The 144179-nt window shown below is 33.4% G+C and overlaps 8 protein-coding genes, 1 long non-coding RNA gene and 6 other non-coding genes across 19 annotated transcripts; 9 read left to right on the forward strand and 6 right to left on the reverse strand.

Moving 5' to 3' along the window:
* Positions 1-19645: 19645 nt before the first annotated feature.
* On the forward strand, positions 19646-35428 carry ovo (protein). Of its 2 annotated transcripts, none has more exons than XM_013319833.1 (4): positions 19646-20030; positions 30936-32653; positions 33018-33443; positions 33716-35428. In XM_013319833.1, the coding sequence occupies exons 1-4, from the start codon at positions 19868-19870 to the stop codon at positions 33899-33901; spliced, it is 2493 nt and encodes an 830-aa protein (XP_013175287.1). In that variant the 5' UTR covers positions 19646-19867; the 3' UTR covers positions 33902-35428. The 2 variants fall into 2 exon arrangements, with proteins under 2 accessions (XP_013175287.1, XP_013175288.1); XM_013319834.1 differs by having other exon boundaries at positions 19647-20030; positions 30936-32596.
* Positions 35429-38521: 3093 nt separating this feature from the next.
* On the forward strand, positions 38522-39620 carry LOC106123357 (uncharacterized). The gene is made up of 4 exons (XR_001228157.1): positions 38522-38631; positions 38739-38757; positions 39054-39158; positions 39548-39620. It is a non-coding gene; the product is annotated as an uncharacterized LOC106123357 (long non-coding RNA).
* Positions 39621-41396: 1776 nt separating this feature from the next.
* Nadsyn (NAD synthetase) lies at positions 41397-57049 on the reverse strand. Of its 2 annotated transcripts, none has more exons than XM_013319883.1 (13): positions 56941-57049; positions 48321-48477; positions 47746-48001; positions 47393-47538; positions 46603-46852; positions 45901-46105; positions 45446-45592; positions 45094-45242; positions 44511-44666; positions 43659-43873; positions 42806-43028; positions 42123-42299; positions 41397-41734 (listed from the first exon to the last, which is right to left on the reverse strand). In XM_013319883.1, exons 2-13 carry the CDS (start codon positions 48464-48466, stop codon positions 41591-41593), a joined length of 2214 nt encoding a protein of 737 aa, XP_013175337.1. In that variant the 5' UTR covers positions 48467-48477; positions 56941-57049; the 3' UTR covers positions 41397-41590. The 2 variants fall into 2 exon arrangements, with proteins under 2 accessions (XP_013175337.1, XP_013175338.1); XM_013319884.1 differs by lacking the exon at positions 56941-57049 and adding an exon at positions 49562-49675.
* Positions 50138-56261, forward strand: Nna1 (Nna1 carboxypeptidase). Its single transcript, XM_013319462.1, has 18 exons — positions 50138-50380; positions 51273-51793; positions 52091-52266; positions 52382-52534; positions 52677-52909; positions 52986-53132; positions 53217-53475; positions 53610-53774; positions 53850-53965; positions 54039-54198; positions 54272-54591; positions 54666-54789; positions 54858-54932; positions 55008-55184; positions 55263-55411; positions 55482-55658; positions 55736-55897; positions 55976-56261. The coding sequence occupies exons 2-18, from the start codon at positions 51589-51591 to the stop codon at positions 56259-56261; spliced, it is 3084 nt and encodes a 1027-aa protein (XP_013174916.1). The 5' UTR covers positions 50138-50380; positions 51273-51588.
* A 127-nt stretch (positions 57050-57176) lies between the features above and the next one.
* Positions 57177-58701, reverse strand: LOC106123364 (uncharacterized). Its single transcript, XM_013319624.1, has 6 exons — positions 58642-58701; positions 58439-58539; positions 58254-58365; positions 58092-58178; positions 57600-57698; positions 57177-57527 (listed from the first exon to the last, which is right to left on the reverse strand). The coding sequence occupies exons 3-6, from the start codon at positions 58260-58262 to the stop codon at positions 57216-57218; spliced, it is 507 nt and encodes a 168-aa protein (XP_013175078.1). The 5' UTR covers positions 58263-58365; positions 58439-58539; positions 58642-58701; the 3' UTR covers positions 57177-57215.
* A 981-nt stretch (positions 58702-59682) lies between these two features.
* LOC106123557 (exonuclease 3'-5' domain-containing protein 1) lies at positions 59683-61481 on the forward strand. Its single transcript, XM_013319956.1, has 3 exons — positions 59683-60366; positions 60858-60971; positions 61185-61481. Exons 1-3 carry the CDS (start codon positions 59779-59781, stop codon positions 61425-61427), a joined length of 945 nt encoding a protein of 314 aa, XP_013175410.1. The 5' UTR covers positions 59683-59778; the 3' UTR covers positions 61428-61481.
* A 1402-nt stretch (positions 61482-62883) lies between these two features.
* Vps36 (vacuolar protein sorting 36) lies at positions 62884-65621 on the reverse strand. The gene is made up of 7 exons (XM_013319678.1): positions 65351-65621; positions 65086-65281; positions 64605-64963; positions 64232-64396; positions 63753-63853; positions 63440-63554; positions 62884-63093 (listed from the first exon to the last, which is right to left on the reverse strand). The coding sequence occupies exons 1-7, from the start codon at positions 65444-65446 to the stop codon at positions 62923-62925; spliced, it is 1203 nt and encodes a 400-aa protein (XP_013175132.1). The 5' UTR covers positions 65447-65621; the 3' UTR covers positions 62884-62922.
* Positions 65622-65761: 140 nt separating this feature from the next.
* HisRS (histidine--tRNA ligase) lies at positions 65762-71664 on the forward strand. Of its 3 annotated transcripts, none has more exons than XM_013319675.1 (9): positions 65762-66075; positions 66211-66489; positions 66978-67190; positions 67437-67658; positions 68044-68250; positions 68660-68954; positions 70436-70536; positions 70922-71104; positions 71334-71664. In XM_013319675.1, exons 1-9 carry the CDS (start codon positions 65983-65985, stop codon positions 71565-71567), a joined length of 1827 nt encoding a protein of 608 aa, XP_013175129.1. In that variant the 5' UTR covers positions 65762-65982; the 3' UTR covers positions 71568-71664. The 3 variants fall into 3 exon arrangements, with proteins under 3 accessions (XP_013175129.1, XP_013175130.1, XP_013175131.1); XM_013319677.1 differs by lacking the exon at positions 66211-66489 and adding an exon at positions 66744-66884 and having other exon boundaries at positions 65986-66075; positions 71334-71663; XM_013319676.1 differs by lacking the exon at positions 66211-66489 and having other exon boundaries at positions 65786-66075; positions 71334-71663.
* Positions 71665-81012: 9348 nt separating this feature from the next.
* On the forward strand, positions 81013-81085 carry TRNAV-UAC (transfer RNA valine (anticodon UAC)). The gene has a single exon. It is a non-coding gene; the product is annotated as a tRNA-Val (tRNA).
* Positions 81086-88965: 7880 nt separating this feature from the next.
* TRNAY-GUA (transfer RNA tyrosine (anticodon GUA)) lies at positions 88966-89055 on the forward strand. The gene is given in 2 exon segments: positions 88966-89002; positions 89020-89055. It is a non-coding gene; the product is annotated as a tRNA-Tyr (tRNA).
* Positions 89056-89488: 433 nt separating this feature from the next.
* On the forward strand, positions 89489-89577 carry TRNAY-GUA (transfer RNA tyrosine (anticodon GUA)). Its single transcript is given in 2 exon segments — positions 89489-89525; positions 89542-89577. It is a non-coding gene; the product is annotated as a tRNA-Tyr (tRNA).
* Positions 89578-89920: 343 nt separating this feature from the next.
* On the reverse strand, positions 89921-90009 carry TRNAY-GUA (transfer RNA tyrosine (anticodon GUA)). The gene is given in 2 exon segments: positions 89921-89956; positions 89973-90009. It is a non-coding gene; the product is annotated as a tRNA-Tyr (tRNA).
* A 420-nt stretch (positions 90010-90429) lies between these two features.
* Positions 90430-90518, forward strand: TRNAY-GUA (transfer RNA tyrosine (anticodon GUA)). Its single transcript is given in 2 exon segments — positions 90430-90466; positions 90483-90518. It is a non-coding gene; the product is annotated as a tRNA-Tyr (tRNA).
* Positions 90519-90748: 230 nt separating this feature from the next.
* On the reverse strand, positions 90749-90837 carry TRNAY-GUA (transfer RNA tyrosine (anticodon GUA)). Its single transcript is given in 2 exon segments — positions 90749-90784; positions 90801-90837. It is a non-coding gene; the product is annotated as a tRNA-Tyr (tRNA).
* Positions 90838-112801: 21964 nt separating this feature from the next.
* On the reverse strand, positions 112802-115615 carry LOC106123325 (uncharacterized). Its single transcript, XM_013319577.1, has 2 exons — positions 115274-115615; positions 112802-114591 (listed from the first exon to the last, which is right to left on the reverse strand). Exons 1-2 carry the CDS (start codon positions 115401-115403, stop codon positions 113969-113971), a joined length of 753 nt encoding a protein of 250 aa, XP_013175031.1. The 5' UTR covers positions 115404-115615; the 3' UTR covers positions 112802-113968.
* Positions 115616-144179: the final 28564 nt, after the last annotated feature.

Genomic DNA, 144179 nt, shown 5'->3' on the forward strand with positions numbered 1-144179 from the left:
CTTAAAGGTCGATGTCATGAAACTAAGCCGAGTCGTAAGGGTGTCAAGTGAAATAACACGTATCCCTACGTCAGTGTTTTGGCTCAGAGCAAATATTAACTTTCAATTCATGAATCTTAGTCTATTTTTGTTTGCACCTTTATCAGGGCACAAACGTAATTGTTTTGTTTTTATTATGTGAGTAGTTGTGCATTTTTTCTTTCAATTATTTGTATACTATATCGAAAAATAATCTTAAATTTAAAAATTAATTTTACAAAATTTATTCAAAATCAAATTCATTGTCTAAATTTAATGGAAATCGTATACTGAATTTAAATTAAACGTAAATTGTAGTTAATTTATAAGTTTAATTATAAATGTAACTTTGATACGAATGATCCAAATATACTTTATTTATTAAATCGAAAAAAAAATTGGTAATTTCAGTGAAATTTATTAATGATGTTGTCACTGTCCTATTTTCTCGAAAAGGCTTTAATTAGGCAGCCAACAATATTGTTTCTCATGCTGATTCATAACTTAACCAAAATAAGTGAGCCGGTCTCTACGTCCTCATTTTTTGCCACAAACAACTTTAGAGGGCATTACCCTCTCTCTTTCACTCTGATGAAAACATCTAGCAGAGGCGAATGACCAAACTATTGCCCGTAACGTTCAAAAAACCCGAAAATAGTTAAATTATTTAACTACCGTCAAACATGCGTTGCTGAGTTTTCATAGGTAGTATATAGATTTGATAGATTTAAAAATGAGATCGAGCGTATTACGTCTTTTTAAATAGTTGACTGCAAATTAAAATTATTCTTAAGTAACTGAACGCCAACGCTTTGCTCATTGAGGTAGATGAAGTCAAAATTATAACCTCTTTCAAGCTATGATCGAAGAGCTATTTATGATGAATAATTTGAAATCAACTTAGTAATTTTTTATTTTTTTCTGGAATAATCAAACAATTTATTCGTTTCATTTATATGCGTCGAGTATTAAGTGTACATGTGCTATAGTCTCAAAGATTTGGTATTGGAAATTTTGTTAATTTAAGATTACCCTAGACATTGGTACGACGCAAAAAGGTTGTCGCCGGTCATCGGCCGCCCCGCCCCCGCGCCGCGCGTCCCCACGACCTCTTTCCAAAGCAATCCAACCATATCATATCGTAAACTTGAGCCACTGACTACCATGCTTACCACATACCATCTCATATCAATAGCTTTATCTGGTATAAACGCAATAGCCTTTGTATACAATCACGATATGATTCAAATATTACAAGACGTTAATATGTTGAACTTGATGTTAGTCTTATTTTTATTTGGTAAGCTATTCAATTGCAATTGCAATATAGAAATAAATATTTAGGTGAATCAATTCAGTAATAAAGGTTATTTTCTTGTTAACCACACATTTTTTAAATTAAATAAATTCATCTAGTCTCGTAATATTTCTTCTAGAAATTATTTTGAAATTTTAGAACTTAATTTTCACCATACACTTCTTTAGTTTCTTAGACAATAAAAACCAATAAATAATAATAACCTTAATTAATACTTTTCATAATAATAGTTTAGTAACCATGACTTTCTGAGATTAACATCTCTGTTTTAAACATGATATCTCTATTTTATCCAAGGTATTGTACAAGGATGAACATACGTTTTATACAGAGGTTTTGGTCTCAGAAACCCAATATAAATAAAAAATTCAAAGCTGGTCAAATACGAATAAATCAAAAGCTCTGCCTGTCCTTGCGTGACAACATATTTATCGTGCGTTGCACAATACATTTTAATTGGCGCAACGTAATTAGCGCGAGCGTCCGATTTGGTCCAGTTGTTACCGATTTAGTTTTTCCTATCTCCATCGAGCTAAGTCAAGTTTACAGTTAGCTTCGCGGCCAGTTGCCAAGTTATGGCGAGTTACAAAAAACATAAATTGTATGAAATTGATTAGGGTTGCGGAGAAATGCGTGCTTCGCCTTCCGCATCGGTACATCAAGCTTACACTGAACTGAGATGAAATAAATATTATCTACCTTAATAAAAATTACAAAAGCAATGTCTATATAATTTAATCCTTAAATCAGATTAAATTACAATTTTGATGGTCTGTTTTCCGATTTTTAATAATATTTGTACGAAATCTTACTAATATTATAAATACGAATGTTTGGATGGATAGATAGATATTTGTTTGAAGGTACATATCTCCAGATCGGCTGCATGGATCTCGCTGAAATTTGTCGTAAATGTAGAACATACTCTGGACGAACACATAGCCAATAATTTTGTTTTTATTCCCACACAGACGGAGTCGCGGGCCACAGCGAGTACATTATAAGGAGTGGGTTTGTGATTGGTATATTATTCATCACAACCCGATCTGAAGCGTTAAATACAAGCTTTTAATTCGAGGAAATCGATGAGACGACTACCGAGTAATGCGAAGTTGTAGTTTACCGTTGCAGAGACGAAACCCAATGTTGTGCAACTCTGACACGTCCTCGATGCCGTCATGCGACCGTCCTTGAATTTAAACAATAACATTGATGTGTTTTTTGAATTTTATTACTCAAATATCTTTTAAACTTCGAAGCAGAAACTTAAGGTTTATTTATCAAAACCACCTTTACCAATAATTTTCAAATTACAACATTCAAAGAAAACTATTGATGTATTTTTATAGGTCGTCTTTTTTTCGTACAGTAATTTTGAATTGGCTTATCCTGCCATACTTATCTAATAGTAGTAATTCATAATATTTCCTACTAGCTGTCGCCCGCGATTCCGACCACGCGGGTTTAATAAAAAAACTTAATTAGTAGCCTATGACCTTGAAAACTATATTCTATATCCAAGCCAAATCATCGAGATCCGTACAGACGTTCCGGAGATATTTTCAAACATCCATTTATCCGCTTTTATAATATTAATAAGATTAAGTTCAAATTTTTACCAGTAGTTCTAAAACAAGCGACTTAATTTGGAATAGTACTATCGTAGCTAAAGGAAAACTTCATAGTTCTTTGTAATTAATATTCACCGCACGTACTTATCCAGCCTAACGAAGTATCTGCATCGTACTAATATCTGCATAAACACTTCCGCCGCCCCGTGTGGGCGCCCGCATTGTTTTTCACTGATACAATTTTATTAGTCTTGATAGTTAACATTTGTCATACTGTACTCTAATAAAATACATTGTTATGAAGTAAACATTGTATTGTCATTGTACTTTACAGTAACCACGAAGTTACAAAGTTAAGTGATAAAGTATCACTAAAGTAAGAGTCGACTGATAATTTGTTGGCATATTTAAAGTAAGAGACGTAGATATTTGTTTTTTAGTATTTTTTATGAATGTCTAGACTAGACTGCCTTTAAATAATTTTATGAAATAATTAAAAGAAATGTTACAAGATATAAAACATCTTTATCTACAAAATAGGCTTAATGCAGTTAAATATTCCATATTTAAAAATAAAAATGACTTTTCCGCTCATAAACTTGTTTGAAGCAATAAATAGTCTAGGTAAATTTCAATAACTTATAATGAATTACGTAATTCAAATTATCAAAGATAAGATGATACTTTTTGTTTCCTTCACGCGGAAAATTATCCATTCATTTAAAATGCACGTGTGTCTAAATTAAAGTGCTCTATGTCCGATGGCAACCGGACGAGCGGTCTGGTGGCACTTCCGGTCACCATTGTGTTAGAAACGTGCAGCGCTTCAAGTTGAGATTTTATCATATATTTTAGCGGTCGCTTATCACATATTTTACTCTATATTTAAAATATAAACTCACCAATTCCCATACTCTATTAATGTACGAGGCTGGAATATAATTTCACACGAAAAACAAACTAAAGTATAAAGTGTTACAATTTAATTAATTTACAATTAAATTATGATAAATTAAGTTTATAAAGATTAACATAAAACCTCTTTTTTTTTGAAAAAGATATTTGGACATTAAAAAACCCAAATCATCATTTTATTTCACGAAATTAACAAAAGAGACTTCCCCTTCGTAGAAGTTATTAATATTACATCCGAAAACGTATTAACGACTTTGAATAAGGAAAGTCTAAAAACAACGCTATGAATCACATCTCGTTAGTCAGAGGAAGGCGCTTCGGAATAACGTGAATAACTGTAAAGGAAACATTAAATAGAAATATAAACATACAACCTTTGTTTTTTAAGTTCCCTGTCTTATTAATGGTTACACGGACTGACCTCCTTCGCATTCTAAAACGAAAACGTCAAATCGCAAAACAAAACAGAGAAAACTGTCTTTTGTTTTTCTTTCTTAATTTAAGTTTATTGCCACATTCAAACCGTTTATTTGTTAATAGAAATAAATATTGAAAATTCTATACACATGTTATGATTTCCCATGACAAATCATTTATTTTATTTGTTTAGTAAATAGTTGATTTACTAACGAAAACCAGACAATATCATTGTGTAAAAACTTTATAGTTTTATGTCTATTCACTTCACGGTAATATAGGAGAACCTTAGTGTAGAACCTACAAATCCACACTAAGGGATTGCTTAAGAAACTATTAATCGATTCTAAGTGGCTATAAGTAAATCAATTTTAAAAACAAGCCGTTTTAGTTTAGTCAACCGCATCCTTTTCTAAAGCCACCGTTAACGCGAGTTTAAAAACTAGCCGCTAGACTTACCTGGATGAGGTCCATCTCTTATATCAGGGTAACTTAATGCATAATACATGTAGTGAGCCAATTCAACGTATACGGCTGAAGCAACCTAGATACGCGCCGTCTGGCCGCACCATTACTGCACCGGCGCCAATTGATTGTTATCAAACATCTATTCACTGTTTACGCTAGTTTTATATACGTGGCTTCTAATTAGTTTATCTTACTAATATTATAAATGGGAATGTTTGTTTGGAGGTATCTTCAGATCGGCTGCATGGATCTCGATGAAACTTAGCATAGATAACATAGGTCGAGGAAACTTCCAAAAAAATCCTGTTCAATACAACCGGGGTTATAACACTATTGTAAAATAATGAGAAGGAAGATATTACGATATTATGTTTTTGTATTGTATTTTGGCAACGGAAAGTTACGGTAAAGTTTAACTGAATAACAGACTAAAACGATTTAGTCCACTATCAAGTACATCTTGTATGAAGTCAGTTTTGCATCATCAATTATCATAGTGCTATTTTTATGATGGACCGGTGACTTTCCGGTAACAAAGCGGGCGTTGTACTAACTATGAATTGATTATACGAATAGATTTGTTTTTATACTGTACTAGCTGTCACCCGCGACTCCGTCCGCGAGGAATTTAAATAAAAACTTAATGGATAGCCTATGTTCTACATCTGTGCCAAACAGACATTCGCATTTATAATATTAGTAAGAAGTAAGATGAGTCAAGATTTATTTGATTTCGGTCCCTTTTAGTAGCGGAAATAATGTTTTAAATTAATTACTGTTGGTTATTAACGTAAGATTTATCTAAAGTTATATTAATAACCAGTTACTATGCTTATAAATTGATAATTAATTTAAATCTGACACCGTTGGTACCGGTATTAAGATAGGGTCACCGCACCCTGACTTTGGGTAATTGATAAGACGTTAAACGTATAGTTGTTACATCATGAGTTTGGATTCACAAATATGGTAATATAGCTGTCGACCGTGACTCCATCCGCGCGGATTAAAAATAAACTTAATTATTAACCTGTGTATTCTTCCAGACGATAATCTGGGTCTATGTCAAATTTCAGCGAGATCTACGCAGCCGTTTTGTATATATCTGCTAACTAACATCCATCCATACATTCGCATTTATTAGTAAGACAAGAAATGTAACCAAGTTATAATTACATCGACAAGGTGAACGAAGTTAGACGACCTAATGATCCGTATTCATGAAGCAACAGTGGAAACTCAAAACAAACGCCAACAAATTATGCGTATATCTATTTCTTTAGTACTGTGATTAAAAGAAATATTCGTCATATAATTACAGGGTAAACAGTAATTCTTAACAAATGTAATATTATTGACGTAATTATGGCGCGTGTCGTTAAATTGGCGGCGTCGCGCAGCCATGCGTGATTGCAGAAAACGCAATATTAGGACGAGTTGGCCTCGTAAATAATCTTATACCGTAATGTTGTACGATTACCCTGATTTTGTTAAACGATTACACTTCGTAAAACAGGAAACTAACAATAAAATTCGATTGAACATCGATTTCCCTCTTGGTGTATTTTTAATTGATAATAAAAATATACTTACAATCGAAATATTAAAGATAATCACTGTAGTTTGGATATATTTTTGTGACGTATTAAATTATAATAAAAAAGCACTTTTAAAGATTCAATAAAATATGAAATTACATAAAATTGCAGAGTTTACATTCAATATAAGATGCTACCGAGAATTTAGAAGCCTTTTAATCAGATCAACATTCCAAAAGACAATTATTGAGTTATTCTAAAACTCCAAGTCGTAATAAGCGAATGATTACAATATAACTTCACTAACACCTTGGTTTCTTGCGTTACAAATAAATTAGTGCAATTGACCCAAGCTTATTTCAAAATATTCAATTGTTTTATCGAAATGAAAGAATACAATAGAATTTAACAAACATAATTATCTCTTGGCTAATACAAGTATTCTATGACCATTGAACACTACAACACGACACATGGTGATTGACAAATAGAAATTGTAACTTTATTCAAGTATATTATGTACAAGCTGTCGCCCGCAACTCTGTCCGCGCGGTATTGAATAAAAACCTTACTTATAAGGAAAGTATGGGAAGTGTAAGTAGACTTTCCGGATGAGAGGATGCATGGAAGGGAAAAATATTTTCTTTCTGTGCATCCTCTCCTCCGTCGATTAAAGGTAGGCAACGCATATGCAATTGCGTATATCTATGGGCAACGGTCACTTCGCTATTTCAGCGATTTCAGGTGGCCGCTCGCTCGTTTGCCACCTTATGATATAAAACAAAAAAGGAGCCTATTTGTTCTTCGATAACTAAACTAAATAAGGTTTCTTGATAACTTAAACAATTTTTCTAAGCGTTTCCAATGTAAATAAAATAATCAAAACAAATAAAACCCATAATATTTATGCTTTGCACACAGCAACCGTTTGTCCGACAGTTAATAAATATATTTACACTTCATACGTCACACATTAGTACTATATCCATTTTATTATCGTGTCTAAATCGCCAATTTAAATGTTTACATACAAAAAATTGTTAACTCTTAACTTCAACAATTTATACAATTTTGATGCTTTCAAAACTGTATAATGATGTATTCAAGATTCTTCTTCTTCTTCGCATACTTCATTACTGAAGATCACGCTCGTCTTGATATGCTTTTACGGCTGCGTCGACCAGCTGCCTCCACGCCGTCCTGTCTTCTGCGTGTCTCAGGACAGTCGTGATATTGAGCCCCAACATAGCCTGCACTTGATCGGAACAGCGGGTAAGTGATCGACCCCGTATTCAAGATAGAGACTAAAAAATAAATACAATCTATCACGATATCCAAAAATGGATTATTTGTCACCTTAATGTATGTAATTATATAAGTCTCTGGAACTAATCTAAACTTACCTAAGGAAGCTAAGATAGAAAGATTACTTGAAATACTAATTATAATTAACATTCGGTGTACGTCAAATAATTTGTCACACAAAAATATTGACCCCGTCGCGCAGATCAGCAAAGCTAGGCCATTCGTCCAACTCATAGATACAATAATCGTTCAACAAATGTGTTATGTATATACAAATTAGCGTCTCGAATGGACCGAGTACAACGAAACCGTGTCAGCGTCGGCGCAGCATTAGCGCCGACGGTTTGTAAAGGGGCCACGACACATGAATATGCATACGCTCTTTGTCACAGCCCGAAGTCTTGAACTCCCAACACATTCGCTACACTTGACGCACATACTCACATACTGATCAGATAAAAACATTATCAATACTACTAATAAATACAAGGATACAAACAAAAGACGGTAATCTGACCATTCTTCTTCGTTTGAGAACCTACACGAGTGATACAACGTTAGAAATCAATATTTATCGTAAATGTGGAGCAGATAGCCAACAATAAGGCTATCTGCGCTTTAAATATAGAACAAAAGAAGGGAAGTGTATTCAGCAAATATTGCTAAAATAGATAACTTTAATTAAATCACTTGAAACCTAAGTACAAACGTACGCACTTCTAAGGAACACTAGAGTATTGCGTCGTCGCTTGGGCAGTTGTGAAACGCTTGACCAGACCGGACCGTAATCTAAACGTTCAGATCGATCCCCGGCATATACCAATAGGTTTTTTGTTTTTCGAATTTCAACTTGTTTGACTATGGCCTAGGCACGCCTAAATTGAGTGGGTTCTGATCCCCTTGACGGGGACGTATAATAAGCTGACGACTATTAAAACCATTTCGAACTCTTGGAACATCAATTGGAAGAAGAGAACGGTTAGATGTAACCTATAATAACCAATACGAAGTAGTAACCTGAAGCACATAACTGTAGGACTACTAGCACACAGATTCTTTATTACAGATCCGAAACATTGTAACAAATAACAGTAGTCTACACAGAGACGCTAATTTAAATATATGCCAGCATAAAGTATCAACGACAGTAATTAAGCAGATATAAAATAACAAGTAAGATTTACTATTTATTATTGACCGTAATAAGTTTTAGGTTATGTGGATAAAATAATTATACAAAGTATCATCAAATACATTGTAGTACTTTAGTGCCGTAAATTATCTACTTTATTGCACTACATTTTAAACCATAAAACAATAAATAAACCTTATTTTACATACGATATTTATTTATTGTACGAGCGTCGTTTGTTCAGAGGTTTCAACATTTGTAATCTGCTGGTCCTGGGTTCGAATCCCGCTATTTATCAATGTGTTTGTCGATTTCCGATTTACATATGTAGATTTATCCGACGTTCTTACGGTGAAGGAAAACATCGTGATGCAACTGGCACATATTTGCGAAGAAATTCAAAGATATGTGTGATGTCAACCAACCCGCACTGCACCCTTAACTAAGGGTAGGCACTGAGTCCCTCAGTGGGGTATCGTGATCTGATGATGATTTATTTATTCAAGCTATATTAATAGCAAACTACTTAATTACTTGATTTAAGAACAATACGCCAAACGCATAGATTAAAAAAAAACAAGCATAATATTCTTAGCCGATTTACCGTGAGTTTCTTAGACCAAAATCTATGTATAAAATATATCGTCATCGCTGTCATTATGTTTTCCAAAACAGAGGTAACAATAAGTTTTAAACGAATATATGTGGTCTTGAAAACCCACGGTTAGTATGCAAATATTAATGTAACAATTGACATTCGTCTATGTATTGAAAAAACTGTAATGAGAAGTTTATATTCGTGACAACTTTTAAAAGTTAATGTAATATGTTGATAGATGGAAAGTAAAGCAGCAGAATAATGTATCTGTTACTGCTGACTAAAACGATTGTACAATGTAAATAAGTTGTTTTCAAGTGTCTTCCAAAATTTTCTAGAGCATTTGTTCTATTCCATTGTTTATCGTTAGTTTTTGAGTTTAAATAATGCTTTTTGGTGGAACTAAATATAATCCACTGTTATGAAATAATACAGACAAAATAGAGAAGCAATATTAGTATTGTATCTGTATAGCGTAAATCACTAAAGGCCCTTCGTACACAAGGCTACTTAAACGTTCAAAAACCGGCGATTTTAATAGCTAGACGACTTACACAATGCAATAGTATAATAACCAAAGAGGTTCGGACACATCGACATTTCTATCTGACATTATCAAGGTGGCGGAGCAAATTTATACAGTCGACATGTCGCTATTGCCCGAATAGAAGATTGGCGTCGGCGATTGAATTTTGTGTGTACGGAGCGCGTCGACGCGATTCTCGCAATGCAACCATATTAGTTTCGATGATTTACGTTGCCTTCTGTACGAAGGGTCTAAACATGGTAAAAAATCCTTTATTTTAACAACGTTTAACGACAAAAGTATTCACGCATATGCGTTTAAAATTTTTCCTTATTCGATTTTTAAAGTCATAATTATGTTATTCGAAAAGAACCCATTAGCAACTTAAGACAGGTGATCCTGAACACAAAGTTTGATTTAAAATTTGCAATGCAGGTGCAAAAATCCTCAATGTCGCGCCCTCATCACGAGGTTGGCAATCAAAAGTTGCCCACATTGCCAAAATTTGCTACAAATTATCTTGAAATTAATAATGCACCTGCAAATCAACTCACAAATATCCAATTTATGGTATATTCTACTTAATACATCATGGTCATTTCAAACAGTACAAGTGGAGACAAAAATTTTTGAATTTTCGCGAAAGTCTTTATATAATATAATCTTGAAGTAGAAGAAATATTTTTCCATAGTGTAGGGTATCCAAAACAATAATACGGAAACTAAAGTTACTCTTTATACCATTATTATTTAATCTGAAAATCTAATAACACGATAAAAATTATGAAATCGACCATGGATTAACCATACAAGTTTTAGACGTCTCCTTATTATTTATTGAAGGAGTTTGAAATAAGAAAACCAGTAAGAAACGTTTAAAATCTTTCTAAGTTCTTTCCTTTATTATCAACTATCATATTATTTATTATATCATTCATAATTTCATATTACATAACATACGGCACAACTAAATATTGCTACAAATCAGAAGTAATATATTACTGAGGCTATTCCGTGTCTCGGTCAGGGCCAGGCGGCCGAGTCTGCGGCCAGACCCGAGTTCGACTTGTCATGGTGAAGGAGGGGAAGGTAGAGAGGACAGGGAGGGGGAGTGGATAGCGCAAAGCGGAACGCCAGATCGTGCTGCACCGCCGAGCGCGACCGCCAAACCAGAGTCTTGCGTTGCAACATCGCTTCGGTTTTGTAACACGCTCACTTCGCTCTTGGTGTTTGATGAACTTGTACTTGTGGAAGGCCAAGTTTAACACGTTGCATTGGATGCTGCGTTTGATTGATTGAGTTACATTTAATGTATACTTTAAAGTTTAAAATGTTAGGAGTTACATGATATGAATGGTTATGTATGTATTATAATTTTCAAAAGACTTAAGTAGTCTCGGTTAATACGAGTAAGCTTTTCACATTTTCGGTTCGAAACAAGAAAGTACCTTTCAACCATTATAGTTAACTAGCTGTCGCCCGCGACTCTGTCCGCGCGGGATTAAAAATAGATGTTGGCTGATTGGTTGGCTCACAAAATTTCATGAGAATCGGTCAAGCCGTTTCGCAGGAGTATGGGAACGAAAATTGTGACACGAGAATCTTATATATAGTTAATATAGTTCTTCGACTATCAGCAAAATCACCGTTTGACGATTCATTCGCTTGAGTAGATAAGGGGTCTGGAATTATAATAAATATAAAATAAAACAAAAGTATGAAAACATGTATAAGATTACTGGTTATTCTTACTCCGACATTAATAAGTTATTTATTATATTTTTTATTGCAATCTCAAAAAGTGTAAAATTTGCTCAGCACGTGTAAAAATTGTTAATTGTTTTACCGGTTAAATCAGAAACATGTTGAAGAAAAGAACCTCGAAGTGCCACGTAACCGGTCGTAAGTCGCATAACGTTATCGCCACTGATGTAAGTGCACGCAGAGCTTTGTGACCACACTGTATCATGGAATAATAAACCTTAATCCAAGGAAATAGAACCTACAATCCTCTTATTGAAATAATGCATCAATATAGACAAGTTTAGTTAAAGTGTTTGTCCGTGATTATCGAATATTCTGATCACACTTTTGTCATATATTTATCTGACGCATTATCTTCATGTTTGAAGAAGAAAAATGCTTATCTTAAAGTTTTGAATATACATTCTCATTTTAATATTACTTCTTTATTATAAATATACATTATGAAACAACTATGTATTTGTATAAGTTCTTTTTTCAAATAACTTAAAAACATAGACAAAAATAAACCGTTCTATTGGTAGGGTCAATACAATGACTAAGCGTTAGTGTAACAAGAATGGCAAATGTACAATTTAAATGTTTATCAATTAAATGGTCCCACAAAGAGTCGGATGAAGCAAGAAAAGCAATTTCCATTAAGTCAAACGGCGAACGGAGGTCGTCGATCTTACGGACCAGTGGGACCGGATCTCGGAGGAAACTTTTTATGTGACCGGCGACTTGGCGTCTTGTTTACTCAAGAAACACGACCGGAGCTCCTCGCACGGCCAATCTATCATGTGCATATGGTAAATTACTAGCAATCTGTGAACGCAGCGTTTAAAAAACATGTCTTTTTTAAAATTCAATGGGTTAGACTGAGATAAAATAGGCCCGCATTGGAAAATAAAGTGAAAGATTCAGTTTCTAGAAAGATACAGAAACTTATTTAGTTAAACTAACTTGAAGGGCGTACGTAAGACTGGTAGAATCTCATCCAGCGCTTATCAGTGATCTGCCTAAATATATGTTCATATAAAAAACAACGTCCCTCTACACTTTCATTATATTACAGCTATTCGAGAAAACGTAGCGAAAATCGGACTCACTTTTGGATAATAAACGCTCGATCTAAAATTCCTCCTACGACAAACAGTTTTGAAGTCAAATCTGTTTATATTAAAATTAGTGATTGCTACAAGATATCATTATTACCACTATTTTCAAGGGAGTATTTGGGTGATTACTAATTAATAAACATCTGTTTTATAAGTTCTAAGACTGATACAAAAATATTGAAAAAAAAATCCACTTGTGGAATTAAGGATTGTTATAAAGATTAGTTTTATTTTACCCTTACATTTATCTTACCTTATCGAGTTTTGATGAAAACTGGCCAATGGTTATCATCAATTACAATCATAGTTATATTCAGGGTCGTTAATTGTGCACTTATCAAGACCCTTTGTGAAGATTTCTTATACTAATGTGTAACTTATGTTTCAATGTATCATTTACATAGTATGTTGTTGAATTGTTTTATGTATTTGTAACTAACAGTATGTATATAATAACTACAGTTTTAATATAATAATAGCCATTGACGTCAATCAATTCAACAATTTCTTTCGTTCATAAATGTCAGATAACAAAGATGTTTCTAAAATTAAATATGCAAATATTTCGACTTCTGTAAATAATTTATGTTAATTTAACTAAATTAAAAAAAAATTACATTGAAAAAGCTAACTTATATGTAAAAGTGACTTGTAACTGCTAATGCAGAATATAAGCATTAAATTAATAAAATATATTAACAAAATGTTAAAAAAAACTACTGCAAATAACAGCAAAGTTTTTTTTGACCATCAAATAACCGAAAACAAAACTCGTTTTTGCGAGCTTGGTGAGTATTTAATGATTTTTAGTGTTTAAAAATTACAAACTTGATGTTTATTTAGTAAGTACTGTAAATTATCTTACTATTTTTACGATATAATGGTCGAAATCAAGTATTTCTAACGTAGGCTACAGATTATAACAAAGAACACGTATTATAAAAAAAAAACAAAAAAACATATTAAATTTCAGAGACTTAACTTAAGAATCATTCTTAAAAGTAATTAAATCGTTAGGAAAACTAAGACCTAAGACTGTTTAATAATTTATCTATTTGAAAAAAATATAAATAATATTCAAATTAAAGGAAAAGTAAATCAAGTGTCTGTGTTAACAATACATCTAAAATGGACAAAAATGATCAGATTCCCTTTCAATTTAATTTCACTGGCTAAACTGAGGATCCCGCTATATGACCCATACGCATTAGGGCAGTGTGTGTTGGTTATGCGCTAACCTGTAGACATACGTATCGCAACAGCGAACTATACGAACCGTCCGCAGCAAGCGAAGCACAAATCGTACGGCATTCCTGCGCCTGCGCCGCCGCTCCGCTCGGCCGTCGGCGCGCGAGAACGGGCCGGCCTCTGAAGATGATATCGCTCCGTCCCGCTCTCGGTATGCTCGCAATCCTTTCCTTTCTACCTGTTGCGCCATTACAAAAACCCGGTCCTTAGAGCCGCTACCTTACGTGAATTGAATGAGGATCGCGGGAGGCTACGGCCCGGCCCATATAAAGATAGGGCGAGGGCTATTATACTAAAGCGACGGTCGAAGCAGAACTCGTCGAGACTACAGCGTTATTTACCGTGGGGATGCTCGGGCAAAAAACGTCCGTATTAATGTGAGAGGATTGCATAATAGCAACTCGTTTGGGGTGCGGCTTTAGTGCGTGATTGGTAAACAAATGATACAATACGTACCGAGCACCGACCCACGCATGTACGTCATACAGTAGGCGAGTCATAACACACGGCCAATTTACCGATATTGTGATAAAAATTTCTTTAGATGTCTGTTAATATTTACGTATGTATAAAAGTACTGATTGCTCTTAGTGTTATGGACTTATAGGATTAGTGTAACAACTTACATTTAACGTAAATTTACATACATTAAAGAATTAACAGAAAACTTTTTATCTTTAAAAACCTTGTAGATAGGTTTTATAGCGATTGACCATGACGAAGATTATTCACTTCAATTCACAAGCTCATCAATTACGATTGGCAATTGATTTATCAAGATTAAATTTATCTTGTATCTAGATTATAAGATTGTATCGTTGTCGGGGCGAGACTACCAATATTTTGTGATCGTGGTGAACGTACGCTATTGATTGCCGAGTGCGCTGAGCTTGAGATCGTGACGTGGCTGACATTCGCTGCGCATGCGCAAGCCGTGATCTTGGCAATGGTTGGGCGCCGAGCGCCGACGCGGCAGCGCTATTGCGGTCGCTGTACCCTGCTCTGCCTCTCCCCCGCCCTCCCAGCCTCGCCTCGCCCCTCGCACACCTCTCACCACCGCGCCGCGCCGGCGCAGCCTTTTGACAACCGGTATAGGTATAAACATATACGGACGCTTGAGAATTTTCAGACGCACGATTCACATAGTCAAAAAGATTTCCTAATCACAAATGTTACGGCATTCCACCACGCCCGCTTGAGTAAATTAGTTTAAGAATCTTTGTTTGACGATTGACTGAAGTGTGGATTACCGTTACTTAGGTCTTTGGTAAATTATATTGTTTAACGCTATTACCATCTAATGGAATAAAACAAATAGCAAGGCATTTTCAATAGCCGTTTCGTTAGCAATTGAGTAACAAGTACATCATACTTTACTCCTTTGGACGAAAATCCAGCTCATCTGTCATGTTTTGTAATTTGATTTTGCTTAAAGAAACATTACTTGCAATAAACCACGTCTATAGGCGATCATGTTCGTATACTTTTGATACGTCACAACATGGTTTTTTTTCATACGTCTACAACAACTGTCGACACTGCCATTCTCTTTTTCAATATTTAATAGACAAACACTTCAATATTTAATTGTCTCTATTTAATCAAGATATGTATAACATAACGACAAACGTATTCGAATGCATGTATGTAAAAGTTTATAATGGTTTCCATACACGGAGTACTTCAAGTAATTGGTACCAAAAACTTCAAGCGGTTGGCGTTGAAAGGTTTGTTTGATCGTACTTAACGTTCGCTGTACATGGACTGCAGTTTTCAATCACAGTTAAAACATCTCACTGTATATTGAGCTTTTGAAGTAGTCAATACAGTCTGCTTGATACAGTGTACAGCGGCCCTAACTTTCAGTTTGGAATATATAACATATAATGAACATATAAACAGTATTAGTGTCAGGCCGAATATTTAAGAAGCTTACCCCGGATTGAAACTTAATAATCATTAGTTATGCGGTGGTCTTACTTTTGGTAAATCCCATAAGCAGACCACAACTTTTAAAAATTAATAGGTCGTAAACCGAGTCCCCAACAATTTTTATGGCTACTTATTTTTATAACTACGGAAAAATGATGAATTTAAAAGTTTAATGGCATGGTTATAAATGCGAAAGTTGAGATAGATGGATGTATGTTTATTATTACGTATTTCCAGAATGACTAAAGGAATCAAGCTGCAATATGCCATAGATTTAGAACATAGTATGGAAGAACACTTAACTAAAAATTTGTTTCGATATAGTAATATGGTAATCCTAGAATACTTAATTTATAAAGGTGAGGGAGGCATGAGGCTTTACGTCGTATTTAGTAACGGATTGGAGCAAGTTCAAAATTTGGCTGATTCTCTCGACATCGTCAATTAAAATCATCGTAGTGAAGCGCTGGTTTATTCATTATAATATTTTTACCCTGTAAATTTACTTAATATTTCAAGTCACAATGAAAGAAGAAAAGAGTAAGGAAATGCTTTAAAGAATATTTATTCCAAATCTTGATTTACACCGGAAAAAAAAGAATTCTGTCTGTTAAACTGCTCGATCGAAAGTTCAAAGAACTATTCAGCGGTCGGAAAATTATTCAATTCTTTAGAAGGTCAAATCACAATGATCACAGTCGACGTATATTAATTTGCCAGAAATCACTTCGTTATTTATAATTTAACGTTCAATGAGATCCGTTATAAAGGAAGTCTTGAACCTCAAAAAAATGACGACCCAACAGGATTGTAGTGGTTCGGTTTCTCTCATAGTATATTGAAAGTAAAAGCAAGAAGCACTAAAGAATTTTACTATTGTAAACTCAACCATTAAAACATACTTGTTTCGATACGATTAGGTTAGAAATGTTTAACTTAATCCTTACCCTATCAATAAAAGGCAAAAACAGAGTCATCTACACACGAGTATTTCAATCCCAGGGCACCGACCGAGTTTTCCTCTTTATTGATTAATAATTTTAATGATTCATCGAATAAAGCATAATTTCCTATTGTAATAATACTTAGTGCCTAATTTATCCGTACTGACACCGACTAGTATCGAGCCCATCAGGGTCCCTTCCTTATAATGTGTGGCACTTAGTGAGGGACACGCCGCGACCGCGAAATAATGCCACCCTGATGAAGGGGCCTTGATGGGCAATAAAGAAATCGTTGCCGACACCGGACAAACGAATTGATCAGCCGTTTTTTTATGTCTCACAAAAGCTTAAATAATTTAATACTCTCCAATTTACCAGAATTTCTTATAAAAATAACTGATGTATGAGTCATAGAATTACTTTACCTAATAAAGAGTATGGCCCGTGCGACTAATTGAATAATACGTGTGTTTAGTGGAAGTGCAATCATTGGACCGGTTCAAACTATTAATATACTATTGCAATTTATTCCGGGCCGTTGTTACATGCCGCGTGCTTGGTAGCAATCATCGAGAATGCACGAAGTGTACCGTTGCTCTGATGACTATCGAACACATGATGCATTTGTGGATGAGGCGGCTACCTTTGGACCGATGTTAGTACGCTTTAATATAATGATATCAACATATCATCTGTTTAACAAATTACACAATGCGTGGGAATAGTTGAGGAGTTAATATTTAAAGTTATTGTGCATATTTATTCCAAATAACCATAGTTTATGGTCTAACGTCATATTTTTTTAGGTTATTTTTCTATTTGTTAATTATATGATATTTATATTCGAAGTTAGCGGCCAACCTTCAAGACTGAAGAGGCACTAGAAGAAGAAGAAGAATTATTTGATATATCCATTTTACGAGATTGTTTAACTAAATATAAGCTATTTAATATAGATATTACTATCATAATTGACTTAACTTTGACTTTCAAAAATATAACAGCTCGACAGCCAGATGCATTATGAATCTTAATTGTAAATTTTTTGGTCCAACTTGGAGAATTATACCCACATAAGAGACGAAACTTGTTTCGTTAATGACCTATTTTCTAAAAAAAAAACGAGTTAATAAAATCAGCGTGTGCGTGATTACGCAACGCAACCTGCAGCTAGGCGGCGATGCGGCGATGCGACGAGGCGGTGTTCCGGTCCGCCGGCGCGCTCAAGTTCTAGGCAACGTTAACCTCCTTCCTCCAACATGACGTTAACATAGCTCGTTTCCGAATCTAATATTAACTTAAGCCAGTAAGCAGTTAATATCCGATGTTGATGAAAGAATTTATAAAAGCGTTTTTTTTTTTAAATTAAAGGCCGTAATCTTTCACCGCGCAGCATAAAAGTAAATGGACAGCAAGGTCCTCTGAAATCTTTTAAATATGCTATCGATAAATAAATTAACAACGCTTCGGAAATGCAAAAACATTTTAAAACACTTATTAGTAAACTCTTCAAGTTATAAGTACGATATTTGTTTAAGGACACTTTTTCACTTTTAATTTACGCTTCATTGAATTGTTTTCAACTTTTTTAATATATACTTTCTCCTTTTACAACAATACAAAACATAAAGAAAACTCAAATAAGGTATTACAAACTTTTTCACTAAGACATCCAAATCCCTTTACAAAGACGCCGACACCCTGGATAGGAGTATTATCTTGTGATTCCAGGAAATGATTTGTATGTAACAAAATAGTGTTTGATGCGTATTTTTGTGTTTTATGAAACCCTTAAGATTCAATCTCCGGTTACGGTAATACTTTTAAACCGGATATGACGAATACTTATATGCGATTTATATAACACTCAACATAAAGCATTAATATATTGTTTACAAGTGTGAAAAAATATTCGGTTACCCTAAGAAACTGTTAAAAAGAAATGGGGCAATCAAAGTTATGCCGCGATATTTGAAAGACCAGGAAAGATCTACAAAGGAGCCGGCAGTGGTAGTCCGCACAACGTTTCGTTCTAAACAAAGAAAAGTAGATTAAAAATGGAAATTTTACTAACAATAAACATCGTAAAGTTTATTCAAGTAATATTAACTTTGTTTTGTAAATGCCCGTTTGTTTAGTTGTAAAATATCCTTAGCTGATTGCACTCTGTCTGCTCCTTTCATTTGTTAAATTCTTCTCACTAATTGAAAGACTGCCGCCATACAAGCGGTCTACCTTCTAAGTATAAATTTAGATTTTTGCCTGAATAATGAATATGTATGAGTGCACTTCGCAGCGACTCGTGCATAAAGAATTATAGTTATATTGACCTCAAAGTCATTATTGTGCAGCATCTACATTTAGTATTATAACATGCATTTTATACCGTTCACCTTCATTTCCTAAGAATACATTTTAAGATTTACAAAAATTTTGATGAGTCATTTTAGTGATTCGTGTGGCACAGATTTAAAGTAAATTGTTCTTAAAATTACATCCACCTTTTTCTTGAATATTCCTTTAAAAGTAACGGGCATGTTCAATTAAACTCCTATATGAGCTTGAAAAGAAAACTTAATTCTTAAATTAAGTTAAGGCATTTTTTTCATTGATATTAATACCAGACGATACACAATAGACAAGGAAACAAAAGCGGTATTGTTAAATGGTGTCGGGAGGAACGTCTGTGCGCAAGCACTTTTACTGGAATCTGTTTTTGTATGGGAGTCAGCGGTCGGCGGTCGGCGGGCGGGTTGCGATGTCTGCGCGGGCGCACGGGGCGCACGGGCGCTCGGGTGCACGGGGCGGGCGGCGCCGGCGGCGCGGGCGCGGGCGGACCTGTCCGGGCAACGGTGTCGCGAGCGCCGCACGCACACTAGCTCTCAGTCCTCTCGCAGCGGCCAACGGTACCGCACGTGCCGCTAGCTGCTCCGCTACAAACAAACAGCCACGCGAGGAAACTTACCGTGCAGTGTTATGATGCAAACTTGTGTTGATCGTGACTGGACGGGGTGAATACTTTTAGACTGATCGCAAAGCAAGGATTGAGTGCAGTGCTACTTAAAGCTCGAAGATGCCGAAGATCTTCCTGATTAAGAAGCGGTTGCACGAGCAACAACTGGGGCTGCAGGAGGGGCAGGAGTTGCTCGCCAGCAAAGCCGACACACTCTGCCCCGGCTCGCCTCTCGACGACGGACCCATTGCTCTGTTGTCTAAGAAGGATAAGGAATGCATCGGTAAGTTTTGCATACTCCATAACTATTCAATATGTCTTATTATCTCCTTAAATATCATCCTAAGTCTTCTCATTACTTTACTTCTTCTACATTAAAGTTTTCGCTCCTTACTTATACGTTTTGCTCATCTAACGTACTTTCTTTCATGCAAAATATTTATGTTTTTTCTACTCATCACTTTTAATATTTTATTTATTTAAACGGAACCTGATTCAAATATAACGTTTCATTTATCACTTCCTCCATAACGGCCACTTGCCTGCCAAAAAAAGAATCTCGCACTTGTCCAGAATCCAGTTTTCGTCCACGGCGCACCAAACAACAGAAATCTACCTGAGATCATGTGGGAGTTGCGTGATCCTTAATTTTTTCGTGTCATTTGTCCATAGATTTAAATCTTTTCAGTTGGGACAATATGTATAACGTTTTTATTAGAAGATTTTATTACATACAATAATAATATCAGGTTAATAATATAAATAAAAATAGTGTTAACAATTTGTAACCAAAAAAAATAAGGTATTTGTAAAATACATGGAAATATTCTTATTGCAAAATAAAACAATTGCACACGATACCAGAATTCACTAATGCATAGTTTTTTAATAGCTAATATTTGAAGAGACAAAGCAAATAATAGTTGTCTATATATGAGAATGGTCACCTGAGATTTTAACGGTCTCGGATGGTTACAATGTGTGAATCATTGAAATAACTGTCAAGTTTTTGCGTCTTTCCATTAAATGTTTACTCTCATAGATGTGCTAAAATTGGACCACACGATTTGTTTTTGCTCTTCGTACATTACATTTAAAATGTATGTAATAATTTAAATAAACTTCACGATCGATATCGTTAATCACAACAAATGCTTGTGCAAATTAGTTTCAGTGCAGTTTAGACAAATTTAACTCCAGTATGGAATGTAATATAAAATCGATAAACAATTAGTTAGAACATATAAAGATATTTAATTCGTATAAATATTTGCATACTTTATATTTCATGTTAGCTCTTGGACTATGATCGCAGTTTTGTCTTAATAAAGTTTCGACACGTACGAAATTATTCTATGCCGCTAAGAGAGACTTGTATCGGACGATAGCATTATATGAGGGCGTACGTGTATGGTCAAGTTGAGAGTCACAGCACGAGGCCGGAATTGACCGGATGATGGCAGCGAGGTGTCAATGATTGCGGCACAATGGCGCTGTTTCCGGCAGCCATTGCTATTCGCTTTGTATTTAGGTTAGTCACCGCAATACCAATTGTCCTTTTAAACTAATTGGCTTAGCTGTTGTATGCGTATTACGTGCAATGTTAACATCACACGTTTTTTTTATTAACAATTTGTTAATGATAAAAAAGAATATGATTTTGATAATTTATCGCATAATCAGGTAATGCAGTGGGTGACACTGGCAAGAAAAATCAATATAGCCTTTTAGATTAAATACACAGATACGCCGGAAAAAGTTACCCTTATTTAGTTAGTAGTGAGACTAACTTCAAAATAAAATAGCGGCACTATGTCATACTAACTAAAATACAGCGTTACTATAACTTTTAATTCCAAGTAGAAATTTACTAAGATAAAGACTGCAATAAAACGATCAATAGCACCGTTAGAAGCAGGCTTCGCCCGCATTAAGGAAGTTTTCGCGCAATTTTTAATGCGTAAGGGGACGCAAAGGGTACAATATAATTACAGGTGAAATGTCACCTGTACAAAAAGGGTGCGATTGCCTTTAAACGCCCAAGGTCATACGAAAAAATTTAACAATGTCATACGGTTGATTTAAAAGTTATTTTATTAGATTAGTATTCAAATATTGAAATAAATAAAAATAAATTCTACTATGTAAACTTTAGGTTGAAAGAAAGCGTACATCTTTAAACTTAATAATTATGACATAACACGAGTACAAAAGATTTCAACGCGTGACTTAACCTGTATTAAAAATACCTAACATTTTAAACATATAACTCATTAGAAAATACAGTATTTTGTAATAAAACATTGCATTTTTTATTCGAGTATTTAATTCATAAATATTTTATCAATAATAAAGTACTGTTACAAATATTTTAATAATTACGTTATTAATGCTATATTAGGTAAGTGGACGTTAACACAAATTGTTTAATTTTAGAAATTAACTACAAAGAAATTAATGAAGTAATACAAACAGGTTTTGCTAATTACGTCGTAGTAGGTCAAAGCAATCGCGTTAACTGCTTCTTGTAAAATTCATTAAACCTAGGTTACTACATGAAGGTTTATAATTGAACTTGAAGAGCATAAAATAAAACGCATATTTTATTTTTAAATTGTATAATAAGAACATATTTATTTCGGATGTTGAAAATTAGTTTTATTGTATAATATTTACACTATCAGTGGCAACAATAATAAAACATTATGTTCAACAACCAAACAAAAAAACAGAAATCACAAAGAGTGTTTTGCACTTTAAAGAAACAAAATCATACTACAAATCTTAGGCCAAATGACTGGACTGGCATGTTCTTTTTCGTTCCACTATGCCCGAATACACTCTAAACTGCTTGAACGATTTTGACATGTTATTTGTATTCTCTTTCGGGGTAAAGTTGGGCTTTTTGTATTTTTGGAAAACGAAGAAAAATTATGGACCTAGTATCCGTACCTACCTACCTACCTAGTAGTAGTTCCTATTGTCGGTACGTCTTTATACAGTCAACCGGTCTGAGGAAGTTGAGAAGCGCAGCGGCTACGGTTATTGCATGGGATCGTATGTCGGTGTACAAGAGTTAACTGTCATAGAGGCATTGAGGTGTAAACCTGTGTCGTAGTAAATTAAGTACAAAGAAATCCTGTGTAACTTTGGTTTTAAAGACAAAAAACCACGGCCGAGTAAACTGTTTCGATATAGACTTACCAACTTTTTTGTTTGCTTTCGAACAATAAGACGTTGTTTACTACTGGTAATTAAGTTAATCAATTATAGGTGAAAAACTTTTCAATGAAATGTTTATGTCTCTGAAATATGCCGATGTTATCAAAAATTATTCTGCTTATAATACATTAAGAATTAGAAGTGAATAAATATAGTGTGTTGAGGAACTTATTATAAAATTCGTAAAGAATTTAACAGCTTCGTATACAAGAAGATATTTTCTAAACAATAAGTGCGCGTGCGCATCAATTACTGAGCCCGCGTGTCATGTTGACACTACCATTGGGGACAAGGGTCTGCTTGTTGACTTGCCCTTATACGGAATATTGCATCGTCTACGTATTCTTACTAAAGCCTTGAAGTTGTTAGGGTAAGTTGTTAGGTTTCAGTGGGATAATTTCAATCCCATATCAATAGTTTATTAAATCGATTGTGAGATGTGTCATTTATACCTATTGGAAGTATTCCTTTTTTAATTATTTTCATGGAAAAATATTATAAATTTTCATTATTTTGAATGAAACAACTGGCTAACGGTATTATGTAAACATTGTATGCAGAGGTTTTTATATGCGGATAAATACTTAAACATGTCAAGGTCTTCATATAACGATTTTTTTAACTATTGTTAGGTTTTTCTATAAATAACTTAAAAATTATCATATTGTTAGTATTACCAAAGATGATTCTTAGGTGCACAATAAATTTTGAAGTTACATAGGTACGTATTTGTGGGTTAGCAATAATCTTTATCAAGCATCGTCGTGTACAAACAGTTAACTTTTTGTTGTAAAAAGAAGAGCTCATTTCACCATGTGGCCGGCAGCGCTATTGTATCCTTTGCCCATTGTGTTTCAGCTACCTTTTTAAGGTTTTGCTTTTGCAAAGATCATAAAAAAATACTCCGATTGCATTCATAATGGAACTGCAAAACTGTTCTCGGAAAGATTTCTACTCGAACAAAGAACTTTATCACCGTACATTCATTTAAATTTAATCTTTTAATTATTTCGCTTGAATTCAGCCTTTCTTGTGTCAAAGTTAGACGGAGAATTTCAATTTTGCAAATTACCAGTTAGCTTTTTTCTACCAATTTTTATTTTAAATGACATACATTTTCAATTTTGTAAACTTAAAATTTAAACGCAACTCAAACTCTCTTGAATGAATGCAAAAAATTATGGTCAAGTGGAAGAACTTGAAAGTCCACATATCGATAGAGTCACATTCGAGTGTTGCCATTAATTTTTTGCCATGTCCCCTGGCAAGATGCGATACACGTGACGTGCAGGCATTTGTTTCTAGGAACACTTCCAACGACACATGTCCCCGCACAAACTTCGCGGCACAACGCACCAGTTTCGCAACGAGTATTATATGCGGGTCCGGTCGGTTTTTAATCGCACACGCCAGTTTTAGAATTTACATCTGCCGTTGTTTTAATAGAAAAAAATGTAGCTAAGTAAACAGGGGTATACATTTGCCTATTATAGTTTATTTAATTGGCATATAGATAAGAAATTAGAATTAATTATTCACTGTAAAATATATATACATTAAAGTAATTAAGATATCTTGAGTTTTTCGAGACATTCTTCTTTTCGATTAAGGTATTTTCCAAGTATAAACTAAATGGCTTTAAAAATTTCAGAATAAGCTCTCCAAAATATTACCTATTCTAAAAAGCCCACAATCCCCTACTCAAAGTTTTAAATCCAGAAAAGAATTTATCCCATCCTTTGTCCAGTGAGGCGTATTACTTTCTACGTAAAAGAAGACACAAAAAACGTTAGCTTTTGTTTAAATCTAATCCCACCTGATCCTATTTCCTTTCGAAGATTGGCGCCAACTTCGGATAAACTCGTCGTATTGTTTAGGAGTAGAAACGAAATACCTTTCATATTTCATAGACGATTAGGTTAACGAGGTATTTTATGTCAACAGTTATGATTATCTGTATCGTAGACAATACAAACAAAATTCTGTGGCGATCAATTCATTGCACCTTGTATAGCCCTAGCATATAAGACACATGGTTATTAAGGCCATTACAGACGTTCAGTCTTTACTGAATCATTGTTTGACTGAACTGTTTAGTTATAACTTTGCATGTTTAGGTAAGCTTAAACTGTACAGTTCGACTATCAGTTAAAATTTTACGTAAATACACTGTTTTAACTGTTCAGTTGAAACTGAACGTCCAGCGTACTTAAAAAATTACTTACATTAGTGAGTAAAATGACCTTAGATCTTAAAAGTTGAACACTATAGTTAAACGACGTATAAAGTCTTTTAAATGTATTATCGTTAAAATATAATTTCCTTTAAACAATGGGCGTGTGCTTAATTAAATTAAACAAGGCATGCGTAAACGGCGTGAGTAAAATCAACGTATACGGTCATTCATTATAGTGGGCGATTAGTACTTTACTTACACGTGTCAAAAAAAATTCGTTAAACGCAACGAACACGATTTTATAGTATATTTAAATTCGTCGCGAACAGTTAAATGCATAACAAAATATTTAGCACGCATGACTCAACGTGACTGATTTCCTTTATGCATATTTAACGCAAATAACTAATTGATCCAAGATGAAATTCAAGTACAATATGATACGTAGCTCAAGTTGGGCTCAATTACCATTGTAAGCACATAACCTAAGTAACCATTTGACATATTTAAACATAGTGAACATTTGACTTTGTTAGTTTCTATACAGTGTAGATACTGCCTTACACTGCACTCAGCAGGAATAAATTTTTAGGGTGCGCCAAAAATGTTAGTAAGCGATGTTATAACACATATATATCTACCCTTACTTACTGTTAATTAAAATAAATACATTATAATATAATTTAAACAAATCATTACATTTTCTGAATTTTTTGAGTGGCCCTCAATTTTTTTCATTTTGAAAATTTTATCTAAATATTAATAGATTTAAGTGTTATTTAACTACTTGTCATAATTTCTATGTAACATAACAATATGATTACAATATTATAAACCAACCCTTTTTATTTTATCGAAAGGCATTAGTGAAGAAGATTATATGATGCCTTTATCAACAATCTGACATCCCTAAAACGCTTTCTAAGTTGAATAGCATAACTTGAAAGGATTATAATTATCGAAATATATTTTAAGGCAATGTTAATGATACTAATTTTAATATACCACTTACAAATGTTAGCACATATCTTCGATTCTATATGCATATATATGATAAAGTTAAAATAACGGTAACAAATATTTTAGACAAAATATATTCAATTGAGTTGTTGTCAAACCGGAGCCGAAATACGAAAACAAATCAAGTGATCGCCATCTTAGATACGAGATTTTTTTTCTGTTAGCTAACCAAATTAGTCGACTGTAGCCTTGAACACTTCGCCAAACATATTTGGGTCATTAACCCTCGCCAAATCTGGTTGTGATTCACACCACGATCAAAGTAATAATAAAGACTCCAAACAGTTTTTGTGGCCGTTCGTTTTGAGACACGAAGTTTTAAATCGAAGTTTTTTGTTACACCAAAGCAACCGAGAAATATCCGGAAGATTTAGCAATTACTTTTGTATGCGTCGCTTTGAAAGTTTCATCTATCAAATAAAAATTTGCGATTCAAACCTGGGTAATAAACTGGTTTATTAAATTTACTAATTAACATTATAACCTTGACCTTGGTAACTGTGTTTCCACGCAAAAGAAATGATAAAAAAATGTGTTATTCATAAGATCGGTTTGTACACAATTTACTGAAACAGCAAACTAATTTGGCAAACAGTTTAGTAAGTATATTATTTTAATTATCAATAGAATTTATATTTATTCTTTTCACAGTTATATAAATAAGCAAACAAAAAAGAACAACGTTCAATATTCACATGGCACGAACGGTCCCCATATGTCGGCAAAGCGTACGAAAAATAAATAATTCAGAACAAAAAGTGTCCTTCTCGACGACCTTTCAACCGATCCTTAGCTCGGCCACTCCCGACTCACCGTGTACCGTGTACTATCGGTATTTAAGTCTATAAAAAAGGCTTCAACGGAGTTTTATGTGTTCTGTGTCCGAAGCGGTTCTTCATAGCTGTCTTACGTTTTATTTAATGCGTTAAATGCTAACAGCGTCCGATAACCCCGGTCGCAAGGACACGATAGTCGCTCCGCGATCGCGCCGTTTCTTCTACATACTTTTATAGCACTAAGGATATTTTTAAATGTATTTTACTATTTTTCTACGTATATTTGAGAGTATTCATAATCACTTTTTCATTAATATTTTAAAAGAAGCTCATATGACGTAATAGAATAAAAAACTATTTTATTACCAAAATTAGTAAAAACAAATAGTTAATAATATATTATGACTTATAATGAAACTGATTTAATTGGATTTTTATACAGTTCCATATTTCTACCAAAAAAAAATGAAGTAATATTAATTTAAGTTACTAACAGTCCAAAACGAGCTGTCGATAAATTAAGATTACAATTGCAAAGAAATTACGGAGGCCCCTTTAAGGTATAGAATGTCTATAGGGCTAAAAGTAATTACAATAATTTACTTGCATGTTGTCGATAGTCCAAAACAATGCATTTATATCTAAAAAGTCAATTCAAATACCTGTTTAACCACAATCTTAATCGTTGTTAATTTACACAAATTGTAATTAAATTACCGTTTAAAAAGAATTACGCGTCATAATTCTTGAGCGAAATATTGCGAAATAACGGCATTTTGTGGTTATCATTTATATTTTAAATTTAATAAGAAACTACACTACTGAATTTATTAGATCGCATCTGATTGAAATAGCAATAAATTATGTTTTATGACTTAACATTAATAAGACGGAAAATAATAACTATCTAACTTAATTATCAATTGACAATTGATATTAATGTTTATTATCTTCATATCACGTAACTTAACGGGTGTAAGTTACAAAAAAACCGCTTAAAACACGAAGACCGCTTTGTCCGAATTAGGGTCGGTTCTCACATACCGGGGCAAAGAGCAAAAAAAGTTTATCGTAAATAAAATTAATCTTTATACGATTGAAACAGAGCTTAATAATTTTTTTTTATTTCATTTTACGCTTGATAAAAAAGACGTGCAAAATAAAACTAAAACTTGTTACAATCTTATAATGGTCAATTTTGTTTGCTACAAAAAATGTGCTATACGCCCCGGTCTGTCTGAACGTACCCTTAATGTGCCAATTCAAGGTAACGTTACTATTCCTGTACAGGAAACAAAGACTGAATTGATACGAACATGGTAATTAGGAGGCCTTGCCTAACCGTATCATAGAGTAAAACCGCACAATTTAAATAGAACTCGTTACGAAGTCAATGCTGTCTGATGCGGTACGACGGTATGGTAATTTTCGATATCAATACGTGTTACCTTTAAAACAATTAAATGTTAATCGTACTTGTATTAAATTATGCAATAACGTAATGTTATCGTTCTTAAAAATACAAAGAATCATTGTAAGCGAATAATTTATCAAAAACCACGAGGAATTAAAGTGTCCTAAAGATAGCTTTATAACATTCTAGCCGCGGATTTACATTTCCTAAACATATTAAATCAAAACGTGTTATCATCCCTCTCATTATAATTGTCAGTTGAAAGAATAGAGATAACATATGTTTTTGTATAGGTTTTTCAACAATGGAAATCCACGTTAAGAAAGATATGCTATGTTTTGGTGGTCGAAAATTAGAATGTCTTTAGCCATCTTTTTTTTCACAATAGTGACTCAAATAAACATTATATATTATATGACCTATTATATGATCTCATCAGGTTTCTAAATGTCAGCAGACACCATGAAAAAAACAAAGAACACAGTATGTCATTTTAATTAAGACGCCGTTATGGAAATAAAATTTCATTATTATTCCAAACATTTCACGCATCTGTTGTGTTTTTTACTTTTGAAATGTAAAGTAAAATGCTTTAAATTATTTAAAAGTTAAGACGGAAATATGGATTAAAAAAATTATAATACAAACTAACATATTTGTATACATAGATTAATATAATATAACTCGATACTAATATAGAGAAGAAAAATTTGGTATATTTGTATGTAACGAATAATTAAAAAACTACAGCACCCATTTTTATTAAGTCATTTCCGCGTGGACAAAGTTGCGGGTAAAAGCTATTGTAAAATAATTGAACAGATGACACTCAATATTAATTCGTGTTTTACACTTAACACGTTTCATGCCGCTTCGATATCTTTCATATGAAAATGAACTAATCAGACAAGTTGGTGGCACTAAACGTGTTTACTTTTTTTACATCTAGTCTAACAAAATCAACCAAATAATCAATTTATAATAAAGTATCGTTATTTATGTAAACAAATCTACACCGTCAAGTGTAAAAATATACTTTTATTTGCTATAATCCGTTTCTTTTTGGTCTGTGGGATATTATCTCAGTCGCGCAATTAGCGTTATCGTTTCTATCTCGCCGCAAAAGGCAAGTCAGCGTTGGTATTCAAGACCACTACATCTGCGCTACACGTAATTCTAAATTCGTGAGCTCATAAAATGTTTGTAATTTTATTTTGTCAACCGCTTTTAAGTTTTTAAATATTTACATTAGAGTTATATTATACTTTTACATATAAAAAAAAACTATTGACCTTTCATTAAAAATAATAGTAATTTGTGGTTTTCTTTTTATAACTGGAAGCTGTTTATTAATATACCAGTAGTTCTGTTTATTACATAAGCTATTTTTTTTTTTAGAATTCCTGTAAAATGTTAAGATTTTTACATTTTTGATGCTACAATCTTTGTAAATTATTATGCGTGACTTTTTTACCTCCATACTCCAAATTATTGAAATTATATTTTCCAGAATTTTCGATGATTGTTTGTAAAAGAAAATACAAACTTAAATATGCATTTAATTATTCGTTAACTGCAAAGTTCACGTCACTTCATTGAACATTCAAATATTTTCATACAGACTAAACTCGTTGGCATTATGTAAAGAGACGTCTAGAGGACAATTCTGAGAAACGTTTAGGTCTGTTTATAACCTAACATAAAAGTATTTGTTGGCTTATTCTTGGGGTTAAAATATCGCTATAAAATTTACGGAGCCGGCCACTTTTTTTTTATATCTTTATTGGTGCTGTACGGTAGAAAACTTCTCAAATTTAACTCCGCGCCGTCACGCCTAGCTGCGCAGACGCATACAATTACAAGGGATATAAAAAAGAGATCCCAACAATGCAGGCCTCGTCCTTGGGTCCCTAACAAAAGCCGAGAAAGGGCAAAGGAACTCGTTTGTTCCAACCTTGGGACTTTCACTTGCTACCTACGCATGTTTTGCTATATCTAATAATGTTGTCGTTTTCGGTTGTTATCATTTTTAAATAGTCCTTATATTAAGTTCACATTAATTAAATTTTCAAAACAACAAAATATTTCAGCGATCTATTTATTGTAATGACAAAATAGTCGTATGAAATCCGTTAATAATAAAAAATATCAATAATTTTTACTAAAACTAAAACATACTATTGATAATTAGAAATATTAAATTAATTCGTTAATACAACAGTAGACAGGAAGTGTTTAAAACCCATTTGTTGACAGCCGGTTGCACTATTGGTTGGCAGATTTAGGTCGAGATTGAATCTGTCACTACGGAGTGCGCGTCAATTATTATAATAATGATACGCACACATGCAGTAAAGTTGTAGGTGTGTATGCGGAGGCGAATGTTACCGTTATGGAGGCACATACCAGTGACGTCAGTGAGGCCTTATGGCTACGACGCTAAACGAATACGTTATAAACCAACTAGAATAGTTACTTTTATCTAATACATTTATATAACGACCAATTTTCTTTATTTAGTAATATTATGATTATTTATATATCCATTATTTTAACATATAATTGTTGTTCTTTTTTCAGATCGAGATGTGTTTGGAGAAAGCAATGGATCAAGACTTATGCAAGAACGTCGAACGAAAGAACCAAGGAGATTTATATCATCCATACTTGGCGGCGATATTCCTTACGGAAGTCACAGGGGCCATGTCCTTACACAAGCTGAAAGAAAGCTATATTTGCCAGTCGAAGAAAAGAAGGGAGATGATAAACCTCTCATTAAAGAAGAGAAAGATCCGTTGGAAAGTGAACCCGTAGTCTTACCATCCAGAAATTCACCATCACCAGAGTCCGTGCCGTCTCCTAGTATCGATCATAACGTAACATGCCAAAAAGTATCAGTAATTCAAAGAACACCATCACAGTCGCAATTTCGCGATGGTAAGAAAGAATTATCGGATGTTACTGTACCACCAACGCTGCCTACGCCGGAACCAGAACAGGACCAGCCAATAGATTACGCTATAGCGAAGAAACGAGGAGAATCCGAAGATGAAGAAACAGAAAAGAAGATAAGAGAACAAAGAAGGACAAGTAGCTCAAAGATTGCTAATAGCATCTTGGCTAGGCCAGTTTTGGTTTTGCGTAATTGTCCAGGAAATAAAGTTCCAGGAATTATTAATGCTGCTGCAGGACATGGACGATCGACTGGCGGCAACGGGACCAACTCAAGTTCACAGAGCAGTGGAGGCTCAGGAAACTTTAGCTCCGGTGGTGGAAGTACGGCCCCTAGCTCAGGAGGTGGAGGCGCTCTTGGAGGAGGCTCTGGAAGTGGTGGAAACGGTCGAGATGGACGATCAAATTATGGACCTAACAGTCCACCGACTGGCAGTCTGCCGCCTTTTTACGAAACTCTTGGTCCTTCAACGAAAAGTGGACAAAACTCATTCAATGCCAACAGTAACTTCTCCAATGAGTTTAACATGATGAATGGATTTAATATGGAATGTGAGAATAATGAAAACGCTACAAATTTCCCAGAACAGGGTAAACAATATTCCTTAATGCAGAATGCACATTACGGATTAGCTTTAAAAGACGAGGAAATAGACTATGAGAATAAGTTAGAAAATTTAGGTGCAATTGGTAACTACGGAAGTAATTTCGATGTTTCTATGGTCGTTGATATGGGTGAAGACGTTATAGATAATATACAATTTTCGACCACCTTATCCTTTACCGGATCAAATGAAGGAATTTTAGGAAATTTATCTGATTCTGCGGAAGACTTTGCCAATTTATTAAATAACCATGTTGAATCCATAACCGATTCTGAAATAAGAGAATCCTCATCAATAACTCCGGACTCAGTTCACAATCCATCAGACATCTCATCGCTGGCAGAGCATATAAGTCTAAGCAGACAGTATTACGAGAAGGCCAACTATTTAGCGTTCGCGAGTCAAGAGCAAAGCCCATCATATAATTTTCCTAAAGAACGCCCAGATCTGTTAATGCATTTGAATCCAGCGCTCCTTCAACACAATGAAGGACAGATGCAGCAACTTCAAATCCACGTGCAACTGCAGCAGAGACAGCAAATACTGTCTCCCGGTTTCCCCTTCCCTAGTCACTCACTGGAGCTGGATTCGCCGACGGGCGTGTCGCTGCCGTCGCCCGGCGGAAACAACTCCTTGGACGGCAACAGCCACATCGAGAGTTCGTCGCTCAGCCCTGCCGCTGCTGTAAGTCTGAAGAAAGGCTCTGTCGCCGATAGCAAAATTCAAATCTTGCAACAAAGGGTAAGCATTCATTGATTTTAAGGCGAAGCTTTTACTTTCTTTTTTCAATGTCATTCTAGAACTGATTTTAATTTACATAGATGACATTGAACATTCAAATTAGAAAGAAATCGTTATTACGTAACGCTGAGCCTTAATCAACTTATGCTTCAACCTATTGCGATTTGTTTATTAAAAATTACAAATGTTATTCATATCATATATATTTTATAACCATTATTTTATAATATACATTTTATTAATTTGATACATTGATTAAGCTCAGCTTTATCGAGTTTTGTCTTTTTGTATCCATACATTTTACACAATTTGTAAATAATACTTGTTTTATAATAAAAATAAGACGATTAATTTCTTCTTATAGTTGGGTCTGCCGGCAGAGCTTCCATTGGAATTTATCAACGGTGGGCACGGCGTGAAGAACCCACTCGCCACGGAAGCGAATGCAAGACAAAGAGAAGAGGAGAAGAATAAACAAGTATTAGTGAGCGAGGACGATCCAACGAAGTTTATCTGCAGGGTTTGCTCGAAGAACTTCAGTTTGCAGAGGCTGCTGAACCGGCACATGAAATGTCACTCGGATGTAAAGCGATATCTGTGCACATTCTGCGGCAAAGGATTCAATGATACCTTCGATTTGAAGAGACACACACGAACCCACACCGGAGTCCGACCTTATAAATGCAATCTCTGTGAGAAGTCATTCACACAAAGATGTTCACTAGAATCTCACTGCCTGAAAGTACATGGCGTACAGCACACATATGCTTACAAGGAAAGAAGGACTAAGGTAATTTAATTTTCATAAACAATTTTAACGATATTTTTATTGTAGATTTTCAAAATATTTACATTTGTAAAACAGCTATAGCAATATTTTTAGCCACTACTTCTAGAATTCCATCTTTTCACTGCTAAATACTAATTGATAGCCAGAAATCAAAAACACCAACTATAGTGTTAGCTAAAGACAGTGTGTCTTTTTGTGTCCCGAAGTAACAAAATTCTTAAATAAGTAAGCTATTTTTAGAGTGATTATTAATTTGAATAATATTTTTACAGATGTACGTGTGCGAAGAATGCGGTCATACCACATCAGAACCGGAAGAACACTACATGCACCTTAAGAAGCAACACCCTTACTCGCCTGCACTACTCAAGTTCTACGACAAGAGGCACTTTAAATTCACGAACGCATCGTTCGCAAATCAACTGTTGGGACAACTACCGATGCCTGTTCACAACTGAATATTATAAATATTTACGACTGATGACATAAATTAACAATTATCTCAATTTAATACTGAGATCTTTAGGTACTTAATAATTTATTATTCGCTTTTTTCAATTTGGAAATATAACAATGAAATATGTTATGCGAAGAATAACGAATTTATTCCGTCCGTTATTAGTGACTCAAATCGAATTGATTCAATTGACTTTAAATTTCCCAGTGCTTTATAAAATCAATGTGCACTAAACTCTTATTAGTAATAATGAACATTGTCTTCCAAACTATTTGTAAACATTCCTCGTTTTAAAACAATTCGTATTGATGTATGGAACTTTATTAATTTAAAGTTCTCAAAAATACCTTTATTTTTTAACAGTCAAATAAAAATACACTAGCCTTATAGTTAGGCATGACTGCAATTAAAAAATCAAAGTATCGGGTATTATGTGCAATCTTTGGTGATGGTACGGGATTATGTATAAGTTTAGTTTCTAACATAGGATAAAGATAGATAACTTTAGTTTTAAGATATATTTGAAGTTATTAAAATCGTAATTGTGAGCTTGATTTTAATTCAGCGTTGGACTTCGTTGGTAACAGTATGGTGCTAGGTGGAAAGCAAGTAGCCGCTGACTTAAAATGAAGCCGGGTATGGATCGGATGACACTTCTTGTCCGATTCATAAGGTTATTGTATCAAGCGTTTCCTAAGCTTGATGAAAAATTAACTCCACAATAAGGAATCTCTTTCCTCGATTTAGTGATACTAGCTTCTAATTATCTATCAATATGTTAACACAAAACTTTGTCACAATTTTTATGTGTTATGTACTTAATGTTATGTTTGTTCTTTGTTGGTACTTAATATGATGTGAATTTTTTTTTGTAAATTGATGTGACCTCGGAAGGTCACTATATGTCGTACCAATTTTAAATGCATTTCTAGAAATATTTATATTATTTAAATTATATAATTGATCGGTTACAGTTTGTGCTGTGAATGAGTGTGAGAATTATTCGTGTAATTAAGTTATTTAATGATTTGGTTGTTACTGCATTATATTACATAGATGACGCGTCGCGAGAACGTGAAGCGCTTCTTCCAAATTAAATATTATAAGAACAATAAGATGCTCAATTTTTTGGTACATTTGCGCTTTCACAGCGAAGCTTGTGGATGAATTTTTAAACTGTAAATATGTCTGAATATAGTAATTAGTAGTAAAAATTTGAGATGTAATATCATCAACTTATCTTAGTAGTACCTAATTAGTGTTTATGAGATTTTAAAAAAATGAATAAATTGTTAAAGTATTTTTTACGATTTGTAAGATTTGATAGATCTGAAAATTATAAATATATTGGCTTATCATCGGTATGTTTTTATACAAATAAATATTAGAGCTGTATCTCGATCCTAACTAAATACTTGTCAGTTGCATTTACTAGCATTTTCATTGAATTGTCAAACTTAAGTTCATATTTTAGACACAATCATTTTGTTATTCTGTACTGATAAGCAATATATCATGATTAAACATATCTCTGTTGTTTTATTAACACTCTAATTAAATAGATTAATACTGCTCAAGAACAAAAATCCGATTTTAGTTATTCAGTCAAAAAAAAAACTTGCCCAAATTAATAAAATAAATAAGCAATGAATTAGTAGCAAACATTGTATTTTAAAATCTTACTACTATTATAAATACGTATGTTTGGATGGCTGGATGTTTGTTTGAAGATATATCCAGAACGGCTGCATGGTTCTCGCTGAAATTTGGCATAGATGTAGAACAAAGTCTGGAAGAACACATAGCCTACTTATTGAGTTTTTTTTTTCATCCCGCGCGGACGGATTCGCGGACGACCGCTAGTCATACAATAAATACAACCAACAGAATCTAAACGATAATTACCATATCATTTTAATCTAATGCTTGAATCAGATTACGATGGTAATAAAACAAATTGATTTAGTTATTTCTCTAGAGACAGAATAACCGGGTAAAATGTTTTATAGATAAGATATTAAAACGATATTACATTTACTTAGGACCAGTAACATTACAGTCATATTTATAACGCGACGATGAATCCTAAGTTAATTCTAGCAAGAGAATACTGTACGAAATTTGATAATAAATTACTTTGGATTATTAAATTTGCGGGATTTTTTCGCTTCACAACGAAAAATGGAAGAATTACACCTAAAGAAGCATCAACTAGTATATTAAGAGCGGTTCTAGCAATAATATCGGGCAACTTTTCAGCATTTTATATGTTCTATATTTGTTACTGGAAAACTAATTTTCTAACAATAGCTGAAGTTATCATTTTAACACTTTTTGCTTTATTACAAAATATTATTTTACTAAACATTGCGATACCGAATAGAAATTCTGGTTTGACCCTTCTTGATTATTGCTACGAAATTGATATACTCTTTGGTGTACTGGAAACGAAGTTCATGAGAGATACAGTGGATAAAGCATACCTAATAGTAACTATTTTTATTGCTTCATTTCAAGGTGTAACTGTGGTCGTGTTAATTTTTGCCTATCCAACACCGTTTTCTATCCACGTTGTGGGTACCGTTTACTTTGGTCTTTTATTTTTCATCTTTTACGATGTTTGCTTTTTACTAACAATTTATGTTTTTGTCGCCTTAAGAGTCCATTATATTAACGTAGCTATAATTAAAAGAGCTAATTTAAATTCAGAATATTTTCCAAAGCAATTCCTATTCGATGGATTAATATGGAAGAAGGAATTCGATGATTTGGTAACATTTCACAATTTTGCAAGTTCGGATGATTTTGTTGAAGGGTTTAAAATTATTTTCAAGATACTACGACAATTAGAAAAGTGTTATCGATTCACGGTACATTGTTTATTAAAAGCTATCAACGTAATTATAATTATGTTTAACATTTTGATATATATATATGTATTTCTAGGTGTTTGTGGGCATGTGTACGGTGACAATAGGTACATTTTTGTGTGTACCATCTGTTATAACCTACGACAAGTCTACGGTAAATATTAAAAAAAAAATCTTGCCACTTTACGGAACTCTTTATTTATTTATTTTAATTTGCTTCACAGGATTTTAATACGTTACGAATAGTATGCATTGTTGGCTGGGTACTTCTAGGCTGGTTGTATGAATACGGAATTAGCCAACAAACTGATTTGTTTTGTCGACAAATAGACAAGACAAAATTAGTATGCACCTATATACAACTCAAACCGAGCAGCAGTGGTAAGATTATTGTTCTTAGTTCTTACGAATAACAGCAATATAGGACAACAAGCTCACTGAAAACCATATACCTTGTTCGTTTGCGTTTTATCAATCTTTGCAATTACTTCTCAATTTTAGGAATGCGTTGTGGAGAGTATCGAATTTCAAAATCAAGGATTGGTTATTGTTTATTCAAGTGTATTATTTTTCAGATGATATTTTGGAACTGACCAAAAGAATTCTACGTACATTAGAGTTTCGCGATCCACGACTATCGTTGTACGGAATGTATTATCTGAACACTGGCTTGGTGCTGCGCATTGCCGCTTCCAGTTTCGTCTACATCACTGTTCAACTACAGATATTAATTCCGGCAATAGAAGAAAATAGAACCGACCTATCTACCACACTACCTCAACATATTTCATAACTGTTTTGAAATAAAGTTTTTGTTCGATTATATTGTTTTCATAAAACGTTTTTTCGTTGATTTTGGGTGCAAACGATGTAAATATCAGCCAGTTGTGATCCAGTTTGAAGCTTTAGAACCTTCTTATTTCAAATTACAAACTTCTTGGCTGTCGTGTCTTTAAATAATGGATCGTCACGCTTTTCAATATAGTTTCTTAAAGGCATTTACAAAAACTATCATTGACTCGTCCTTGACGATGACTGTGCGCATTGGTCCTAACAAATTAAAGACTGCTGACCGTGCGTCAAATGTGCTGCTGTATTAAAAATGTAGTAGAACATGCATTTGGTCATTTGCTAAGGTGTCATAGTGATGCAATCATCACTATGACACCTTAGCAAATGTTACATGTGAATCCCTTGAATAGTTAAACCACTAAACGCGCTCAACTTCCTTTGTAACTTAAATCGAATTTTAACATTCGGGTCGTATTATACACGTATGTATGAAAAAAAATATAATTAGTAGCCTATGAGTTCTTCCAGACTGCGTTATATATGTATGCCAAATTTCATCGAGATCCGTTCAGCCTTTATGGAGGTACCTTCAAACATCCAGCCATCAATCCATCCATCCAAACATACGCATTTATAATATTAGTATGGTAGTAAGTACTACATAATTAAACTTTAATGTTCCGTAAGCATTTTTTTATTTACTCTTTACTAGGCTTAAGTTATAAAAAAAACATACATGATGCCAAAAAATTAAACCAAAGTTAACGTAGATACAAATTTATTACAAGTCAAAATTAAACAATAGATGATGAGTATTTCAAATGATTTTCAATAATTAGTCATTGATAATTGCGGAAAATGAAAGAATTTGAATAACAAAGGTTTCGTGCGCAATACCATATTAGTTCAGGTGTTTTATCAGTGTCCGTTTTTCGTTCAAAAACAAGGTGTATATAATATGTTTGTATCACGAATTCTTTTAGTATTCGTTCAGTTGTTGTAGAATACGTTAGCTATCATGAAACACGTACTTTGCTTTTTGGTTATCTTAGCACTGTTTGCATGCATGGTAAGATTTTTTGGGAATTAAAATTTTGAACATTTTTTCAAAGCTACACAAATAGTTATTGAAATATAAAATTGGATTCACCTTTTTAATTTTTGTTTTTTTTTCAGTTTGCTATGCCTACTGACGGTAAGTGATTTTATTCAAATTATAATTTTTGTAATACGGTTTTCATTTATGGTAGCTGGATGTTTGTTTAAAGATATCTCCGGAACGTCTTAACGGATATTGCTAAAATTTGTCATAGATGTAGAATATAGTTTGGGAGAACACATAAGCTATTTATTAAGTTTTTTGTTAGCTAGTTCTAATATAAACCTATTGGTTTAATATCGAGTTGACAAGTCTAAGCTACATTGTTTTATTTCCAAACAATAGCAGACGAGTTACTTTCTAAATATTCATAATAATATTATCTTTTTTAGGTGACAAAAAAGATCCACCTACGCCACCAAAGTCGCCGAATGCAATGGCCTACTTTGGGAAGGCCGTGGCCGACTGGACCACCGGCATGGAAAAATTAGTACCCGGTAAGAAATTATTCTAATTCATCAAATAATAATGTATGTGTGATAAATTAGCATTATCATCTCAACACACTAAAGATTCCCACTAAAGGATTCGGCGCCTAACCCAAGTGGGTGTTGAATACATACATACATTTTTTCGTAGACATGTGCAGGTTACACCACTATGTTTTCCTTCGCCATAATAACTTCATCTGATAAATTGAATACTTGAATACTTGTCGGTATTTGAACCCAGGACCTGTAGATTACAAGTCAAGTGTTTAACCCCTGAGCCACCGACACCACAATTCAGTGTGAACAACTTCAATATTGCCTTAATACTTTTAATTTCTTTATAGCAACATTTATTTTTAACAAAGTCAGTGTTTTAAAGTTAATTTTCTTTTCAGGTAACTGGTAATAAATGAGGCAGCTATTAGTAATTTAATATGTCATAGTTTAAAATTAAATGGTTAGAAGATATTTATTTTAGTTTTATTTACGAATTTTAAGACCTTATCATTTGTGATTCCAAAGTAAATGTAAGTAAAGAAAACATTTTAAACTAATATCAACTCCAATTCTATATCTGCAGCACCCGTAATTGTAAAAGGCTCGGTGAAAAGTAAAAAATACGAGGCATTTAAATAAAAAACCCCACATCCGTACATATAATAAAATTGAAACCTGTAATATCGAAAAAAAATCCATATTTCGAGACGTATACTTAATAACGAAAAACCAATTAAATAAAAATTGTCTGTCTGTCTTTATGTATGTCTGCAAGATCGTGTTTGTTCCGGATAATCTCCGAAACGGCTAAGACGATTTTGACGGGATGTTAGCTAATGTGTAACGGAATATTAAATGCTACTGTTTTTTTTTTATTTCCGGTAGTTTTCTAATAAATTTAAACATATTTAAAGTGTTAATCGCTTATTATGAATTAATAAAACTCTGTCGATTCAATGTTGTTTTTATTTCTACCAACAAAAAAAATCCATTGAATACGATATTTTAAGTACATTTCCATGAACTAATTATAACAAGTGAAATATTAAATAGTAAAGCTTATTTTGTGCCTTTGTATTTATACAACAAATTAGAGTAAATTATAAATAACGTTTTAAGCACATGTCTTTTAAAATGTTTAGTGTAATATGGGTTTTTGACTACTGTGATACTGTCATACTGTCATCTCTTACAATCTCTTTGAAATAATAGAGACAACGGAACCCAAAGTTAAACAAAGATATTTAACCGAATGTATCTTACATTTAATTTATTATACAAAATAATGACGATTAAACGTTAAGATTAAAAAGTACATAATTTCATGCTAACTTTATTAAGTTACTATTTAAAAAAATTCGTGACGCATTTTTTACTTAAAATCAAAATCTACTAAAGTTCTAGTCAGGTTAAAAATTATTTAAAAAATGGGACCCACCTGCAAGCAAAACCTTTCGATCAAAAAAAAATCGGAGCACCTATGGCGGAGTTACGAGGTAACACACACAAAAAAATTAAAAAAAGATGAATTGATAACCTCCTTCTTTTTGAAGTCGGCTAAAAAGTGTATAAACTCATTAAAAAAACATTTAAAAATAAAAAATGACATTAGGCTAATTTGATTATATCTACAAAAACCACTTCAAAAAGATGTCATTTACATTTTTAACTAATATAAAAAAATGAGCATTTGATAAACTATTACAAATTAATTTTAAAAAATCTCATCATTACATAAACAATTATTACACTTTTTGCATTTAAGTTTATCTGGATTGCATTATTATTTTCACAGTAGATTGATTTTTGACGTAAAAAAATAAAAAAGACTGTAAAACATACAAACGTGTAAGTCAACTATTAAGTAAAAATTCCAAAAAAAATTTGAAAAAAAATTTTTTTTTGTTAATTCTCTACCATAGAAACCAATTTTTTAACCGATTGAAAATATAGTAATATATATTTTTGAGTCTTTTGTTCAATATCTGTATGTGAATTGCTGTAATCTGTGACTATTGAAATGAGTATTCATATTTTCTTATTCTGAGAAAAATATTAAGTTGCCTGTACTTTTATTTTTTGCATTACGAAAGAAGTGAAACCTTTTTAATTAGCATTTAATAAAAACTATGAGTACGAATTAGGGGAGTGAGTTAACTTTCATCTAAGACCTATTTACGTACCTATTTGTTTGTGCTAATTTTCTAACATTTTTAATTTATAAGTAATTATAAAAACCCTTAACATGAATTGGACTGAATACTTAAAAAACAATACTTACGTTAACTTTGAAACGCAATATTTATGCTTAAATCTATAAAAAAAAGTCAATAAAATTTAAGGCTGATGAAAATAGAGGCACTAATTTCAATTCTACTGACTAAGGTCCTACTGAAATACTTAATATTAATATACTATAGCTAATAGTAATAATATAATAATTAAATTAATACTCCTTTCCTGTCTCTGCGCATGTTGAATGGCGCGGAGAGTGTGGATGTGATGGAGTTGTTGCTGCCCATTGACTCCGCCTTCGTACCTCGCTCTGTGCTCAAAGACCTTTTATCCTTCGTCATTTGTGACACCTGCAAAGTCAAAATATAGGTGAAAATATCTTACCAATATTATAAATGCAAAAATTAGATGTACGTATGTATGAAAGTTTGTTAGAAGGTATCTCTAGAAAGAGTCAACGGATCTCGATGAAATTTGACATGGATGTTGTTTTTGTGTTTTTGTGTATAATTTTCTGCGCGCACGGAGTCACAGGTGACACCTAGTAATATTATAAATGCGAACATTTGGATAGATGTTTGTTAGATCTCCAGAACGTTTTCTTGGATCTGGATGAAATTTGGTACAAACATAAAATACTCTCTGAAAGAACACATAAGCTACTAATTAAGTTATTTTATTTTTTGAAGGTCATATTTGTATGGAACAGTTGTAATGTATGAGTCGTGTATGAGTTACAGCGTCATCGATGGCCTTGAACTGCCAGTTCCAGTGCACGCGGTAGAGGAAGGGGCGGTGGTCGTAGCGGTTGTCGTCGGGGCTGTAGGTCTCCGCGTGGTACGCCGGCGTCAGCACCGTCATCTTGTGCCGGTTGATCGCGTAGCAACGGAAGAAATGCTTCACTTTCTCCGCAACCTAAACACATTCTACTTGTATCTCCAAACATATCGAATCGATGGCTCAGATGTTAAACACTTGTAATCTGCAGGTTCGAATTCCGCCATGTACCAAAGTGTTTCTTTACTAAAACATTGGCAGATTTTTTGTTAATTTACTACTATTTTTTGTACCATTCCAACTAAGTTCTATGCCTGTGCTATTCGAACCCCCGACCACTAGATTGGAAATCCGTACCCTTAAGCATTAGGCTATTGACACTTCTTGTTTCAATGTTCTATTTACATATGACCATTTATCCAACGTTTTTAAGGTAATTTACATAAGTCAATGGCTGACAGGCTAAGGTTTTGTTTTGAAAAGTTTTTATGTTTACATACAAGATACTACGTTTAAATACAAGAGTATACAAATTTATTTTTAACAATTCTATGATTCTTAAAAAGCTAAAATTGTTTAAGAAGGCTTATCATTTACAATATTAATTTTAAGAAATTGAAAAATATAGGCTCCCAAGTACGTACTTCTTGTGGTGTACATTTATTGCTCCAGGAATGTACCAGTTTCTGGTACATGCTGAATGGTCCGCAATGGTGGGTCTTCCTGAGGCGACCAAACTCCGAGAGTTCCGCGTACGTCATACCCATGTCTTGCTCATCAGTCTGCGTCACCTGACCGTCCGCGAGCGGCTCCAGCTCAGCTGTAGGCGGCGCCTGCAGGATCTCTGATAGAGATGGCAAGAAGAACCTGCAAATTGTACACCTAATTATAGAATTCAAAATAAACAATAACATAATCACGGCCGTAACTCAGAGGGGTAAACAGAGAACCACGGATCTCCATTTACCGCAGTCCTGACACCTCTTTCGCACATTCATACATCCACATTCATACATCCACATTTATACATACATGCACATAATTTTCGGATGCTCTTAATACTTTTATTGAGTAATTTATCAATCTGTACTGTATAATTCCGTCTGAGATGGCCCAAACCAACACAGCCGCTCACTTTTGCGCTATACCTTTGTTAATATCCTTTCATTCTTCTATACAAAGTCTCCAAACTATATAATCATACATTTTTTAAATCTACTCACATCCTCTCTTATGAAAGAATTCAATAAAAATTTGAAATTATAATTAAACATGTGACATTTAAACTCCGTACGATTAAAAAATTAAACAACGGCAATGTAGTACAATACACATGAGAATAAAATAAAAAAAATGTTTGTCTAAAATCTTTATAGTTTTTACTAAAAAAAACTTGACAGACAGACGGACAGACAAAGTATAAGTGTTACGTTTTTTTCCTTACGAGGTACGGAACCCTAAAAGCAAAACATTAAACAATTATAAAATATCACTTACCTATTCTTAGCGTATTGTAGGAAAGATTTCAAATCAGTTTTAGATATACCGCCTATAGGATTAACATCTGCGCTGGAACAATCGTACTTTGTCATATAACCTCTGAGAGCTTCGTCTACATTAGACGAGCCTAACACTAGCAAGCCGCCCGGCCTGCCTCGCGCCCACAGCATTAGCTGCGCGAATAAATACGATAACACCATACGTAGCCGAGCCTAAAATGTATATTATATATTAAAAACTATAAAAACATACCAATAAAATCGACAATTTAAAAAAAATGTTTTATTTAAAGCAAAATTCAATATAACAATAAAATTAATGCATCGTTTTAAAAGAATCTACAGTCGTAAATGAATAAGAGAGAAACCTCTATAAGCGAGATTCAGCCTGATCAACTATACAACGTTCATAAGCGAGAAATTAGGGTTAGAAAGAAACTTATATAAGCAAGAGTCATTGTCTAGTCCCGACAGACTACCTCCGAAAGTGAGAAACTCGGGTTAGAGAGAAATTTCTATGTTGTTATATTTCTGTGTTCTTATATAATATACTCTGAGAAGCCATCAAACTTATCATTTCTAGACATTATCTAAATTTAATCTTACTTCTTACTAATATTATAAATGTGAATGTTTGGATGGATGTTTGAAGGTATCTCCAAAACGCCTGAACTAATCACGATGAAATTTGGCATACATATAGAACATACTCTGGAAGAATACGCGGACGAAGTCGTGTGCGACAGCTAGTATTTAATATTTATTTATTGTAATTTTAGAACTAATGAAAATTATACATTTACACTGAGAATGTTTCATTCTATTATTTATGTCAAGTTCAAATTCCTACCTGTATATTTTGCAAGGCGAGATTTTGCCTAGGACATCCACCTTTGCTCCTGAACTTAGGCACAAGACCTGTTGCGGTTGTAAATATACCCAGTACTGCGCTCACCGCAGAGTCGATTACTATCGGAAAATGATAACTTCCGATCTCACTTGCGAGCTGACAAAAAAAACTAATTAAAAAATCTATATTAAACAAACAAACAAACAAATTTAAGCCCTATAAACAAAAGATAACGGCAACAAGTAATTCCATATATTTCCGTTTATCTAAAGTACTATTTTAAATTTATTATAGTTTTATTATATAATCTAACGGTGGTAGAGCCCGCTTTAACATCTTCGCACGAATCGGGACGACCATACGGAAGACAGGCGTCAAGTGGAAGCTATTCCGCGTATTGTCTGATGAGTGTGCGTCCCGGGGGCCTAATTTAGTCCTCTTTCCCTTCCCACTCTTTTTGCTTCGCTTCTTCGCTATTCCTATTTGCCACCTTATGATTTAAAAAAATCCACAATTTCGCGACCCCTCCTAAGGTACTGCCGATAAAACACTAATAAAATTAAAAATACATATTAGTTCGTACTTGCAGAGCGCGTTGTTTAGTTTCCTGACTGGAGTTCTCCGAGGCCATGTAACACGTGACAAGCAGACGATTGCACAACTCCATTGGGTCTGACGGCGTGTAATCTGACTGACACAGGATCTTGCGCACGTCATATAGTACTTGACTTTCTGACAATATAACATAAAGAAAGTTAAAATTAAAAAAAAATACTTAGAATTTCTAATTAAGCTTTGCAAAGACGAGAGATATTAAATCAAAGGCATATAAAGAAGAAAATTAAATATTTTAAATTTTATTTTTTATTTATTCCATCTATGAATTAAATAAAGATGCTTACAATTAATCTAATGGAATATTAAAATGAACTTACCTCCTTTTTGTACCGCGTCACAAATCTGCGTACACATTGAAAACACAATGCAGGCGGTGCTCGTGGAGTCCACGCCCCCACTCAGCGGCAGGAAGAAGCCGCCCTGACCAGACCGTCGTAAGTAGTCCCAGAGCCAACATGCAGGTCCTTTAAACATATAACAAGACATTGTTAAGAAAAATATATAAAGAAATACTCCGATATATCTGTTCGTAGTGGACGGGATACTAAGGTTTACACCCACTCGACCACGCCCTCGATGCTTCGCACCATTCACGCTTAAAAAACGAGTGAACAAAGCGCAGTTGAATCATATAATAGACTAGCTATCGCCCGCGACTTTATCCGCGTAGATTAAAAAAAATCTTAATTAGAAGCCTATATTTTCCAGACTATGTTCTACATCTACGCCAAATTTCATCAAAATCTGCTGAGCGGTTCTGTAGATATCTTACCTAATTCAATTTCTTCCTCCGGCATCAAATACTTCCATTCAATAGGCTGGCTTACAGTCAAATGTATGTCCTCGTCATCTGATAATGCGAAGTCAACATTTATCCGTGGAAATGGGGGATTAGATGCCGCCAAGTGAGACCTGGATCGAATCTGTGTGCGGTACGAGCGAATATCCTCAAGGTCTATTGTTGCGGTAACTACTTCCTGAAAAAATAATCAATTTAATTTATTATTAAAATTTCAACCAAACTATCAATTTATGTAGTATATTCTGTCCACACGGAATTTAAAAAAAACTTAAGAAGTAGCCTATGTGTTCTTCTAGACTATATTCTACGTTTATGCCAAATTTCATCAAGATCTGTTGAGCCTTTCCAGAGATATCTTCTATCAAACGTCCATCCATCCATCTAATCTAAACATTCGCACTTATAATATTAGTGAGAAGTAAGATATTAGTGGCAATTTAACATTTTGACTAAATAGATTCTTTCCTATCAAAAAAGCTAGAAGACTAACTTGTACTAGTAGATATTGATGCTTTCAGCTTTAAAAAAAAATTTGAAAAACGACAGTTCATCATCAGCTCACTATACGTCCCCTAAGGGGCTCGGAGCCTACCCTAAGTTACGGGCGACAGTTATATTACTAAAATTATCAGTTCTCCTAATAACATCCACATATTTAAAAGTATTACTTACAACATCGTGCAAAGCAAACTGAAGTCCTCGACTGACCACTTCCCCGTTAACAGCGACGCAAGAACAACCATTGAAATAAATCCTCTGACCGTCACAACCTCTTAAATTACTAAACAAATAAGCTCCACCACTTTTAAATGTTGCACTCTTCACTAAATCCACTGTAACATACGCCTTCCTCAGTTCCATATAACTACCTGAACCGTTCGATATTATTTCAACTCCATCAAGACTTAAGGGAACATGCCGGCTGCAAAACAAAGTTATTGTCAACTTTATTCTCTGGTCTATCTTTTAGTTGTACATCGGGCCAGTGGTAGGCGCGTTATTATTGCAATTATTTATATCAGAAAATAAAGTATTCTATTGAAATAGGCACATAAGACAAGATACGCCGGAGGCCTAAACTTAGTCTCTTTTCCCGTCCCACCCATTTATTATAAGTGGTGGATGAGAAGGGGAAGTGGATTTGAGGGAGGAAAGGACATACATGAAGGGGATATATCCTTTAAGTGTACGTTCCCTTTTACGTCGATTAAAGGTAGGGAACGTATCTGCAATTAAGATTGTCTATGGGCTATGGTCGTTTCACTATTTCGGCGTATTCAGGTGACCGTTTGCTCGTCGACCTTAAGATATAAATAAATATTGTACTTTTGACCACCGGGTCAGATAAATTTGTAGTAATACAATTCTTTATTGAAGGAATAATTGTTGTGTTGCTCATCTACGATATTTTGGTAGATTTTGATTACACTTACTCTTTAGTATAATATAATGAGTGAATAACCTTTGTGGATTCCACAATTCTTCGCATATCTCGAAGCCGATGCAAGTATCCTTGGTCGAGATGACCGCGTCTCCGATGGGTACTGTTGTCTGGTTCGTAATCGCAGTTATCATTCGCGGCAGATAATAATCTTCAACTTGTCGCTCCTTTAATATTATCAGAATAACGATATTGTATTAATAGTTGTCATGAAAATAAAAAATCCCATAAGAGATTCACCACATCGAAATTACCCCGTAACAGTTGGTGATATCCAAGAGAACAAAATGGATAATAAATTAGTAGCGCCATTCGAACTCTTGTTAACATATAACAACTATCAATAAATAAAACAAATCATCTGAAATCTTTACCTTAGTCCAACAAGAAAACCATCGAGTCTCTCTATAATTTCCATCTTCACACAACATCATCTTAGGCCTGATAAGCAGAATCTTTTTATTTAGAAACGCGACTCTACAGTTGTAGGATACATTCCTGTGCTGCACAGGCATACCCACGTCTATAAGCATATCTTTGCAAGTCGACGACTTTAGTAGCTCTGCTAATACTTGCCAACTGTGCAAGTATGTATCTGGCTCGTGGAAATGATCTTCACAACTATAGCCGCTGAAATTTAAATATGTCAAAAATTGGGTTTTTTGTTCAAATCCCTAATTAAATTTGAAAATATATATTATTAATTATTTACAAAATAAGACCAGACTTAACCGTGGATTTCTGAGACCAAAATCTCCGTTTAACATATATTGTAATCTACGTTTTGTCAAGATAATGACATAGATGTCGATATGTTTTTACAGAGTTTGGTTTTAGGAACCAACGGTAAATCCCATTTCTTTATTGAGTGTTTTAAATAAAATTTCTGATATCATAACAATGTTTAACCATTTCAAACTAAAAGATGAAAGTTATAATAATTACTTACCATATTTCCAATTCGGGGCCAGTTCGATACAAAGCCCCCATCTCTTTCGCTTCCTGCACTGACTGGAGTATTCTACTCAGATTGCCCTCGAAGTCCAGGGCCCACTGGTTCAGAGTGCACACCGCTACCACCACTTTACGTCCCATTTTTAACTATCCTGAAATTTAATAGCTTTATTAAGTTTTCTTTAATTTGTTTATGGTTTTCCAGGAAATAATTTGAAAAAAACGGTTAGGTGTCACGTAACATCACACTATCATATAAATGGTCAAAAGAAAAGACACCTTCTGGTGACGTCACAAAACGCAACTGCAACTTTTCTGTGAAAGAATTACAACCAAAATCAATTTTCCAAATCAATCACATATCGATTTCAGCTGTTTTTCAACCTGAAGTTTACAAGTCAAGTACTTATGTACTTTAAACTTGAGTATAAAGTTCAACTATGCTAGAAAGTTGTAAGAGACATGAGGATTGCGTAGTAATGTTACTACAAAGTTCATTGATGGATAACACGCTACTTGTACAAGTGTACAAGTAGGAATCGATCCGAGGTACCCCGTGCCAGGAGCAGGGCAATCACCCCGCGAAGCCGACCACGAGGCTGGGAACCCCACGTAACGCGAAAGACGGAACTGGTGTTTCAAGTTGCATTAAGGTGTTTCGAGAAATTCTTATACAAATTAAGTTTCCTATTTGTTTACTTTACGATGAACATAGTACACAAAAAGATTCTTATTTATCAAGGTTGATATTGTTTAACTTTTATTATTCGATGGTTAAATATAACATCAGATTTTAACTCCATGTCGGTATTATGAGAAGATCTCTACCAGGCTATATTAGGTAAAAGATTAAACTTGAAAATGTAGTTATTGAGAACATATATTAATTGAAAAAATTTAAAGGAACATAGTTCTAGATAGACATATTAAAAAATCATAATATATTATCAATATCAGACAAAGTGTGTTCTAAAGAAAACTTTTATTAAAACGCCGAGCAGTATTAAACATTTTACAAACTTATAGCAAAAAACTCAACACACTTAACTAAAGCGACAAAGTTATAGAATAAAATAATATCAAACAGCAGACAGAGTAAACACATATGAAAACATGTGATACATAAACCGATGGTTTCCAATTTCCTTAATGACAAGGAATATAACATCTACTAAAATACAAAGAATCCATCACTATAGTCACGGTAAAAACAATTTGTAGGAATGTATATCTCACCTGTTATCCTGACACGAAGATATTGGTGGAACCTATCGACTTAACCAGTTACGTTGTCAAGGCAACGGATATTCATACAACTAACATCAAATAGAGCTATATAAAATTCCTACTATAACGTTTAACATATTAAAAAAAACAAAACACAAATTAAAACGAATACTTATACTCTTTACAATATAATATAAAACTAAAATACAGATAACCCAAACTGACACTACAGATACTAAATAACGTAATCATTATTTACTTATGATATCCTTATATAGTACACACGTCTATTACTGAGTCACATATCGCTGTTTGCCACCAATCTAGACGATATTCAAGATTGACAATTAGATTTTTCTTCACTTATATTGAAAGTTTGGATGGATGATTTAATGAAGGTATCTCCAGAATAGCTCAACCGATGACCATGAATTTTAAAATGGATAAAGAACATTCGAGATAATTCCAGATAAGAAGACATAGATTATTAAATTTTCTTATTTAATTCGCGCTGACGGAGTCGCGGGCAACAGCTAGTTTTCTATAACTATCACAGCTATCAATCCATGTGGTCTAAATGTCTTTTGTACTCGTTTGGATTATAACAACTTGTATAGTTTTGGCATTTTGTTGACCTTGATATGTCAAATATCAAGGTGAATAGATAAATTTGGAAATAAAACCACGGAAGTTTCCAAAATAATTTCTACGGTGATACAGCAATATTGTAAGAACAAAATTAACATGCATATCTAGTTCCAGTTTAAAGACATAATGATAAAAATGTTCCTTATGCTTTACATATAATAACGTAAATATAAGAAACAGGTGATAATGAATTAAATTTAAATTACGATATCACGTTTTCGGTAGCAAATTTCGCTGTAGTACGTTTTAGCAATAGAATAGAAAAACTAAAACTATATCGAGCAGTAAGAATAATACATTTTTCATGACAAAAATAATTTCCTTGCATGTCTTCAGCAATCGTTTTAATAGTACGGGGTTTTGTAATTTTGAATTTTTAATAGAAAAGTCTGATAGCAAGGCTCATTGTAATTACAAGTCTATATAATAGAACTTTTTTCTCGTAGTCAATTTCAAACATGGCATTTCAGACGCTATTTAAAAAAAATTAGATTTGAAAAATATACAAAATGCAATAATAATAATAAAATTTGGGGTTACCGAATTCTTTCATAGACTAAATTTCTATCAAAGAATAAATCACGCCAACAGCAATAATCGAAACATGCCTTTCATCGGTATATCAAAAAGTTCCAAGTCTTTGATAATGCTAAAGTTTTCCGACCATGACAGGGGCCGCGGTGAACTTCCATTAGCTTCACAAGTTTCAGACATTACGTGGAAGTGCAGTCACCTTTCAAGCGTTCACGGAACTGTTGTTATTACTGTTTACATAGAACGATCATTAGTTGAAGGCAAGCGAAAACTTGTATTCAAATTCGCAAGTCTGTAACCGATAACAATATTAAACTAGCACAAAGTGATAACATCTAAACAACAGGGAAGGCAGAAAGGAATATTTAAAACTATAAAACGTATAGTCCAACTTTACATATAACATCCAAAAACATAAACGTATACATTTTGAGAATAAATATAACTTTTAAAGAACAAGATATAAATCGAGTCGAAATTCGAAGAAATCGATAACGAAATTTGATTTAAGTTATTCTAAATAAAATCCGAATTACAGATTTCCCCGTACATAAATTAACAACCGGAAAAGCTCACTGCACTTCAGAACGGCTGGTGTCTGACGTCACCAATCAAGCGATAAGAAATTGATCGAACATGACATCAGTGAAGCATCTGTTTCCTAATATTCATAACTTTAGGGAGTTGCACGACAACCCCAGTCCGCTGCCGAGCGCCGTACGACCCGCTTGCTCCCCACGCCTTGCCAAAATTCCGATCGTAATCTAACGCAACCATGGAGACAATGTTAAATGAAACAAAGGATAGCAATATGAAAGTAGCATCAACTTAAATTTGTCTTTTAATATTCTAAAATGTTATGGTGGAGACAATTGGAGTGTGCACAAGAGTATTTCATTATGTTTGAAAGAGAAGAGCAGAAGAAACAGTATGCCGACAATACAACAATTACCCTTACTCTCCCTACTAGAGACCCAGTGTTACAAGATAATCTACTGATCGCCAATCTAGACCAAGTTAAGACTCTGCAAGCATCGCTCTTTCCAATATGCAATAAAGGTAAATTTATACGTGAAATATCTACATTAAAAAGAAGCTTAAAGTAATAGGCACAAATTAGAGAGAACAAAAGCACCGAGTTTAAAATTTCTTGTTGTTAAGTTGTTTCATTTCGTTTAAAATTAAAGACCAACGTCTTTTCTTGGCACGATTCATTAACGGTTTAAGTTCATCAGATTACAACACAGAATTAACTATGAATTACATTTTATACATTTTTGATTATAACATTATTGTTTACACGTAAAAAGGTCTGAAGAAATTATGGACAATTATCATAAATTATATTTATTACAGGCACTTTCATATCGAGTTTTCTGCATAATAACATAAAGACGAACCAGTTAGAAATAAACACTGACATAAAAACATTTCGCACAACTGCTAAGCTAAAGGAGCCTCGTGATTTATTCGCTCTGCCCAAAGAGCTGGACTGCCCGCAACAAGCAGCACGATGGCCGTCAGAATGTCAAGTAAGAATAATTTATCAATCTCGTATTTTTTTAAAATATTGTACGGACACGGTAGCCGCTAAATTCAAAAAGTTTGCAGAGAAATATTGCGATAGCAAATAATATGTTATTACAGGTTGTGGAAGAAAGAATCCAACACTTGACGTGGAGCCCTGCTAGCCCTGAACCATACTACGTTCCCACAGGAAAAGAACTGCGACCCCAGCCGGTCGGAGAAGACGCGGGAACTGTGATATTTCAGTATTATCCTATGAGTGCAGTTAATTATGTTAGTTACTTATGTACTTTATATTATACAAAGCTCGAGTAAATGCAAACTACGATAAGAAGCACACATACCAAGCAATAGCTTTTTTTTAAATGCGAATATATTCTGCAAAGGTTTGTGACACTAATACACTACTTTTCAGTTTAGTCGATCTACAGTAGGCGGTTCAAGGTTGTTCTTGTCCGCCTGTACCAGTGCGAGCTGTGACGATGAATTAAGATTCGAATCAAGATTCGAAAGCGGCAACCTGGCTAAGGCGATTCGAATCACTTCCGCGTACTATGAACTGCATTTGCGAACGGATCTTTACACTAACAGACATATGCAATGGTTTTATTTTAGAGTGACGAATACAAAGAAACAAATGATGTACAGGTTTGTTTAATCTTACCCTATATTTTTGACTGGTATAAAGGTTGGATTTGTTTTAAGTTTCAAAATCTTTTTATAGGTTTTCGATTGTTAATTTATCCAAAGCTGAGAGTTTATACAACGAAGGTATGCGACCTCTTTTGTACTCCACCAAAGACGCTCAGCTACATTCAATCGGTTGGAGAAGATGCGGCGACAACATTGCTTATTATAAAAACGATTCCACGTAAGTTGATATAAACAGAACATTCAGATGCGTTATTCTTTGTATAGCTAAGAGACGGTTTCATTTAAATGATATATTTCACAGATGCGAAGAAGAGGAACAATTCCCAAGCTATACACTAACATTCAACATAGAGTTTCCACACACTGACGATGCAGTTTACATTGCCCACTGCTATCCTTATACGTACTCAGATTTACAAGAATACTTGTCCAGGCTACAGGCACATCCCGTCAAATCGACTTACTCAAAACTCAGGCTGCTCTGTAGAACTTTAGCAGGAAATAATGTCTACTACCTTACAATCACAGCTCCACAGAATACTAACGAAATGGAACAAAAAGTAAGTTGTTAACTCAACGAATAAGTCTCTGACCTATAATCTAGTGACCAAATACGGCTGGGTTCCAAAAATATTACCACATTTCATACGCATGTCATTAGTCACATAATTCAAAAACTTGTAAAATGTTATAGAAAAAGAAGGCCGTGATAATAACAGCCAGAGTACACCCCGGTGAAACACCAGCGTCATGGATGATGAAAGGTTTCATGGACTATTTGACTGGCGATACGAATCAAGCACGCGAACTGAGGGAAAAATTCATTTTCAAATTAGTGCCAATGCTGAATCCGGATGGTGTGAGTGACGCTCTATATATTTTACATTTTAATATAAGCATTATACGAAAATAGTTATTGTTATTATTATTAAAGGTAATTGTCGGTAACAACCGTTGTTCGTTGACCGGAAAAGACCTGAATAGGCAATACAGGACGGTGATAAGAGAAACATATCCTCCAGTATGGCATACCAAAGTCATGATACGGAGGTAACTAATAAAGTATAATAATAGTACTGAAGTATGTAAAGTTACCAGAACTAACATGTTTTAATTTGAATAGATTGCAGGAAGAATGTGGTGTGGCCATGTATGTAGACCTACACGCACATTCACGGAAACACAACGTATTTATTTATGGCTGCGAAAGTCGAAGAAATTCGGATAGATATTTGCAGGAACAGGTTTTTCCTTTAATGCTACATAAAAACGCAGCAGATAAGGTAACAATTTTAGACTTACAATTATATTAGGATAACTTTTCGAAATACACTATACGAAATAATCTTATTTTAGTTTTCCTTCGAAAATTGTAAATTTCGTATACAACGCAGCAAAGAAGGTACAGGCAGAGTCGTGGTTTGGATGCTTGGAGTCTCCAATAGTTATACAATGGAAGCGTCATTCGGCGGAACAGAATTAGGTAGCAGAATGTCAACTCATTTTTCAGTCCAAGATTACGAAAGTCTTGGACGGACTTTTTGTGAAACACTATTAGATTTTTATGACGAAGATCCGAGTAAAGAACGATTGAGAAATAAAATCGTTACCAGATTACTAAAGGAAGGTTCGAATGCTGACGAACCAACAAACATTGACCTTTCAGATTATTCGAGGTTTGATTCTCTCTTACAATGCAAATTTGTAACTAATACTTAAAACACATTTTTAAATACCCTAACTTTGACAGTGATGAAGGAGATACATCAAGTAGCAGTTCAGAGGCTGGAGTCAGTAGAGATAGAGTTGAAGCAAACCAAATGGCACCACCTCCTTCGCCTTTATTCCCAAGAGAAATAAAAACTAAGTATACTGTAAGGAAAGTAAGTGAACTAATTGACTTTAGTAAATCAAATTTTACATGATAAAACTCAATTTCCAGAAACCAGTAAGACAACGAATCAGGTTAGAAAAATTAAACATAGACAAGAGAAGAACGAAACGAGAAACAATGCAGGTAAGTAAAAATGGAATTCCAAATCAGGGTTTCCATCAGAACAATGGGTAAACAAAACTGACTTATAAATTTCAGGTATCCAGAACTATTGTAGATCTTACGTCAGACGCAATTACCGATTGCTCATCAGATGAATCTTTCGGAGAGAAATTAAGCCCAGTGCGGAGAGTCCACAAATTACTTTCAACTGTCAAAGTAAATCCAAAAAGAAAAAAGAAAATGCCACCGGAACTAAAAATATTTCCTGTGCCGGTATTTTTATACAATAAACTTAAGGTTTATAAAAGCATATGTATTTAATGGCAATAAAACATTCTGTTTTTCTTTTAGACGAGTGATTCTCCATATAATTCCGATAGAGAAAAGAAATCATCAAAATACAGCCGGCCTCGTAGTGTATCTATGTTTAATGATTCAACTGCAAAACCTAGATTGAGTCCAGCATCTTGGCATCAATTCAGACAATTACCTCCACCAAAGTAAGACAATAGTGTCCTTTGTGCATGGTCTCCGTACAACTATCTTTCTAACATTACAAATTTATCACAGGTATTTATCAGAAATAAAGAGTAAGCACACACAGCCATCAGAGTTGCAGGTAAAATTAAATTCGCTAAAGAAAAATGTATGGACTGGTGTACAGAGTGATGAAAAGGGACCATTATCATGGGGGATTTCAAGTTTTGCCATGAATTCCTATTTCACTGACAGCGAATCATTACTAAGGTAAAATTATACTAAAAAGTTTAACATGCTGTATAATCCAGATTAACAAATTATTAAGTTGCATTGTATTTAATTAGGTCCTGTTCAAAAAAATTAGAAGTACTGGAAAGTGATTCCAAAAAACCTAAAGATGAAAAGAAAAAGAAAAAATCTAAGATAAAAAAGATTTCCACAAAAGTGCCAAATAATGATGATATAGCAGATAATAAGACTGTAAAAAGTAACAAGAAGAAAGGAAAGTGTGTATAATTAATGGTGTTCTTTGCAATACATTTGAGTTTATTTTTAAAATAATAATTTTACCATTTATTTTTCAGATTAAAACATGCGAAATCAGAAAATTTACGTCACATTAATAATACAAGTTTCACAGATATACCTAGAATAACAAATCCAACGCAAAACAAAAATATAAAAACATTTAGAAAAAGTGTTTTTGTAGCAAGTGTTGTTCAAAATAAGAAAACTAGCAAAGTCAATACTCCTCCAATTTCAGATAACTCTGATTCCGATGATTTAATTGAAGCAAGAAAAAAAATAAAGAAAAGATCAAAAAACACAAAATATAAATTACAAAAGGCAGCCACAGAAGTTAAATTTTAATAAGAAAAAAAATGGTATAACTCACCTGTAGATATAATATGTTTTAGTGTAAGGAAGAAATATTAAGTAAAATGAAAAAAAAAATATCAAAAAAATTGGCATGTTTGTATTTATCCTATATAGGAATGACAATAGACTTTTGTGTCATAAGACCGGCATAAGTTTGGTATTTGTTGCTTGTTGGCAATTTGGTTAAAGAAGCAAATAAGGCACTTTAAAAGTTGTATATGTTATAATAAGAACTTAGATGAAGCATGTATTAAAACAATTGTACCATATTTTTACCACACTTCTAAAATAAATAAGTTCCAGAGTCTACAATAAAGACCCCCAAAATAGTTTGTAAAATATTTTATCAGCAATTTCTTATTAAAATAAACTGGGTTTTATTGTTTTCCACAAATACCTATGCCTACTATTCATATAACTTTTTCGGTGCAAAGTATTTAATAATAAAAATAGAAAATGTTGTGGCCCCATAAGTAAATTATATTAATGCTCAAATAATATCAAATCTTTAGGATAGACATTGAGGTTAATCGCAATAACAGCGACAAATAAATGGAATTAAAACATAATTTACAAATGTTTCGAACTATAAAGTTATAAAAGACCTTTGGCTAAATGTTTTTATCAATTGGATTTTAATCATTTTATACTAATAGACAAAACTACTTACGATTTATATCAGGTGTCAGGATTTGCATAAACAGATTAGAGTCACGAATTATAAGTTACCAAATTAAAATTAACTAACAAATGTAAACATTTCAAAATGATACATTGACATAAACACAATGATAATGACAGTGACATTGACGTAAAGTAACTTTATTATTTAAAAGGTACAGGGTGGCAAAGGTAATTTAGTAGTTCAGGTAATAAGAGAGACCTTCCAAAATTAAAAAATTATAATCATAATCACATGACAACTTAAACCATTCACAGTTTAATTTAACAAACATTAGTTAACCAACTAGTTTGTGTTAAGTTAGATGTTGTTGAACAAAATGATGATTTTACAGGTGTAGACGTTGAAAAGGCTAATACCCTAAGTTCACCTGTACTTGAAAACTGAAGGGCATTACTAACTCTTACTCCTGATGCAGTGTATCCGGGAGTTTGAGGTTCTCCAGTTATTGGATTAAACGGTCCACATCGTGTTTTTGCAAGAATACACGACGTTACATTAGTATAAAATCGAACATTATCGCTATCTAAAGTTATATTTACGCCAGTCCTCGCTTCACGAGTGCATTGCGTTACCTAAAAATTACAAATGGTTTAGTATTCAAACGGTGGTTCGAAAGGATTTAATGTTTTTAAATTTATTTTTACCAAATTAATAGAATTAACTCTGCGTAAGCACCGTACAAAATCGCAATATCCCATGTAGCATCCCGATGGTTGAACATTTAGAGCAGATGTTGACAATGCCTGTGAAATTATATTATTTACGTGAATTATTAAGCGCAGTAAAACCGGTTACATTGTGGAGAAAAATATTCACATTGTAAGAAGAAAAGAATCTTCTGTTATTTATACGATCAATTGACGATAAACAGTTTTACAATAAATATTATATAATTTTTAACATAGATATAATACTTCTAAATGTTAAAAACCACTTGTTTTCATTATGGTTATTGTTTTTTAATTATTCTATTTATCTAAAGTAAATTGAAATTCAAGACATTTTCAACAAAACATCGAGGTTTTCATTAATGTTTTAAAAATTTCACAATTATATTAAACGTTACAAAAACACTCCATTTTGAGGTTTTTGTAAGGTTTAATGAAATAATATAGTTTAAAAACTCCATTTTTTACCATTAACGCCGTCGCACAGCTCGCATAAGACGTGTTTGTGAAATATTGTACAGCACATGCACTTAATGCGCTAAGCTCTTGAGGTCCCTGAAATATGAATAGGTGTATTCAGACGGTATTTATGCAAATTTCATTCATTTAATGTAAAACGTTTGAACCAACCTCGGGCATAGATGTGACTCTTGAAAAACATGTAATACATCCATCTCTTAATGTCACATTAGTGGGTTGTGCTGTACTACATACCAAATTCAATAAATTCTGCAGTTGTGGTCTGCAAAAAATCCGAATATTTAATAACATATTTTTTTGTTCTGCATACAAAGCCTGTTATTGCCATTACTTACCCATTCGATGGACACAATTGTGATAATTTTTGTGTTTTCCACTGTAACAATTTATTTTTCACATCCCCGAAGTCAAAAATACCGTTACTCGTAACTCCAATCTGAAAATAATATTAACGTAAACAATTTTATTTTGGTGTGAATAGAAATCGATAATATTACATTCATATATATTATGAATTCTTATTTTAAGAATCTCTAACCTCGTCAAAATTAAGTGAATTCTGACTCTTCCACTGCAAAATAGCTTTTTGTATTTCTTTAAGGTCAACAAAAGTACCGTTTATCTCCATCTGCTAAATGCATTGAATTTAAAGTAATATTTTTAAACTTTTACATTTATGACGGTAAAGAAAAACTTACAAGAAATGTAAATATAAATCCATACTGAATTTTATTCATCGCAATTTCACTGTGAGTACCGCTCTTCAGGTTAATTATAGTTGTTACTTCAACAAAGTGCTGGGTTGAAATGACCGAATATGAGTCAATTTCAAATGTGTAAAATAATATGTACTTCGCACCTCTATTGTATAGAGTCATCCGGAATATTTAATCGCTTCTATTCATAATCATAACAGTGTGACGCCTTGTTTGTTATGACGATGTAAAAGTATTTATTTTATTAAATCTTTTGGTGAAAGTTTAAATTTCTAACGATCCTCCAGGTGTTTGCAGGTGTTTGGCTATTATAATTCGGCAACAGCTTTTTATATTATTTGGTATAGCAACTCAAAGCTCGAAGTCAAAGTTTAATTAATTTTGCATATTGGCAACTTCGGAAATGTCAAATATCTTTGAGAATTTTGTCATGCATTATTTCGTAAGATAAGAGTTTCGATTCTCTCTTTAATAGAAAACTTTCTTGAAGGTGACTGATGAAGTGGGTGTGCTTTTTAACTTAAATTTGTCACCTTTTGTTTTTTTTTTCTTTAACTTTATGATGATTGAAGGCAGAGCCAATGTAAGTGACAACTGAATCAATATTCATATGATTGATTTTGCAGACACCTGATGTATTTATACATTAATCTTTTTTAGGACCTACCAGACTTTCTTGTCTTTCAGACGGTGATCAAGTACTGTCTATTTATTATAGTAGTACCCGTTGTATCCTTCTTTTTCGTTAAAAGTCTTGTATTTGATGGAGTGTTGCGACTTGACAACGTTACGAGCAGCGTCTACTCAGCTATAGTTGCAGTAATTGCTTTACATGTTACATTAGGCATGTATATTTATAGAGCTTATGGTGAGGCAGAAAAATCACCTAAGCCAGTTAAGAAAGATTAAAAATTGCATAATAATTACCTTCAATTTTAACTATAAGACAAACTTTAAAAATGGATAATCTTTACATGAAGGGAGAACTTTTACAAATAGAAACAAAGAATTCAGAAGTTATTGAAGGCCGTTTTTACAGTATGACCATAGACAAATCTAAAATATCTTTATACAATGTTAAGGAATTACCTCAAGGTGAGGAGGATAAAGGTGTTTGCCACTATTATGATTCTGAAGTCAGAAACATAACCAAAATACATGAAGAAACCGATCAAACATATTTGAAATTAACACAAAAAGAATGTGAAGAAATAATTAAAACTGCAAAGAAATATATTTACATAAATCAAATTGATAAGAATTTTCATGCTGCAATTGATGATTTGACTCAGTACAATTATATTGCACTTAGCACAGATGGGTCTAACATGGGTAGAAAGTGTAAAATGCCTTTCATTGTATTATCAACTCCTCAACAAATCTACATATTTGATGTTCAAGTTATGCAATATCCTGCATTTGATGCTGGCTTAAAGAAATTACTAGAATGTGAAAGCCCAAAAAAAATAGTACACGACTGCAGGAAAATTTCAGACTGCTTGTATCACAAACATAATGTTAAGCTGAATTCAGTATTTGATACTCAAGTATGTATAATTTCTTAGAGTTTCACTTTTATTTTAAACTAGCTGTTGCCCAGGACTCCATCCGTGTGGAATGAACAAAAACTTAATTAATTCCTGGCAATTATTCAAATTATCCTCACCTTTTAAACCTTCCCTATACCTCCCTGAACATTTCAAAACCAAGATAAGATAAATCTGTTCAGCTGTTCTCGAGTTTTTGCACCTTAACAAACAGCAATTGATTTTTATATATTTAGATAGCTGTCACCTCAGACTCTGTCCACACAGTATTTAAAAAGATCTTAATTAGAATGTGTTCTACCAGACTATAGTCTAAATTTAAACCAAATTTCAGCAAGAGTCATGCAGCTGTTCTAAAGATATCTTCTAAGAAACATCCATCCACACCAAGATTTGTTGAATCTGGTGATACAATGTCATAGTCAAAACAATAGTCTTACCTTACTTGTATTAAACCCGATAAAAATGTTTAGATTTATTTAACTTTTCAGGTTGGACATCTCATTGTGTCAAGAAACAAATCTGGATGCATACCAAAAACAGTTAAAACTTTGGCAGAAAGTCTGGCTACTTATCTTGGCTTTAAAAGTAACGTTATTGAAGAGGTAATCATATTTATAATTTAATTACTAACAATTGTGTAGATTAACTTACTGTTGCGTGTGACTTTGATTCAATGAATTAAATGAAAAAGAATGAGTCCCCATATTTGTTTCTACCAAATGTTATCTGGAGCTATTGTGTTGCCATAGAGTAGCATCTGGTAATAAACAACCATTAATTCATGTTTGTAATATTAAGATGTTTTAAATTTTCAGCTTGATATTGTACAGTGCACTGAAAGGCCATTATCCACAGATATTAAAGAAAAGCTTGCTAAAAACATAGCATACTTACATCGCCTATCAGAAATGATTAATGATGAAATAATGTTACCCTTTCATCGAGGTGTTGAATGTTATATTGAAAATATAAGAGCATGTGATGACTTCAAAGCTTGGGAATTATGTGGCAAATCTAAACAAACACCAAAGGATTTTAAAAGTGCAATTGAGTATTAAATGTATGCTTTTAGGTTACATTCCATAAAAAGTAATAAAAAGTAGTAATAGTTATTTTCTTTTTTTTTCAAGCACCTTTTTGTTTTTAATTTCAGTTTATTTTTTCTTTAACCTGCTTTTGTTTATCATTTCAATTTACACATGTTAACTTATTTGTAAAACTTATCAGTAATTAAGGTTTGTCTTGATTTGAGTTTCTTATTGCAGTTTTTATTTTTCTTTTTGGAAAATTACTCTAAATCTAAAATGGTGGGATTGTGGTCAAGCGTTACATTATAAAAAAAAAACTCAATGATTATGCAACCATTTATACTGATGGTGATGGTTGAATTACATCGAAGGGCAACAAAATATGTGTCAATGGTAATTGTATTCGAAACTTAGTAAGAATAATGTAGTCCAAATGAATCAGAAAAAGGACAAAAGTAAATAATTGAATGGCAAATATGATGTGTTTCTGCCATGTAAATAAAAAAAAACTATGACACTGACAAAAATTATGGATCATTAAAGGAGATTTTGGCATGATAAGTAACTTGATGAGGCTTAGTTACAACTTGATATAGTGTAATTATTACACTAATATGGACTTCAAAAGCATCTGTGGTGTATGTGAACTAATCGAATATCATTTGGTAAGCTACAGTGCGACTTTGTTTACCATAATGATGTATTTATCTGACTGGTCATAAATATTATGTAAATGTTGTATCCTAATGTATGAAAAAATTAAATTTTGAGGTTATGACATTTTAAAGGAGCCGAAAGAAGAAAATACTTTACTTCTTTGAAAAGCATTCAATTGCTATTACCTCGGAAGTTGTAAAAGTGAAATTAATTATGAACTTGACATTAATAACTTAAGATTGATGCTTTTAAAAGTTATAACTAGAGGTGATAAATGCTTTCTTATAGCTTTGAGCACATATTTGATTGTGAATTCAATACTTAATGCTTTTGAACTTCTATTTTGATATTGAAAGTGTGTTATTTTGTTGAATCAAAATTTTCACTGTGATTGCTTTCTCTTATTAGATATAATTATTCTCTATTTAAAAAAAAAGTTTGTCTTACCTATATCATCAAAATGCCTTTAAAATGTTTATTTTTATATGAATAATAAAAAGTTTGGCGATGAAATAAGGGCCTTTAATAATGCATTTGTATTAGAAGTTGCTCATATCTATTTGATAATAATAAAGAGTGAGATATTTTGAGAAAAGGTTTTACAGTATTGAAGTATAAAGTGAAGGATGCTTACGTTGCTTAATTGCTTACAATTGAATAGGATTAACATTTGAATTTTGTGAATTAAGCTGGATGAATTAAAGATTTGTGCTTGATTATAATGTTTATCTTTAACCTACAAGTGGCACAATTATATTTCACTATATTTCTATGAAGTTAGAATCTAGTACTGATAATACCTTTTTTTATTCAACAATGAAAAAAAGAAAATATTCAATATAATTTATTTAATATACAATTACACTTATTAAGCCTTAGTAAGGAACAAATTAGGATAGAAAGCGAGTCCCTCAATAGATTCGTCTCTACAAGCTAGGCCAAGGCGTTCCGTAGTAAAAAGTCTCTCTCGAGCCAGTAAAACAGACACATTGGCAAGTTGCGATAACTTTACAGGTGTAAGGGTTCCATTTTCTTCGAGCTGAAAAATAAAATATTAGATTAATAATATTACATTATGAACGGAATAGAAATCATGAAATACAAAATATACTGTTAGAAAACTTAATTGTGAAATATCGTTTGTTTTAATAACAAACTTAGTGAACTCTACAATGCGTAAATTTCAAAAATTTCTGATAAAACACAAAACAATAGCTACCCTTATTTTACAATATAATTTAAATTTATCTCACAATTTTCATAAAATAAACCAAAAAACAAATGGCTATGTATGAAAATTGATATTCCTGTATTTACTTGAGTGCGGCTATATACGATAACGTAATATAAATAATGTAATTTTTATTTGTTTATTCAGAACTTACCAATTGACTAGTACTTTTAGCAACCTCTTCATCTCTCTGACTGTTTAGTTGTAGAACGCATGCGCCACTAGGAAACTTCCGAAGTGACATCGGAGCACCAATTGTTTGTAATAACCTGAAACATAGACCAAAAAATTATATTTTCTTTATCAGTATTAAATAAATCTTATAAGACTGTCTTAAGTTTAACTTTAAGGTATATTTTGTACCCAATCTTCATTGAAGACATTATTTACATCAATATGGAATTCTTTTATTATGTTACAAAAGGTGGATTTAATTATAAAACTAATATCTATGGTAAATGACTTACTTGCAAGCATTTAATAAGTCCTCAGGTGATATAAGTTCCAAGCCCCTTGCTCTATTAACCCTACACCACACATCAGCAAGTGACATAATTCCACCACAGTCCTGAAAAACAAATAAAATGTGATATAATTTTCTAGGCATCTTCCCCACATTATCCTTCCCCATCTTGTAAGAAAAAGGTTTCAATATTGTTGACAAATTACAATACTGCAGTATAGAGTATCAACATGTCAATTAGGTTTTAAATTTGGAACCTAAAAAATACCTAAGAAATACCTTTACTTTATGCCAGTACAGTAGGACTATGCCGTTAGGATTATGCCGTTATAGTAGTGCTACTGAGCACTACTATAACGGCATAATGTTAACCAGGCATAATTCTTTACAATTTATAAAACTATCAAACTCAATAATATGTGTGAGGAGCTTTAGCTGTAGTGCAGAATTTAAGTACTAATAAAGTTATATTTAATTCCTTACCATTAATACTGCCACCATCATATCTGAAATCTGCTGAGCTAAGCCAACATAGTAATCTGAATCTGATCGGAATGTATCTCTAGTGACTGGATCATCAATACCCAAACTCATGAGGTATGATTTGAATCTAACTGTATCATCTTCAGATATATCTCCCTGTTTCTCCTATAAATATTGATAGTTTTATTACAACCTTAATATGGGTATCCAGTGACTGTCATCTTAATACAAAACAGAGACAAGAATGTTTCGTCAAAATTGTTTCAGCAGTAACTCAAATAGCATTTTATAAATTTGCATTAAGTTTATTTAGATTTTGTAGATGTTTTCAATACTTAGACACATTAAGGTTGATAATCTTTTAAATACTTACCCTAATTTTAGCTGATATAGTTTTTGATATTGACACCATTTCCTTAGCCTTCTCCATAAGTTTTCTTAGATCTTGAAATGCTACACTAATACTTTCATCTGTTGCTCTATGCTGTTCCTCTATACTTCTTTCTATTCCAACAATACCTGACCTAATCTTTGAGTTCACAGGAGCCACTGGAGGTCTTGAGGATGTTACTGCAGATTCTGAGCTTGGAGATGTCAATGGAGTTGATCTTTCCCATGCTTTAGCATTTACAGCATCAGACAATGCTTTATAAAAAAGTGGGTCTATTCCATCCTTGAATGAGAACTTGACAAAGTGATATGGACTTACTACTGCAGGACCTGGTCTTTTACCTGTAAAATATTCATCATACTACATATGACTGTTAAAACACTTATTACTTCTCAACTCAACATTTTAGTAAGATTTAGTGTAATATAGTGCAATAACAAACTCACACTGATTGTAACTATACCTGGAAGTGCTGGACCTAAATGCAAAATAATCCTCTTTGGACCACCAAGACCAAAAACACCTCCGCTTTCTTCTTCCAGGCAAAATACATAATATAATGGAAGCGATAAACATGTTAGTCCTTTGGGTATGTCGCCGGGCTTTCCCCATAAAATTCTATGTGTTGTGAGTACAACTTCGCCATCAACATATTGTGTCTAGAAAATTTTAAAAGATTAAGAGGCCTCATTGTACATTTTTTTGGAAATAGCCAAGTCGAAACAAACCTTATCATCGCCATCGTATATTTTCACATTTTTTTCTCGTTTTAAATAGTTTTCACCTTCAAATAGTCGAGCTTCAATGTATTCAAATCTGTCCATAGTTCAATGATATTCTGAAGTAAATTATTTGTAATAAAATTAGTCTCAAATAAATAATAATTAATTTTGAGTTCTTGGTCTTGTGTTTTCGTGTTTACAGATGTCAATGTCATTTTTTATTATTCAACTTCGACGTTGTTGTCTTTGTCAATAGTTTTAGTTTCCAAAAATGTGCCGAAGTCTGAAAGTGTTAAGATATAAAAATAAAATAATTAAAATTTTTCGTAAAAGTTAGCATTATAAACGAAAAAACCATTTGAAAATGATATTTATAATTCAGTCACGAGTTTTTTGATTTCATTAGCAAACATCCTTTGTCGAAAATCAAAACATAGCGAATTCGCGAATTGACATTAGATTTGACATTGACAAATTGGCAAGCAGAGAACCGAAATGAAAGGTTCTGTGTAGCGTGAGGTTAACCTACAATTATTTATTAGATACCGTTCTTACTTTTACTTTACTAGCCTTGACTGGTTGTGACTGAAAGCACCATAATCTTAGTGTAAAAACATATTTTTATCAGTGTTATTATAATGGCTGAATCTCAGGAAATTTTGCTTCAACAAATTAAAGAACAGGGTGATATCGTTAGGAAGTTGAAAGCTGCGAAAGAATCAGGCGATAAGGTTTGTTTTAAATATTTCATTGTTCTTAAAATAGTATCGTTTGTCTGTGAAAAACGTTAACTTTTTCAAACATGTAAGTTGTCTATGAGTTGCATCATGTATAATACATTAATAATTAATCTATTGGTTTTGTAGCAGATGAAGGCGCAAAAATGTACTTACAATCTTGAAGGAATAGATAAACATTTGTCTCAGTTTAGTTATTTGAGTGGATATACACCCACTCAATTAGATATAGATATTTTAAATAAATTAGGTCAAGATATAGCTTTTCAAAAATATAAATACATAAAGAGGTGGTGGTACCATATGCGGAGTTTCAATGAGTCAGAAATAAATCTTTTCCCTGTATGTTGCTCTCCAAATGCATTTAAAAATCTGCAAATAGGCAATGATAAGTCCTATGATCAGCAGGTTTGTGTTTTTGCAGATATGTTTATTGTAGATAATTAGATTTTTTTAAGCACCTGAGACATTTTTTTTACTTATATTATGCACAATATTTTTTTTTTTAAATTAATAAAGTTTTTTTTAATGAGAACCTCCCCATATGGTTCTGAGTTACCACAGATAGGCAACATTGATTAAAATATTTTTTTTCTGAGCAAATCAGAACTACTTAATTCTTCAAATATTTCTTTTTCCGGTTGTAAAATGTTTACCATCAGTGGTGACAAGGAACCATAGTGGAGTAATTTGAAGACAAATATTAAAGAAACATGTTTCTCAAAGCAATGAGATTGCAATTTTACCATTTGCTAAGCAACAATGGTTACAAAAAATGTTTTGCAACATCTTCTCAAAGCAAGGTATTAGAAAGCTAGCTTGTAGAAGATAAAAATTAAATAAGACTTTTATCTTTCAAAGTTCTTTATATTTACAACTAATTTATTGTTTTTTAGATTCAAATTGAAGTCAGCAAATTATTGGCTTTGAAAGCACAGCTTGGAACTGAAGATGTTTCCTCACAAAAGTTTGTTCTCAAAACTCCGAAAGGAACAAGAGATTATAATCCACAACAAATGACAATACGAAACAATGTGTTACAAAAAATTATAACTGTGTTCAAAAAGCATGGAGCTGAATGTATTGATACACCAGTTTTTGAGTTAAAGGTAACTTTTTAAAATAACTCAGTATTCCATATTATGGATTAAATTAAATAAAAAAAATATTGCTAGTTTAGTGATAGTATCCTTTCTATTAGATTTAGAAAAATATTTAGCTATTTTTTCCTTCTATAGTTTTAAATAAAATGTAAATAAGCAAAAGAATGAATAGCACAAATGAATGTTGCCATAATAAGGGTTCATTAAAAAGTCCATGTAACATTTTTACTATTTAATCTATTTTCATTACAGGAAGTCCTTACAGGCAAATATGGTGAAGATTCGAAATTGATCTATGACTTAAAAGATCAAGGCGGTGAAATCCTTGCCTTGAGATATGATTTGACTGTGCCTTTAGCCAGGTACTTGGCAATGAGCAAGATCAATACACTTAAGAGATATCACATAGCCAAAGTTTATAGGAGAGATAATCCAGCTATGACAAGAGGCAGATACAGAGAGTTTTATCAATGTGTAAGTACAATAACTGTTTTCTGATATCATAACAGCTCTTAATTTTGCATGGGATGCTGTGCTGAATACAAATTGTTGCAGCGAAGTCTAGTTGGATGCATGGAATGAAATGTAGTGCGCCAATGTCCAATGTATTTAAAAAGACTACTAACTAAATTTTCATACATGTTATTAATGGAGAAGGTAACAAAGTGCTGACAAACTCTTATGATAAGTAGTAATTGCTGTCCATTAGTGACATAACAGCAATTGCCCATGCTATGCTATGATTTGTCACGTAAGAAAAGCATTGAATTAAAAAAAAACAAAATTGCGCAAATAATTAATCATACAGTGTTGACATTTTGTGATGAATAGAGTATTATAATGTTTGTTTTATTTTCAGGATTTTGATATTGCTGGTCAATATGATTTGATGGTCCCAGATGTAGAATGTCTCAAAGTGGTGACTGAGATTTTAGATGCCCTTGATATCGGAAAGTATGTACTGAAGGTCAATCATAGGAGACTGCTTGATGGAATGTTTGAGGCTTGTGGTGTTCCTGTTGACAAATTTCGTTCAACATGTTCCACTGTTGATAAATTGGATAAGGTAAATTTTCAATGTGTAGTATATGTGTGAAGTCAACCAACCCGTACTTGGCCAATATCGTTGACTATGGCCTAATCACCCGTGACTTAGGGAAGGCTCCGAGCCCCTCGGTGGGGACGTATAGTGAGCTGATGATGATGAAACATAGTATTGACTAAGTTTTTAATTTTTTTTTTGAATAAGTCAAAGCTAATATTATTTAATCAGGGAACATACTTCGGTGGTATTCTACCTTTAAAGTTCGATTTGTTTAAATTATTCTCGCAAGGACATTTTCTAAAACTAAAATACTGCAACCGAAGGTTACTTTATATTCTTTTATGGACATAGAGTTAATGCAAACTAATATATGAGTGGAAATCTTGATTCCTGGCACTAATTATAGTTAAAATGTATTATTTATTTTTAGTCACCATGGGAAGAAGTAAGGACGGAAATGATAAATGAGAAAGGCATAACTCCAGATGCTGCGGATAGAATAGGAGAATATGTAAGATTGAATGGTGGTGCGGAGTTAGCTGAGAAATTATTAAAAGACGAGAAGTTGTCTAAATCCAAAGCCGCAGTGGAAGGGTTAGAAGGCATAAAGTTACTGCTTAAGTATAGTGAATTAATGGGTATCAAGGAAAATATTTTGTTTGACTTGAGTTTAGCAAGGGGATTGGATTACTACACTGGAGTTATTTATGAAGCAGTTTTGACACGTAAGTGATCCATTTGTGCTATGTTTATCTCAGGGTAAAGCCAAAAATATAAAAATTGTTCATTTTTTAAAATAGGCAAAAGTTGTCCCAAATCGGTAATTTTTGTAACATATCATAGTTCCGAATTTCACTGGTTTTTTATCATTCTTACAAATATAAATTTATGGATGGATGGATGGATGTTTGTTAGAAGGTACTGTAAGTACTGCAGAATGGCTTCATAGATCTCGCTGAATTTTGGCATAGATGTAGAAAGTACACATATTCTACTAATTAAGTTTTTAATACCTCACAGAGTCGTGCCAATAGCCAGTAAGGAATAATTTACTGAAGCAAACAATTGCTGCTTTCGGTTAACATAAATACGTCAGATAGTGAAATCGAGTAATAATCTTATTTTAATGACGTTGCTGCATCGTGTTGTAATTGTTACACTTTTTATAAAACTTGACTTTGATGGATTACGACGATGCACTTTCACTTTTGTCGACTGTACTTTATTGAACAAAACTATGTTTTTATGATGTTATAGTTACATTATTCTTTTTAATATGAAAACTTCTTGAGTTTTTTTATTTGTTATTTTATTAAAGATGGGTTTCTGAGACCAAAATCTCGATATAAAACATTTTGGTCTCAGAAATACTACTCAATGTTTGTTAATTACTTTTCATGTTATATTGTTCGTGATTTGCATGGTTTGACGTACAGCGGTTTCCATTTAATATCTAGTTTCTTACATCATCTTTCTTAAATCTATAATCGCGAAAATCAAGATCGTATACAAAACTAGTTTAGAGTAACGGTATATATTGAATTTAATGTGGTTTCAATGCCGACTACGACTAGACAAGCCCTCTTACTGGACGGTATTAGGAAACCGGTTATGTTTCGCAATTTTGCCAGTCTGTTTGGTCATGGACATTATTCCACTGCCACATAACCGGTAAAAACAATGTAACATTACAAATTATGTCACATTGACTACCGTAATAAATACGTTTTCATCTTGCTTTTCTATCATGTTAATCTAACCTGCAATAACACGTCTAAACACAATATCGTCGTTATTATCTTTGTATAAAACGGACAAACATAGGTTATAAATCAAACATCTTGGTGGCTCGGAACTGCGCAGGTGTTGCAGCGCAGAACACAATTTTGTGTTTTTGGACAGAAAGGGATGCAACTGAACTGAGCACAACGCAGATGACCTTGAGCCTTTAGCCGCCAAATACTTTGAAACGGCCCATTAGAATACGTTTCTTTATACGCATTTTGACTGTAGAAACTCGCCAAGAAGTAATGTTTTGTCGGATAGTCGTAGTTTCGTTTTTTATGTGGCTTGTCTAATAATCAATCGTTTCTGTATTAGTTTGTTTTTTAAGTTTAATCGAAAAATAGTACATTTACAAGTCAATTACTTGTAATTTATATAATTATATGATAATAATTGTATGTAATTATGTTTATAATTACAGAGCCAATCAAAGTGGGCAATGAGGAGCTTGCAGTAGGATCGATAGCGGGGGGCGGCAGATACGATAACCTTGTTGGCATGTTCGATTCTAAAAACAAACAGGTAAATGTTAATATATATAAATAAAAAATACTGTAGTAACGCAAGGCGTCTTCAAATTTGATATATCGGTTTTAATTTGAACCAACTTCAAAAAAGGAGAAGGTTCTCAATTCGTCTGTATTTTTTTTCAAGATTTTTTGTCCTTCATATTTTCTTATTTGTATCGGAACTCAAAGAATGAAGGAGGTGTAATTCAATGTTATGCCTACTGTTTAAATAGAAATGATCTATAAACATTAATAAAATTGGAGTATCTTTATGTGATACAAAAAAAATATTTTGTACACTTGATATATTCGAAAACTGAAAACCAATTTTTAAAATTTTATGTCATCTGTCTGTATGCCTGTACGCAAGTCATGGCTTATTTTTTATGTATTTCTAGGTGCCATGTGTAGGAGTCAGTATCGGCGTTGAGAGAATATTCTCTATATTAGAAGCGAAGTTGGCCTCTGGTGACATAAATGTGCGTACAAATGATATAGAAGTGTACGTCGCCTCTGCTCAGAAGAACTTCCTAGAGGAACGTATGAAGATATGCGCCGAACTATGGAATGCAGGGATTAAGGTAATTCAATAGTCAACTTACAATACACATATTTTATATCTTTTACCAGCCACATCGTAGACATGGAATTAAAAAAAAACCTGGTTGAGTATACCATGCTTGCTTGAGCCTATGTTCTACATGTGTGCCAAATATCATCGAGATCCATTAAGCCGTTTTGGAGTTATGTAGTGACAAACATCCATCCATTTAAAATTGGTTTATAATAGTATGATTATATCGTTTTCAGACTGAACAGTCATATAAGAAGAATCCAAAAATGTTGAATCAATTACAACACTGCGAAGAGAATGGTATACCTTTAGCAGTAGTACTGGGTGAATCGGAATTAAAACGAGGTGTGGTCAAAATTAGGAATATAACCACGAGAGAGGAACAAGAAGTGCCGCGGGACAATCTTGTAGAAGAATTAAGAACACGCTTAGACGCGTTAAATGTTAAAGAGATTAATGGTACAACGTAAATGTAACAAAACATGTACAAAGAGATGAAATTATTACTAACAAAATGATAATAAGATACTTTTGTATAAATTGAAAACATGAGCATGACAACCAAAATATTAAAACTCAAACTGTGTTAAAACTATATGTTTACATATTTATATCAATAATTCTATCAAACTATAATAAATACTTCATCTCGTTAACTCTTTGACTTCCCGCGCGTTTCTGTCATATTTTTTCATCTATCTTTTTCCATAATAAAAAGGCAAATGTTGTCAGTGGCCAGTATGTCAACTCTTTGGCAGAACATCTAATCTATGTCCACTCTTTGGTGGACATAGATTAAGAATTACGTATCCAAATTTAAGAGTTCATCTTTGATTTTGCTATTTCGTGGTAATTTACCATATTGGGATAGTTTTCACTGATACAATTTTGTTTATACTACTCAAGAATGACGGCCTATTCAATTGCTATAGAATGAGGATTATGCATTATTGGTCAACATTCATTTGAACATAAAATAATTGTGGTAGGACCAAGAGCAAAGAACTTTTTTTAACAGGCAAGTTTTTTTTTGGATAATTTAAGAAATCTACTGAATTCTCTTTGTATATGTTCAAAATACACACAAAATACAAATTAGATATAAGTGGTTTGTCGTCCTATATTCATAAAATAATTTTCTATGTTTGCCCTAAAAATGTAAAGGAATTTAAACGGTTAATTATTTTTTTTACTGCTTTTTTGTTGTAAATTTATTTGTATATCAAGCAATATTCAGAGATTTAGTGATTATTCCAAAGTCGAAATATTTACGTAAATATAATAAAAGATATTGCTATTTATTTTATTCTCTTTGGAAAAAATAGAGATGGCAATATGTTTTAGTAGAAATGTTTTGATAATGGAAACCTTGATTATAAAGATTGTTTCCTTTAATAGGAAATTCTTATACAAAGCTAAATAGTATTTAATTGAGTTAGTATCACGTAGTAATTTATTTTAGAATAATTACTTAAAAAACGATGGAGTATGGTTAATATTTTTAGTATTATATTTCTTTGAAATTGATGTTAAAACTTTCTGCTTGTTTGTCAAAATTAAAATCATATTGTTGTTAGTATTAGTGCAATTAATTAAATAAAAAAGATGAATTTTTCTCCTTATTTTATTTATTTCAACAATTTTCAAGTGGTTAAGCTTGAACTTGGTCGATGCGTGATAGCTCATTGGTCGAAATTGGCGCATGATTTTTTTTATTTTTCATTAAAAGTATACATTAACAATAATTAGTATCAAATTTCAGTTTCATCCGTTCGCACAATTTCCTTTAAAAAGAGTACAAAGTTTATGCTTCACCTATATGTATAATATTACCCAAACCTTAGTATTATGAGCAAACTAGTAATTTAGTAAATAGGTGTGTTTAGTTTAAGTAATCTTTATGTATATAATTCTTCTGTGAGTGTGTATGTCACTGAACTTCTCTCAAACGACTGGACCGATTTTGATGAAATTTTTTGTGTATGTTCAAGGGGATCTGGGAATGGTTTAGATTCACAATTTTCATCAAATATTAACTTCATATTAATTTATTCAAATTAAAGACGTGTAGACAGGACAACGTCTGTCGGGTCCGCTAGTAATAACTATATAGAGGTACTCATAATTATAATAGTTTATTACTCAGATTATTTAAATTGTAGTAGCAATTGTAAAATCGTTTTCATTTATAGTCATGCTTTGAAATAAATATACAAAAGACTTTAACGCCAATGTGACCGAATAAGTGAACGATGTGAGAAAAACTCGTTAAAAAAGTTAGGTAAAACGATTATTTACATAGATTTAGATTATTATTAGCATGTATAGTGAATGTTACTATTACGTGTATAGTCCAACCTGGGAAAGCGAGAATTCAGATATTTATCTCGCTTATAGCGGTTTGTCTAACCCGAGTTTCTCAGTTATGGCAAGTCTATGACTCGCTAATAGAGGTTTCTCGGTTATCCAGATTCGATTGTACCACAAACAACTTCTATCAGTTACGGTTCTCACATTTTTCTCGCTTCTTTCACATTCTCTGCTTACATGGACGTCTGTTTCAAGTACTCTAGTCTAGACGGTACATGTCCATCTGCAAATAAATAAGCTTCAGTCAATGTCCTTATCCAAACATTGACCTCGATTCGTCTGTTCTAGATACTACTTCGTTTTAATGACGTCATGTCAAGGACAACCATAGTGTCAATTATTCATTGTCGTTACAATGCACCCAGAGTAGTAGTAGTTCCTGGTATTGTCATGTAAATAACCATGAAGTGAAACCAAATACTATAAAATGGCTTATGTAATAAAAGTTTGACTCATTAGTCTTTTAAACACCAAACAAATTGCAATCATCACAAGGTACATACTATTATAATGTTTGTTCGATTTCAAGACTATGTCTGTGTTGTTCTATGTGTGCTAATAATTAGTTCGGGAACAGCATCAGTGCTTAAAGAAGTTTTAGAAGATCATTTAAAAGACATATCGCACGATGAAGGTGTGGAATCATTAAAACACGATAAAGAAAAAGGCGAGAAGAATCATCAAATCGAAAGCCAAATTAATGACAGTCAAATAAGCCAATATGCTAAGGCCGCTGATGACTCTAAGTATTTAAAAAAAGAACATGACAGTAAGAAGTCCACAGATAACGATGCTTATGCAGGCTACAATAGTAAACAAGACAAAGCTGAAGATAATGAAACAACAGGATTTAAGAGAGGCCACAAAAAGGGTCACCATAAACAAGGCTTCCAAAATTCGTATCACAAGGACGAATCATCTAACAAAAGTACTTATTACGATGATTTTAATGACGAAAATGATCAGTCGTCTTATAACTCAAGATTGAATACCAACGATAATGAAGGTCGTAGAAGTTACAAAGGAGGTCATAATAACGGACAAGAATATAGCCTAGACAATTACAATAGTAGAGGTCATAATAATTACAAAAATAATGGCAACAAACAAATAGAACATCAAGATTACGCGAAAAAGCATTACTTAGATGATCATGAAAATTATAATAAACATCGAAACAATCATGGAACTCATAGAAGAGATAACATTCGTAATCGTCACGAATATAATGTACCATATAATCAAAATGGAGGTTGGAATTCGCAAAGCTGGGATGACCGAAACCAATGGGAACGACCTAAGTGGGATAGGAATCAAGGTTGGAATGCGGATTATAGAGATCCTGGTTACGATGATCGTGGTTTTGGTTACGATAACGGTTATGGTTATGGTTCAAACTACGGATATGGTTTCGATGAATCTCAAACACAACCGGTGGCACACATTCCTTCGGATTTACCCGTTGTGGCAGAAAGAAAACAAATAATAACAATATACGAAGATCCGAGATACGACGGTAGCAGTCAAGGTCAATTAAGACGTGAGGAAGGTGATTATTTGCATCTCGATATTCAGCCAAGTCATCGACGATACGCAAGCTATGACAATTCATATTATACACCAAGAAGAGAAAGAGCAATGGAGACTAGTAGGATCAATAGATTGGTTTATAATTACAAGCAGCATTAAAACAACTCCTAACCTAACTCTAATTATTATTGTGTGAACTATAGGTTTGTAACAAGATACTCATTAAATGATAAAAAGGACTTCCAATTTATGTAGAATTTTAATTAAAAATTATAATTACAATAATAAACTTTACAAAAATAGCAAAGAGTTATCTGACGATTTGTTATCGATGTTTGAAATGGCAAGAAAACATAATTGGAAAAATTCTGATAGGCTTTAATAACACTAAATATTTCAGTTGACAAATTGAATTTCTTAAAGGTAAAGATATTCAGAATATGCGAATATTAGAATCGACATTACATATTTCCCGATGTCCAGTGATACGTGAAACTTCAAATATACGTTTGAAAGGGAAGATTCCTCAGGGCAGTCGCTACGTGTAGCTGATTCGGTTGATAGAATTCAATATGGTACACAAGTTACGGTCGAACGAACGGCGCTTTAGACCGAGACGATTTGCGAGGGCCCGTTGGGGCGAGAATAAAAAACTAGTAACCTCAAAACTGTGGAAAATAGTTATTATTTTTGACAAAGATAATGCTACAAAAGCAGCGAAAATTAATCAATAAATTTAACTTAACTAAAGATATATTTTTATTTAAATGATATTTTAGTAATTTATACGAAAGAGTGGACAATATGAATTCGCTTGCTGCTAGAAGCTAGCTGTAGAAGCGTGATCTTTAAAACAATTACCAAATAATTTTGTTATGCCCTCTACAAACTCAAGTATACTTGTATGAGTACATTTTATGATATTTAAAACAAATGGTCCATTCATGAAGTAAAAGTTGTTATCTTTAATAACACAATAATAATTTAAGTTCCTTTGTGAATAAACTCTTCAAAATGTTACACAATTTTAGAATAAATTGAGCTCTATTACCCTATCCACGTTAATTAAAGGACCTTCCTATTGAGACACTAACCACTCGTGAATATTTTTCAGTGCTTTTATTTGTAATTTAAATTTCACAACCCTTCCCCGCGATCCTTCTCTAGGGGAGCAAACTAATTTAAACGTTAAGCTTACAGTATAATATTCTAATAAAATATACATTCGGAAATTTTTACGCAAACCACATAAAGGTATATTATGTTATTTTGATAAAAGTGATCCTAGCGTAATAAAATTGTAACACGATAATGTACGTTTCCTTTGTTTTTAACCAATTTTAACGTGTTTTTAGTAAAATAAACTTAGGATAGTTAATAATATTTTTTTTTATGAAAATACCTTAATGTGTAGCATATGTATGTGTACTTTCAGTCTACGTTCTACATTACATATAAAAAAATTATTTCTATAAAAATAAACAATAAATCTATAATTCTATCTGAGTTTTTTCTTATTTTCACTAGTCGCAAAGCTGTTGTAAACGTATAAACAATGATACAAATATTCATTTTACAGACACATGAATAAAGATGGGTTGGGTCAGACAAAAGTTTAGTGGATATGCATATTGCCAGCCAATCTGCAATTGTAAAAAACCACCCACTTATGATACTTTGTACTGAAAGAGTTACCCGTATCCGTTTGCCGAATACTGAATTAATTCGTCTCGTTCAAAACACTGACTTTAAAAATTTCAAAAAAGAAAAACTTGCTTTACAATGAATTTTAATTGTGCAAGTGAAAGATGCTTACATTTTTGTTATTTTTTATGGTAACAGTAACATTGGTAGAGGGTATTTTTTTAAATATAACAACGGAAGACTCGTCAGTGGATTCAAGTCGTGTCATCTTATTAAGTAATTTTTAGAGATTTAATCAACGAGGATAGAAAATTACACGAAGAAAACCGTGAAGTGGAGGCAATGCTACTTGACGAGTATGCCCTCTGCCTTCCCACTCTTCTCTTGTAAGGAGAGGGAAAGGAATAGGAGGTAGATTTGGCAGAGGAGAACAAATGTCTCCTTTCTGTGCGACCTATGTCGATTAAAGGTAGTAAACGCATCTGCAAATACGGATGTTTATGGGCATTGGTCACCTTATTATATAAAAAATCTTAATCGGAAAATAACTAATTTATCGTATTAGGAAAATAATATAGAAGCAATGTCGTAATTTTATAGTCAAAGTTTTTCAAGGAACAGTAATTAAAAGTCGAAAAGAGAAACAAAAGTGTGAATTGGTGCTCAAGCAGATAATCACGTCGAGCCTTGAAGTGAACTAATCGCGGTCCCCTCTCGTTTTATTGTACTTGCTAACGACTTATCTCAGAGCACTAAAGCAATTTCAAAACGACACCCGAATAACAAGCCAATAATCGTTAGCAGCGATTGGAAAACAAAACTGTGATTATACGGCATTATCCGCAGTAACTCGAACTCTTTCGTCTCTTTTCTACACGTTTGATTTTATATTATCATTTCATTCGTCTCCGGAGAGCTACGGCGAGATAGAGTGACATTACTTTAACGAACTTTCGATGTACCGTGTCGTTGGGGCGGATTCGAATACGACTTAAGATAGATTCGACTTGAGGCGGTCTGGATTTCCCATGGACGTTATCTGAATAACATTATACTAATAATGTTTTTGTTTCGAATAAGACTTATAATACGATTAAAGTTACAGTTGTAGTAAGAGTAGTAAGAGAACTGTGTTCATCATTTATGGCAAAGCAAATCAATTTAATACAATTAGGTTAAATATACTTTTTTTCTGTTTAATTTTAACGCTGTAAAATCGCATGGTGCCGATTGTAAAGCCAAGTAAGTATAATATGTATCTTTACTAAGTTAATCAAGAACAAAGTCACTTGTTTCGTGTTAAATTTCAAGTAATACGACAGGAAAGTTATTTTCTAAGCTGTCGCGTCGCCCCCCGCCCCGCCGACGCCTATTCCCGTCAGAACAATGAAGACGCAACTCGCTTATCTCTCTGTTTATTGTCTGAACTTCTCTCGATGGCAGTTTTGTTGGAATGTCTACGCTAACTCGGTTTAGATGAGTCAGTTTGAAGGTTTGTTATGAACTGCAGCGTTGTTTACGAGTTTTTCTTTTAACACTGCTGTGTTGCAAACAAAATGATATGGTGACATTTCTTATCTCATTTTCTATGTTGGCATGGCGATCTTTATTACCCTGGGTATCCAACGCCTTCCATTTCAATTGTTAGATTGGTTACATTTTAACATTAAGGGTAAACGTATAAATTTGAAGTGAGATTTTATTGCAAGAAAATCTTCTCGGATTTATAAAATTTCAAGTATAAGTTTGTGCAAATTTACTGCAATTCGACAAGTGTAAAGGGGTATCCGCTCAGTCGTGGCGAATGCGTCGCCCGCGTCAACTAATTGCTACAAAATGAACCGCTCCCGCGGGATTTCTCGCCCCGATTTTGTTTTAATCGAAATCGCCTGAGCACGGTTATACGATGAATTGTCGCTATTCAAAACATCCCTTCGAAGATTCCGTTTTGTGAAAATTAAAAAAGTATCATTACGAGCTTGTACTGTTTCGCTTTTTACTGTTTCTTATAAGAATTTACTTCGAAGAAAAGAGTTGCTATAAGTTTCTTTGTAATGTGAAAATTGGAAAATATTTCGACATTTTTGAGGTTTCTCTTTGTGATTTTATTAAATACTTCTTTCTTTTAACAATGTTACTTTCAGTCAATGGTTAAATGAAATATTTTATGAATATTTTAAATGGCAGAACATTTCTAAGATTTCCTATTTGGTGTATTATTTTTAAACATTAATATTATACCGGAATTGATTGATTACTTAGAAAGAAGTAGTAAGGACAAAAAAAATAGAAAAAAAATTACGGCAAAATTATATTAATTCTTAGAATTGCTTCTATATTTTTCTCTTCATTTTAACAATTTTAGGGAAATCGAATGCTATAATTTAACTACGTTCGTATTGTCCTACTTGATTAGTTTATGAATAACAAATCAAACAAAGGTCGGTCCGATGTAGCTAAGCTACGCACAAGTTAAGGTTAAGTTATTGGCGCTTACGCGATGTTTGCGCGTGGCGCGGCCGAATATGTTCAGCAAACAGCCTTCAGGTAAGTTGAGGGGCGTCTTGTGTTCGGTTTTGCTTATTAACCGGTCCAACATGGCGGACGTTTGATAAGATTTCGGTTTGTCTTTGCATTCGTGCCTTGCGGCGGTCTTGAAGCATTTGGCTCGGGCCACATGTTGTGTACATTGCGGTATACTCTGTTTGATTTTAGTTTACGCTTTGCATATTAATAATATAAGCGTGTATAACAAATTATATAATTAGTGAAATCAAATTAGGAAAGTATTAGTATCACGTCATGTTGCCAATAGTTAGCGGTCACTTAACATCAGGTGTCCTGTTGTTTGCCTCTTTCTTTTATGTAAATTAAATATTTATTTGTAACTATCAGTGAGTTTCAGAAATTGTAAATGATATTAATTATATTGTAACTATTGCCCGCGTCTCCGTCCGCGTGGAATTGAAAGGTTAATAAGTAGTCTATATGTTTTTCCACACTATTTTCTACTTGTGTGCCAAATTTCATCAAAATCCGTTGAGCCGTTCCGGATATACCTTCAAACAAACATCCATCCATCCGTCATATATATACATCCAAACATTCGCATTTATAATATTAGTAAAAAGTAATATTTTTAAAACAGTAGAGCAATCTTTCGAATATTTGTTGGTAGAAATTATAGTTGCATCCGAGTTTGTGGGCACGTATACCTACAAATCGCCCGACTGCTTCGGACAACTTATGACGTGTTTTAATTAATGTTACACCTGCGTGTTTAATGTGTTAAATTATTCGACAAATAAAATGTAAACGAATTAAAATAAATTCATTTAGACTATTACGTTAAATAAAAGCTCTATTGTTAATTTAACTGAACACATTCCATTTAGATTAATAAAATTGTTATTTCGTTTGTCAAATTGAACAAGATAGTAACTTTCTTAATAGTTTTCTTTTTAATATTAAGCAAATAAGTTAGAATAAACATCAATGGAATATAAAAATTTACAACAGCTAAGTTTAAATATTTTTGATAAATATATAGATTCGTTAAAAAATTATTTCCAGCCAGGTTTGAATTGGTTGCGTTCTGATTGTAAAGCGTTTGGAATAACCATTTCACCATGGACCAACATACAAAAATAACTTTATATGCTATACTTATTCAAACTTTTCTTATACGACTAAACCCAATAAATGATCCTTAATGTTGATCCAAAGATTATTTTCATTACTTTGTTTAAAGAAAAGGATCGGTCGATTGATATTTTAGATAGGTTAGATAGACTGAAAATAATATACAGATAGGAAGACTTGAATTTATTCATAGTGAAATACATGCATGGATTACTAAGTTAAAACTTTTCATACGCTAGGGAAAGCTTAAGTTTTATAACTTGTCTAACTGTTCTGTAATCATTATGCAGGATTTGAAGGAGGCATTTAACTGAAGCGGCTTAGCTGAGTTTTGTTATCTCTACGAAGTTTGGAATTTGTAAGCGCCTGAAGGCTTTACGCAAAATATGAGCTCGCTCCAGCACTTTGTATCGCTTTTGCCTGACAACGAGTTGCAGGCACTACGGGAATACCAAATATTACATATCGCTTGCTTATTTTGAACTACTAATATATTTTCTATCTTAAATTATATAAATAAATAAAGAGTAAATAAAATGAAATTGTTCTAAATTGATTTATGTTAATATTACAATCAATTCCTAGTTAGTTAGAAAGATTCTTAAAATGTTTAGTAGATACATTGAACCAATGTATTTACTAGAACTTAAAATCTTATTTAAGTTGTGATAGAACGTTGGACGTTCATGTTTTGTAAGAGCGTATATTTGAAAAGCTCCATTAGCATGTGGTTCCGTGGTGTAGTGGTTATCACATCCGCTTTACACGCGGAAGGCCGCCAGTTCGATCCTGGCCGGAATCAATTTACTTTTTTTTACACTTAGTTTCTTATAACATTTCGATTTTAATTTTAATTTATAAACCGAACTTGCGATAAAGGATCAAAGTGATTTCTTAAAAAAGCAATTGTTTAGTTTATGAAAAAATATAAATTCAAATCAACATTAAAATAAAGTATTGTAATGTATTCTATTTTGCGAATTGCAGTCTAAAATAAAAATAGTACGATACTCTTTTGAAAGAAGCAAACATTGCTGGAATGCCAGCGATTGTCATGTTGATTTCAAATTGGCGTAGCGTACAATTAATTTAATTACATCATAATAACACCGGGTGAAATTAAATTTTAAACCCTTCGCATTCGAGAGATATCAAGTTTGGCGTCGTATAAATGCAGCAATTTCTCATTTTAACCGAAGCAAAACTTAATAACCCTACTGGAAACGCAATAATTACCGGCGCTCAGTGCGAGATTCGGGAGAGAAATAAATGAGCACCATTAAGAGACTCTCGTTTAGATATTTCATCCCCCTTGAAGAAGACGTTAGCGGGAGCAACGCGCGCCGCTACCGACGCTGTCGATTGTTCCCACGCTTTAGTTCAAAGATAAACATTCTTTATTGTTGATTCATGATGTTGGTTTGTAAAAATGATGAAAATCTTGTATTACAAGTTGGTCTAGGATTATGCGAACACGGTCGCTGGAACGGATACATGTATGAGACTTGAATTTCAAATTCATTTTTTAATTGTGTTGCAAAAATAAAGAACAGTAATATTCTGACAGATATATGAACATATTTCCTATAGTTTTCTATTCAATAAACGTAAGATGACATAAACCATCTAAGATGCAATATAATTATATGTTTTTTTTTTATTATATTAAATATTTTTTTCTGAACTATAGAAAATAAATAAAATGCGTAACCTGGATATTCAGAACTAATTTTATATCTTTTTTTAACTGTTTAAAATTGCTACTAATACCAATAATGAAATTATCAAACATATGTCGATTCTTTTCACGTTATATTCTTTGAGATAAGCTCACCTGACAAATTACCATCGTTGTAAGCGATGCTTACGTTTGTTTTTGTTGGTCCGGGGATGTTTGTGTCGGGCGCGAGACTAATATGTGCTGTAATTGCCCCTGATATACTGCGGAATGTGCGAATAACACGATTGAAATACAAATGTTTTAGTAATCAGCGACGTATAAATTATTTTGCTACGTACAACAGTTGATTTTAGTCTAAGAAAATAGCGAGTTTACATTTAAGATGATAAAAACATTGCTGTTCAGAATTTTATAGGTATATTACATACAAGCTGTCGCTCGTGACTCTGTTCGCATGAAATATAAGAAAATGTTCTCCATCTATGTTAAATTTAATCGAAATCTGTTGAAATATTTTAGAGATATCTTCTAACAAACATCCATCCATCCATCCACTATGCCACTTCAACTATTTACTATATTACGGCTAAAACTGTACACGTACTCTAAAGGTGGATGTACCGCGGGACCCGAATCTATGTTGTACGGCACAACAAAAAATGTTTGACGAACAATACCTTTCAATATTAAATCTTACTAACATTATAAATGCGAATGTTTAGATGGATGTTTGTTTGATGGTACCACCAGAACTTTGAAATTTGGCATGCATGTAGAACGTAGTCTGGAAGAACACATAGCCTACTAATTAGGCTTTTTTAATATCGCGTGGAAGGAGTCTCAGGCGACAGCTAATACAACATAATATATGTACGCCATTCTGTTACAATAGCCTGTACATTGAAAAAAAAATAGTACTCGTACATGAAATGAACAAAGGCGTGTTGACAAGGGGGTCGTGTTGCGGCGCTGTGATGCTGCCATCTATTTGCCTCGCAAATACCGATTTACTGTTGACAGATTCTATTCGATTTTATTCGATAGGTGCAATAAAAGCGATCTCTTTTAGTTTTAATGAAAAGTTTAAAATAGACAATTCATAATTATTTTAATTTTAATAAGCAAATACGAAAGATTGCATAACGAATTATAACACTCATAGAGTACGCTACAAAAAAAAAAGAACGGAATAAGGATGTGAAATACAGATTTGCAATCACTAGGGCTAGAGTATTGTCTGTTAACCGACTCTTTTATTTAGTAGGTTTACTAGAGTTATGACTTTTATAATATACAAGCCTAAAGCAAGCTTTGAATATGCTTTTCTGCATCTATAAAATCACAAATCAGAGTAAATAAACGAGTAATGAATACCGAATACCATTGCGTAGATATATGTCTTGAAGATTTTTTGTAAAGCTTACGGATGTCACGTATCAAACACATATCAAGTAAGTTCATGTCGCATCGTATCGCGTACGGGATTTGTAAAATAACAGTCGTAGTGTGAACTCGGAAACCAAACTAAATTATTCATAACAGTTTTGGAACATGTTTACAATAAGAAAGTACCACGCATTCTTAGATGCGTGTTTATCGAAATATTTTTCGTATTACTTTTTTTTTAATCTATATTTACTTTTTGACATTTAATATATGATTTTTGATAACTTTATGGCTTTATTGTACTTCAAAAACAGATTTGTAAAAGGGACATAAACATTTTAACCTTTTATCTGTAACATTAATTTAAATAATACAAATATAAGTAATACGGTGTTTATAACATTTAGAACAAAACGAAAGAATTGTAATTCAAATATATTCAAGTAAGCTGTTGTTAAAATCAAAGTGAATATGATAATAGGAGTTTAGTGGCGACAGGAGTGCGATATGAAGAGCTGGAAACAAAAGGGCTGTAACATTTTATGGGCCGCAATCGCAGCCAGTAAAGCCGCGATAGTACTCCCGCCAACAATTAAAGTGTGCAGATAAAACCCCCGGATTTGGAACGCCTTGCCTTTATATAAAAGAGATTTGTACTTTCTACGTTATCATAATCTTTTGTTAAACAAATATAATTTACAAAAAATATTAAACACTACTAGCTGTCAACCACGACTCCGTCCGCGCGTAATTAAAAAAAAATTACCCTATGTGTTCTTCCAGACTATGTTCTACATCTATGCCATGTTTCAGCGAGATCCATTCAGCCGTTTATATGGGAAAAAGAAAAGGGCTGGTTTTCGGGGTTTTCCTGGCAATTATTCGAATTTAAACCTTCCTAGACCTCCACGATATTTCATGACCAAGATAAGATAAATCCGTTTAGCCGTTCTCGAGTTTTAGCGATACCAACAAAAAGCAATTGATTTTTACATATATATACGTATAAATTAAAAACTTAGGTATTAATGAAAAATCTAAGATAAACACCGTGCTTATGGCCTAAGTTAGGACTTGAATGATTTAAAAGAATCTCTTTTATGTTTTCTTTAGTATAGTATTATTCATCACAATAATGAATATGTCCACTAAGTACGAATAATTTTAATATCCTTTTAAACTGCAACAAAGAAGAAAATATTTCCATTCGTGTTAAGCGTTAACAAAGAGATGTATTAAATCAATTACGTACTTTCAATAATTTCCTACAGAAGGGCAATTTAAATGAGCGAGGGCTAATAACGCTAATTTTGGCTGCCCATTGTCCATGTAATAAAATTTTATCAAATATTGTCTGAACAACGAATCCCCTTTGATTGTTCAGATAAATGAAACGTACCGATTGGAGGATGTAATTTCGCCATTAGTGGCTTGCAGATATGAAATATTTATACTCATTTGTACTTAAAGTTAGCTTTTTGTTTTCGCCGTTATAGTCAAGTCAACTGAAGATATAACGTTAAAAAGCGTGTTCTTCTGTTGTGGTCTACGAAAAATGGCTGTTACTATGTTAATCAATTAATTATTTTATGAAGGAATAACATTTATTTTGGATTCAAGATATTTAAGCATTATTAACCTTTGGTTTCTGAAATCAAACTCTCTATATAATACATATCGTCGTCCCTGTTATTATTTTTGACTCAATAGCAATAGCAATATGTTTTAAACAAAGAGTTTTTGGTCTCAGAAACCCAGGGTAAGTTATGCTGGTAATGTATCAGTCGCTGTGATAATATTGACAATGTACAAGGTATACTTAAATTAATTGAGCGAAAATTTTAATCATCGACTTAACAATGATTTCAAGCGGAAAATCCTTTTCTCTTTCGATTCCTTTGGGGTTTTCCGATGGTTGATTATCATGTTGACAACATCGCGGCTACCGTGCCTAATGCCCGTCCTTGTGGAATGACACAAATTTCCAAAACAATAACTCCATAAAGGGTTTATAACATATACAAAAAGTTCGATGATTTACAGAGTTATTAATTAAATCTTTTAAAAAGTTGGAATTATATTTAAATATCGAATTTACTGTGAATTTCCAGCATTAATTATATTGAATTCGATGAAAAATATTTGAATAATTTAATTTTAAAGTACGGATATACGATTTAATTACACGGGATAAATATTTGAGTGCTCGACTTCAGAGCGCTGTTAAAGAGTGGAAAAAGCTTTATGAAAAAATTAAAAATACTTTATTATAAACTAGTAGGTGAGCCGGACGGGTCCGGTGACTTTGATATTTTCGACGGTATTAATTAAAAAATTACGAAGCGGTTCTTCCCCCTAGACCCCCGGCCCGCGGCTATTGTTCGTCCCCACAAAGCATTTATATCGCGGAAAAAAGATAAACATATGAGACGCAGGTAAATGCGTTCGCTTTTATTGAGCTGCCGTTTGATTTTAAAAGCTTACAATGTTTAATGAAACACTGTTAAATAACAGATTTATTTTAGCATGAAAAACCTCTTAGTATTTCGATGATTGCTTTTTTAATATGTCCTGTATAATATAAAATTCATATATGTAGTAAAAGTTCTACATTTTCAATAAATATTTTGACGAGAAAAAACTGAATAATGGAAAAAAATGTAAAAAAACAAAGAAGGTCGAATTCTATCGCGCCGTGCGCACTGGCCACGCAACGGGGCCGCTGTTGCCGCAAAAACCCTTTAAAAAAATAATTTCAATTAAAACATGCTTCGCAATTATCGTATTATCGGCCGTAATTCGTGTTAAGTTAAATATATACCTCACTTAAAGTTGAAAATATCATATCAATATCGAGCAGAAAATGCGTAGACAACCTTATTACTTCAAAGATCGTAACATGTCGTTGACGTCGGCGCATCCCATAGGAGATATTCATCGGGAATCAGTAAATATGAATAACAAATAAGTATGATTCAATTTGTTTGTTTTAACGCTAAATGTATTTTATTATAGTACAAACATGAGAAGGTAAGGCGTTGATTTTGGGCAAAATGCCTCCCGCAGGACGACCGGATAATTATGATTGAGCACAAAATGGATAAAAATAAGTCGGGGTATTGTTTCAGACGTAATTAGGGTTTGTGGTCCCGGCGGGCAGTACGCAACACTTGCAAGTCACATTTCCACGCCGGTGTATTGTAACGTTTTATTTTGGGATTTATTTAATGATCTCTAGAGAAAAGCGTTAGATGGATATGATTTTAATAAAACATCGTGCCATCTTCTTTCGCAGGTAGGCGAGGCGACATTGCGACTCTGAAAAGCCAACGGGTTCTTGTAAACCGCTGGCATAGGTTCTTACGGCAGGATGTTCGTCATCCATCTATACTTCGCTTTCCTTTGATCTTTCCTTGTACTATGAGCTGCAGCAGTTCGTATTTGATTGGAACTATAGATCTAAAGTTGTTTTATTTTTATGATTTTATTATACAAATATGTAGCATCAAAACAGATTTAAGATGCTGATTTATCCGAAAATTTAATTATCTTAACGACATGTTATTACAAGTAACCATCACGTTTCTTGTTTAATTGTGACGCACGTTGTGTCATCACAATTATGTACAGTTCATTGAAACATTATACATGGTGTTTTGTAATCAAAATAAATTAATATCAAGATTTCCTCCTCTGTACACACCTTAACACCAGCAAGGAGACTCGATTATGAATATTAATATGCGAGCGTCGCGGCGCTTCGACGTTAATTCAGACAGACAGCGCTCCTACAGTTTCCACGCTGCGTCTTTATTGAAACTAATTCAAACTCATCTTTATCATCCTACAGCTAAACTAAATACAATAACGATTAGTTTTAAGATTTGTATGTGCAAAATTATTTTTTTACAAATCAGTCTTCGGCTTATCCTTGTGTTTAACACAGCTAAGTAATAGACATTTTGATCCCTTTTTTATTATAAGTGTTCATAGTAGTAGTAGTCAACCTACACATTGGCGCTGGCAATTTGTGAATGTGCGATAACAAACAATTGATTTATTATATTGTTCCTTAAATAAATGACTGACAAAATTAAATCAAGCAAAGTTATTAATTAATTTCTTCCAACCCAACGCCCGCGCACGGTTGCTGAACTGAAAACTTTCCGCTAGATTCGGACCGACTTAAATCCGTTCACTTCGATCGTCATTGCTCCTAAGATAAAGCCATAATTAAGGGCCTTCTCGATCGATTAAGTTAAGCCGAGTTTAAATAGACGTTAACTCCGAGAGAAAGGTTTACTCCGGCGTGAAATGGCATTAGGTTTTCGCGCGTTTTATGCGCCTCGAGACGGCAGACGAGTCGCTAAGAAAGGGGGATTTAATGGGAGATTGACTTAATTACGCACCATCGTAAATTAGCGCAAGTATTTTTGACTGATACTTTTAAAAGGATTTGTTTAAGCAATTACATGAAATACAGGTAGAGCAGAGCAATAGGTATGCAGATCTTAATCTGATAAATAGTACAAAATGTTTTACAAATTCTATTCATGGCATTCAGCATTTTTGAAATTGTATTCAGTTATTATTATTGAGTTAATAATTTATTGTCATCTGGTTTTTCCGGATGAGTCATCGGCTTCCAGCTACAATAATCTCCTATGCAAAGTGTGTAAAAATTGTCTTAAAGTTCACGATGAAAATTTCAATAGCCATGACACGATAGTACGATTTAAATTCTTTTGTTCCACTTTTATAAAACTTAAAAGAACTTTAGTGATGTAATGATTTGTTCATCATCGATAAAATTAATGCAACATTCAATAAATGGTCTTATGATTAATGCTATTTAAAATCCATTACGGAATATTTTTTCATTGTATGTCTTTTCTCTTCATTTATTAAAACTTGGTTCTTGAAGTGAACGAATTTTTGAAATTTGATTTGAATTAAAATCTAATAAGTTTAGCTTTAGACATTTATATATAATTCTCTAATGTATTTTTATCGATAATTGTAAATTTATTTCATCGACTATCACTAGGAGCTATTTTCCTTGACATTCGTTTCCGTTGACGCTATGAATTTCCGTCAACGTAAATGCTATTCGAAATGTCAGTTTGACCTTATGATAAGTGGCGCGCCACCCTCGCTGTTCGACAGGCGCGTGTTTGATCTTTGAAAGTTGCCCTTTATATGATTGCCGTCAATATGCCCTATTAATGTCGCCTATTATATTGAGGTTTTCATTATGACAATCAAAACGTTCAATTCAAAAAGCATTTATTTTTTAATTCATTGGATATGTAATAAATCTTAATTTTATTTCTTATGTCGTCTAATTTTTTGGTACTTTTTGTATGTATTTGTTGCTTTAAAATGATGCTCGCAATTTTTTTTTGGAGACCAAAATTTCCACTTAATATGTTTTCGCATTGCACATGAAGAAAGCGGTCTTATAAAACGGCCGCGCTGATCACTGAGCCTGCTTTTTGATACACAACGAATAAAACGTGTTTTAATCATATTTAATGTATCGAGGTCAAATATTGTTTACATAATCTTTCGCCACATGCTGTGATTAAAAGAGTTTTTTAAATCAATACCTCGTACCTTCGATAGCTCAGTTGGTAGAGCGGTGGACTGTAGTTGTTTAAGAATTTGAAATCCATAGGTCGCTGGTTCAAATCCGGCTCGAAGGATTTTTACTTTTTATTATTGGTACTCACCAATTTCTTCTATGTTCATCAATGCTCAGGTATATAAAAATAGACGGACATTATTTATAGGTCACATTAACCAAGGGTTACTATAAAATATTTAATAGCAGTTGAAGTAGAAATTTTCAATGATTGGGGGCAGCCGTTACATCTGTATTTTTTTATTATAAAATGAAAAATTCATAAATATAGAGTACCACAGAAAATAATATGTGTGATGCGTTTGTGATAAACGCGTTAAAGAATATCTGCGTGATGTTGTAATCGAAGAAAGTATAGGTAGACGTGCGTACGTGCCTTTACTACCGAATCTCTATCTATTTATTTCGTGTACATTCACCTGTTGACGTATAAGACTTGCATAATGTACATGCAGTTAGGGCAAACAGTTAGTTGGTGCAGTTTCATCGTCACACCTTCGATAGCTCAGTTGGTAGAGCGGTGGACTGTAGTTGGAAAATGATTGATATCCATAGGTCGCTGGTTCAAATCCGGCTCGAAGGAGAAACTTTTTTTCTCTTTAAATATATGCCTTAATATAACTTTTTGATTTACTATTTACATCCACAACGCTAGAGCAACTGCAGATGCGTTGTCGGCCTTTAAGGCGATGATGCATTTGCTTCCTAAAGGGCTTTTCCCTTAGTCGTACTAGCTGTTTGTAGCTACAAAATTTTCTATTATTTTTATCTTCAGCATCACCAGCAACGTAGTAAAAATCATTCCCAAATGGAGAATATAATTTAAATGATTTTAATAATACTTATTTTGTTCTTAATAATACGAAAAATTACTTATCCGTCCAGTATTTATACGCTTGCGTATAGTTAATAATAACAAAAAAAACTCCTTCGAGCCGGATTTGAACCAGCGACCTATGGATATCAATTATTTACAGTCTACAGTCCACCGCTCTACCAACTGAGCTATCGAAGGTATATGTCAAGTAGATTCAACGTTCATTCATTTTTCAAAGGCTCACCAATTATGCAATTTTACCACTAGCAAACCGGACAACAAGAAGGTCAGTTGAATGAATGAATAAACCTATGCAACACTAGGACATTACACAAGAGAAAGAACAGTTAAATTCACAACCTGGTCTTAATTAAAATGCAAATAAATATAGTTAATGATTGTAAAATACGTTCAAACTATTGTAATCTTGGACCTCCTAATGATCGTATTTATAACATATAGTATAACTATATTATAAACTTGTTTTGTAGTTAATACTATTGCGTGTTGTTAACATTCGAAATTACTTTCACTAATCTGACGTATGGCGTTACACATTAACTTGTATAACACGTTTGTAAACGAAAGTATAACGATTCGTCGAACACAAGTACTGAGCCTTCGATAGCTCAGTTGGTAGAGCGGTGGACTGTAGTTGGTAAATAACCGATATCCATAGGTCGCTGGTTCAAATCCGGCTCGAAGGAATATATTTTACACTTTTATTTATTCTTTTAATAATAATAATTTACATTTTAACAGATAAAATATCCATTATACTTAAAACTACGTATAAATGGTTTACAACGATATATACCTAGTGCTTATTTACAGGACTATCCACGTAACTCGCTACCACCTCCACCTCTTTAATGTACAAGATAATCTGTTCTAAATAAAGTTTTGAAGGTCACGTATAATTAAAACTAAAAAAACTTCCTTCGAGCCGGATTTGAACCAGCGACCTATGGATATCAATTGTTAACCATCTACAGTCCACCGCTCTACCAACTGAGCTATCGAAGGTATGGAAGAATGTTAAAAAACGCGTAATTAACAAGTACGGTCTACATTTCTTGAATGAAAGGCATTCTCTTTGGTCATAGGTTTTAAAACTTAAGATTTTATTCGTTCTTTTGTAGTTAAGAGTATATTGGATTAAGTCAAGTCCTTTAAGGGGTTCGCTTCTTGTTTAAGGGTGCCAGGTTTTTTTTTAATCGAAGGAAAACTTGCGTTGTTGAATATTGTATATGACGTTCATGTTACCTTAATTTTATTCGTTGGTCACCATGCAAATTATAGTTCATTCAAAAAATGAGAGTTACGGATGAATTGAATGCGGTTACGACATGGCTATAATTTTCTCTTACTGTATTAACTAGAATCGAAATGAATAACACATTATTTCCATGTACGAATACCAGAGTTACGCAAGTCTAATTGACCAACGCTGTCGCCCATAAGTATTCTGAAGCGGCAGAATTCTAAGAGGATTAGAAATCTGCGGTTTTGCTCACATATTAAATAAATACACGAAGGCACATAACGAAGTCTTGCACCCGGCTGCAGAACTGTCATAGTCCATGAATTCATACATTAACATATTAATTGAGAACCGTTGCAGGATCCGACGAAGTAAGCTGCTTTACATCGACGAGTAGAGTGACCACGCTAAATATAATAAAAAGAAGTAATTTCTTAATATCTTCTTAATTTTGGACTTACAGCTAATTGTCATTTTTAATTTATACTGCAAATTCTGCACTTAAGTTCAATATTATAAATGCGAAAATTTAGATGGATGAATGGATATTTGTTCGAAGGTATCTCTAGGACGGCTCAACATTATATAGTCTGGAAGAACCCGTAGGCTACTTATCAAGTTTTTTTTTTAATTCTGCGCAAAAAGCTAGTTTCTTTTTATAAATATTTCGATCTGAATTTTTCCTGTTTGACAAAATGAATGTGAAGTACGCAGTTAAAAGTAAAAAAAAATTGAGTATATTTTCTTGACTATTTAATTAAGTTAAATAATTCAATACAACTATATCCTTTTGTTGTAATTTTAAACTTTATTAATTTTTCATCACGTGACATTATTCACTAAAATTTCTCTAAAAAGTTCAAGATCATAGTTACCCTAATCAGATCTGCACCTGAGATTGGAGAATACTCTACAGTCGCGTTTACGTGTCCCGCAGAAATTGATTGTGACGTCACTATAGATATACGTATTATTTTCATTGCAGTATCTTCTACTTGACTATACGTAAAGAGGAAAGATTTTATTGTTTGTTTGCTTTGAATGGGTTCCGAAACTATTGTAATGATTTAAATATTCTTTCCGTTATGGCAAAATTATTTATGGAAAATTTCAGCGAGATTCGTTGGGCCGTTCGGGAGATACATTGCAACAACCATCCATCTATCCATCTGAGTTAAATTGGAGTTACCGTGCAGCTACTGTACTCAGCGTAGTGTGACACTGAAGCGTAGCAGTGCTAATTACAGATCTGCACGAAAAAGTCGATAGTTCGCGTCTCACCAGCGTATTACATTTTTTTACCGTGCAGGTACTACTTAATTAAATTATTATTATAGGAGATGGTAACAAAGCTCTATAATCAACAATGACCACATAAGTTCTCTTGATACATTGTTGTGGTGACTATTGAAAATGCTTCGAATAGATATGCTTGTGGGTAACTTGTATAGATACATATACTCATCAAACTCTGCCTTTCTGCTGCTAAATGGCGACGACGTACAACTATTGTGTCGGCAGACACACGTCACTTCTAACTTGGGCGACAGTTGCCAACAATAATGGAGCCGGGAACGAAACTATTTAGCGAAGTTTGCTCCGTCAATAGAGGGCGCCACCTCGACGGGAAGGAATAATTCATTTAGCGAGAGTTAACCCGCGAATGCTATTCTTCAAAGCTCTCCTGGGTGCGACTGTCGCGCATGAATATGTAGATTTATTCTTGTTTTGTTAAGTATTTCTGATTTAGTTCCTATTGTGGTATTTCATTAATAATTATTAAAGTTTTTCACAGCGTATATGTCTTGTCTAGTTCGTACCGATCCAGTCTTCTTCAGTGGGTACAGCTGTTCATTTATAATATGTTACGTCTCAATCGCTGGGCAGTTATCATCTATTTCCATCTTGATCTTACATAGTATTAAATAATCTAAGTATTTCTAATTATTTATAATAATAATATGATTATTTCGATTATAAACTTTATATGTTTATTATGATACAGGAATGGTAAAACCCAGTTAACGTCGCAGGCTCGGCTCTAACCCACCCTGACGTTCACTTAATTACGTGGATTACAATTTGACACTTTCGCTGGCGTTGCGATTTAAACATGACTGAAATGGATTAGTCATATACGTTACAAAGGATTATTCGAGTGAGATGTTTTAAATTTAATATGTAAAATCTAATAACTTTGACAACATCATTTTTTACACAATTTCTGTGTAATTTTAGTGAAGAATTGTGTTTATTTGTGGCATTTGTTTAATTTTTATCTGTTTTTTTTTCTTTGATTTTTTTAATAGAAAATAGGTGTAGTAAATGGGTAAGCAATCATTTAATTCACTTTTAATGACCAACATTTTCGTGTACAAATTAGTCTAATTATAACAAAAATTCTTATAATTTCTCCATATTCTGTCCATATAAAACCTTCGTTAAATTCTATTACGCTAGCACGCTATTAATCAAACTGTAAAAGCTAGCAAGTACGCACGTTTGTTAGGGTAATAATAAACATTTCATTTTAGATTTTAATGACAATGAGCTGTCATAGTTATATTAATCAAAGTCGGAAAGGTCTAGCCGTACGTCGGGCCTTTTTAATTATAATACCAGTAATCATTTTTCATTTTAAATTGCCAGTCTCATGCGTCGCGTTTACATTTGACTAATCACCATTATTAAGGTAAACATTTATGACGAAGCTTGTATGCTTTTGTCGAATGGAATATTATTAAGTTTATGTTTTAATAAAATAATATGCTCGCGTAATTTTGAACGAAAAAAGGACCTATTAACGCCAGTGAATTTAAGAGAAAAAGTGATGCAATAAATATTCGAAATATAAATGACTTCAACTTTTTGAATATTTTTATGTTGTCTTAATTAATGTTTCTTATTTTTTATAATTCAATTATTAATTTATTTGGTCGATTTTCTTTTTCAGTCAACTGCTTTTCTGAAACAAATATCTATATCTTATTTGTATTCAAATAGCAACATTTAAATATCTTGAGTGTAATAAAACTAAGTACAAGACTCTGCGAACAATAAAATCGGATGAGGCGTCGTGTAAAGTCGGTCGTGGTTGTATCTGTTTAGTGACGTCACTTCGCTTTCACGTCACGAGCTTGAGGTCCCCGCACTGAATGCCTGCGACGACGTGTCGCCACTTCAGTTGAAGTAGATATAGTGTGGTTTAGAATTTTATCGATAGTTTTTTTTTAATGTATTCGTGTGGTGGTAAAATATTGCTTTTTCTTTTGAATTAAGTTAAAAATACAAAGAAAGTGTTGATGTAGAGCTACTTTTTGGAATAATCGAAGTAACTAAGTAACTACTGTAAAAACAGCATATTAATGAACTTTAAACATTTAAAGAAGTTAAGTTTTTAACTACTGGTTAATCTGTGGTATCAAATCAGCATCTTAACCCATATTAAACTCTCACCCGCGACTTCGTCCGCGTGAGTTAAAAAAATAGATAGTGTGCGATTCACAGACCTACTGAAAGCATATAAAATCCTATGAAATAGGTCTAGCCGTTTGATGATACGAAAATTTTATATATAACACAATAAATTCAGAGAACTTTATAGTGGCAAAAGTTAAAGGGAAATATTAAAAAATATTTTAAACGTTAATCGATATCGATAAAACACATCCCTTCGTCACTGCGTCTAGTATATCTGCCCTGTAAAACAACACCACCTGATACCATTATGCTATTATAATATTTTGCTACTTTGCCTGCTGATGTTTTCTTGACGATGCAGTGAATACCAAATTCATGTAGCCTACCCTATCTGTAAAATACGCAGGTTTGAATCCGGTTACGAAATTTATAAGTATTTGTGTTTTGGTATATGATATTGGTTTTCTTAGCTCCGATGTCATAAACCTTTTTTTTATTTTTATCGGGGACTTTCTTTGCTAACATTAGTTTTCCATTTGTTACTTGATATATAAGAAAATACGAAAGCGAACCAGATTTTGATAACACGGTTTATTTCTTTTGAAATTAAAAAAAAATACAGTTAATGTCTGTAATAATAAATTGCTGCATTTTATTTAACTAGGAAATAATTGATTTTTTTGTTGATTAACCTATTTCACACGACCGCAAAAGAAGTAAGCACTAAAGTAAAACTAAAAATCTAAAATCTTTTGTTTATAAAACATATTTGTATAAATTTTGGAAATATTTGATTTCACAGTCTAAAAAATAAATACATTTATCGAATAGGATAAAAATCCGGGCATGCGTTGCCGTACGCGCAAAACGTTTGCTTTTTATTGTGAGGGTTCGAAATGCGAATCTGGTGGTGAAGGTTTTTTTTTTATTTAAAATTGCATTTTTATATTTGGAACGCGATCCGCGACCGACGCGCCGCGTGACAAATACGCGGCCCGCTCCCATGAATGACAATGCGAGAGATGTTTTTATAAAGACGGGCCGATTTTTATTTTTATGCGAAAGAAATTGTTGCCCATAAAAATGGTGTCGAAATGATGACTGTCATTTTTCACTGTCTGATCGTGTCATTTTATGAGGCAATTGTGTAAGAATGATAAAAGGTGTAATACCTTTTTGCATTTGTATAAGGGGTGTACGCATCATTGACCTAAACGTGGCCATCTCATCAATTCTTACATACATTTTTAAATACGCTTCTTAAGCTAAAAAATCTACTATTAGAGCACTACTTGATTTCGCCGTTCCTTTAAAAGTGAAGGTCATGTTGACAGGTCATACTGTCAACATATTGTTTTTTTTGTTTGCTAACCTTAAAATGAGTAGAAACTTATTGTTGGACAGTGTACTACTCATTTTTGGGTACTTACCTTTTACTTTGACAATTCGAATTTTTAAATATAGCCTTTGATGACATTTAAATTGCAAATCTATGGTATAGATATTTAAATAGTATTGTATTTCAGCTTAACGAAGCACCGGTGTGCTGTCTGAGATGGAAGCCATATTAAGCTTGTTTCACTGATCCACCTAACAATTTGAACTGAGCGCCGCTATGCCCGGAATGTGCTCACATGGCGCAGGTATTACAAAGGACAGTCGTGCACGAAAATGCTTAATAATATAATTATAACGCAGATATATTTCACACGTACGTAATAATATTAGAGAAATTAATGTTATAATAAAAACATTACAGATTAAAATGTTACAATTACGGGAGAGTTAAAAATTGTAAATTGTGAAATTAATTGTCACAATTTGAAAAATTCGAACATTAATTACAGGTAAATTTGTTTAAAGTCCATACCGTAAATAAACAAATAATTTATTAAAATCAAATTTAAACATTATCATTACCTAGTTATTCGGACGAAAATTAAAAATATGGTTTATTATTTTAGGATGACAATGTATAGTACATCTATTTATTGAAAATTAAAACACTTGTGTTGGTGACTATATGACTGCATATTCCTAAACCCCAGTGGATACATTTGATTAACCTGACTAGACAGGCTTCATTGATTTACCGTTTGGCATCTACTTTAATCCTAAGCTATTAGCTATCCGATAACCTACTGCTATACAATGCTAAGCACCCGTCTCTACTTGCTATGTTAATATATTAATACTTGAATTTATGGAACTTGAATAAATAATTTTAAGTTGCGTTTATAAAGGACTGGAAGTAATTGTTATTTGCAATAATTTTAAATTAAATTCCAAATTGATTTAAAACATTGGAATAGTTTTTAAAGTTTTGTAACGTATTGGAAATACAAGTCGTATGAAACTTTTTATAATTTTATCCTATTTCTATTACAGTAACTCCCAATGACTGGACGAAGTTTTACATCATAGAAATTATAGCAAACTACACAATATGTTGTTTAGAAACTAATGCAGCTAATTCTATTGTAAATATTTCGCTAAGCATTCTATCAAACAAGGAGACACAACTTTTTATAACGTGTATAGGCTTAATTAGTTATCGATGATATACGCTGCAATAGATTATTGCTCGGCGAGGGCAAAAACAAGCCATCGACGTCGGACGTTAATCGCCCGTTGGAGGCGAATTATTCACTGGCACGCGTTGCACTGAATCCTCCACCCTGCAAACCCCTTGTACAACTACCCTACAGTCGCACCTCTGCATACACAACACAACAAGCAACTTTCAATTTAAAAATCAAAATGTTAAGCTTCATATTCCCATGATCACGCAACTAAGTTACACTAAATGGGCCTATCGAATATCGTTTAACTAATCCAAGCCAATACATTCTCTATTTCCCAATGAATAAAATTAATTCCCTTTTAAATTCAACGTATACGACCGTTTGGAAATGTCAACTATGGCGATGTGAAACACTAGTTTTCAATGTTTTATTTTGATTCCTGTGCAATGATGATAAGGTAGGAAATCGTTTGGTAATGGGAATCGATCTACATTTACGTTTATTTCTGTGTATGCAATATGGCATAGCATTTATTATGCCAATATCAACAGCCACAGTTGCATTGGACAATTAATTATTTGTAAACAAAAGCGAGCGATTTACGTGACGTATTTGAATTCCGCGTAGCTTGGTCGTGCGTGGCAGGGGGTGGAAACTTAGAAGAAGGACGGTTTGTATGGAAAGTGGCGCCACCTTTTATATAATCGTAAACATCATTTCATCTCATGGCTGAGAAGAAGCATCATTTCTGTCATCGAGACATTCATGTGTCATCAAACCGCTACGTTTTTTCGTATTTCTATTTCTGTTCTTGTATTCTTAGTTAAATGTTGTTTCATTCATTTTGTTTTTAATTAAAATGTGTTTTCGTGAAAAACGACGCTGTATGCAACTGTGTTTTAGATGGACTGATTATGGTAAGTTACAATTCAATAAAAATTTTCATGTTATTCCCATACGTCAGACTCATTTAAACATTTAAATATTTTCGTATTTTGGTGTAGTTTTTAGCACCACAGTGATTTATACTTTCCGGTTATCATATTGAATGGTGCCCTACTTCTAATACATTTTACATATCAGTTCCTATACTTGACAGGAAATCACATTCTGTTTGTTTGTTGTAGGTGCACATATACACGGTTTCCCCCTTCCTGAGAGAAGGTCAGTGAAGTTCAGAAAATGTGTGCCAATCACTGGAATTATAGAGCCATAAACTGATGTGTCTGAAATTAGTAGGTGGGTCCATGTGTGTATATGTAAAAAATATATTTTTTTATTTGTAATTTTTTATTGTAAAGAAAAATCTGCTTGCCTATGTTGTAAGAGAATATGTTCAGAGTGTTTAAACTCGCAAATAACTACAAATTGCCAGTTGCCAGCTTGCATGTGACTGAAAATATTTTGGGGGTTGGTTTTAATTACAGGGTATGCATTTTTTTGTGACCGCGCTATACTATTTATTACCGTAAATGTAATTTTTAAATATATATATTAAATATTAAAATATTGAGCTGATATCTTGAAAGTCATTGATGTATATGTACTTGCATAGATTTAAAATTAAGTTATGTAGAAATATAATAAATAATGTACAAAAATATAAAAATATTTTGTTTTTATTTCCCCAATAATAATAGGATCATTTTAATAGAGGTATTTCATAGAAGGCTACTTGATATCGGCTCACTATAATAATAACTGATAAGTGGGTGTATTATTTTTGAACATTGATTTAATGTCAATTTTAATTTCATAAATTAGATTCCCACTTATCAGTTATTATTATAGTGAGCTAAATAAGCGTGCCTACGTATATAGGTACCAAAAAAAAAAAAATTAGTTCAGCGATTATACGCATGGAGCGCCACAATCGCCGTGGATCCACGACTTCGTGCGAGTTGCCTCTCTTTCTATAGTATACTTATTATACTCTTTGGTGCGTGGACATGAATAGGGACATTATGCCCTCACTTTGCACTCTGATTGATTGTACACATCGATACAGAGACAGCTCAGGCACTGATAATAACAGGCGCAATTTTAACAATCACGTTCCGAGATTATCTCTTTGTTCATAACTAATTGGTGATGTCAAAAATGAGTACATTAGTTCAGAGTTAAATTGTTCTTAGGGTTTAATTATCCATAAGTTTTGTGTAATTTTATTGAATATGATGTTTGAAAACGAAAATTTGATGAAAACAAAATCCATTTAACAAAAATGTTTTCAAACAAAATTCACTAATAACTTACAAATGTCATGAAAACCCTCGAATCTAAGAAAGATGTCTTCTTTCTTGTAATATGTTTATATTGTACAATAATTATTATGTCAACAAAAAAATATAGAATTGATAACCTCCTTTTTGACGTCGGCTAAAAATAGTTAAAGTGCGTAGAACCGGAGGCGAATGATCGAGCCTGATCGAGCGTAGATTCCGCTTGGTCGAGCGCAAAGATACCGCGGTAACGCGCTTCACTAGCTCACTATGCTGGAGGTAGTTTGTCATAAGCCTAATCTAAACTTAAAACCTAAACTACTGCAAGGTTAACATTGAATTTTCAATGCTGAATCCACCATACAAATATATGTTGTTATTTCAGTTTTTTATTGAGAAAATAAGGGATGACAATATTAATTTCTAGGAGTATTTTGACAGCAGTAATCTTACTAATACTATAAATGCGAATGTTTAGATGGATGGATGTTTGTTTGAAGGTATCTCCAGAACGGTTGCATGGATCTTGCAGAAATTTGGCATAGATGTAGAGCATAGTTTGAAAGAACACATAGGCTACTAATTAAGTATTTTTTTCATTGGGTGGACGGAGTTACGCCGACAGCTGGTTAACAATAATTATCACATATTTTTGGGTACCAATCCCAGTCACATTTAAAAGACTCTACTCCTTGTTACCGTTTCTCCTGTAATTATTGTTTCTAGAATGTTTTTGTCTTGTTTTTACAAACTGTATTAATTTATTTCTAAAAAATACAGATTATTTTTATTTAATTACTGTATGCCGAAGTATTGTTACTAACCGTGTAAAAGTTATTCGCCTGAGAGCCGTATCCTTTACGAAGTCCCTCTCAACACATCTGTCGCCCAAACAAAATTCGAAACAATCCTTCAATTTAATTCACTCGAAATGAATATTTATAAAGACGTCAACAGTTAATCCGCTATTGTTACAATTTTCACTCATCTTGACGAATGACGTCAGAACAACACGAGCCTCTTGTCTTTGTGATTGTACACTATAGGTACACTAACTAGTTTTTTTTTAATTAGCATAATGTTTAACAATTGATGAAGGCTATGAGAGTAAAGGAGACCGATTGAACATTGATTCGGTGTGAAATTAAAAAAAAAAAATAGTGCCAAATTACTATTTTATAAATTAAAAAATGTTAATTACTATATAAGATTATTGTATTTTCCCATTTCTTATAAAATAATATTCACAACATCTTTAATTAATTTAAGGCAAATTAAACATAGAGAAGAATATTTCTTTCTGTTAAACACCTATTTGAACTTGGTACAGTACTAGAACAGAGGAATATTCAATTTTTTCAACTATGTACTATGTCTTAAGAAAATTGAAAATGACGCAACCGTATTGTACGCGCACTAAGCTCTGGGTACGTCTTCAGGAATTAGCGAACAATAGACTTGGCATCGCCGCCTCTTTGCTGTTTGTTTCAGGCATCCTTATACAATACCCTATAATACTTTCTAAGATTCACGCTTTAATGAAAACACTGAAGCCTCGATAACCTCTCAACAGAGCTGTATTTTTTAAAAATTAGTTAAAACACAGTTTGAATTTAGATTTGTTTGAAACGCTGAGATTATAAATTCTTTTATATGTATGAGAATTCATAACACAATGTTTGTTACCATACTCCTCTGAAACGGCTTGACCGATTTTTATGAAATTTTATATGCATATTCAGTAGGTTAGAGCCACGGTAGCTCAGGAGTCAAGCACTTGACTTGCAATCTGCAGGTCCTGGGTTCAAATCCCGCCATGTACCAATGTGTCTTTTGATTTCCGATTTCCATATGTACATTTATCCGACGTTCTTACGGTGAAGGAACACATCGTGATGAGAAGAAATTCAAAGATATGTGTGAATACAACCGACCAGCACTTGGCCAGCGTGGGTAACTATGGCCTTACCCCTAACTTAGGGTAGGCTCCGAGCCCCTCGATGGGGACGTATAGTGAGCTGATGATGATTCAGTTGGTCTGAGAATCCGATACAATCTTTTTATTTACCCCGGCCGGAGTCGCGGGCGACATCTAGTATACAGTAAAAAAATCATTAATGTTGTATTTATTTATATTATATGGAAGGTTTAATTTGAAATTGATGCAAACCACAAGCCCTAATGATATTTGATCAGCTGCTATGAAGTATTCATCGAAGTACATTTAGTATAATTTACGTTTCTCTATTACTCAGTTATTATTCAAATACAGCTCACATTACTACATTTAAAAGTATTAATTCTAGAATTCAATTCATTTAATCACTTCCATGTTACCGTTAGTTTCAGAGACCAAATGTGATCCCTGTCATTATTTTTATCGATAATTCTATCGAGATATCGAGATTATTCTACAAAGAATAAAACGTCACTTCTTCATATTTATCGTCAGTAGAAAATATTGGCATTTATACTCTAAATAGTGAATTGAGATAATATTAAAAAAAAACCTAAACCTTTTGACTATGGCTCTAGCAGATGAAGTAGCGCCATCTTTTGTCTGCGCTTTAAAACTGTCTGTGTTTGAAAATTATGATTCAAACCACATAAATTACCATCTGTGTCAATCGAGTGAAAAAGTTCAAACAAACCTCTGGACACGCCAATGTCTTAAAATGTATTTATACATGAATTAATAAGCATTAATGTACGTGTGTTTGCATTTAGCTGTAAGTTCTCCCCGTCTTAAGTGTGGGCGAAGTGTCGTCGACATAGATCGATGTGCCGACCGCAAGTCACCTCCGAGCTCCTGGCTAAGTGACTGATTGTTGGGACCACACTGATGTAACTTATGTCACTTAGCTTATGCTTTCGGGAATATTTCAAGTAAGGATAAATTTCTTGAATATCGTATAAATGCGAATGTTTAGATGGATGGATGTTTAGGGTCTCTCAAAACGGCTGCATGGATGTCGATAAAATTTAACTTAGACGTCTACGTTTTAAAATAGTCTGGAAGAATACATAGGCTATTTAGGTTTTCTTAATTCCGCGCGGACGACAGCTAGTGTGCCGTAAAATCATTGTTGGATCTATATGCGCTTCTTAACTTCTGCACAGATTTTGATATATCTTTGGTAAGATGTTCTTAGGATGCCAGTGAAGGTTTGTGTCTTCAAAGGTCTTTTTATTTTCAATGAAGCTTTTTCTAGCCTATATTATACCATACGAAAATTGTAACATTTAAATATTGCATTTTTAATGTATGTTTTTCAAAATCACAACTTCTCGCCCAACAGATTGGTAGATGAATCTGTACTGACGGCAGACGACGCGCGGGGCCCAAGTGGCGTAAATAATTGATAAATTGCCACAGAGCTCCCCGAAGTGACCCGACCCAAACTTGGAATTTACGACCATTTAATTGTAGCTTAATTCCCGAACTAGTCTCGGCTCGTGAAATATAGTTTGCGAATGCGCGCCCGCTCCGTTGTCACGTGATACTGTTGTTGGAGGACAATATAATCTGTGGCTCTTGTTCGCAAACTACGAGTTCACTGTAAGGTTATCAAACGTAGATAATATTATATATTTAAAATAAATTGTGAACAAACAGTTGTGTGTATAATTTATTTTTAGTTTTAAATCTATTGGAAGCAATGCTTTAACACGATACATAAAGTTTATTGATTACTAGCTCTCGCCCGCGGCACCGTTTGCGCAGAATAAAAAAAATTAAATAGTAGCTTATATGTTCTTAAACATTATGTTCTACGTTTATGCCAAATTGCAGCTAGATCCATGTAGACGTTCTTAACATATCTTCTAACAAACATCCATCCAAACATTTGCGTTTATAATATTAGTAGGAAGAAGGATAGGTCTAGTAGGATGTTCTGTTCTATCTACTGGGGGCTAAGGTTCTTATAAAATATCAATTTAATTAACATAGTTTTTAGTTTTAGTTTGTTTTTTTGTTTCAATGTAAATTGATCGTCACAGACTGCGGTTTAATAACTGCAACAAGGTCAGACACACACACATGTACAAATCACAACATTTAGCGGTAATTTAATTACCATTACCATTCCACCGGCAGTGGCGTTTCGATAACCATAATATTTGATACCGTACGAGTACATTATAAAAATTTAATATTAATATTACTTATTTAACAAACATTTATTCAAATGTTGAAAACATTTACGTAAAATTTAAAGGCTTTTGAAAATAAATAAATTTGCTGTAGGTATTCCGAGACTCTTAGCTTTGTTAAAATGTATAGTTATGTAAAGTGATTAAGTCAATTAATTTAGTCAATTATTACTTTTTCTGACTATACGTTAAAGAAGTTTTGATTTTTTTAATCTATAACCGGATGGTCGATTTTGTAGTTATCTTAATGTTGGTAAAATTATGACAAAAATGTAGAGATTTCGAAGTGAAGAGGAGCGTTAGTTGCGCAGAACGCGACAACAGATGCGGGTGTACAGTCGAGCGCAAAATCACACACGGAACTACTTTTTGCTTGGATGCGGTAAATTTTTCAAAATGCATAAATTTCATTAAATAATTTTGATATAAGTAAATTAAAAAAGTTTTTCAAAAATTGCATTATACTGTAAATAGAAAAACTAATCCGCTTTTCCACTAAAACACTAAGTGGGAAACAAGACATAAAAGGCTGTTAAAAAAACAAATGGTGTATTGAACTTATTTTCTCTACTATTTCGGTAGAGAGTGATAAAAGATAAAAATTCAGATTATAACATGCCATGTCCATTGAAAAAATGTCGCACATCGGTGTAATAGTGCGTAAACTACCTTATCATTAGTTTCCACTTCAATTCTGAAACGAAGTCGGTCCCTTTCGTTCGTCCCTTTGTGTTTGTGTAGTTAAATTAAGTTGAAAATTTATTCCATATCAGTAATGCTGGAGACCCCCTCAAATCGTGTCAACGTCCAAATTATAATTTTAAGGGTAAATTAATATTCTAACGACTTATTGCATAAGTTTTTGGCGACAATCAATCTGTGCATGACAAAATTATATTCAAATTACTTCTAGTTCACTAACTACTGATAAATTAGAAGTTAAGTTATTATAAATTTTGATATACATATTATACTTATTTAGTTGTTAGTTATTTTAATATCTGTCTATAAAAAGAGTATGAGACTTTATATTATACATTTTTTTAATATATTTTGAGATGGCAAACGAGCAAGTGGTCACCTGTATTCGACGAAATAACGTAATGACCGCTGCCCATAGAAATCCGCAATTGCGTTAACCTATCTTTTGGAGGAGGTAACACAAAGAGAAAGAATATATTCTATTTATATGCGTCCTCTCCTTCATCAAATTCTATTTCTATTATACTAAGTCTACACTTAGTGACGCCCTTAGCGAATGTTTAACAAAGTAAGTGTAGCAATTTATAAATAAGGGAGAGTTAATTAATGAAACAAAAATGACAATTGCACGGGATGTGGTAATTTGCATCAGTGCTGCGAGTGAAGGTTGCGCCGCGCGGGGCAGAGCCGGGACGGGCGAGGCGCGTCACAGCCAGCGGACGTTCACGCATGCCTTGCCTTGCGTACACTTGGTTGACCACCTAACCCAACATTTCATTATTTGAATTTAAAATGTAGTTATAAGAATTTAAAATATTTTTGTTGACTTTGGAATTTCGTAATTTTCTGATTTTTTCGTTTTGTGGAGAAACGGACTTGTAAGCTCAATGTATATTTGATACATAACAAAAATTTCATAATGAACGAACACGTTTAGTAGTACATAGAAAAAAGTTTAAATACAATTACGAAGTAAATACAGTTTGTAATCGAAATTTTCCCTGAAATTAAACAATTAAATTGCAACATATTAAATGGAGTTAAACGAAATATCTTCAGTGTTTTGAACGCCATCAATTGTCAAAACGAGGGTATAAATTAGAGCCCCCTCCCGGAGCCCGGGGCTGGAGGCTCGGGGCTCGGGCAGTCGAGATTAATGTTAGTATTAATCGAGTGACCGCCACAGAGGCCACCCGTTAGCCCGCCACCTTGCCGGCACGCGACCAAGCTGCCCGTTGAGATATGTCTATCTGATACAAGTAATATACATACGTATACTTGAAACGTGATATTAAATAACCTTGTTGTGTATAGTATAATTACAGGCAAAAACAGTTCTTTTGTCCTGAAAATTTTGTAGTACAGAAATCTTGGTAACTCTACCGTAGAGTTAGTCCCGTAGAACCATGTAGCAAAGTTTGTAGCTGCGAAAATAATTAAAAATGCCGGGAATTTATTTTACATCTTCGTATCGTTAGCACTGTATTATTTAATCCTATCCCAAATACAGTTTCAAAGAACTTTGTTAATGTTGATCAATTAAGTAACCTTATAAAGAACACTATACGCTTCCAATAACATAAAAGCGTTAGTATAAACACGTGGAAAATGAGCTAGTTTCACCGCCAATACATTCGCACAATGACATTAAGTGTAATTAAATTTCGCCGACAAACTCTATTTTATCGTCGGATTATTTGATCAAAGGGCTAATCGAGTTCACATACCTACAGCTTAGCCAAAGATAAACTTGCGACATGCGGGCAGTTGCGCGTGTTTAACTAATGACCGAGTCATGGGGGCTGACGGCCGGCGGGCGGCGGGCGGCGGACGGCGGGCGACGGGCGGCGGCGGGCACTGGGATGGGCGGGTGCGGTGGTCCGGCGATATCATTAGCCACAGATGCCGCTACCCGATGCCCGGTATAAATACATTAAGTGTGCCGTCAAACTGTTAAAGTCCGGTTAAAACGCTGTATCGTATGTTGCACAGATTTTACAGGAACGACGACGTGTAGGCACATTTTGTATGAGTATTTAGACGAAAAGTTTATCATGTAGTTTTATATTGCTATTTGAATTATCATTTGTTTTTATTATTAACGCGTGTTCACAGATCAGTAGGCCTGGCCTAGCTTTCATGTTTGTGGCAGTTGCCATCGTATCGTCATCGACCATTTTTTTTAATTTGTGCAGCATCCCTAATGCACGTAAAGTACACCAAAAATCTGATACTAATTTTGACATAATTGACGATGACTACGCGAAGACATTTGTCACATATATTCGTGTTAGTCCCACTGTATTAGTATTTACATTGTACTAAGCTAAATATTTTTAATTTAGATTATGTGTCTTTTGTTTATCGGTATATCCTCACCCGATCGGTCGGGTAGAGTCAGAATCAATAAACAATGAAAAAAATCGGCCACTCCGCGGGTATATTGCTCCATAAAATTCTATAAACCCAATAAAATTCGTGCTCGGCGTTAGAACGTCCACATAAAATCTCAAAGTACATAAACATATCATAAGAGGGGATGTAGAGCGAGTTATCCTCACAAAGAAACTTTTTAAGGGATAAACGTCGGTTTCCACAGATGGTTATTTTATACAGCGGAGTCGAGTTAACGGGCCTGGCTTTTAGCTAGCTTTTAGGTACGTTATTCTTTCGCTTATAGTTTTGGACGCAAAGTTATGTCAAACTTTACGTTAAGAACTTACGTGATTTAAGTACTATTAGGTAAAGAACACAGAGATTTTACTAATTCATGTTATTGTTACGTTACTTAACTATAGTTTACAATTTATTTATTCTTCTTTATATTCCTCTTTTATTATTTTGATTGTAATATCTAGAAACAACATAAAACATAATAAAGATTTGATTATTTATAACCACCATTTGTGTGAGTTTATTGCGATATAAATCGGCGACTAGATATGATTTATCAGCTCATCATTCCTGGTTAGGCGTGAGTAATGTTCCGCTCTGTATAACCACATTACTATACAATGTTATTATACATACTTTTATATTTTTTGCACCAAATAAAAAAAATGAAAATTTTTACAAGAAACATGTAAATTCATTTATCAATAACAGTAAAGTAGTACTTTGCCTGTATATTTTATAAGCAGACAACTTTGTATAATAAAAATATTACGCCCATAAATTACTAACATTTGGTTAACCGATACAATATAAAATTCGTTTAAGATAGTCTAATTTAGAAAAAAATCAAATCCGCTTAGAGAACTTGTACTGTGTACCTCGATCGAGCAAAATCAAATCCGGCAATAGCAACATATAACGACATTTCCATACGCTGGGGACACCCTTTGCGAAGAGACATCGGTTGGAATTGAAATGGATCGGATTCGAGAGTCCATCCATCACGCGGGTCTTCTAATCTAATGGTTTTTTAATAATTCCACTTCGGACTTTCGACGTCGGCCTTCATTAGAAAAAAGAAGAGTGATCGAGTGTCGATTGTTCGCAATATGACAGTCAATTGACGGTCTCAGGGATAATTGAATATCGGAACGGGCGGGAACAATGCGGTGACAGGTGAAGTGCCGGAAGGCACATCTTATTTGCAGATACGATTATTATTTTGTCAGGGTAATGTCAGGTATTCTTCTTTGTTTTGTAACGATCTACTAGTACTTTTAATTTATTGTTTACAGAAAATTCGTAATAAAATAAAAAGCTCTCGGAGTTTTATGTCTCGGATTAAAGTGCGCAATTAAAAAAAATAATGATATGTATGAAATTAAAAAAAAGAATGTTAACCGGCCGCTAACATTGAGAGTAGAGAAAGAAAATTTAATTTATTTGACTGCATAATAATTTTGCACATCATGTGCTTTATAATTGAGCAGTAACAATGCTATACGTAGGTACATAAAACAGAAGAAAAATGTAATAACGAAATGACAAATGAAATAAAGAGCCTTCTTCAACGGAAGGAATAACATGTTTAGTTGAGAGAATTCGTGCACTCCTTTGTGTTCCGTTTGTAATAAACATGTTTTATTTGTCATAAGCGAAAGGTAAGACAATAAAGGAGGTAGGACAGGAATGCGCGAAGAGTGAGGGGCGAGAGGGGAGGGCAAACAAAACTCGCTCGCTCTCTGACCGCTATAAACAACGAAAACTATGCGCGGTCACCTTTATTATTTCATGCAAATCACCAAGCTTTTGAATAACGATATGGCTTTGTTTGATAAGTGCGGTAAAGAGGTTTAATGTTGCAAAACTTGCAAACTTAAGAAGCAGAATATTATCCAATGCCTAAAGTAAATATATATGTATAAAAATTTAAATGTATTAAAAAAATAGAGTCAATAAAGAAGACATGCTTTTCAATACTCGTAACGCGAATAAAATGCATTTTAGATACTTATGTGATATAGAACATTATTAAATGTTATCTAAAATACGTCATAGAATGTCTATATATCAGCTATAAATGTTACAAATAACCACAAAATGGCGCGTCATTAAATAATATAGTCGAGATAAGTACAGATTAATGTGGTTTTTATCGATATGGGGCTTCAAAACTCCCCTTGAGGGCATTAAAAAAGCGACAGCGCACGATGTATGCGATTCCAAATTATGATACACAAAATAATATGAACGAACAAAGTACGAGGTATATTATGCGCCTTGTAAATTTTGAAATATAACCATCAAACGTTTTTAACTTTTTGCTATTTTTTTTTAAGTTTTAACTACATTTACGTCAATGATATGCTAACTTCTCTGAAAAGTATCAAGTATCTTGAAAAAGGTTTTGCTTTTCTGGCTATTAATGAAAATTCCATAAAACAATCATCATCATCGGCTCACTATACGTTCCCATCGAGGGGCTCGATGCGTCCGATAAATTTTCATATGTAAATCGGAAATAAAAAAACACATTCGTACATAACGGGATTAGAACCCTGGACTTGCGGATTGCATGTCAAGTTCTTAACCGCTGAGCCACCGATGCTCTTATAAAAAATATTACACGTGATTTTTGAAGCTGGTTTCGAACTTAGGACTATAGTTTTACATTATGATAAAGCGGACAGACATTCATCGGGTCATCAGTAAACAAACAATTTTATAAAAACACGAATTAATATTCAAATGTAAATCATAAAACTACTAATGTCACTGCATTTTTGCTTTGTAATTAATTAATTCTTTTGTTTCCTCATTATTTAAATTCATTTTAAATTACAATTTAGATTTCTGTGACCGTATTTGAAAGTATGACAAAATCGCATTACCTAACGTACACAGAAAGGGCAAGCATCTGTGCTGAAATCACCCGGTCACTAGAATATTGTTTTCACTATATTAGAAACGTGATCGCAATTTTTAAGAGCGAAAAAATTCTATTTGAACTGTACTTTTCTGACGTTGGGCGTATTTGATTATACGTCGGGTATATTTATTCCCTTTTACAGTGTTGTAAAGTGAGCGAATATGAACAGTTTTACTGTTCGATTTACATGCAATATTGAAATATCGACGGTCGGTTTAAAATTTTAGTGAGCATCGTAATATCTGGACGTTCATTCGATTCCTGTAATTAAATCAAGTTGACGAGCCATTGAAATGTCGATCTATTTGACTGGCTTTAATATATTCTGTTTAAGTGCATCTGATTTAATTGTGACTCGTGATATTAAACCAGCGATGTTTATTAAAAATATATACAGTCGAACCTGGAAAAACGAGAACTGGATAAGCGAGAAACCTAAAAAAGCGTGAAAAATATGTCGGTCTTTTGGACTCTAGCTCATCCAGGTTCGTCAGTTTATCAGTAATATACTAAAGACTGTCAATCTACCTGTTGTAGCAAAATAATTTGTTAATTGAGATAAACTAATTCTGCGTTTCCGAGAACAATATCCCCGTTTTAATATATTGCTATCTTTGTTTTGTCAAAGAGGATGACGATATGTTTTATACAGAGTTTGGTATCAGAAAAGCAATGCTAAGACTATTGCATTATTGCAAAGTTAAGTTTACTTTTGTAGTTAACGATACTTAATTTAACTTAGTTCTTTTGTAGCATCATTGTAAAAGGTCGTCTTTGCTATGTACTTTTGTGAAAAAGAATACATTTATGATAAGTAAATTGATCAATAATTGCTTAATAATATAATGTAAGATGTTCACTACAACACACGTATTTGTGTTCAAATAATTTCGGCGACGCTAAGTTTCGTTGATTGAGTTCTGGCAGGAAATTAACTTACTGATAACAAGTGTATTGTCTTGACGGTACAGGACTACGTTATTATCTTAGTGACATAAACATTTAGTAAGATTGTTATATGTAATGTTAACGCTTTAAGGGTGTTGTATAAATATAACCACACTAGCTATCGCCCGCTACTCCGTCCGCACGGGATTAAAACACAGATATTATCGATTTTTACACCTACTGAATATGAATATAAAATTTCATGAATATCGGTCAAGTGAGGAGTATCGTAACATATAACACAAGAACACATGAATTTGAATATAATATTCTGTATTTACCCTGTGTCTTGTGGCTAGTAGTTTATCATTTTTACATGAGTTCAACATATGCTTGACTCTTAAGAGATAATATGAAAGCTATAGATTTCGAAGAAATGTCTTTTAATTGAATCTTGACAGGTACTGAAGTTTTGTCTTTTGTTTAAAGTTATTTATTCCAAATTTGACAATTAAAAAAAAAGTTAGCACCCATATTCACTATCAGCTGTACATCCCCGGGGCTCGGAGCTTACCCTAAGTTAAGGGTGATTAGGCCATAGTCAACCACGCTGGCCAAGTGCGTGATGGTTGACTTCACACATATCTTTGAATTTCTTCTCAGATATGTGCAGGTTGCATCACGATGTTTTCTCAATCGTAAATCGAAAAAAAAAACACATTGGTACATGGCGGGATTCGAACCCTTTGACCTGCAGATTGCAAGTCAAGTGCTTGACCCCTGAGCTACCGACGCTCTTCCATATTATTTGTTATTAAGTTTCAAGGATATCATTAAAGTAATAAATTCAATATAAATCTTGTCCAAACTTTAGACAAATCGCCGTTGATTAAGTTGTTAGGTACTGTAATCAATATTTAACCGGAGTCTGTTTATTTAATGTTAGACTGCTCTAGCTTGTTGTGTTTTAGTTTATCGCGTTCATTGTTCAGAAGCAGATACGCAAAATAAGCTACTTTAATAAACTTGATATTAAGTAATAGTAGTTATAGTTATTAAAGTATAGAGTTTTATAGTAAATATTATACTCGATAAAAGCACTATGCCTATTTGTAAGCATTTCTGCAATACAGAGTGCATGTAAGCTAATAAGTAATGTCGAAATTGAAACAACAAAAACAAGAGTCGGTTGACTTCCGGTCGCCGTGCTCGCGGGAGGAAGTCGTTTGCAGTTCCGCTCGCCCTCTTAGTTCCACTGCAGGAAATTCCCGACTCGGAGGAACTTTTGAGTTCTCGACTCGGAACTTCAGAGTCGATGAAAGAAATACTTTGCTATAGTTGTACTTTTACTTTATTAGAAGTCTGATTTGTTGAAACTCTTTAACAGAAACGGAAACATTCCACGGTTTGTATTGTTAAGTACTTAGAAATGTTTCATTGTTTTTTTTATTTTATACAGTTAACTTTTATCTATCAAGTTTCTGATTTTCGGTGAGACTACATTAACGACATGAGGATAGATTTCAAGGTAAAAAGCTACTGATTTAAAAAAAAATGACATTCGAACACCCTAAAATAATAATAATCAAATTTAACTCAGTAAAAAAATGTGGTATCTTAGCTTAGACAACATTGTAGTTAAGTATTAGACTGGTATAAGCATTAATAATAAGTGAAGCCAGTATCAGTGGCAGACAGTCTATGCGGGAGCCAAAACGGCTTTGCGGCCGTATTAAGCTACGATTTAATTTGAAACCCTGATCCCGGCTGTGTTTAGAGTAGAGGTCTAATAAATCTGTTATTTACCAGGAGTCCGGGATTCGATTCCCAGTGGACATCAAATGTAAGTTAGAATTAAATTGTTAAACTTATCTTTCCTTGGGATTGACCACTATACTGTTCCTTTTTATTTTTCATATACTACTATACTACATACTATATATTCTATAATATATATTCATTCTTACAACTGTTCTATGTCCTTATAAGTTAGAGGTTATAACTTACAGGAATTTAACACTAGATAGACGTTTTTCGACTAAAAATTTGGTAGTGATATTAAATCAAAAAAAGTTTTATTTTTATCAAGGTTCTACTAATTATTAACATTTTTCATTTAAATTAACATTATTCCAAATTATTATTAATTTGAAGCTTAAGATTTTGTCATAAATCGCGGTAATTCTTTGCAGTCATGCGTTATAAACCTTTGAATTATATTGATATACTTTTACTACTAGCTGACGCCCGCGACTCCGTCCGCGCGGGATTAAAAATAGATGTTGGCCGATTCTCAGGCCTACTCAATATGCTCACAAAATTTCATGAGAATCGGTCAAGCAGTTTCGGAGGAGTATGGGAACGAAAATTGTGACACGAGAATTTTATAAATTTATTACATATTTTTTATTATAATAATAATTTATTATAATAAAATTATATATAAGATAAAATAATAAAAATATGAGTAAACGTTGAAATAATTTTCACAAATTAATAACAAATGAATATTGAAGTCCCATCAGGCAAGACAGTCACGTCTGGCCTCAGGTCGTCAAAGGGGAACTAATCCGAACTATGATTAATTGAATTTGAAAGTGGTTCGTTCGTGCAATACGAACATTGGCTTCGGAATCTGTTGCCTCAGTCGGGCGGAGTATCTGAAATCTGTTAGTCTTTGCAACTCCTGCACCTTGACAGGTTACGAATTTAATGTTGCCGTTTGTTCTACTGTAATATTTATACTAGTTTAGTTTATACTGGTTTTGGAATATTCTTGTAATTTGCTTAGGTATTTTTTTTTAGGAAATAACCAGAATATTACTTTAGGAATATTTTTGTAATTCATATGATATATAGTGGTTTATAATTTATTTAAGTTAGAGAGATTTTTTTAAATACTTAGGTTTCTGACAATAAGTTGTATTTGCACCACGATGAAAATGTACCCGCGGCATTTAAAAATTTGGGTACAATATCCAGCCAACACAAGAACATTTTTCTATGGAGTTTTATTTTTTTTTTAGCTGCAGAAAGATACTCAGGTCGATAGAAAGGTGTAAATAATAGTTTAAATTTAAATAATTTATTACTTAAACTAATTAAACACACATTAGGGCCTGTCGTACGCACTCTATTTACGTTGGGCAAAACATCTAAGTTTCATTAAATTAATGGATAACGTATATAGTAGAGGCTCCGGTTTTGGCTATTCTAGTTTTAACAGGGGTCAGCCACAAGTGGGAATTGTGCTTAAGTTTTTGATAGTTTGAGCGGCTTCGGTATTTACTGGTTAAGTTTGAGGGTCACTCTGAGAAAGTTACGTGGTACACAAGGGAAAACAGTAAGTTATAGTGCTATGTTTTGCTTAATTCATTTACCTTTAACATTTTCATCTGAAGTATACGATTGTACATTTATTTTACAATGGTTTTCTCTTAGATTTGCATTAGTATTTTTCTTAAACACGATAACTCAATACTCTACTTGGACAGTAATGTGAAATTGAAGCGAAAACATTATATGACACTAAACCGATATCTTTTTTTCTTTATCTCTGCCATATTCTATTTCATTACTACATCTATTCTATTAATAGTTTAAATGCAATTTCTCTTTACAAATAACTCAGTGCGTATTAAGTCTTATTAAAAATGTTTTATCGTTTTATTTCTCCCTTTTGTTCTGGAACAATAACTGACGTGCTCGGCGCTGGACTTTCAGTTTGTCTGTATTTAGTTTCTGCCAACTCACATATGTCCATTTGTCCGAATTTATCAGAACTAGCATTATAATATGATGCACTGGTTACTTGTGATTCAAAAGATAAAGCTTCTTCTTCAGCGCGACTGACGGAATCGAATATTTCCCTTTGTACTCTGAGCTGCAGATATTTGGGTAAATCTCGTGTCTTCTCGCACATACTTGAAAATAAATCAGATAGTGGATCACGTCTCATTCTATTCTCATCGAAAATTTGTCGTCTCATTTCTTCTCTTTCTTTCTCCTTTATTTGACGTTTATATTCTCTTTCTACATCTAGTGTAGAGCTTTCACTATTACACTCATTGTCTTCAGTGGATAGACTTACTAAAGCATTTTCTGTGTACGTTTCATTGCAGAAATTTGCATATGTTTCTCTGTTCTGTGGCAATACGAATTCCATTAGTTTCTCGTATTTCCAAGGACCAAAATTTTGAGGTTGCAGCGCTGTTTTTCTCCTCCGCATCGCTTCTCTGTGGCTATCTCGTAATCTTTTCCATTGATTTTTTGCTTCTGATGCTAAAAACATACAACTATGTTAATTATGTGTCTTGTTTTAAATCTAGTTCAGAGCGTGACCATGTTAGCGTTATCTTGCCGTAATCTTATATTCGCACATTTTATTAAATTCTAAGAGAAAATGTGTAATATAATTTCTCGCTTAATTTTGTCGAAAGGATATGTTTTAATCCGTTGCTTATAATTTATAAAAAATACTAATTTGTAACACGTATTTGCAAAAACACGTCGAGTTTATGAACGTCTATGCTTAGAGGTTAATAGTGCAACGCGGGTCTTGGGTTCGCAGCCTAACTATTGAATCCTAACGGTTCATTTGTTTTGCGGTAGAATTATGAATTAAATCTGTTTCATAAAAAATAAGTAATAGCAATATATGCAATTTTGGGGATACAACATTTATATATGTCGTTTGAGAATTTATCCTGAACTCGAATACTGGATGAGACTCTGATAAAGGCTGATGCAATAATTTAAATCTTTGCATGTCATGTTATTAAAATACATTAATGTATCTGTTTATTTATATATTTATACGGTTTTTAATATTATACCGCTTAAAAATTACTACTAATACGCTGGTTTTCTATGACATCACTGTTATTCACTACAAACAAAAGAACGAACAAAAAAACATCGCTTCTCACTCGTCCCGCTCGAAACGATAACAAAACACGCTCACCGTTAACCAGGCCGCAGTTCTGAGCAACCACTTTCCACGCCAAATCCTTACGTGCCGAATCTCTGTACGATACACTGTCAGTGTCCCATAAACAAGGATGATTTCTCACTTGTTCTATGAACGTTTCCATATTTATTACGATAAATAAAAAACAATAATACAAACGATACGCTCACCGTGGAACGTCGGACGCGAGTGGTTCGGGGGCAGGGAGGGGCAGCATGGCCGCCGTGTGCCGATCACGCGGCGTGCGCCTAGCTTCGCGCCGTGCACGGCCCAGACACGGGTGTAGTAGTGTTATCGTGACGCCACGTGACGTCACGCGCTCACGCACACACAAACAGGGGCGTGCATGGCGCGTGCGTGGCCCGCCGCCGCCGGCTGACGATGTTTTGTAATAACTCATTGCGACGTTCGTCAGCGCTGTTCGTGCATAGCGTGCGGCAACGCAAATCGATAATTTCTTTTATAAAAATGAACCATTTTGTTTGGAATAATGAGATTTAATTACTTTGGTGTAATATGGAATTGTACTTTGTCTTTCAGAAATAGTGGAAATACTTATACGTAATTATTCATTCCCCTTTTAATTTGATTTGCAGCTAGGCTACTGATTATAATAAAAGCGATAGGCTTTATAGAATACTACTATTTTACATTAGACCAAGTTTCACGTAGTTTTATGGATAAAATACTAATCGTCTCTAGCTCTATAAAAATGGAACAAACTTATCTATAAATGTCTAGAAGCAAATTTTTTATTTTGATAAGCGATAACTTATCGCGTTAAGCTGGTATATAAATAGTTTTTATTTATGTGAATGTAATGTAAATAATAATTAATTATGCATAGTACTCGTACGGTACGACTTATCTTAATTTACGTTTTGAAAGAAAAGGAAGAAAGAAAGAAAGAAAAGTTTTCATTATAGGTAACAAAGATTAAACCAAGTAACAATAAGTAACATAATAAAAATTGCACATAACTAAGAAATGAAATAAAACTTAGGTTACCATTTTTGGTTAATTTGGATAATCTAGTGATGTCCACACTAGGCAATGCCTGTATCGTGGGCACGTGGTACAAACTTAACAACACAATATAAAGTGCGACCGAATTAAATCATTATTTTAGATAGTACAAAATATTTTAAGATAAGGATTGAACTAATCGCCACATGATGAAGCCGTTTTATTGATTGCTATTCAGTTGTTATGTATACAAAGCGTTTTACAGTCATATGTAGATGTTTTTGGCACTATGAAAATCAGTGTTTACAAACCCAATATTTCTTTTCTGGTAACTGGTGTATTGTGTAAACAGCGTGTGTATTGCACCGAGAGCTACAATCAGAGATTCCCAACGCGTTGTCGCCGCGGCCCGCTGTGCTGCGCTGCGGGCCGGCGTTGGTCGCCCACGCTGCATTCTAAACAATTGATTACACGATCATACGCCGATTTCTGATTCTCTAAACGCGCCACAAACGCTGTTTGTGTTGCAATGCTAATGTGTTGGTTGCAAGCTTTGTTGAAGATTTATGTAAATCTGGTTGTAAAATATATTTTATATACTATTTTTAATCGAAGATTTATATTTTAATGCTTTTTTATTTGTACTCAATTGTTATGAGTATATTTATCCACCGATATTTAAAGTTAAGGAATAGATATGTTTACTTAGATATCCATTTATAAAATAAATAACGGATTTGATTAAAAGTGCTAAACTTAAACTTACTGTATAACTTAAAAATATTATATAACTAGCTGTCGCCCGCAACTCCGTCCGCGCAAAATTTAAAAAATTCCTTAAGAAGTAGCCTATGTGTTCTTCCAGACAATGTCCATCAAGATCCGTTGAGTGTTTCCAAAGATACCTTCTAACAAACCTTTATCCATCCATCTGAACATTAGTAAGATATTTTTAGATATTCTTTTTGCTTTGTCATATAAGTGCAGTACTGTATGTTGGTGTCAGGAGTAATAGATGTTTATTTAGGCTGCCTGTACACGCTCGCTTCGGTCGATTGACACTTTAACGTTGTTCAAAATCGTTGCGTTGTATAATCTGAATTATTAATCTGTTTAATATTTCTCGTCGTTTCTATTGACTTCTGACTATATAAATTTTAATAAAGACAATATTCTATCATTTACAGCGACATATGATAGAAAAAAAAACAGATGAACTGCAGAAACAAAATTAAGTAAGTTCGAAACTAGTGATGCGAAAAATATGCGTTACGTACTAGTTACCAATAATATGTTTTTGAAACTAGGACTAATACTTAATAGAACATTTTAAAATTCAGATACTGACATTTGATTCTTTCCGGAAAATTCCAGTTTATAAAAAAAAACTTGCATTGTTTTATGTGAATTATCTCAAAATTAATAATAATGATACAGTCTATACAAAATAATATTAAAAACATTTGTTTCGAGTTTCAAAACTCTTGAGGGGAGGTCCTGAATATTTCCAAACATTTTAATTTAAATAAATTACGAAAATAAATTTAATATACAGATTAACATCTCCTAAAATAACATATTTATAAAACAAAATGAATATGTTATTTTTATTGTATAATAGAATATTATTTAGAATCAAACCCGTTTTAACTTTTTCATTTAATTTACGCTTAGTCACGTATTAGGACAGTCGCGGAGAAAAGTTGTTTGATATTAAATAATCTCAAACATTACAATTAATCGTTCCACGTTTCATTAGACAGCTTTGATTAAGATTTATTGATTAAAATAAATATTTAAAAAGTGAAAACTGATAATTAAAAATCATTTTATTTGAATTAAGATAAATTCGTTATTCAAATACTTAACTATGTTTAGAATAGAACAACTACAATATGATTAAATTGTTTGAGTTATTTAAATATAATAAAAAAAAATGTTGTAACATTTTTCAACTTAAGTGTACTAATGTAACGAATAGCACTGAGTCAGCCAATGACCGACAGTAACAAATTCAGTCGGTGGCCGCAAACGCATGTTGTTTTAGGCCGTAGACAAACAAGGTGCATCGTGACCGGTGCTAACACTGTGTTTGCTAACGGTATTTATAGTACGACCACGCTCTCAACGTGCCCATTGCCCATTACCCAATGCCCACTGCCCACTGCTCACACGCCGGAATAATTAGCTCGTTATAAAAACCAGCACTTTGTGTTTTATATTCAAGTAAGGGTAACGAAAGCGCTGGCTACTTTGATAAGTGAATATTGCGGTCCAATGTCAGCTACATTCATTTTTAATGAGCAAAAGATAAAAGAATATTCTACAGATACAATATAAAGGGTTCAGTAAGTTGTTGTTTGAAAAAAAAAATGAATTATGATTGAAAAACAAGACACATGTCACTTGTTTGAGGTCAGTCAGTTGTATTTAAAATCTTGATATACTATGATAGTATAGCGAGATATAAAGGTATGTTGCGTTTTCAAAATATCGTTTATAGAGGATGCATCCATTTGTGTCGCCAACGGCTATCGATTAAACGGTGTAACCAGATTACAGTGACCGGCGGGTGAGTGGCTCGCCGGTCACCGGCCACCGGCCACCGTTCAGTAATCGAGTCTGTTTCGTCACGGCACGTTATTAGATAATCAAAGGAAAAATAACTTTAGAACCTAAAATGTAGCTAACACATTTTGAAACCAATAAAAGTAGTAAAGATGGGCAAATTTAAGAGTTCTTGTCCTGGTGGATGTCAAACAAGTCAACATCCAGTCTTTGTAAACAAAAGTATTGACAAAACTAATTGACAAAAAAAATAGTAAAAGAAAAGTAAGTATACATTAGGTCAACGCTAAAAGGATAAATGGGTCGAGACATTACTATAAAAGAAAAATCGACCGTCAATATAGAGTCATCATCAACAGCTCACTATACATCCCCAATGAGGAGCTCGGAGCCTATCCTTAATTAGGGGTCAACCATGCTAGCTCAGTGCAAGGCGGTCGACTTTACACATATCTTTGTATGTCTTCCTAAATATGAGCAGGTTCCATTACGATGTCTTCTTAACCGTAAATCGAAAAAAACATTGGTACATGGCGGAATTCAAACCCAAGACCTGCTGTTTACAAGTTAAATGCTTAGCCTCTGAGCCACCGGCGCTCTAACAATATAGATTACATGGAATATTTTATTATAAGTTTTTACAATAAGTTGCGATATCGAACATTGGTTTATGTGTAAATGGTACAGTATTTCGCTATTCGTCTTCGGGTAGAGCCAGACGTAATCAAGCAAAGGCTTAATGACCCTCTTCTAATTGGTGCCTAAGATTTGGAGGCCTCGTCTTACATATTCATAGCGATTCAACCTTCGGGCAGGTGGCTTTAATTTATTCAAAGAGGCAACGGACATGCAAATTGGTGTAGAATATCGGTCATGTTTACGTCAGATTTGAGTGAAAATTATTGCGAATTGGCTTTCTGTAGTACGTTACTCTATCCCCGAAGCTCCGTTTCACTAATTTATATATAGTACTGCTTGAATCTTAATACCTTTCATAATTTACGACCGTAGTCAAGATGTAAGAGATGAGTTAAAAGCCGTCTTGTTGCATAATAAAGAATTATATCCCTGTTAAATATTTACCTGATGCTCAATTAGTAAGCATTGTGTTTTTTTATTATTTCTCTTTTGTTGTGTAAGTATAATAATTAAATTAAGACGATTCAATACTCTGGTGAGTTATCACCTTCAAGAGTAAACACACATTAATTATTAATGTTATTTCAAAGTAACACAGAAAGCCTTTCTTAAGTTTCTAATTTGTCAATTAACTTTGTATGTGAATATTTAAACAGACAAAGATTTATCACGTAATTTGTGCGCAATTCACATATGTTTTATTGTTATATATTTGTCAAAGATTATGTTACTTTTGGATGTTTAGTTCGTAGCTTTAACAACCATAATATTTACAAGGATTGCAAGCCTAAGTCGAGGATTAGGTTGAAGTTTGTTATCTTGTACCCTCAAGTTAGCATAACAGATGGCCATCTTACCCCTATTGGGATCACTCGGGGCTACGGAAATCTCACTTAAGCAATTATCTTGAGTTAGAGCTACGTCGTAGCACCGAATCATAAGATTATAGTAGCAGTAGTAGTATGAAAAAACAGAATGTAAAGCTCATATTGATTACATGTTGAAATTTTAATCAAAAATTTAAATCGATATATAAACTAACTTTCACGCTCGATTCCGTTCGTCAGTAAGACATATACATTTATAGATCTGACGTAATACCTAAGTCTAGATTATTACAATTTATTAGATATCAGAGTGAACTAATCCGTTTCGATTAGTAGCACAAATTAGCGATAAATACCAATTAGCAAGTTGTGGCATCTCATCTTATTTTCAAGTGGTCTATTCCATAGAATGGCATGCCTTTGTCCCAAGTTAGAGGCTATAGGATAACCGTCCGCCTCGCAAAGGACCACTCCAGTTGGCATGTCGGCAACTTCGTCTATCTACGCTCAGGTAACCGACACTGATTCGATTTACTTGTGTACATTCAAGAGCGCTACTTATTCTATAGTTGAATATTTGTTTGTTTTACTTTTGTTACAATACTGGGTTTAATTTTTTTCAGTATTTTAATAGGAATGTTTAGATAAATGTATGTATATTTGTTAAAAAAATAGGTACACGTAGGTTACTATTTTTTTTTAAATCTCCGCTCGGACGGAGTTGCGGTTGCAAGCTAGTATAGAATACAAGTAAGGATGTATGTAGTTAAATGTTACATTTTAATAAAAACGATATTTTTTTTATCGTGGCAACATTATAATTAAAAAAGTCCACCAACTTTTATAAAATATGAAACAAATTAAAATTAATAGACTTATTAATTGCCGCGAATTAGCCAAAGCATTTATCGAAACAAACGGTTGTATTGCGAACCGTTTGAAACTTTTCCTTTGACGTCGCTCCGCGGCGTACCTCCCGAATCTAAACAATCGCAGAGTTATAAAGTTTCAGACTTCTAACTTCCAACAACTTGCGAAACAGTTCTGTTTCGCTTATAATGCAAGCGGTTTACGGCTTATTTACTCACCTTAAAACTTATACATGTCTCTGCAATATAATTTAGTTGAATTATAAGTTCCAAAATTTGATACAATACCTAATTTATAATGTTACTATATACTTAATTTATATGTGTAGTACTATGGTAGAAGTTGGTTTAATTTACATATGAATTTAACAAAGATTTTTGAACAGATTTTCTGTCTCTATAAAACAATTGTAACGGTAGAAGAAGGCAAAAGAAGATTCAAGAGAAATCATAAAGATTCATTGTTATTATAATATATTAAGGGTTTTTTTATCATTTAATTAAAAGAGTTGTTCTATCTTGCACGTGGAAAAGTAACAAGTTGTTAGTATAGTTGCTTTACAACTTCGCAAACTTATTCAAATTATATGGAACCTGAGCTTGGAAGGAAAATTGTAAATGGCATTGCATTGAGTAAATAAGTATGATTCAACTCCGCTCCAAGGGGCCGCAATTAATTCCTGATTGATTCACAAAGCTAGTTGGAATTTCTACTACCCCCTCGCCCAGCTCCTACCCTCTATCCCCCTCGGCTCCGCACCCACCTGCCTCCACGTGAGCATCAGACAAAGATACGAAGTTAACGTCAGCTAAGGTTTGTTGTACAAAATTTATATGAAACTTTGCTTTAGAGCTTTAAACGTGCGGTCTTACTAAGCCAATTATTTGATCCAAATGGTTTGATACTTGTGTTTCAAACAATAATTAAAAAAAACATTAAATAATTAAGTAACGTATAGAATTAAAGAAGGAAAAGGATCACATATTTTCATGTATTTATAGTCATGTCACAGGAGACTCCAGTGAAAAATATCAAATAATTTTGTCCAAAATTCAAATATATAATTTGAATTATAATCTTAGATAATATTTACCAAATATAAAATTTAAAGTATTAGTATTATCGGATATTTTTACATTTAGGTGTTTCGTCGTAGGAAGGCGGCACGTGACAAGAGTGACGTGCTAGCGGTTCTCCTGCTAAGATATTCCGAGTCGCTGCGAACGTTCGCGGCCGTCGCTCTATTATGCAACAACTACTCCCTTTTTGTTCCTCGCCTCATGCCTCACACCTCATACCCTTGACGTATGTTCTCTTGATAATTAACCCGGGGTTATGGACAGATCAAAGTGTTGCCGATATGTTGTAGTGTTTCTGAATACCTAATGATTGAGGACATTTAAAAATGGAAATTGATGTTAAAAAACCTTTAAATATACCTTTTTCAATAGTATTATATTTCTCACAGAAGTAGAATGATAATTAAAATTAATTAATTGAGATCTCTTTAGGAGTACTGGAGATACCTTCTAACAAATACCCATCCATTCATCCATCCATCCATCTAAACTTTCTTAATAATAATATTAGTAAGATCCATAATATAGTTGCACACTAAACAAATTAGAACAAATTATTATTTGATAGAAACATGAATATTAAAAGCAACAAATTCTTATTGTACTCATAAGTTTACATAATCTTGATAGACATTCAACTTAAAATACGTACGTGTTATAAAAGCTACGCATTATATCAGCTTATACCATCATTGCGGATTAAATTAACCTTCAACCCCTTCACTTTTGAGCGCCTTTTCACGTTCCCGTGCTCCGCGAATATTTTATTAATATTGACGTCTTAAATTAACTTCGCTCATGCGAGATGCCGCTTAACGAGATGTAATTTTAAACGTGTTTAGAGTAAAACCGTGAAGATTTTAACTTTATTTCGTTTAGAGTGAATGTGAAATATTAATTTTGTTTCAGCGAAATATGTTCTGAAACTTTGACATCCACAATATAATTAATTAATTATAAAAAGTAAACATGAAATTAAACACAGACTTTAAAGTGAAATATGTTTTATTATTTTTTCTTCATATTTATTTTATGGTTTATAATAATTATTGAAAAATAACCTATTGTCGAAAACATTCAAGTTACAAATTCATATACATTGAAGAAGGCTTCATAAGTCACAATAAACGTAAACACAGAATTCGAGTGAACGTTAACGAGACGGCAGAAAGCCGACATCCGTTACGGCATTCGTGTATAACACAGGTGCTTGAAAAACTCGAGTTTTGTGTAAATGAGTGGGTGAGGGTAGACGCAGTAGCACGCATACGGCGGGAGGAAGCGACGGGCATAAATCTGGGCGACAGTGGCGCCGCGGCCGGAACAGGAAGCACGACGTCGTTTGCCACATTGTGCTATCGGCCGCCGGGCCGTGCGGACGTCTCTTTGTGTATGTCATTTTATGGTCGCAGTCATTCAAAAGATACGCGAGGCCTATCGCACTCTGAAAAGCTTTTGTTGTGTCACCTTAATGGTGATAGCAGTGTCGTTTAGCCTTATAGCACTGCCTTCATAGGTTTTGCCTTCTGTTATATTATGATTGTATAGATTTTATACATATAAAATAATATGAACTGTAATAAAATAAATTAAAGTTCAGCGACTGTGAAACGAATAAAGATTTGTTACCATAAACGAAACTATGAACCATCTTACAAAACATAATTTTTTGTACGATAATTCATCAACAGCTCACTATGGGTACCCACCGAGGTGATCTGGGCCTACCCTAAGAGGCTATTCGTTAACCACGCTGGCCCAATGCAGGTTGTTGGACTTCATACATATCCTTGAGTTTATTCGCAGATATGTGCAGGTTGCATTATGATGTTTTCCTTCACCGTAGGTACGTCAGATAAATGTATATGAAAATATGTAAATCGATAATCATGTTGGTACATGGAACCCATCACTACCTAAATATAGATAAAATAGTAAACAAAACACCGAACCAATCATGAAAAAAAAACTTATATAAAAAAATCCTCTTATGATCAAAAAGATCTTTACCGAAACAAAACCAAATGTATATAAAGTGCTTATGCAAATTGAATTGTTCGGTAGTAAACGAGTATCGTTGTCGGCGTGGATTTCCTGTTGATTGTTACCGATAGCGCAGTATTTGTGGTCGCCGCACGGCTCTTGAATAAAACAAAGCTCTGGACATTAGCCTTTGATGAAAAGTAATAGGACATGCAATGTAATGTCATGTTTACTTTGTAAACATAATCAAATTAAATTAATAATTTTAAAATTATATTTCTACTTTATTTCTAACATAGGTAACTGTAACATTTAGAAAATGGCTCTTATAAAGTTTTAGAATTAACAAGTTGGGTTTAGTTCAGAATATGAAAATAAAGTCAGATTTAGAAGTCTTTAAACTACCTACTATTTACAGTTATGTACTTAATCGTACTACTTTTAGACATTATTAGTTAGAATCCTTTGGTGCGAATGGTGCGCTTTCATTACAAAGTCAAGTGTCAGAATAATTAGCAAGGGGACATAAAAGTCGACATTTTGGTAAGGCTAGTAATGCGCCAGTACACCGGCACAGTGTCGGATTTTTTTTCCTAACATTACTTCCTACGATACTATCTGAACTGAATGAATGTTGCCAAAATCCTAATTCGATATAGAACCATATCCCAGCGTGAGTTCGCACTCGTCTCAATATTTATGAAGCCAAGTTTGCGCTCTGCCGTCATCAATCACAAAGTTATAAATAAAACAATAAAAGGTAAAAACTTACCGCTCCCGCTTGGGTCCGCTACTTTACTCCCGAACACAATATTGCCTCCGAAAACCCACTTATTGGAATAATATGTAGATTACAACAATATTAGAAATATCGCAAGGAACTCGTCCATTCTTTATCACGTGTTCGTATCGGTTATTTCTTTTGCTAGTGATATTAACATAACGAATATCTTTTGTGTTTATTTTATATTCTACTAGCGGTCGCCCGCGACTCCGTCCGCATGGAATTAAAAAATACTTAATTAGTAGCCTATGGGTTCTTCCAGACTATGTTCTTGCCAAATTTCAGCGAGTTCCATAAAGCCGTTCTGGGGATACATTCAAACAAACATTCATCCATCCATCCATCCATCAAAAAATTTATAATGTTACTAAAAATATCACGTTAAACATCACCCAAGTGATCCGTTGCTCATAATACTTTTATCACGTCTTAATTATAATTCTATTTGAGATTAAGTTCAGTTGAATATAACAAACAAATATCATTTGTGTTACATCTTTGCAAGTTTAGTTAAAAAAAAATGTGAATTCTCGCGATGTATAAATTTTAGTAAGCTTATAATAAACTAAGGATGATATAAAATTTGTTATCGTTTGTCTTGTTAACTGTAGCGAAAAATCAAATTTCCTTTTTTAAATAAACAACTACACGTTACAATAGTATCGTCGGAATAGTTCTTCCAAACGAGCGGGAATAACTTATTTATGATAAATCGTATAAATCATTTTCTCTAACGCGCCCCGACTCCGCGCGATAAAAGTGAACGAATAAACTTTTGTGTGATTCCTAAACGAGATACTCGTTCCGCTGCTGCTCGCCCACAAAAGTTGCGCTGCGCTTTCTACGAAAATAACATGTGGATATTCCTATCAAATATGGGGTAATACATTGTGCGAGAAAGTTCTTGTCCTTTTCACATCAATTTTATTTATAAAAGTAACAATTGTGCCATTAGGTTAAATTGGATTAGTAGATAATAAGAAATCAATATTTTTGATTTCTTTGTTTTTAACATTCTTGCAAAACACATATTTCGATAACGTTACACCAAAGGTTAAGCCACATGCTTGCTTAAATTGTGAATTTTAACTTAATTGTTGTCTCTTGCTTATGTCAAATTTTCAGAGTTGAAAAAGTTTTTTTTTTTTTATAAAAATGACCATGATTATGTCCACAATATTCTCGTGTCAGAAGTCAAATGAAAATGTAAGTTTTTCTTACCTCATCTTCCGGCCTATATGCCACTTGTAATGCGTTTAATATTTCATGATATCGCCGCGGGCTCCATCGATATCTGTAGCGCCATAAATAACTAACAAAAAGCAGGGACGCGAGGGGGCTCGCTACAAAATCAAAGCTATCAATATAATATTAGGTTTGCGATGTGTTCGCTTTGTTAAAAAATGCCGCCGCTTCATCAGCACCCTATCAGATGTGTGTAAGTTGTATAATAATATATGCTACCAATATACTCTACAGACATAAAAATTCTCAACAACTTATGCATGCTAAAATTTAAAACTAGTTAAAGCTTGTTAAAAACTTTGCTGAGAAAATCACCATTTTTTTATTTATTTTGAGTATGTCACTATCTAGTTAAGTTAGATAACAATCAGTTAATGTGTTATCCTAAAAAAGGCGCCAAATTAAATCTAAAATTAAATGGCATTAAATGGGAAGTAACAGTTAAAGTTCAATTGTATCCATTGTCCCCCACAGGCCGCGCTGGTCGATGTTCGAATTCAAAAGCGTTAAACGGTAAATTTATCGCGTGTTTCCGATTTTAATCGTCGAATTAACGACATGGCTGCGCCACACGACCGCCTATTTGGCCGATTTATTCGTGTCGTGTCGCCGCTCGCCGCGCCGCCCTAGCGCCCGACCGACGACGTGAAAATTGTACTGTTTTAGTTTTCCCGTATGTACAGAAGGTAGCCTATTATTTCCATATGCAATGATATGAAATTCGTGTTTGCTAGGAACATAACTCGATTAATGTTGACCACTTGTGTAACCTCCTTTCATGTTTATAATTATGGTGCACAAGGCGTTATAATATTACAATACGGTATTTTATTTGTTGTATCTCTAATTAACTTCATAATTACGTACGTTATAAGACATAGGTTCTTAGCTCAAAGTGCTTTACTTTTCGTAAATTAAATCTGCTTACATACTAAATATTTTTTTCTAGGCAACATGTTCGTTATATGCTACTCAATATAAATATGTTTTCGATGTACGAAATTCTCCCAACAATTTAATGTCAAGCTACGCGTTATCGCTCTTTCACATTAGTAGTTCTGAATGGGGCGCAGCGTCAGCCTCCGAAGAAGTTTGCACTGAATTAAGCTCCTAATTAAAGTTGGCACTCACTTGTGTATTGCATTAATCACATTTATGATGCAACAGACTCGAAAATTCCACTTGGAAGTCGTAATTAGACGCTTTCTACAATTGAGAGTTCTCGATTGTATTTGCTACGGCGCTACGAAATGCTACAGTGTCTACAGTTTTTCCAACCATTGAATCCGTTAGTATGTAGACTTAGTGCATTTTTTTACATAACATGAGTACGTACATATAACGATATGAATGATATACTTTAATTAGAAAAAAATGCAAAATCATAAATTGTAAGCAATCTGATAATTCTTAAAGTATAGGCAATTAGCTACATTTTTTTTGCATCGTTTATAAGTAAAATCGGAAAGGATCAGCTGTGCGCGTGATAAACGCTCATCTCGATTTACGAGCACAAATCAAACATTTAGTCGGCGGCTGTAAATCAGGCTAGCTTTGAATTTATGGGACGATTCGCAGATTTGTCGCGTAACGTGGCTTGCATAAATATGCTTGGTGACTACGCCTGCTAGTTAAAATTTGAACGCTATAAGAATAGTTCTTGACTTTTTATGTTATCACTTAATTCAAAGGTTATATTTTCGTATTTTATAAAATAAAATTATTAATGTTAAATAATATAAGTAATGTCAATGTACTTAAAGAAAGTACATACATACATGTTACATAAAAGTTAATCACTTAATATTTTTAATTAAGTTATTTGGCAATTTTTTTTAATTTATGGAATACGTGACCATTAAACAATTGTAAAAGGCATTCACTATTAGAGACAGCGTAGCTCGTATTTTTCTATACAAAAGCGTGCACTTAATGGTTTTTTTAAATATCGCAGAGAATGGTGCGGCTTCCACACGTCGTTGAACAATGCCACGGGAAGGGGGAAAACATAATTTATTTTCCAGTTAAATCTTTTGTGGAAATAATATGACATTTCTATTTGAAGTTGGCGGATGATTTATCGGCTGCCTCGCGGCGGCTGACGACTCGCGGCTGCTCGTATCCCGCAACATTGTATGCGAGGTGTCGCTCCCAACCACATTTGTCGATTTCAATTCGATACATCGATTAGATTATTCTTGTGGCCCGTTTATCTTGATACTGTGCTATTAAATGTTTAATTTTACTGTGTGAAGTATTCTTTAATCAATAAATTATAAAAAAAAACCGTCTTTACCGTTACCGTGAGGTTTTTGGACTAAAATCCTCGTTTAAAACATAATGTTATCTTTGTTTTGTTATAGATAAGGACGGGGATGACAATGTTTTATACATAAATGTTGATCTCAGTAATCAAGGATTAGTCTTTGGCTAACTTTAACATTCTCTTAAAATACTCTTTAAACATCACGATGCATTCAAAGCTTACTGTCGTATAAAAAGATTAAAAAAATAAATGCACAATTTCTCAAACAACATTCGAGCTCGATACTTGTGCTTTATGTTTTCAATGTAAAGCCGAATGAGAGAAAACTCCATTGCGACGTTAATTCAAAAAGTTGTTTTCATTATGGAACGTTCTCGCGGTACAGTGATCGCAACGAGTGCGCGAAAAAGTTACATAAAGCACCGCCAGCGAGGGAAAGAATTTCGAGTGGAGTGAGCAAATAAAAGCCAGTCGCGGAGTAAAGCGGCGACAACAATTGCGACATACCAGCCGCGAGCTCGCGACTGCTCCGCGTGTGCAGCTGGCCTTAGTACTTGTTAACGTTAATGCGCGGGCGCGGGCGCGAGCGCGGGAATAGTGGTCGTAGCGAGCTACAAACTGGTTAAACTTATTACACGTCGTGAGTGAATGGTGTGCTCCGTCGCTAGTTTACAATGAACACTTACAAAAATATTAAATTATTGATATTTCGCGACAGCATCCGCGCCCGCACCTGCTAGTGAACGTGATCCAGCACTTAGCGGCGCCTCTACAATGACCACCATTTCAATTTTGATTATCTTTTTAAACCTCCATTAATATATTTCTAGTTGAACATATCTTTAACTTAAATCATCATATTTATAGGACGACCCGACCGACTAGCTATCGCCCGCGACTCCGTTAGCTCATGGTTAGAAAAGTTTAGTTTTCAATTAACGCCATCAATTTTTTTTCAAATAATTCCACTGTTTACTGGTACCATTTAGCTCGCACCATTCCAGTAAAAACACTATAAAAACAATATTATATCTCTAGATAATAATAGGTTAGACAGTGTAGAACAAACTGAATTGTTTGCGATGTTAGAACTGCAAGTTGTCCTTTTGTCTGAGTTGGGCGGACGGCCGGCGGCGGGCGACTCCTAACAAAAAACTCGGCCATTGTTTAATCGTTATGACATTAATGCTTTTTACGTTTGCTCCACGAATGTGAAATTATATGAGACAATGCCATTTAAGTTTGTGCATTTTAAAATTTCAAAATATATAATATTATGAGACATAAACATTTAGTTCTGTAATAGATGACGCGATGATTTGTTTCCTGTTGACCGAATTCGCTAATACAAGGGTAAATGTAATTACGCTAAAAGAACAAATCTTACGATATTCATGATGGTTAAATAGATTTCCTTCTATGGTGATTTTATCGCATGAAAAGTCTAACGAAATATAATATTTTATAGAAGGATTATTATAATTTAGTTTTTAATTAAATACTTTATAATATTCTCTGGATCGTGAAATTTAACAGCGGATCTGACAATATTTTGCTTTAAAACCAAACAAAAAATTATAAAATTAAACATCCCTCGCTTAAACGTTTCAGTACCGCTCGTATCCACGGAAAGAATTTAAAAATTATAAAATGTTTTACCAACATTAAAAATGTGAAATATAGAGAAATATTTTTTTGCAAGGATCCAAAAAGCTACAAGCAAAGCGCTTGAACTGTCACGCGGCCGTGCCGAAAATTAAAGGATTCCGTCCGTCCAAAACAAATACGGGGATATTTTTATATTTTATTTGTAAAATAAAAAAATAACTCGCGTTGAGGTAGAAAGAGCCCGCAGGTGGGAATTTAAATAATCTGACAGGGATTAAAAGAGAAATATCAGCTTTTGACCGTCGCGAGCTTTAGCTAGATTATGCACATTATGTTATGTTGAATTTGTGTGTGTTTAAAGGTTTTATCATTTAAATGAGTTGGATTTACCGCGCTCGTTGCGACCGTAATTGCCCGCTTTTTATTTCTGCGCTGCTATTCTGTTTGCTAATGTTTATTTCAACTTATGAGTATATTTTAAGAAAAAAAAAACTTGTTTTATTCAATAAGTAATCTCTATACATTTATTATTAAAAACTGGTTTATGGTCATTAGAAATCTTCACAACCAATTAGTATTATAATTTATTTATAATAAGTGCACAAAATTGTTTTTACCTCAAGCGACACCGTTAACATCTGCGTATATTTTATAAATAAATACCCCATTTACATGTTCATTTCGTCTTTAATCTACGCTTCAAAATCCATGCATAAAATTGTCTCCGCCACAAGACTAGTTGCCAAACAGTGGCTCTAACTAGATGTCAAGTTGATTAATCACCATTTCCCCCACGTTATTAACATGGTAATGGTCCGCGAATCGCTTTCTTAGCGATACTTAATGATACGGGATTTGTGGGATGATTGCACGGGATAACGCACCGCAGGAAGGGATTACGGTTATCAACTGGCTACAGGTGGCTAAATCGCTCGTTGTAATCTCAAAGTAAAGGCGTTACAAGCAACTTTAAAATATTAAATTTGTTGAAACAGATTTAAAGACACGACAATCTTTGAAATATGGACAGAAATAATTTATAACAGAATTTTCTTGGACAATGATAAAATGCTAATGAAGTATCGCGTTCGCATAAAATAAACAAAGAGTCTGTGTAATAGTACTTCAGCAGTTTTGTCGGTACGTACGCACTCATTGGGTGCGTCATTCAAAACATCAGTCGCGTTAAAAGGTGCTCGACAAGCCAAAATATTTGTTCACCTATCCGACGTCCCGCAGGACCGTTGTTTCTATGAATAAAATAACAATTATAAGTGATCCTCGTCCCTCCGGCGCGTGCTTAATTCCGTTTGAAACAATATTCATCTGGCGATTTACTTACGCGACACAAGGTCTACACAGATGAAGAACGATTTATAATTTTACATATTTTATAAGATCCTTAATTATTTATTTAAACGAAACATTTTCGTTAAATAAAATTGTGATGCAAAAAAAAAGTGAAAAAATACCTATCTATGGTCAGAGGATCAAATTCAAATAAGTGCAGTGTTAACTGTTTTTGGAAATTAAGGTTCTGTTGTAAGGATATTGTAACTAAAATAATTTAACCTAAGATGAAAGTTTTGACTTGATTATTAATGTTATGAAAAACTGTGTATATTCAATAATAAAAAATAATGACATGTTACTATTCAATAGTAGCTTATTGGCCAATCTATGTAGTCGTGTGTCCCACTATGTATGAAGTTTGCTCTGAACGCTATTTCTCCCGTTATTTGATATGGGATTGTGAGTCGTTGCCCAAATTTAGTTTTGATGACGCCCACGACGATAAGTGTCAGGGAGCCGGATTAAATGTTCGTGGTTTTAGAATTAGTTCGTTTTCTGTCTAGTGTTGAGGTTTTGCATAATATGGTAATAAGGTTTAGCCAGTATTTTACTATATTGTTTGTATTATATTAATTTAATTTAGTCAATTAAGATTTGTTTCATTAATAGTGCACGGAAAAATTGTTTACGAATAATATGGTTACCCAAACCGGACCGGACCGGTAAAAGGACTATAAAAAATCATTATGTTAAGTAAAGATTACTAGATTTCACTTATTTTGTTGCGTTTAGTGGAACAATTACTGTAATTGTGTTATTTCGGTAAAAAATTCTAATTTTATTGTATTTTTTTAATATAAAACTGAAATGATGATCCGATATAAGATAAAATGATTAATCGTCATCGATAATGTTTATGTCAACATAACAGTAAAATAACCACGAGCATAAAATGGATGCAATAAAAGCATGGTTGTAAAGTTGTTTTTACTCAAACTTGCCTTTATAGGGGAATAACCATAAAGAGAGAAGTTTGTCAAATGATCACGATACGATATCTATGGGACTTCCCATCTGGCGGCCACAGAGAAATGTTTAAAAATGCTAAGATACTAAAAAAACATATTGAAATAAACATAATTCAGTGAACCTATTCTATAATTAAAATCAAGTTTTAATTCGCATTTTTTTATGATTATCTCAAAATATTTACTGTAATAAAACGCCTTAAAATTCATATAATTTAGATATCACAATTAGTTAAGCTATCAAACATAGCTACAGTTTTGAAAGTTAGCATCCGTCGGCAGTCCTTAATGTCGATTTATTACTTTGTCTTCACCTTTCTGAATCATAACACGCAAACGCCCAATCTATCGGGATAAATGATGCGATGCGACATAGAAAAATGACCACGAACTCGGAGATATTCAATACACACTTATCTTTCACGATAACCGTTCATCGCGGCTCGAAAAATCTTTTTTCCTCGTCAAAGCTCCACCCCTCGCGGTAAATGATCGACTCGCTTATTATTTGGCGTGTACGCAAACATTTAGCGGCCTTATCGCGGCTATTAAAGATACGGCTTCATTACACGCCGGCGAAAAGGTTGCCTTTCGGAGCGCTTTTGTGTTCCGCTCTTTGTTCCGCGCTTTGCTTTTTTTCCAGACAATTATTTTTCAACGTTCACTTGTTTTGATTTTTCCTCGATTTCAATTATACGTCGTTGTTTGTAATTGTATAAACAGACTACCGTGTTGGTAGAAAGGTTGTTTTAATTTTGATTTCTTATTAATTATTCGTTTAGTAAAAATCTCAGAGAAACTTACTAATATTAGAAAAAAGAATGTTTAGTTGGCTGGATGGATGTTTGTTTGAAGACTTCGGAACGACTCAACAGATCTCGATTAAATTTGGCATACATAAAGAACATAGTCTGGAAGAACACATAGGCTACTAATTATGTTTATTTTAATTTCGCGCGGAGTGTGTCGCGGACGACAGCTAGTTACAATTAAAGAAGTTATCAAAAATTAACTGCAAAAAATTGTTCAGCTTAACTCTCGTTTTAACTTATTCTCCGCCGCTGATTGTTATTATTGGCATCAACGAGGTTATATGTTTCACCAGAAATATGTATCAGGACACTGCTTTTGGTATAAGTACTTCATATGTTTCAATAGCCAAAATTTATCAAAGATCCGTGAGGGCTAGGGTTAAGGTATAATAGGATTGACGTATGTTTAAGCTAAAATGTATTTGATATTTCAAACACTCTAAGCCTTTCATTATAAGGCCTTTTATAAGGGTCTTTTGAAAAATAAAATTCTTTGTTATTACGTCGATTTCGGACAATATCTAATAGTAGCATGTGATAAAGGGGTTGAGATAAATTTAGGCTAAAATATAATTGAAAAACTAAGTTTTTATGCTTAGACTTTTAAATAAGTTTTTTCTGCATAATTTGATGCTGATGTAACATTGTAACAGAATAATTTTATGACGCATCTCGCATTATTTGTGGCGAATGACGCATTTTATTTCATTATTTATTGTATCAAACGGGAGTTTTACGCCATTTTTACGTCCCCGAAGCGCCGTTTAGATAAAACAGCTGACGTTCATTTCCTAAATGACAGTCACATTTAAAAACTGAAATGTGTAAGTTAACGTGTAAGCGATTTGTAATGGGTTATTGAAATGTATTTATTTTAAAGACATCATTAATAATAACGAAATATTGGTGGAGTAGTATGAACATAGAATATTTGGTGATCATAGTCGAGTATTTTTGTCTAACCGTGGGTTTCTGATACCAAAATCACCTTTCATCTTTGACAAAATAGAGATAATAATATATTTTAAACGGGGATATTAGTCTCAGAAATCTACGATTAAATGTTTTAACTTTTTTAAACCATTATAAATAACTTTTCTGCAATTTTAAGCGTCTACTTAAGGTTGAAGTCCTAAAATATAAATTCCTTAGCTTGATATGTATAGTTTATGTGTACAAGCATATACTTGTTAAGTAACCGATATAACATAAAGCCAACCGCGATATTATAAATAGAACGGCGTATAATATGTGACGTCATGCGTGGGTCGAGGGAAATGAAGTGGAATCTTTCAGATAACGCACACAATTACACAACGTGTGCACATAGAGGCAGCGTACACACACATACACACGCTCACATAAATACCTCTCTTAGGGTTGAGTTCACAATGTGATGTAGGTGACATCGATAATTTGCTGTAATGGGGTGTAAGCGCCAAATTGAATGTGTTTAAGCACAACTTCAGAGAGGATTCATTATGACGTACGAGTGGTCTGGTAACATCACATAAAGGATTTGAAGTCTTATAACGAAATGGAACAAGGCTTTATAAAAACATTTACAGATACGTACGCTAAAAGCTCTAAAAGTCTAAAATGCGCTTTTTATTTAAAATTCGAGACTAATATTTAACTGTTTTATGTAAATCGGATGGATGAATGGATGTTTATTTAAAGCAGCGGCTTAACGGATCTTGAAGAAATTTGGTACTGATGTAGAAAATTTCTGGAAGTACACAGAGACTATTCATTTTTTTCATTATTCGCGGAAGAAGTAGCGGGCAACAGCCAGTTTAGTATAAAAGTATTTAAACTTAATTTAAATTAATTACCACAAAGGAATTGTTGTGCAAAAATCTTATTAACTAGAATGCTTTTGCAGCTAATATTTTATTATAATTAATGTGAGTATTCTTACTGTTTTCATAAGTCTAATATTTAGTACTAATAGAGTATTATGGTCTGACTATCTTAAGTAAAGCTTCATTCGGAATAAATTACACAGTAACAGACCACGGACCATAACTACATTAGCAGAGCCGACACATTACGATCCGCACAATTGCACCTCAAAGGAAGTGACGAGAGATAAGGGTGGCCAACGGTTCCGTACATTTCACACTCCCTTAATTCCGTTCAAGTTACATGTATGAAACAGATAATTATGCTTTAAAGCGTGTAGGTAATCTTTTAGAATTATTTTTTTAAATATACTTACAGGGAAAGAAACTTAAATAACTCAAAAAATAATGTTGTTTGTTGCTGAATAAGTTTAATTTAATCCATTTTTTTCTTCATTACAATAAATGCAATTAACGAGAAGACGATAATAAAAAACCAATACTTTTCTCTTTGGATAGAGTTTTTTTTGTAAAAAAGCACAGGAGGAGGTAATAAAGGAATATCAATATAAGATGTCATAAAAATCAATTTTAATTTACATTGACCTTATCGGCTTTTCGAGAGGACTTGATTAAAATTTTACAAATATTTTGAATGCGAATGTTTGGATGGATGGATGTTTGTTAGAAGGTATCTCCAGAACGGCTGCATGGATCTCAACGAAATTTAGCATATATGTAGAGCGTAGTCTGGAAGAATACATAGGCTACTAATTAAGTTTTTTTTTAAATTCCGTGCGTACTGAATCGCGGGATACAGCTAATAATTAATAATTTATTGTAAAGTAAATGCATGATAACAGATAAAATTAACACCCTTAATATATCGCAAGTAGTTTCTATAAGTATCGTGTAAGTCTCATCCATCATTTACTATCTACAATCTATACCGTCTTCTTATTTTCATATGAATGAGTTTCAAAAGAATTAGCGATGTTCATTTCGGTTAATCAATCAAGATAAATGCTCATAAGTAGGGTGATAAAGTGAATAACAGTAATATAGTGGTTACTTCATTATTATATTTTTACACATAATGTAGTTATAGTGAATGTATGTTATTGCAGTGTTTTGTTTGTTACGAAATTTTAAGAGTAAACTTAATAACTGTAGTGTATCCAACAGTAATATTAATTCAAAAGCCTTTGATTTTATGATGCTACCTTTTTAGAATAAGCTGTCAAATTAAACAAGATTTATGCAAGATTGGCAAAAACAGAAAAAAATTGTGAAAAACTAATTTAGGTGAATATTTGATGAGTTTCTGTTAGGTGCTAACAAACCGTCTTGTTATAAATTTTCTTGGTATGTATGTAAGTGTAAAGGAGAGATAGAATTTCACTATTCTCAAAACAGTGCAAATAAGAAGACTTAAGAAACAAAAATATATCTCAAGCAAAACACCCTATAAAATAGAATTGTCTCGAGGACTTTATAAAAGCGATAACGACTAAAGTTGTTCGGTGCTTTGTTTCAAAGCTTATATAAATACGACCAACATGCCGCGATCTCTCTCGCCTCCCCCGTGGATAAAGTTTTCGGCGCAAATGATGATCCTGGGAAAAGTATCACGGGTCTCGTTTAATTGGACGTCGCTTACCTAAATACGTATTGAAGTAAAAAAGAGAAATCTAAGGAGTGTCTTTAGGAAGCTCCGCCCTTTGAGCGACACGCCCCTAAAGATCCTCGCCTGAAAGGTCTAGAGAGAGACATTTCTTTAGATTTAATATAATATACCTAAATGAGATCGTTAGCGGTCCCCAGACAGTGTACGTACATAGGTTGCCTCTGTGTGCCTTGTCTGTTGTGTCAGTGTGTGTAGGTTTCTCTATGCACAGGTACTTCACCTGTCTGATATTGTTTATCTCAAAACCAAGATATACAAGAAACTGGTTATAGAATTCAGCACAACGTCACGACAATGAAAACTATGTACATACAAAAGTAAATTGTTTTGTCGATTGCAAATTGCTTTAAAATTATGTTCAGTAACCTGAAGTGTACCAGACGAGGAAACCTTGTTTATAACATTCTCACCTACTGTAACCAAAGTAGTATCCTTGGAAGTTCCTAAACTATGGAGTCTATATGATTGTCGAAATATCGTTGTAACTGACACAGGGAGAATAATAAGCAAAAATATTAGCCAGGGAAAAAATCGAAATACAATAAAATCTTCTGCTGATTACAACATTTATAACAAAGTATAAAGTAGAAGTAGAAATTGTTTATTTCACTAACAGTATATGAGCTCAGAGATGGTAAACCTTTACTTATTATAATTGCTATTTTCTAAAGAAATATTAAATGAGATCGTAGACATACCAACGAATAATTTTGACTTTGGGATTAATAAGAACATCCTGTAGTATGTGGAGAACACTTTTTTTCGTAGTGTTATGTATTAGTCAATTTTGTGTCGCGTACCATTTCGCCAGCCCTATACTAACCCGTTAGGATGTTTAAAGCTTTTTTATTCGTGAGATCAACAAAAGTTTGGTTGTATAAGTCCAAATGAAAACAAGCAAAGAGAGTGTCACGGCACCCGGAAACGGATACTCGTTTAATTTTTAATTCGCTCGGCGGCGGCGCTGCGCTGTCGTCGCCGTCTTCCTGCCGTCGCTTCCGGTTCAGCGCGTTTCTTTTTTAAACGTTGTATTTCCGTTTTAACTCTGTAGCCGACGTCACGCAAGATTGGACATGAGTCCTAACTAAAATGTTTATTTTTATTCTTTCTTTTAAAGATAAGCGATAATCAGAAAAGTTTAAATGGCAGTTTGATGTTGTTTTGTGGTATTTGCATAACTTACTTGAAGAGACTTATTTGAATGTTTAAAAAATTACAATTAAAGAGATGTAAGTTAAAATTGCCGTTTTCTACTCCGTCACATAAGGAATCTTACGAATAAATCTAGTCAAAATGTGTACTTGAACTAATACAATGTTTTTTCTGTATTTAGAGTCATACGTTTGAGTATTGACATCGTAGTTTAATGTCCTGTCTCTTCTTGTCTCATTACCGTCAATAGATCAGTTTTATTTAAAGTATAGAATAAAACTTTTAAGTGTAACTAGTTTTAGGCATTATTTGTTAGGATCTTTTAGCGCGAATGGCGCGTTTTCATTACAAAGTCAAGTGTCAGAATGATTAGTGAGGGGACATAAACGTTGACATTTTAGTAAGGCTGGTGTTGAGACAGTAAACCGGCACAGTGTCGGATTTTCTTCATAACACTAGTCAATATGATAATGAACTGTATATACTCATGGTAACAATACAAAGAACCGTTGTCCGGTATAAATCAGAACAAATCCGCCGTCGCAAGTCACCGTGTTGAGCCACGTCATAAAAGAATAAGCTCTTTCCGAGATTATTTTTTCCGCTGAATGTAGATTTTTTCGTTTTGAATGAAAAATCCGTTTCACCGGAAATTATCATTAATTATGAATCAGGAGATTTGGCGGCAGTCATCGCTCTGACGTTTATAAACTGCGAGACAAGCGCAAACTCGTTGATAATTTCCTTTTTAAAATTGTTTCAGTCATTACATATTTATTTTTTTAACTTTCAAAGTTTACATTATTTTAAGGTAAAAATCCATATTTGATGAAAATATTTTACAAAATTCAAATAATGTAAACTATTTTACACATTATATAAATGTAAAACTATACAAAATCTAAAAAATAAGAATAAATAAACTTTAGAATAAACATAAACCAAAGATTCAATTCCATTTGGTCCACAAATCGTTAGGTGATGTGGCCGGCGGCGATTGATCTTTTCTTGGGCGCAACAAATCAAAGTGGCAAAGACAAGGGCCGGGTAATGCGCGCTCGGGGCCGCCGGCGGATGGGAGCTGCTTCAGTTGCTACTCACAAGCCTCGGTAATGTCCCGAGAGATTTAGACTACATCCTATAAATTTGTTGTAAACGTGTACTTGTTTAAAAATAATTATAATGTTACTTTAATTACTGTATTCTAGGAATTTTTCCGTTTGTTGTAGAAGTGGTACTTATTTGTTTATTTATATTGCTTACCGACTTATACTTTTGTTAGTAAAATTCAGACAACATAAGTAATGCATACTAATCTCGACATTTCATGTTAAGTTCGTCATTCATGTTAGTAATATGAATGCAAATCATTATTATTTCGGGATGTAGATTTCTAATTGTAAAAAATATCATTTTAATTATTAAATTGCTTAATAGTCTACTTACAATAATATTCTTTAATTTAGTTTATAATAAAATATGTAGATTAGTACCAAAATAAAGCAATTAAGAAGCAAACGTTTTCTCAAATGTTTCCTTTACAAAGTAATAGATGTGTGACGTTGGGTCGTTAGGTGGTAGTCTGAGGCAGCAGACAACATGATTTGTGCGCGGCCGCGGCTGGTCCCGGGGGCGCTTTCCCGTATTTCGCTAACTCTGACCCGCTCCTTACAATTTATGTGAAGGATTTTGCTGTCCACTTCAAACAAACATTGTGTTAAATTATAATATAAACAGGATTTAAGGACAATTTGTTAGGTTTTTTATGCCTTAAATTTACAAAACAGAAAATAAGATGGTTAATGCTTTACTTATGTAAAACCACACATGACAATTTAATATTTATGATTGTCTTAATACATATTTTGCTGTGGGCCTCTTTCGATGATCTTATGTTCTTTCCCAACCTTATGTACTTTCTTTATTGAGCCATATGACGCCCACTGCTAGGCATAGGTTTTCCCCAAAGATCACCACAATATCATGCCTTTAGTAATATTCCTATGCACACACGGATATTAATTTGAAATCAATTATCTATATTTATTGGACTATCCATTAATAAAGAACTCTGATGACAAACTATATAATTTTAACAGTACAACAGTTGGAATACTACAAAAGCAAACATTCTGTATCTGGTTCAATAAATACAAATACATACATGGTCGTTAATTTCCGTGAACCCGAGTCATTAGTCCGGCGTGCGTGCGCGGCAGAAAACTTGCGATCGCATAAATCCTGCTAACACTTGCCACTTCCCATCGATATGATTAATTGTCTCCTGATCACACTCACAGAGTCATCTGGTGAATGATATTCTTAGCATTATTTCCTTTCATTAGCTGTAATAAAGAATGATGTATTGATTTTTGTTAGATAACACCATTATTTTAGTTGCTGAAAGTCTTATTAACTGCTTTGATATGTCTTACTATCTTACTAATATAAATGCGAAAGTTTAGATGGATGGATGTTTGTTAGAAGGTATCTCCAGAATGGCTCAATGAATCTTGATGAAATTTGGCACAGATGTAGAACATAGAAAGAACACAAAGTCTACTTATTAAGTATATTTTTAATTGTGTACGCACGGCGTCGCGTGTGACAGCTAGTTTATTATATTGTTTGAATACAATGATTTTTAGTGTCGGTTATGTTTTAAATTTACTTGTTACATTTACTAAACATAGTAAATGACATATTTTGAAAGCTTATACGAAATAATAATAACCCTATACCGCGGAAGCTATAATGGGTCTCATTATATTATCCAACGCGTTACAAACGCAAAATAACGCGTTAAAGAGGCACCGCGTTCCGGTCGCCGGCTCTACGCGTAATGAACGATTCGCACATTGCCATTATCGCTTCCTATAAATAAATATGGCTGCAAAAATGGCATCAGTTTATCAGCCGGCGGAAGTGGACACCGGGGACAGGGATTCGGGGTAATAAATGTTATTAGATAGCCGCTGGGCTTAGTTCGGGACAGGGATTATACACTTTTTTTAGGACTTCTTTCGTACAGCAACCGCTTTTGTTAATGTGTCTGGGTTTGAAAATAAATTAGTGGGGTCGAATTTAAATGAGCGGCGTGTTGGGGTTTGGGTTGGGTTTAATTCTTTTCATTTGAATATCAGTTAATTAGGTATTTTTTTTTTAAATAAGTGCAGTATTCTATCCTTGTTCATTAATTTTAAAGATTTAACATAACACATTTTTTTCGGAAGCTCAGATTATTTTCCTATAGCCTTTAAAACAAATTATTAATTAAATTTTATATTTCTGGACGATTCTTAATAACTAGCCGTAGTCCGCGATTTGTCATCACATAAAGCATCGGCTACTTTGCTCTTGAATACCCGGAACAAACGCGGAGAGATAAAAATAAAAATTGGATTTTTGTGTAGTTAGGAATAATATCTTGATGAAGTTTAGTTATGGTAAGAGCCGACATTATGTATGTTTTTAATTATACATATATTGTAAAACTTTATATTTATTTTAACATTTGATATATGTTCTTTATAGTTTAATAATAACCTGTAACAGTAAACAAATGAAAAGCGCGATTGATCGTGGACGTACAAAAAAATAGTTCCCGCAAATACTGGCAGTGTTTGCTCAACGCTACAGGCTGTCAAAAGCATCGGCAAACGATCCTCGCTGTTATTTACCTGCGACATGGAGGGAGCAAATTGGCAGATACGATATTTGCAATCATATTTCTACAGTCGTTTTCGCTTTATTTCTATAATAATAAAGCTCTCTTTATAGCAAATGGTAATGTTGTAAAAAAATATGAAAGTTCGATTTGTTCCGCTGTGATCGGGTTAAATGGCCGTTTCAGTTCATTTTTTTATGTGTATTTACCTTATAGTTTTTTGTGTAATATTGATAATATTGAATATAATTTAATTGCTGAAGAAAATTCACGTTTACTATTTACATAAAATACAGTACTGACAGCTAAATCACCAATGTCATGAATATTAATTTAGGAAAAGTATTAATAATTATTATTTTCTGTAAACAAAGTCTGAAAACGGACGTCAATAGCGATAGTTTGCACTATCTACATTCGTAGCGTTATGTCTACGGCGTAGATGCAGGTCTGTGTAGAGAGGTAGCCGATAGCCGACAGTGTCAATACTGGCGAGCCTCCAGCTACGGCGTAGCATGCCGGCTGTGCACACATGCAAATACTCCTATTGATACTAAATATTATTAAATATAGTATAGTGGTATTAGTGAATTTTACAGAATACAAAATTATCACTATGCTTGTTATAAAAATAGCTAAGAACCTGATAAGTCATCTACGCTTAATGATTGAAGTTAAATTCTAATAAAATTGTTATCAATATTGCATTACAAGATGTATTTTAGATTTAAATGAAGACGGAAACACAAACTTCGTATCGTCATCTCTGTCCGTCATATTTGATACAATACAAGGACTAGCAAAACCTGCACTGTATACATACACATTGGTGCGAGAGTGTGCGTGAGTAAACACCGGTTTAAGCCTAACTGGCCTTAATGAATCGTAATGGCCCCTATAATTCGCGGCGTAACTAACTGGCCATGTGGGGAAGCTTACCCCCCCTGCAACCCTTCACCCCCGCCATCCCCATGTATTTGGAAGCCGGCCATATCGCGTATGACAGCGGTAATTCTCTTTTTGAAAATTTTCAGCCTGACCGCTTTACAGCGATTTGTGGTTACGTGTTTAGGTTCCGTCAGTCCAATTTTCACGTGCCCATAAACACAGTTCTATTTTTAAATTTCTTTCAGAATTTTGAAAATATAAACTGCTACGGCGCGCGTTTATGGCTGCTTGAAAATGTAAGAGTTATTTGCGAAGTGCAACAGCCGTCGCCCTAAGTTTAAACTAAAGCCCAAAGGAGGTCGTTATTCCTACTGTAATTTATTTAATTGCTCTGTGGCGGTAATTATTCATGAAATTACGGCAATTATGTCTCGGGAAACAATTATTTATTGTACAAACTTGAGTCTTAACTCAAATTTTATTTCACATTGCACCAGATAACAAGATGGACGATATTGTTTATTTCATTAAGTTTTTATAATGTCCCATATCTACTTTAAAACATCAGAATTAAAATGTTATTATTATAAATATATATACTATTATATAAATTAAGGTAATTTCTTCATTATTATTGGGATTTGAAATTAATTTCGTTGAATAAAAAATGTTACTTGTATTTACATTGACAACACTTGTGTTATATAAAACGTATGAAAAGTGTGCTTATTATCATTGTTTGGAGTAGTTAATTAGGGTTAAAAATGTAAATTTGTTGATTGCAAAAATAATGAAACATACAGGGAGGTGGGTAATTAGTGCAGCGCAGATTGGAGGGAGGGGGTAGGGCAGTTAACGCCACGTGTCGCGAGGACTAATTTGCTTGTCTATGCGAAACATAACGGGGGCTTAACTAGATGGCGCTGTTTAAAGACGCACTCATCCTTTGATACCGCATTAAATATCTTTGATGTGCTAATTTTATGGTTCGATGTATACACACAGCGACTGAATTGCACTGCACGTAAACAGTAACAAATGCACTAATTGTACGACTTTACTTTGCTTTTTATATTTAAACCCTCTTCGCTAATTACCGCTTAAAATTTACTGGAGCTACGTCAATTGTAGGAGCAGTATTTGCGAATGTAATTTTTGATTCAAAGAACATACTATTAAATGTTAATTGAAATTAAGATCTATGTAAGAATTAAATAACTCCTTTTCTTTAATTTTTAATTAACAGTAAATTTCTTGGATAAGATAGTTATGACTTCAGAAAAGTATGCTACATTTAATTGCCAGTAACAGAACAACTTTTTTTTAATTTTCAGTAATAGGAATAAAATAAGCGAACGCAAATACGAAGTAAATATTTAGAAATGTTCAATGTGGTAAATACAGATTGTGGACAAACAAACGAAACAGGCATTCGACGCGCGCTTCAATCTTCGTCCTGCATATTAATCACCGGTCGCCATCTGACGCCGCCGGACACTGGTCTTACAGCCGCCACGTTTAAATTAAAATATTCCGGACTTCGGGTCCGGCGACATTTGCTGGTAATAGTCCACCATCATTAATTTATCACATGGAAAATAAAAATATGCGTAAAGCGTAAGGCTCTAGACACATATAAGCAACTTTGCGTAAAAAGTTTAATGTGGATATTAATGTACGTAATTTTATTTGAT

This window comes from Papilio xuthus, unplaced genomic scaffold, assembly GCF_000836235.2.
Source record: "Papilio xuthus unplaced genomic scaffold, Pxut_1.1 DF826115.1, whole genome shotgun sequence".
Taxonomy (NCBI): Eukaryota; Metazoa; Arthropoda; class Insecta; order Lepidoptera; family Papilionidae; genus Papilio; species Papilio xuthus.

Coding starts and splice junctions, on each gene's coding strand:
- ovo (XM_013319833.1), top strand. CDS start 19,868: ATGCCGAAGATCTTCCTGATTAAGAAGCGGTTGCACGAGCAACAACTG. Junction 20,031..30,935: donor GAAGGATAAGGAATGCATCG/GTAAGTTTTGCA, acceptor TTCTTTTTTCAG/ATCGAGATGTGTTTGGAGAA. Junction 33,444..33,715: donor ACAAGGAAAGAAGGACTAAG/GTAATTTAATTT, acceptor ATATTTTTACAG/ATGTACGTGTGCGAAGAATG.
- Nadsyn (XM_013319883.1), bottom strand. CDS start 48,466: ATGGGACGTAAAGTGGTGGTAGCGGTGTGCACTCTGAACCAGTGGGCC. Junction 44,667..45,093: donor CTAAACAACGCGCTCTGCAA/GTACGAACTAAT, acceptor TTTTTTTGTCAG/CTCGCAAGTGAGATCGGAAG. Junction 41,735..42,122: donor TCAAGGCCATCGATGACGCT/GTAACTCATACA, acceptor TTGACTTTGCAG/GTGTCACAAATGACGAAGGA.
- Nna1 (XM_013319462.1), top strand. CDS start 51,589: ATGTTATGGTGGAGACAATTGGAGTGTGCACAAGAGTATTTCATTATG. Junction 53,476..53,609: donor CTAACGAAATGGAACAAAAA/GTAAGTTGTTAA, acceptor AAAATGTTATAG/AAAAAGAAGGCCGTGATAAT. Junction 54,790..54,857: donor AAATAAAAACTAAGTATACT/GTAAGGAAAGTA, acceptor CTCAATTTCCAG/AAACCAGTAAGACAACGAAT.
- LOC106123364 (XM_013319624.1), bottom strand. Junction 57,699..58,091: donor GCTGTGCGACGGCGTTAATG/GTAAAAAATGGA, acceptor ATAATTTCACAG/GCATTGTCAACATCTGCTCT. Junction 57,528..57,599: donor GAGTTAATTCTATTAATTTG/GTAAAAATAAAT, acceptor TGTAATTTTTAG/GTAACGCAATGCACTCGTGA.
- LOC106123557 (XM_013319956.1), top strand. CDS start 59,779: ATGGATAATCTTTACATGAAGGGAGAACTTTTACAAATAGAAACAAAG. Junction 60,367..60,857: donor ATTCAGTATTTGATACTCAA/GTATGTATAATT, acceptor TTAACTTTTCAG/GTTGGACATCTCATTGTGTC. Junction 60,972..61,184: donor AAAGTAACGTTATTGAAGAG/GTAATCATATTT, acceptor TTAAATTTTCAG/CTTGATATTGTACAGTGCAC.
- Vps36 (XM_013319678.1), bottom strand. CDS start 65,446: ATGGACAGATTTGAATACATTGAAGCTCGACTATTTGAAGGTGAAAAC. Junction 64,964..65,085: donor TTTAGGTCCAGCACTTCCAG/GTATAGTTACAA, acceptor AATATTTTACAG/GTAAAAGACCAGGTCCTGCA. Junction 63,094..63,439: donor CTAAAAGTACTAGTCAATTG/GTAAGTTCTGAA, acceptor TTTATTTTTCAG/CTCGAAGAAAATGGAACCCT.
- HisRS (XM_013319675.1), top strand. CDS start 65,983: ATGGCTGAATCTCAGGAAATTTTGCTTCAACAAATTAAAGAACAGGGT. Junction 66,076..66,210: donor CGAAAGAATCAGGCGATAAG/GTTTGTTTTAAA, acceptor TTGGTTTTGTAG/CAGATGAAGGCGCAAAAATG. Junction 68,955..70,435: donor TTATGAAGCAGTTTTGACAC/GTAAGTGATCCA, acceptor TTATAATTACAG/AGCCAATCAAAGTGGGCAAT.
- LOC106123325 (XM_013319577.1), bottom strand. CDS start 115,403: ATGGAAACGTTCATAGAACAAGTGAGAAATCATCCTTGTTTATGGGAC. Junction 114,592..115,273: donor GAACTGCGGCCTGGTTAACG/GTGAGCGTGTTT, acceptor GTATGTTTTTAG/CATCAGAAGCAAAAAATCAA.